General features: G+C 38.2%; 3 protein-coding genes and 2 pseudogenes across 3 annotated transcripts; 2 read left to right on the forward strand and 3 right to left on the reverse strand.

Annotated features, from left to right (window-relative positions):
- The first annotated feature begins 49,406 nt into the window (after nucleotides 1–49,406).
- RDR2 (RNA-dependent RNA polymerase 2) lies at nucleotides 49,407–53,475 on the forward strand. The gene is made up of 4 exons (XM_079044488.1): nucleotides 49,407–50,112; nucleotides 50,208–52,102; nucleotides 52,183–52,333; nucleotides 52,645–53,475. The coding sequence occupies exons 1-4, from the start codon at nucleotides 49,573–49,575 to the stop codon at nucleotides 53,410–53,412; spliced, it is 3,354 nt and encodes a 1,117-aa protein (XP_078900614.1). The 5' UTR covers nucleotides 49,407–49,572; the 3' UTR covers nucleotides 53,413–53,475.
- A 5,443-nt stretch (nucleotides 53,476–58,918) lies between these two features.
- LOC145105261 (uncharacterized) lies at nucleotides 58,919–59,404 on the reverse strand. The gene has a single exon (XM_079042391.1). It carries the CDS (start codon nucleotides 59,402–59,404, stop codon nucleotides 58,919–58,921), a length of 486 nt encoding a protein of 161 aa, XP_078898517.1.
- A 6,435-nt stretch (nucleotides 59,405–65,839) lies between these two features.
- LOC145107586 (uncharacterized) lies at nucleotides 65,840–67,231 on the forward strand. Its single transcript, XM_079044489.1, has 4 exons — nucleotides 65,840–66,264; nucleotides 66,417–66,497; nucleotides 66,573–66,712; nucleotides 66,824–67,231. The coding sequence occupies exons 1-4, from the start codon at nucleotides 65,950–65,952 to the stop codon at nucleotides 67,059–67,061; spliced, it is 774 nt and encodes a 257-aa protein (XP_078900615.1). The 5' UTR covers nucleotides 65,840–65,949; the 3' UTR covers nucleotides 67,062–67,231.
- Nucleotides 67,232–68,338: 1,107 nt separating this feature from the next.
- LOC145105262 (putative protein phosphatase 2C 8) lies at nucleotides 68,339–69,460 on the reverse strand (annotated as a pseudogene).
- A 7,099-nt stretch (nucleotides 69,461–76,559) lies between these two features.
- Nucleotides 76,560–112,049, reverse strand: LOC145105263 (protein phosphatase 2C 51-like; annotated as a pseudogene).
- Nucleotides 112,050–144,179: the final 32,130 nt, after the last annotated feature.

Consider the following 144,179-nt stretch of genomic DNA (forward strand, 5'->3'; position numbering starts at 1 on the left):
AACCTTATTAATATATTAGAACTTATAATATATTAACCAACCTTAAGTGTTATTTCTCTCATTATAGTCTATCCAAATGCATGATGCCATGCAACCCAAATGGACCATGCCGGGTCGGGTCAAGTCTTACCAATTATAGTTATGGACTTAGACATTAATCCAACAGTCTCCCACTTGGATAAGTCTAAAACTATTATTGCGTATGACTTCAGGAACCGATCAGCAATCGTAGCTCTCAAAAGCTTCTGTCGAACTCTGACCTTGTCGATGAACTCTGACCTTTGTCAATGACTTGTCCATTAGATAAGGGATCTTCCTCCATTCTAGATATCATATGGACTAAGAGATGGATTATCAATCATTCTCTCTGTCCATTTGTTGTTTCCCGATTTCCGATTCATGATGACTGACTGATTGAACAAATCAAATCAGTCCTGGCTTGGCCAAGCACTCACATGTATCATCTTTAAATCATTGAGGGGCCCACAGATATCGCTTTTATCCCGAAGGTAAAAGGAATGGATAAACTTCGACTCATATGGCTTGTTCTACTACTTGTTGAATCATACACAAAGGCACGTTTTATAACATCGAGTTACCGAATGCGTTTTCGTGCAATCAATGTATAACCAACTCATAGTAACAACTCATATCTCTAGGTTTTAAGAATATAAGATATTATCGTCTCATGATCACTCGTGATAAAATCCATGAAGTGATTCAAATGAGCGCGGGTTGAATCCAATACTCAGAACTTATGAGCACTCATGAGTGTTGTAGCACCACTTTGTCCACCAACTTGGACCTCTACAAACCAACCCATGACATTCTTGATTCATATCTACTTCCAACATATGACCGACTGTGGATGGTTTGAATAACTTAATCATTCAGGAAGAGCGACTTAGTTATTCTGGAAGTCAAAACATGCAAAGTGAAACACAAGAATAAATGAATCAAATATGGTATCAAACCCTATGAATATAAATAAACACTTTTATTTATCACCATACTGATTACTCATTATTCATTGTTTCGGTTTTATCAACTTTATACTTGAATTAAAAACACTAGTTGCCCCATGCTCCAAGCATGTACACTATGTTTTTCTTAAACAATAGTTTTGCCATACACCAAGTATGCACTCTATGTGTGTCTATGATCCTTACTTTGTGAAATAAACCAATTGAACATAATTTCAACGATTCTAATTTCACACTCCCAAATCCTTATCGAAAAATGTGATAATTTCAAATTCCTATCATTTATCGAAATCTGTTTAGATTTTAAACTTATATGCACTGACCCTCCTGTAATGAATATGTACAAAGTCACAAAGACTTGTCAACAGTCATTATAAGGTATTCCAATGGAGATCAACTCCATGGAAACTAAGTCTCATATTCAAAGTACATTGCTTTGGACATGCTTCTTGCATTAAGTTTTCTAATCTTACACAGATTACTTCCACCTATGGAGACAACTCCATATTCTCATTTTGACTATCACTTCTGAATAAGAGATGCCTCTTTTCAGAATATGTCAATATGGTCCTTCCAAAATTAGCACTATACTTCCAACTGTCCCTGAGCAACCAATCTTTGGTAAACCTCAGATTGTCCTCGACAATTGCTTAATCATTTTAGTCATATCCAATTCTAGACCTTTTCCCTTCTTAATGCCTCTGGGCATTTGGAAAAATTTAGAAATGATAAATATTATAGCACATGCAATCGATCCTGTACCCAAAGCAAATGGTACACGATTCATGATGTCTCACATAAAGACATGATTCTAGACCAGTCTTTTGCTACAATATTTTTATTTGCCATGTTTTCAAAATTTGACTATGAAGAGGGATGTCGTAATCATAATCGAATTTTGAGAACGCAATATATAGAATTAAAGTTGAACCAATCCAACATGAAATTCATATATATATTCTTGACTAAAGATGATTAAGGTCTCAATCTAAGCCTTTAGAACTGAAATGAAGTATATCCTCTCCCTTAATTATAGCAAAACAACTTTTTCAATCCCTGCAGCCTCACGAATTGAAACTTTTGTTTTCTATAATTAACATTGCTAACTTGCAACACTAACAATAGTTATCATGCTCCCACTAACATGATGATTATTAGCATAACACTTATGCTCCCACTAGCTTTGACATGTACTCATAAATCAGCTGGACTTCTAGAAATCAATACTTTATTGACTTCCTTACCAAAGTTCAGATTTCTGATACGAGATGCTTTGATAAAACTTTATCAAAATCATACACCTTTCCTTACATAGCATGCATGTGTGTCTAAACAATTTCAGAACTATGAAAAGGGATGCCGTAATCATAGTCTCAATTGTTTAGACCTTTTGCCATCTGCTTCAAATCTACTTGGTGGAAGTGTTTCCTCACCATCATTTTCATGAATCGGAGAGAAACCTTATGACCCTTAGATTTTATGGTGTATGTGTTCTTATCCATGTGAATCGTCAAAACCATAGTCACAAGACAAGGATAATGACAAATCCAAACTCATATGGACTGAACTTATGCAATCTTAACTTCTTGCCACCTGGCAGTACAGGGCCTGCCATTGCTTCCAAGTTGTTATGCAACCAATTGAGAACTTTCAGAACTCCTATGCAAAGCCAACTTTAACTGGAATGGGCACAGAATATGTCAACACGATAGGTTATAAACCTCAAGTCGTGTGCTAGTGAAGAACCTCAGGTTTTATTCTTGATTAGTTCTTGAAATTCTTTTTAGGATCTTTAAGACTCCCACTATCCTCTTGACATATAAGACTATCTTGCCAAATATTCAAGAGATAGTGCGGATTCTTTATCAAGACAAACGCTTCACACAATTGGCCTTAGTTGGTCTTTGTTTTATCCAAAACATCACAACTTACCAACTTCAAATGTACAAGAGTAGGACACTTTTACTCTTACATTTGACAAGTGTTATAAACCTTTCTTTAAGATATGTCACTCAACTTATAGTCTTGGAGTATGACTCTAAGACTTGTTTTGAAACGAAGTATGACTCATCTTCTTGATTTAACCATTTCAACAATTCATGACTCCTCTTCTTAGTCATAAGAATGCACTAAGATGTCCTTAGAAGACCAATTGTGATGTGGTTCTTTAATCATTAAGATGATCACAAAACATGATACTAAAGTACTCTCCCATCTTTTCAGATTTGAGAAACTTTTATCTGTCTGCCTAATTTGATTCTTCCCATTCGTTCTGCCATACATTGAGACTTTTCCAATGTTTCAGAATTATACTTAAACTTGTAAGTATAACCATATTTACTAAAATTTAGTAAATCATGACGAATAGTCTTAACGAGCTTTGTGGTGGACTTGACCAGTGCACAAGAATGTGTACTCGATCCCTTTAGTCCTTAACTTGACTCACACATCCATGTGAACAAGTCTTAATTTTCCAATGCTTGAAAGTTCTCATTCATCATACTATTCAACTTGCATGATTCCAAGTTTCTATCCAACTGAAGCCTTGGGAATGAGAATATTTCCTTATTTGGTAAATTATGACACTACCACAAACGAAAGAATCAAGTCTATTTTTTTTTCAAATATTGCTATCAATGGAATCATATAAACAACCATTTTTCACAAATGCCACTTGTAAGGATATTTAAAATAAATATAAAATTAAAAACTTTTATTTTATTTCAAAACTTTGCGGAAAAAACTTATCCTTATAGTGCAAATGCATACGGAAAAACTTGTTGTTATCTATTCCTAAGCAATATATCATAACTCCTAAGTAACAGCTTCAAAATTCTTATGCGATCGAAATCCACCTACGCGATCAGAATCAGCATATACTTCCTTTAAGCTTTCTCTCTATTCTTTGATTCTTAAAACATCAACATGTGACCCAGTCACATCATGTAATGAGGATCTTAGAATAGAAACTTAATAGAGTTAGATAATGGGCTCTACCTGAAGTAGAGTCAGACTTATTGACTTTAACATCCTTAGGTAAACTTGGCAGCTTTGCAATTTGGCAAAATAAACATATGGACCCTTTGGTAATGGGACTATCTCAGACTTAGCCTTTCTCCTTACCATTAGGTCAACAGGGTTGACTATGGCCAATCCCTTTCCATTGGGAAGAGAATGCTTTTTCTGGATTTCCAGTGTCACCATTGTCACTGTCCATAAAGTTTTTGGGAAGTTGATCTTCTAATCAAATTTGCTTTACTATCGTTCCAAATCATTGCTGATTCAGCAGCACCAAGCAAATAGATATGATCATTAAGGTTCATGTCATAGTCTGTTTCATAGTAGTCCCAAAGGAACTCACTATGTGACTTAGAAAGTGATTGAACATCCAACTTTCTCAAGACTTTGACACCCAACTCTCCCAGCTTGTCAATATGTGACTTCATCTCTAAGATGTGATCACACATAGACCTTGCTTGCCATTAGGGCTTGAGTGACCTTGAACTTGTGGGTTAGGGAGAATAATTGGAGGAGGTGGAGGAAGTAAAGTTCCAAGAGATTTGGGAAGATCATAGATGTCTGAACTAGACATCTTTTGGGAGATATTCAAGATAGTTGATCTAAAGTCCTTAATATAACACCCAATATGAAATATTAAGGCTAGGATCCAACAACCTATTTATAACTGGAAGAGGGATGCCGTAATCCGAGTTATAAAATAGTTGAAGGTAGGTAAATGACGATTTACCAATTTCCACCATGAAAAACGAAATAATGTAATTAGGTTTTTAATTGGATTTGAAACTCCTAGATCCTTTGAGATTCATTGAAATTTTCAATGGCATGTTTCAATCTCGAGTGTGCCCTTCAGGTTTTGTGACTGGGATGCCGAGGATCACAAAACAAGGTGTGAAGTAACCATGCAAATATACTTGGTACCCTTAATATTTACCCCTCAATCGATGTGCCGGTTAACCACACGAGCTCCACCGATACTATGATAAATATTAAGTTACCCTTTGCCTACTTTGTTAAATCCAGGTTAGTGTGCCGGTTAACCACACACGCTCCACTAACGGTTTAAACAAAGTGCAAAGTGTAATTTCATGGATTAGCACCTTATTCACATTTTCCTAAGTAACTAAGATTGGGAATTTATAAGTGTTTAGTTACTTAGTATTTATCATTAATACTTTTAATGAAGGGAGAATTATAGTCTTTGTCCTACCCGTTCGGCTAACGACCCTCCACCAGTCAAGGAAGCGGTGGGTGAGAGTGGACACCCATTAAACTGCCATTTTGTAGGCAGTAACCTTATACCCCCCTTATAGACCGGCTTCGTGAATGAGGCCTACTAACGGTAAGACTGACTTGCTCTTATACATATATTTATTATTAACGTATAATACTATAAAGTATAAGGGTTGAATTTTAACTTTTAAAATTCTAAGGGCTAACTTGGAATTAAAGTATTCATGGGGAAAACTTTACAAATTCCAAAACTTGAGGGCAAGTTTCGAAAATATTCAAAACTAATTAATTCCATAACTTATGTGTTTAAAGTAGTTTTAATTAAAAAAAAACTCTTCAAGTTCCATAACTTGAGGACAAGTTATGGAAGACTTTAAACTAATACAAGAATGTAACTTTTCTTTATTTTTGTAACTTATGGAACTAATTAAGGTTACACATTTTATCATTTAATGAAGTGACTCTTGAACCTCCATAACTTGAGGACAAGTTATGGAGTCATAAAACCATTTAATGAGGACAAGACTCTTCATTTTTGTAACCATTGCCAACTTTTTATGAGTTTTATGAAACTTAAATGTGACTTTTCATATAACTTGAGGACAAGTTACAAAAACACATTTTAGAATCAACTCTTAGATTAAAATGGATTGAAAACACATAATCAATTAACTTTTCTATTAATCTAATAAACTCATATGAACAAAGATAATTCACATCAAATTTTTTTTCAAGTAATTAGCATAACTTTTAAACTAATACAATTCGATTTTTCAGCTAATTTTGCAAGTATAACAAGAAAACAAGCCTTGGCTCTGATACCACTGATGGGTTTTGCGCATTCTAACACTCCTAAGTGTACATGCAACCCTAAATACCTTGGATCTATGTTTTCTCTATTATACATGCAATTATGAACTTTCCAAGGTATTACCCTATCTAGCATACAATACTTGATAGTTGGGTAATCAAATGGATAGAATACATACCTTTGTTTGATGTAGCTTGTCTCCATGAAGCTTGAGTGCCTAGTGCCCCAAGTGTGACACCTCAAATGGTTCACACAACACCAAATGCACATGGAATGACTTGAGAGAAATGGAACACTCCTTGAAATCGTCTAGCCCTCATATTCACACATTAGTGCACGATTTCTTGAGCCATGGGATTCTTTTATATGGTGGCTATTAGGGTTACACCATGTAACTCATAACTTTACCCATTCCTTATGCTCCATGGATTTTAACCTCCATGGAGTATCCATGGGTCACCCCATGGACTTAGTCCAACATAAGGAATCTTGGATCACAAGCCCACATATATAAGAATGAATGATTTACACAATCAACCCATATATTTAATTAGTCTCCTTTTGATCACTTAATTAATTCCAAATTAATTCTTGATCAATACTAATTAAATAACCTTATTAATATATTAGAACTTATAATATATTAACCAACCTTAAGTGTTATTTCTCTCATTATAGTCTATCCAAATGCATGATGCCATGCAACCCAAATGGACCATGTCGGGTCGGGTTAAGTCTTACCAATTATAGTTATGGACTTAGACATTAATCTAACAACATCCAACCCGTATCGGCTCTGGTGCACCCCCACTTGGGCATCCACTCGATACAAACACCAAGAACTTATAACTTACAATTGCATAAGCAATTTCCAACTTGAGAATCACAATATAACAACAACTTGCGAACAACGGGAATCATAATGCATACAACCTGCCGAGACTTCCTGATACCTAACTGATACTTTCCTCAATCCTTACTGCTTCCCTTAGAGTTAAACCTAACCTTCTAAAATTATCTAATTTCTGCAACATTATAACGGTTGGCCCCGCCTAACACACTCATCAGGCCCCGCTCAGTATACATGCAAACACCTACAATACATGTAAGAGTCACACGGATAACTAGCATTCTAATAACCATAATTAATGGGCCAACATTGGTTCCTTCGACCAGCCAAAACATTGTGAGAAGACTCGCCTCAATCAAATGATGCACAGACACATACTCACAGGTTGCTGCTACGATGGCTCCTTGTAACACCCAAAAATTTCGAACAAATTTAAACTTTCAAAACATGTCAAGTTCATCAAAACATTACAACTTTGTTTTCAAAATACATTCTATCAGAGTATTCCCAGAAACATAAACATAACAGGAGGAGCTGTACGATCATGCCTTCGCCTTGCCACGATCCCCTGATGTACCTGAAACAATAAACTGAAACTGTAAGCCCGAAAGCTTAGTGAGTTACCCCCAAAATACCGATACACATACAGTCCACATAGCCATGTCGGCAATAACATATCATAACAACTGAACAGAACAGCACATAACGGGTCCACATCCTTACAGGCTGTAATACCCCCGAGCCTACAGTACGAGTCTCCCTCAGCCTGTAACTGGAATGCTCCCGAGCCCACAGTACGAGTCTCCCTTAGCCCGTAACTGGAATGCTCCCAGGGTTTGTTGGCTACCGCACGAAGCAGTACAACCTCAACCCATCCCATATAACAAACACATAACATAACCACTGAGCATGCAATAATCATATAACATCACAGGTAGTCCTACAGGTCTACCTAGCTGGCATAACCACTAGCATGCAACACTAACTCATACTCAACATCTAACAATGCTAGGATAACATATCCAATGGGTCGACCTTGGTGCCTTAGACCCCTTAGTATAGTGAGGATAACTCACCTCGCAAATGTCGACCCGGAAGATAAAACCCAACTCTCGAATCACTTGGCACAGGCTCCACCACCTAATACCATAGCACAATATACTCATAAGTCCTTAACCTTATAAGGTACTCCATAACCCACTAATCAACCCCTGGTCAAAGTCAAAGTCCTCAGTCAAGGTCAACAGTCCATGTTGACCTTACTCGCCGAGTAACCTCAGCTACTCGTCGAGTTCCTTGAAACAGTATCCCACTCGCCGAGTCATCGAAGTGACTCATCGAGTTTCTCCGATTCTCGACCAACTCTAAGGCCACCCGTCGAGTTTTCCTTTTTGCACACGACGGACACACACACATTCATAACTTGGGGAAAAACTCATCCGACTCGCCGAGTTGTTCTTCAACTCGCCGAGTCTTATGGTAATCTTCATCGGACTCGCCGAGTTGTTCATCCAACTCGTCGAGTCCACGGCCATCTTCATGTGACTCGCCGAGTCAACCTTGCGACTCGCCGAGTCCATTCAGTCCTTTTTCCATACAGACTTGTTTTGAGCCATGCAGCGGCTCCAAATCACAGATCCACGCTTCTAGGGCATGCTTATCACGTAAAGTTGCAAACTTTACGTGCATGCATGGCTATAAAGGCTCTAAATGCCTATTTTAAGTTCTTAATGGAACTTCATGCTCAAGAGGGACCTTAATCATGACCAAAACTGAAACTTTATGCTTATAGAATCCAAGGAGGGTCCAGATCTGAAGTTACAACCTCAGATCTAGCCCATAGCTCATTTTTCCAACTTAATATCTCACCTAAAACCCTAAAACTCAACCAATAGAAGAGATTCACAAAGAAAAGGCGATTTGGTTACCTCCAGAAGATGATAATTGAGATAAGAGTTGATTCCCACACTCTACTTGCTCCAATCTCCTTCTCCTCTAAGCCTTCTCCCTCCAAGGATCCTCTCTTCAAGCTTCAAACACACAATAGGCACACACACACACGTATTAGGGTTTTAAGGGGCTCTCAAAGACTGCAAAGAGGCCAAAGGAGGCTTATCATTCCTTAAATAGGGTGCAAAACCTCGGGATTTAGGGTTTCATCTGCCAGCTCCTACTCGTCGAGTCCCTTAGTGGACTCGTCGAGTAGGTCACTAAACACGCGTTCCAACCCCGCTGCTACTCGACGAGTAGGGCAACCAACTCGTCGAGTAGGACATTAACCCAATTAACCTTTTATTTAAATCCATACCTGGAATCGGGGCGTTACAATTCTCCCCCACTTGAACTAGACTTCGTCCTCGAAGTCTGCTGCAGCGAATAACTCCGGGTAATGCTCCCGCATTTCGGCCTCCGTCTCCCACGTCTACTCGGACCCCCTTCGATGCTCCCACTGTACTTTCACCAAAGATATCTCCTTATTCCTCAGAATCTTCCTCTTCTTCTCCAAAATGGCCACAGGTCTCTCCACATAGTTTAGGCGCTCATCCACCTGAATATCATCCAGCGATACTACTGCCTCCTGGTCCATGATGCACTTTCGCAGCTGCGAAACGTGGAAGGTGCTGTGTATCCGACTAAGCTCCTCTGGCAGCTCTAGCCTATAAGCCACCTTGCCAACCCTGGCAATGATCCTGAACGGCCCAATATATCGGGGACCCAATTTTCCCCTCTTCCTGAAGCGAATCACACCTTTCCAGGGTGAGACCTTCAGGAGTACCATGTCACCCACCTGAAATTCCAACTCAGATCGGCGTCTGTCGGCATAACTCTTCTGCCGACTCTGAGCGGTCTGCAAACGCTGTCTGACCTGCTGGATCTTTTCGGTAGTCTGTAAGACTACCTCCGTACTACCCATCACTCTGTGTCCAACTTCACCCCAACAGACTGGGGTGCGACATCTCCGCCCGTACAACAGCCCGAATGGCGGGGCGCCAAGGCTAGAATGATAGTTGTTGTTGTAGGCAAACTCCGCAAGCGGTAGGTGAGAATCCCAACTCCCACCGAAATCAATTACGCACACCCTCAACATGTCCTCGAGGGTCTGAATAGTCCGTTCGCTCTGGCCGTCTGTCTGTGGGTGGAATGTTGTACTGAAGTGCAACCGTGTGCCCAGCTCCTCGTGAAACTTTTGCCAGAAGCGGGAGGTAAACCTGACATCCCGATCATAGACAATGGAGACAGGAACCCCATGGCAAGACACGATCTCGCGAATGTACAATTCGGCCAATTTCTCGGCCTATGAGCTCTCCCGTATAGCCAAGAAGTGGGCGCTCTTGGTCAATCGATCCACGATGACCCATATAGCATCAAACCCCTTTGCCGTCCTCGGCAACTTGGTAATAAAATCCATCGTGATTTGTTCCCATTTCCACATGGGAATCTCTAGGGGCTGCAGCTTTCCATGCGGCCTCTGATGCTCGGCCTTGACCATCCTACAGGTCAAGCACCTCTCGACGTACCAAGCGATCTCTCGCTTCATGCACGGCCACCAATAGCTCAAACTCAAATCCCGGTACATCTTGGTGGCCCCCGGGTGAATAGAGAAATGAGATTTATGAGCCTCCTCCATAACCGTATGCCTAACCCCACCAGACATCGGAACCCAAACCCCACCGCATCGGGTCAATAGTCCCCGACTATCCTGTATGAACCGGGTATTCTCACCCTTGATTCTCTCCAGCTTCCAATTCTCCGGTCGCATACCCTCTACCTGGGCATCTCTGATCAAACTCACAAGCGGAGAATCCATCGCTATCCTCATACATACCGCGGGGGTGGAAGACCCAGCTGACTTGCGGCTTAAAGCATCCGCAACCACATTCGCTTTACCGGGGTGGTAAAGGATCTCACAATCGTAGTCCTTGACTACATCCAGCCACCTGCGCTGCCTCATGTTCAGGTTCGGCTGATCCATGATATGTCTCAAGCTCTTGTGATCCATGTAAATGGTACGGCGGACCCCATAGAGGTAATGTCTCCATATCTTGAGGGCGAACACCACCGCCCCCAGCTCCAAGTCATGCATAGGGTATCTCGTCTCATGCGGCTTCAGCTGCCGTGATGCGTAGGCTATCACTCGTCCTCTCTGCATGAGGACCGCCCCTAAACCTGTGATGGATGCATCACAGAACACCACAAAATCCTCAACTCCCTCCGGGAGTGTCAATACTGGCGCCTCACACAAATGCTGACGGAGGGTCTCAAACGCCCTCTGCTGCTCGGGACCCCACCAGAAATCCACCCCCTTCCTCGTCAGACGAGTGAGGGGTACTGCAATCTTGGAGAAATCCCGTATGAACCTCCGGTAGTACCCTGCCAATCCCAGAAAGCTCCTAATATCTGAGGGAGATTTCGGAATATCCCACTGCATAACCGCCTCTATTTTGGCCGGATCGACCAAAATCCCCTCCTGGTTAACGAGATGTCCGAGGAACTGGACCTCTCGTAACCAAAACACACACTTCGAGAACTTGGCATACAGCCGTTCTCGTCTCAGAACTCCCAACAGCTCTCTCAGATGCTCCTCATGCTGCTCTCGGGTCTTAGAATACACCAAGATATCATCTATAAACACTATGACTGAGCGATCAAGCATCGGTCTGCAGACCCGATTCCTCAGGTCCATGAACACCGCTGGAACGTTGGTGAGCCCAAACTGCATCACCACGAACTCGTAATGTCCATAACGAGTTCGGAACGCGGTCTTCTCCACGTCCTCCTCTCTGACCCTGACCAGATGATACCCAGACCTCAAGTCTATCTTGGAAAACCAAGATGCGCCCTGTAACTGATCGAAGAGATCGTCTATCCTCGGGAGTGGGTAATGGTTCTTCACCGTCAACTTATTCAACTCCCGGTAATCAATACACATCCGGTGCGAACCGTCCTTCTTCCGGACAAAAAGTATCGGTGCTCCTGTGACAACCGTCAAATTTCGGTCAAGTCAAAGTCAAACAAAGTCAACAAGTCAAACCGGTCAACTCCAATAACCCTTGTATGTTAGGGTTTACGTTATGTAATCACTATACAATTCGCTATTTTAATGAGAAATCATCATTTGGAAAGTTCGTGTGTTGAATTTCCTAAGTCTCAAATGCAGTAAACACTGAACCAAAACGATAAAACATTATTGCACACTCATCGGGAGTGTGTACGACACTAAAACACGGTTTAACGGGGTTTACGAACCTTGCGTTGTGAAGCCGGACACTCAAATTAATCACAAACGAAACCTCTCTAAATCGTTTTCACTCTATCTCTTTCGATTTGAAATCTCTCCCAAATCTCTCTCAAAAGTTCCCATAACTTTTTGGAATCATTCGGGCCATCCCGACCCTTAACCGGGTCAAAAACCAATTGAAACGGGGTAAAAACGGGTAAAATAACCTTAAGGAACCAAAACCCTCCTATTAGAAGCGAAGCCTCTTAGAAGCCTCTCATGACCGAAGTCTCTAATGAGAAGCCTCTCAGGACCGAAGCCTCTCATGAGAAGCCTTTCAGGACCGAAGCCTCGCATGCGAAGCCTCTCAGGTTCGGCTCCATGAGAGAGGTCTCGCAGACAGCCCCATTTCACCCGGTTTTCGACTACGACTTCGTTTTAACTCCGTTTTTCATTATTTTAACGTGGGATTTTCACCCAAAACTTTATTTTATAAACTAAGGCCCCAAAATATATGAATCTCTAGGGTTTTTATAAAAATATATTAAAAGAATTAGTGGTTGAACTAATTATTGAGGGAATATTTGCTTTTCCTTAATTTATGGCAAAAGCAAACCACCACCACCTCACTCTATGATCAGCCACTCTTTCCCACTACTCCTTGTCACCTTAGTGGACCTTTACACCCAATCTCCAACTCTTCTCATGTTCTAAGAGCTGGAGGATTGATCATCTCTCCTCATTCTCCATAAAGTTCTTTCATTCTACACTTAGCAACCAAATGACACTCTCCAAAATTCTCTCATCTTTTCTCTCAACTTCAAGAACTTCAAGGCTTTCTTCAGGGATTTCTTTCTTCAATTAGTAAGTATCTTCATCATTCATATAATTATTACACTCCATTCTACTCAAATCATTGATATCTTACACAAATTCCATCTTATTCGATGTTAGATTCTCGAATCATCAAGACATCTTCTTAGTGTTCTTGGGTTGAACACTTCCTCTCTCTCACTTTCATCTACTGAAACCACATAGGGTGAGTTCATACCCCTACATTTACATGTTTTTCTTAAGTTTTAAGGGGGGAATACAAGTAAAATCATCAAGAACACAATTTTAACGCCCGTACAAAACCTACTTCTACCCACTACCATAACTCCGTCTCCAAGACGTTAACAGAAACACCAAGAATAGTTCACTAAAGTGTGAAATTATACATGTGTATATAAATGGTAAGGATATTTACTAAAAGGTTTATCAATGAAATAGGCATGTATTTTATTTCATTGAATCTCACTACTTGGTATTACAAACAATTTACAACTGGTAACTCTAAGATTCTTTAGGTGTACCTCGAAGTTATGTGTAATTAAGAAATGATTGACCTAGAAATGGTGAGTCCGCCTTAGGACATGTTCCTTGTTTGGTTGTGGACTTAGGGTAGACTCATTAGGATCAACAGTCTAATAAAATTTTAATTACACATAACTGGGGGCATGTCAAGTGAATCTTAGGAGTGGATCAGACATGGAACAAATCACAAGATTATAATCAAGTTATTCCTACTAAATTCATAAGTCTATTTATATAGACCTCTGGTATAGAGTCGTCGGCGTAGTCGTGTCGGCAATCTAGAATATGGCTAAATACATAATACAAACTATAATACCCAAATTATACAAAATTTTCTGCATTAAAAATCAATAGACAAATACATAAAATGAAACTAAAAAGGGTATCAAACTATCAAGAGAAAAACACATACAATGTAGATTAAAATCCACTAATTATAACAAAATGGATAAGGATTGTTAAGTCCTCTCTTCTTATAAATAGCTTTGAAGCAAGCTTGCCTAAGCTTCTTTGTTCTTTCTGTCAATTCCATACCTGGCAATTTCTCCATCATCTTCTTGTGTCCTTCTAACGTCTCTATCTCCTCCTTTAATCCCAACTCCTAATTTTTTTTAAGGTAGATGCAATATATTTTTCATGTGAGTTCACAAAATTTACAATGAGTTAAGTTTATATAAATATAAATCAGGAGATCGTAGTAAATCAATTGATTTGATGTGGCATATGCCTAGGACCTATGTTTAGTTATAAAGAAACTAACAATTAAAATTTTAGAAAATACCAAAACTACTTTGGTTACCAAGTGCATGAGTAATGTATAGAAGGTTATTATCATAATTTACCTTGGCATTTTCAATGAGGGATTGAAGGCTCTTAAGTTTTCTATGAGGCCATCTGTTTATGTTTAGCTCTCTGCATCTTTTCTTCAACACTGTTAAACTTATCCCTAGTTCCTTTGCTGCCATGATTATCGGCATCTCAAAGTACTTCTCTATCTCTTCAAACTCCAATGGTCTCAATCTCTTTGCCACCTTCCGGCCACCGTGATCAGTGGTGGCAGCACTAGAACTACATGTAGCCTCGCCACCGGATTTACAGTCTTCACTGAAACTAACCAATGGTAAATTACCATCCTCCCAACAATCCCATTAGCTTATATCTTCAAGGGGATCAAAATCGTGAAACTCATTTCTAGAAATGATGTTTTGATCTTTGTTAAGTACTGTGGAAACGTTCTGATCGAGCACTTCATGCAATTTTTCCGACAACTCGTAATCATGATGGTTGAGCATGTCACCATTGCAAAAATCCAAAAACTCAAGATAATCAAATCCAACACGATGAAAGACTCTTTTTGATCACAACAAATCCAAACCATGTTTTGATCAATGTCGACAAAATCACTTTTCTGTGCGTAAGATGGTGTAATGAGTGACGTTTATATATACCTGAAAAGATCTTGATGATCAAAGTACTGAAACCAATCGAGGTCATCTATGGGGTTTTGATGATCTGCAGGTGGATCCATTTGTGAGGGAGAAGTTAAAAGTCGCGGTAAGAATGTGATGATTTATATAAGTAAAGTGGGAGAAGTAATTAATAGCAAATTGTTGGGAATGCAACAAAACAAGTTAAGCACTTCTGAAAAATTGATAAATGATTTCGGTAACACTCGCGGAATATAAACTAGTGAAAATTATAAATGAAATTGAATATATATAGTCTATGATGTTATGGTTATTGTGTATCTAACAAATGAAGAGAAAATGAATATATATATATATATATATATATATATTGTTTGAGCCGTAACCTTCTTCTTCAATTCACACACATATACGTATATGTTGCTGTAAATTATGACTTGTGTGCCTCATGCATTTAATGTATCACATGCCTACTGCATATTATTGACTTTGAAGCTACGTACCAGTTTCCAATTTCCCCGGTAGCACAGTTTTCATTAGAAAGTACTCCAAGTCTTCACACATGAACCAGTTAGAAAGTACTCCAAGTCTTCACACATGAACCAGTTAGAAAGTACTCCAAGTCTTCACACATGCAAATTATGACTTGTGTGTCGCTATAGGTATGTCGTTGGCTCTTGTTAAAAACCTATAGCGACAACAAGTCATCATAATAGATTAAACCTGTGGTGACGACAAGTCGTCGCTAGAGGTAACTAATAAAACTTTATTTTTTTTAACCCCGAAAATATGATTGACAAAATCTATCCGACGAGACCCTCGTGATACCTCTTGACGAAATTGAAATCAACGAGAGTCTCCACTTCGTGGAAGAACCGGTAGAAATCATGGATCGAGAGATCAAAAGAACAAAGCAAAGTCGTATTCCCATTGTGAAGGTCCGCTGGAACGCTAAACGAGGACTCGAATTCACCTGGGAACGCGAGGATCAGATGAAACAAAAGTATCCACATCTCTTCCCAAACTCTTGAAATCCCAGTCAAAATGAAAATTTCGGGACGAAATTCCTTCTAACGGGGGGATGATGTGACAACCGTCAAATTTCGGTCAAGTCAAAGTCAAACAAAGTCAACAAGTCAAACCGGTCAACTCCAATAACCCTTGTATGTTAGGGTTTACGTTATGTAATCACTATACAATTCGCTATTTTAATGAGAAATCATCATTTGGAAAGTTCGTGTGTTGAATTTCCTAAGTCTCAAATGCAGTAAACACTGAACCAAAACGATAAAACATTATTGCACACTCATCGGGAGTGTGTACGACACTAAAACACGGTTTAACGGGGTTTACGAACCTTGCGTTGTGAAGCCGGACACTCAAATTAATCACAAACGAAACCTCTCTAAATCGTTTTCACTCTATCTCTTTCGATTTGAAATCTCTCCCAAATCTCTCTCAAAAGTTCCCATAACTTTTTGGAATCATTCGGGCCATCCCGACCCTTAACCGGGTCAAAAACCACTTGAAACGGGGTAAAAACGGGTAAAATAACCTTAAGGAACCAAAACTCTCCTATTAGAAGCGAAGCCTCTTAGAAGCCTCTCATGATCGAAGCCTCTCATGAGAAGCCTCTCAGGACCGAAGCCTCTCATGAGAAGCCTTTCAGGACCGAAGCCTCGCATGCGAAGCCTCTCAGGTTCGGCTCCATGCGAGAGGTCTCGCAGACAGCCCCATTTCACCCGGTTTTCGACTACGACTTCGTTTTAACTCCGTTTTTCATTATTTTAACGTGGGATTTTCACCCAAAACTTTATTTTATAAACTAAGGCCCCAAAATATATAAATCTCCAGGGTTTTTATAAAAATATATTAAAAGAATTAGTGGTTGAACTAATTATTGAGGGAATATTTGCTTTTCCTTAATTTATGGCAAAAGCAAACCACCACCACCTCACTCTATGATCAGCCACTCTTTCCCACTACTCCTTGTCACCTTAGTGGACCTTTACACCCAATCTCCAGCTCTTCCCACGTTCTAAGAGCTGGAGGATTGATCCTCTCTCCTCATTCTCCATAAAGTTCTTTCATTCTACACTTAGCAACCAAATGACACTCTCCAAAATTCTCTCATCTTTTCTCTCAACTTCAAGAACTTCAAGGCTTTCTTCAGGGATTTCTTTCTTCAATTAGTAAGTATCTTCATCATTCATATAATTATTACACTCCATTCTACTCAAATCATTGATATCTTACACAAATTCCATCTTATTCGATGTTAGATTCTCGAATCATCAAGACATCTTCTTAGTGTTCTTGGGTTGAACACTTCCTCTCTCTCACTTTCATCTACTGAAACCACATAGGGTGAGTTCATACCCCTACATTTACATGTTTTTCTTAAGTTTTAAGGGGGGAATACAAGTAAAATCATCAAGAACACAATTAAACTTTTTCTATCACATTACATCAGAAAAGATGAACTTCGATCACGGACTGTTTTGGTCAACTTAAATATTTTAGTTTTCAAAACTGTTCCAGGTGCAAGTAGTTCAAACTCTTAGCTTTAAAATGGCTACTTACACATCCCCATATGATTTTTCTACAATTTATGGTGAGTTTTACAAAACTACCTATCATTTCAAAGGCAAACCCGGACCAGTCTGTGATTATGAACATTTTCACCTCTGTTAGAGATCACTAAAAATCATGATAAAATTTACGAACAAACTAGACTCATATTCCAAACTCTCAGAATTTGCGGATTTGGATTTAGAGCTTTGATGATTTTTCTATAAATTTTCTAAGAACAGTAACAGAAACTGTATACAACAAAAAGTTGCTGTCAATTTCATTTCACCTTGTAACATGTTGAGCAAGGTGTATATCTTTATGTGATTATATGTTATTGCAATATATGACATTTTATCTTAATATTTAGACACACATCAGTTTACAAATGGATTTGGACATATAAAATATAAAGAATAACAAGTGATTATAATCAAAGTACAACCGATACATTCAAACATTTAATAAACTATTTTGAATATAGTTTGCATACATTACTACGTACTACCCTTGGTTGATAAACTATAATAGGTATAGTTTATGATACATTACATAATACATACATTTAAAAAGGGTACATTTATACAAAGGATATTTTCATTAAGCAAGGTACGGCCATACGGTACCAAGTTTTCATAACACGTAATTCCGTTAATGACTTTATGAAACATTACATAACACATACATTTAAAAAGGGTACATTTATACAAAGGATATTTTCATTAAGCAAGGTACGGCCATACGGTACCAAGTTTTCATTACACTACACGTAAATTCGTTAATGACTTCTGTGAGACATTCGATTCAATTTACAAATAAGTCTTGTATTATAACCAGAGTCTCCTCGAGGGAGAGCGTGATACTTGTGTATAGATCTATATTGGGTCTGACAAACCCACACCTTAGCTGCATGCAACAGCTAGACCGACAGGTCTGGGGTGACAAATGTCATAACATTTCCGACGCCTGAAGAACGTCGTTTCAGGCCAACTAGGTCATAACATGGTTATAATAACTCACATGTGGTATTAACAAACATAGAATTTACGGGGATTTCACTAAAATCAAACGAGTTTATGTCGATTTAAACTTGCATTGTTTTACTATAAGGAACGAACACTACTTGTACATTTCGGTCTTTGGGTTTTAAGACTACATTTACACATTAAGGAAAATATTGGATTTTCTGGAACGAACACTACTTTTACAAGAAAAGGCTTTAATAAACTCACATAAAGTATTAATGAATATTGGAATTTACGGGAACTTCATTAAAATTAAACGAGTTTATGTCGATTTAAACTTACATTATTTATTATAAGTAAGAAAAGTTACTTATACATTTCGGTCTTTGGATTTAAGACTACATATACATTTTAAGGAAAATATTGGATTTTTCTAAAACAAATACTACTTTTACAAACGAAAGGCTTTTAATAATACCAAACAAAAGCTTATGAATTCACCAACCTTTGTGTTGACACTTTTTCAAACAACTTGTATTCTCAGGAAATCATTAAACAGGTAACCAAGTGCTTTTGAGGATGGGACGCTAAGGCGTCTACTATTTCATATTTTGTCAAAATATTGTAATTGATTCGTAAACATGTAATTCATACAATGATGTAACTTTTTCAATTATATATATGTTGGTTGTGTTTGCTTGAATTACTATTACAATTGTTGTTATGATACTATACATGAAGTCCTCCACCCCCGGACATTTCCGCCATCCTTGGTTTGGGGGTGTGACAGATTGGTATCAGAGCACAGTTTATAGTGAATTAAGTATATCAAACCACATAAGATATACAAACTATAAACACAATTGGGACTAATAGTCTCTGATTTGTGCATTTTTCAAATAAATATACTTTTAGAAAATGAATGGTTTCTTATTAAAAGTATAAAGACATGCATACATGCTCACATAGTGTCATAACTAGAAGAACATAAAGTAAAAGAAGATGAGTTGTACATTATGGGTATGCCTTGGTATATGTAAATCAAGTCTGGGGAGGATATAGCCTGATCAACTATATCTGTCCGAGGAGTGACTTGCATATACTGGGGGATAGTCATAATGGGCAACAAATCTAACAACCTAACTACACCCTACAGGGAATACTTTAAGAATCGAATCTAAACACTTAAAAATACTATAGGAGTATTTGGTGATACTATAACCAACTTATGTGAAAACTAAAGACCTCTATTAGTAGGCCTATGATAACTGAGTGCATACGTCAAGGTTATACATAATTAAAGATATTATAGACTCAGAATCTATGACTATTGCTCTACTTCCTGTTCCTTGTTTGGTTGTGGACTTAGAGTAGAGTCATTTATTCGAAAGTCTATTCTATCTCAAATTATGTATAACTGATATGCACTACGTGATTATAGACGTAATTAATAAGGATCACCCCTATAAGTAATTATAGGATTAGGCGTCTATTAATTATTTCTTCTACCCCTATTCTCGCACGAGCAACATGATGTGTAAATTTTAACGCCCGTACAAAACCTACTTCTACCCACTACCATAACTCCGTCTCCAAGACGTTAACAGAAACACCAAGAATAGTTCACTAAAGTGCGAAATTATACATGTGTATATAAATGGTAAGGATATTTACTAAAAGGTTTATCAATGAAATAGGCATGTCTTTTATTTCATTGAATCTCACTACTTGGTATTACAAACAATTTACAACTGGTAACTCTAAGATTCTTTAGGTGTACCTCGAAGTTATGTGTAATTAAGAAATGATTGACCTAGAAATGGTGAGTCCGCCTTAGGACATGTTCCTTGTTTGGTTGTGGACTTAGGGTAGACTCATTAGGATCAACAGTCTAATAAAATTTTAATTACACATAACTGGGGGCATGTCAAGTGAATCTTAGGAGTGGATCAGACATGGAACAAATCACAAGATTATAATCAAGTTATTCCTACTAAATTCATAAGTCTATTTATATAGACCTCTGGTATAGAGTCGTCGGCGTAGTCGTGTCGGCAATCTAGAATATGGCTAAATACATAATACAAACTATAATACCCAAATTATACAAAATTTTCTGCATTAAAAATCAATAGACAAATACATAAAATGAAACTAAAAAGGGTATCAAACTATCAAGAGAAAAACACATACAATGTAGATTAAAATCCACTAATTATAACAAAATGGCTAAGGATTGTTAAGTCCTCTCTTCTTATAAATAGCTTTGAAGCAAGCTTGCCTAAGCTTCTTTGTTCTTTCTGTCAATTCCATACCTGGCAATTTCTCCATCATCTTCTTGTGTCCTTCTAACGTCTCTATCTCCTCCTTTAATCCCAACTCCTAATTTTTTTTAAGGTAGATGCAATATATTTTTCATGTGAGTTCACAAAATTTACAATGAGTTAAGTTTATATAAATATAAATCAGGAGATCGTAGTAAATCAATTGATTTGATGTGGCATATGCCTACGACCTATGTTTAGTTATAAAGAAACTAACAATTAAAATTTTAGAAAATACCAAAACTACTTTGGTTACCAAGTGCATGAGTAATGTATAGAAGGTTATTATCATAATTTACCTTGGCATTTTCAATGAGGGATTGAAGGCTCTTAAGTTTTCTATGAGGCCATCTGTTTATGTTTAGCTCTCTGCATCTTTTCTTCAACACTGTTAAACTTATCCCTAGTTCCTTTGCTGCCATGATTATCGGCATCTCAAAGTACTTCTCTATCTCTTCAAACTCCAATGGTCTCAATCTCTTTGCCACCTTCCGGCCACCGTGATCAGTGGTGGCAGCACTAGAACTACATGTAGCCTCACCACCGGATTTACAGTCTTCACTGAAACTAACCAATGGTAAATTACCATCCTCCCAACAATCCCATAAGCTTATATCTTCAAGGGGATCAAAATCGTGAAACTCATTTCTAGAAATGATGTTTTGATCTTTGTTAAGTACTGTGGAAACGTTCTGATCGAGCACTTCATGCAATTTTTCCGACAACTCGTAATCATGATGGTTGAGCATGTCACCACTGCAAAAATCCAAAAACTCAAGATAATCAAATCCAACACGATGAAAGACTCTTTTTGATCACTACAAATCCAAACCATGTTTTGATCAATGTCGACAAAATCACTTTTCTGTGCGTAAGATGGTGTAATGAGTGACGTTTATATATACCTGAAAAGATCTTGATGATCAAAGTACTGAAACCAATCGAGGTCATCTATGGGGTTTTGATGATCTGCAGGTGGATCCATTTGTGAGGGAGAAGTTAAAAGTCGCGGTAAGAATGTGATGATTTATATAAGTAAAGTGGGAGAAGTAATTAATAGCAAATTGTTGGGAATGCAACAAAACAAGTTAAGCACTTCTGAAAAATTGATAAATGATTTCGGTAACACTCGCGGAATATAAACTAGTGAAAATTATAAATGAAATTGAATATATATAGTCTATGATGTTATGGTTATTGTGTATCTAACAAATGAAGAGAAAATGAATATATATATATATATATATATATATATATATATATATATATATATATATATATATATTCTTTGAGCCGTAACCTTCTTCTTCAATTCACACACATATACGTATATGTTGCTGTAAATTATGACTTGTGTGCCTCATGCATTTAATGCATCACATGCCTACTGCATATTCTTGACTTTGAAGCTACGTACCAGTTTCCAATTTCCCCGGTAGCACAGTTTTCATTAGAAAGTACTCCAAGTCTTCACACATGAACCAGTTAGAAAGTACTCCAAGTCTTCACACATGAACCAGTTAGAAAGTACTCCAAGTCTTCACACATGCAAATTATGACTTGTGTGTCGCTATAGGTATGTCGTTGGCTCTTGTTAAAAACCTATAGCGACAACAAGTCATCGTAATAGATTAAACCTGTGGTGACGACAAGTCGTCGCTATAGGTAACTAATAAAACTTTATTTTTTTTAACCCCGAAAATATGATTGACAAAATCTATCCGACGAGACCCTCGTGATACCTCTTAACGAAATTGAAATCAACGAGAGTCTCCACTTCGTGGAAGAACCGGTAGAAATCATGGATCGAGAGATCAAAAGAACAAAGCAAAGTCGTATTCCCATTGTGAAGGTCCGCTGGAACGCTAAACGAGGACCCGAATTCACCTGGGAATGCGAGGATCAGATGAAACAAAAGTATCCACATCTCTTCCCAAACTCTTGAAATCCCAGTCAAAATGAAAATTTCGGGACAAAATTCCTTCTAACGGGGGGATGATGTGACAACCGTCAAATTTCGGTCAAGTCAAAGTCAAACAAAGTCAACAAGTCAAACCGGTCAACTCCAATAACCCTTGTATGTTAGGGTTTACGTTATGTAATCACTATACAATTCGCTATTTTAATGAGAAATCATCATTTGGAAAGTTCGTGTGTTGAATTTCCTAAGTCTCAAATGCAGTAAACACTGAACCAAAACGATAAAACATTATTGCACACTCATCGGGAGTGTGTACGACACTAAAACACGGTTTAACGGGGTTTACGAACCTTGCGTTGTGAAGCCGGACACTCAAATTAATCACAAACGAAACCTCTCTAAATCGTTTTCACTCTATCTCTTTCGATTTGAAATCTCTCCCAAATCTCTCTCAAAAGTTCCCATAACTTTTTGGAATCATTCGGGCCATCCCGACCCTTAACCGGGTCAAAAACCACTTGAAACGGGGTAAAAACGGGTAAAATAACCTTAAGGAACCAAAACCCTCCTATTAGAAGCGAAGCCTCTTAGAAGCCTCTCATGATCGAAGCCTCTCATGAGAAGCCTCTCAGGACCGAAGCCTCTCATGAGAAGCCTTTCAGGACCGAAGCCTCGCATGCGAAGCCTCTCAGGTTCGGCTCCATGCGAGAGGTCTCGCAGACAGCCCCATTTCACCCGGTTTTCGACTACGACTTCGTTTTAACTCCGTTTTTCATTATTTTAACGTGGGATTTTCACCCAAAACTTTATTTTATAAACTAAGGCCCCAAAATATATAAATCTCCAGGGTTTTTATAAAAATATATTAAAAGAATTAGTGGTTGAACTAATTATTGAGGGAATATTTGCTTTTCCTTAATTTATGGCAAAAGCAAACCACCACCACCTCACTCTATGATCAGCCACTCTTTCCCACTACTCCTTGTCACCTTAGTGGACCTTTACACCCAATCTCCAGCTCTTCCCACGTTCTAAGAGCTGGAGGATTGATCCTCTCTCCTCATTCTCCATAAAGTTCTTTCATTCTACACTTAGCAACCAAATGACACTCTCCAAAATTCTCTCATCTTTTCTCTCAACTTCAAGAACTTCAAGGCTTTCTTCAGGGATTTCTTTCTTCAATTAGTAAGTATCTTCATCATTCATATAATTATTACACTCCATTCTACTCAAATCATTGATATCTTACACAAATTCCATCTTATTCGATGTTAGATTCTCGAATCATCAAGACATCTTCTTAGTGTTCTTGGGTTGAACACTTCCTCTCTCTCACTTTCATCTACTGAAACCACATAGGGTGAGTTCATACCCCTACATTTACATGTTTTTCTTAAGTTTTAAGGGGGGAATACAAGTAAAATCATCAAGAACACAATTAAACTTTTTCTATCAGATTACATCAGAAAAGATGAACTTCGATCACGGACTGTTTTGGTCAACTTAAATATTTTAGTTTTCAAAACTGTTCCAGGTGCAAGTAGTTCAAACTCTTAGCTTTAAAATGGCTACTTGCACATCTCCATATGATTTTTCTACAATTTATGGTGAGTTTTACAAAACTACCTATCATTTCAAAGGCAAACCCGGACCAGTCTGTGATTATGAACATTTTCACCTCTGTTAGAGATCACTAAAAATCATGATAAAATTTACGAACAAACTAGACTCATATTCCAAACTCTCAGAATTTGCGGATTTGGATTTAGAGCTTTGATGATTTTTCTATAAATTTTCTAAGAACAGTAACAGAAACTGTATACAACAAAAAGTTGCTGTCAATTTCATTTCACCTTGTAACATGTTGAGCAAGGTGTATATCTTTATGTGATTATATGTTATTGCAATATATGACATTTTATCTTAATATTTAGACACACATCAGTTTACAAATGGATTTGGACATATAAAATATAAAGAATAACAAGTGATTATAATCAAAGTACAACCGATACATTCAAACATTTAATAAACTATTTTGAATATAGTTTGCATACATTACTACGTACTACCCTTGGTTGATAAACTATAATAGGTATAGTTTATGATACATTACATAATACATACATTTAAAAAGGGTACATTTATACAAAGGATATTTTCATTAAGCAAGGTACGGCCATACGGTACCAAGTTTTCATAACACGTAATTCCGTTAATGACTTTATGAAACATTACATAACACATACATTTAAAAAGGGTACATTTATACAAAGGATATTTTCATTAAGCAAGGTACGGCCATACGGTACCAAGTTTTCATTACACTACACGTAAATTCGTTAATGACTTCTGTGAGACATTCGATTCAATTTACAAATAAGTCTTGTATTATAACCAGAGTCTCCTCGAGGGAGAGCGTGATACTTGTGTATAGATCTATATTGGGTCTGACAAACCCACACCTTAGCTGCATGCAACAGCTAGACCGACAGGTCTGGGGTGACAAATGTCATAACATTTCCGACGCCTGAAGAACGTCGTTTCAGGCCAACTAGGTCATAGCATGGTTATAATAACTCACATGTGGTATTAACAAACATAGAATTTACGGGGATTTCACTAAAATCAAACGAGTTTATGTCGATTTAAACTTGCATTGTTTTACTATAAGGAACGAACACTACTTGTACATTTCGGTCTTTGGGTTTTAAGACTACATTTACACATTAAGGAAAATATTGGATTTTCTGGAACGAACACTACTTTTACAAGAAAAGGCTTTAATAAACTCACATAAAGTATTAATGAATATTGGAATTTACGGGAACTTCATTAAAATTAAACGAGTTTATGTCGATTTAAACTTACATTATTTATTATAAGTAAGAAAAGTTACTTATACATTTCGGTCTTTGGATTTAAGACTACATATACATTTTAAGGAAAATATTGGATTTTTCTAAAACAAATACTACTTTTACAAACGAAAGGCTTTTAATAATACCAAACAAAAGCTTATGAACTCACCAACCTTTGTGTTGACACTTTTTCAAACAACTTGTATTCTCAGGAAATCATTAAACAGGTAACCAAGTGCTTTTGAGGATGGGACGCTAAGGCGTCTACTATTTCATATTTTGTCAACATATTATAATTGATTCGTAAACATGTAATTCATACAATGATGTAACTTTTTCAATTATATATATGTTGGTTGTGTTTGCTTGAATTACTATTACAATTGTTGTTATGATACTATACATGAAGTCCTCCACCCCCGGACATTTCCGCCATCCTTGGTTTGGGGGTGTGACAGCTCCCCATGGAGAACTGCTAGGTCGAATGAACTGCTTGCCCAACAGTTCCTGTAGCTGCGACGACAGCTCCTGCATCTCTGGTGGTGCCAATCGGTATGGCGCCTTAGCAATAGGGGCCGCACCTGGCACCAGGTCGATCCTGAACTCGACCTGCCTCTCCGGAGGTATCCCTGGCAACTCCTCCGGAAACACATCTGCGAACTCCCTGACCACCGGTACATCGGAAACCGAAATCTGATCCCTGACTCGCGTATCTACCACATACGCTAGATAACCCGCACACCCGTGCTGAATATACTGACGGGCCCTGGCAGCTGAACAAAACCCTGATCCCACTCTGGTGCCCTCACCATATACAATTAGTTCTCCCCCTCTTGGGGTTCGAACTACCACTCGCTGGCCCTCGCAATCAATCATAGCATCGAACCGACTGAGCCAATCCATGCCCACAATCACGCACACCTCCCCCATGGGGATCGGAATCAAATCTATCGGAAAGGATACCCCGGAAATATCCAAGTCACACCCTCTATAAACTGAAATAGCAGAAACCACGTGCTCGTTGGCGATAGACACTCGCAACGGACACTCTAGCTCGCCCGCAGGCGCACTAAACTCCCTACTAAACGACTGAGATACGAAGGACCGACTCGCCCCCGAGTCAAATAAGACCAAAGCAGGCAAGGAGTTCACTAAAAACGTACTTAACCACAGGTACAACAGATAATAAGCATACAACAGATATAGGAAACGAGATAAGGAATAGAAACATACCAGCAACCACATTTGGTGCTGCTCTGGCCTCCTCCGCTGTAAGCTGGAAGGCACGACCCTGAGCCTTCGGAGGCTCTGCCCTGACTGGTCTCCCATCTGTGATCCTCAAAGTAGCCGGCGCTGGAGCCTGCGCTGGTTTGGCGGTGAGTAACGGGCAGTTGGCCTTCAAATGGCCAACCTGATCACAATGGTAACATAACTTCATACTCGGTATCAGAACGACCTGGCGACAATCCTTCGCATAGTGCCCCTCCTTGCCACACCTGTGGCACCCACTGCTGGCTCGACACACACCAGAATGACCCTTGCCACACTTCCCACAAGTGCGGCTCTGCTGACCCCCGGTACTAGTATCAGTGGTCTTAGACCGCTTCGGCGCCGGCTGAGAATGTGTCGGGGCCTGCCGTTGTTCTCTCAACTGCTGCTCAATCTCCAACTCACGCCGTCTGGCGGCCTCCTGCAACTCTAGAAGAGTATCACATCGCTGGGTAGACACAAACTGACGGATATCTATCTTGAGCATGCTCAGATAACGGGTCATCTGAGCCTGCTCTGAAGCAAACTCTGGGCAAAACATCGCCCTCTCATTGAACATCTGGGTGATCTCCGTCACCGACTCCCCATCCTGTCTCAAACTCAGAAACTCCTGTGCCAATCGCTCCCGCTCAACCCATGGAATGTAACGGGCGCGGAACATATCCCTGAACTGCTCCCAAGTAACAGCAGCTCTCTGATCATCAGTGTACGACCCAGTCGCAAGTCTCCACCAGTCCTTGGCCCCAGACCTAAGCAGGTTCAGAGCACACCTGACCTTCTGGTCAGCAGGACACGAGCAGGTGAAGAAACATCCCTCCACGTCTGAAATCCATCTCATAGCCTTGATGGGATCCTGCGTCCCATCAAAAGTAGGGGGCTTCGTGTTATCAAAGTCCCTATACTGAAAACCTCTACCAACTCCTCCTCCTGCCGCTGATACAGCTGATACAGCTGCTGCGGCGGCTGTCTCTGCAAGGGCTGCATAGCGCTCATCAAAATACTCCACCACGGCAGTCTTAATCGACCCGAACATCTCTGGTAACTGAGTCCGGAATGCAGCAGCAACCTCATCATGCAGGATCTCTCGAATCCTGGCATCCAACTCCTCTGTACCCATCTGCACCACCGGCTCAGGTGCTGTCGGGCCCTCCTAGCCTCTGTCCCCTGATCCTGATCCCGAACCGGATCCAGCCACGAAGCGCCTCGTCATCACCATTCTGAAACATACCACAAGATATCAGATAATCCATATAAATCATTGGGAACCAACTCCCTACTAACCCTAGGGATTGTGAATTACTTGACACACGTATGGGTCATGTGCTTTCAGTAGTACGGGCCCATACTACCTTCCACACCTACCCATATTTGTCTCAAGCATCATCACAATGCCCTAGCGGAATTCACAACATCGCGAGCGCTCAACCCTCACCCTAGAGGAAATATATACATCTCATAACTGGCCTCCCGGCCTCACTCAACCCTCCTATCCATGAAACTTCCACCAACCCTACAGCACTAGTGTATGCTAGCCATACATAACGCTGGACCCTATAGACTTTCGAATATCCAATCCTACCCTAAGCTCCCAATCAAACAAGAACAGAACATAAGGCCAAATCAAACATTCTCAGTCTATAAGATCTTAATTATGTACAACTGTGATGCATACACTAAGCAACTACAGTAATGATGTCAATCTCATATAAAGGAAACCCTAGGCTAGCAGGCATCATGTAATCAGGCAATTCTATCATGCAGTTCCTGAATATCCCTAGCCTAGCACTAACATGCTGTTCTATCATATCACATAATCAGATAACTTGTATGGTATTTTGGGGTCTACTTACTGGCTCCGGCTGATTGTACGCCCTGCATCCTCCTTTATTTATTTTGAAAACCTTTTTGAAAAATCATTTTGAAAATCCTTTCCTTGATTTGAGACTGGAGTTACACGAGTGTTCCTCCAATTCACTCAAACCAAGGCTCTGATACCAACTTGTAACACCCAAAAATTTCGAACAAATTTAAACTTTCAAAACATGTCAAGTTCATCAAAACATTACAACTTTGTTTTCAAAATACATTCTATCAGAGTATTCCCAGAAACATAAACATAACAGGAGGAGCTGTACAATCATGCCTTCGCCTTGCCACGATCCCCTGATGTACCTGAAACAATAAACTAAAACTGTAAGCCCGAAAGCTTAGTGAGTTACCCCCAAAATACCGATACACATACAGTCCACATAACCATGTCGGCAATAACATATCATAACAACTGAACAGAACAGCACATAACGGGTCCACAGCCTTACAGGCTGTAATACCCCCGAGCCCACAGTACGAGTCTCCCTCAGCCTGTAACTGGAATGCTCCCGAGCCCACAGTACGAGTCTCCCTTAGCCCGTAACTGGAATGCTCCCAGGGTTTGTTGGCTACCGCACGAAGCAGTACAACCTCAACCCATCCCATATAACAAACACATAACATAACCACTGAGCATGCAATAATCATATAACATCACAGGTAGTCCTACAGGTCTACCTAGCTGGCATAACCACTAGCATGCAACACTAACTCATACTCAACATCTAACACTGCTAGGATAACATATCCAATGGGCCGGCCTTGGTGCCTTAGACCCCTTAGTATAGTGAGGATAACTCACCTCGCAAATGTCAACCCGGAAGATAAAACCCAACTCTCGAATCACTTGGCACAGGCTCCACCACCTAATACTATAGCACAATATACTCATAAGTCCTTAACCTTATAAGGTACTCCATAACCCACTAGTCAACCCCTGGTCAAAGTCAAAGTCCTCAGTCAAGGTCAACAGTCCATGTTGACCTTACTCGCCGAGTACCCTCAGCTACTCGTCGAGTTCCTTGAAGCAGTATCCCACTCGCCGAGTCATCGAGGTGACTCGTCGAGTTTCTCCGATTCTCGACCAACTCTAAGGCCACCCGTCGAGTTTTCCTTTTTGCACACGACGGACACACACACATTCATAACTTGGGGAAAAACTCATCCGACTCGCCGAGTTGTTCTTCAACTCGCCGAGTCTTATGGTAATCTTCATCGGACTCGCCGAGTTGTTCATCCCACTCGTCGAGTCCACGGCCATCTTCATGTGACTCGCCGAGTCAACCTTGCGACTCGCCGAGTCCATTTAGTCCTTTTTCCATACAGACTTGTTTTGAGCCATGCAGCGGCTCCAAATCACAGATCCACGCTTCTAGGGCATGCTTATCACGTAAAGTTGCAAACTTTACGTGCATGCATGGCTATAAAGGCTCTAAATGCCTATTTTAAGTTCTTAATGGAACTTCATGCTCAAGAGGGACCTTAATCATGACCAAAACTGAAACTTTATGCTTATAGAATCCAAGGAGGGTCCAGATCTGAAGTTACAACCTCAGATCTAGCCCATAGCTTATCTTTCCAACTTAATATCTCACCTAAAACCCTAAAACTCAACCAATAGAAGAGATTCACAAAGAAAAGGCGATTTGGTTACCTCCAGAAGATGATAAATGAGATAAGAGTTGATTCTCACACTCTACTTGCTCCAATCTCCTTCTCCTCTAAGCCTTCTCCCTCCAAGGATCCTCTCTTCAAGCTTCAAACACACAATGGGCACACACACACGTATTAGGGTTTTAAGGGGCTCTCAAAGACTGCAAAGAGGCCAAAGGAGGCTTATCATTCCTTAAATAGGGTGCAAAACCCTGGGATTTAGGGTTTCATCTGCCAGCTCCTACTCGTCGAGTCCCTTAGTGGACTCGTCGAGTAGGTCACTAAACACGCGTTCCAACCCCGCTGCTACTCGTCGAGTAGGACATTAACCCAATTAACCTTTTATTTAAATCCATACCTGGAATCGGGGCGTTACACTCCTCAACTGAACACATTCAAAATAACTCTAATAAATAATCAGGGTAATAGCCACAACTAAAGTCTAATCACAATCCTCTCATAAAGGGTAAAAGACCCTTTTACCCTTCTTACCCTAGGCCCAACAAGCCATGGCCCAATCCCAAAAGCTCTAAAGGCAAAAAATGGCCCAAGAAGGGTTCTGTTGAGTACGCCATGCGTATAAGCTACCCAACAAAAGGAAATCAGGGCTAAAACACACTATGTGTTGGATTAGTGTCTAAGTCCATAACTATTTTGGTATGTACTGACCCGATGGTGCATGGTCCTTTTGGGTTGCCTTCACCAAAGCAATTTGATAGGATGATTTGTGGAGAAAAAGGTTAATTATGATTTATTAATATATTATATGAATAATATATTAAAGGATAAATCATATTGTTTAACTAATATTAGTCAAGAATTAATCAGAATTAATTTTGTGGCTAAAAGACATTAATTAAATAAAGGGGACTAGAACTGTCAATTGTGTGATAGTTGAATATTGGGCTAATGGACTCCATATTAGAGGAGTGGACGAATTCTATGGGGAAACCCATTAGAAATCGTCCAAGGCCTCTAAAGGAGGAGTCCATGGGTTCCTTAGGGCCTAAGCAGTCAAATTAGGGTTTCCTTGTTAGATAACCCTAATAGCCTCACTATTTAAGCACCCCTAGGGCACCAAAAACGTGGCTAAGAGTTTCCTTAGGGTTTCTAGACGTTTTTGAGTGCCTCTCATTTTCTCCTTCTTCATCCTCTTGCTCTTGGTGTTTGTGAGCCATTAGAGGAGTGACATTTGTGACTCTAAGCTTTTAGAAGCCTATTACTAGAAGGAATAGATTGTTATTGCTACATAACAATCAAGGTAAGATCTAAACCCTATTCTTATGTTTATATTGATTATCACATGCTAGATCTAGGGTTTATGGCTTTGGATGATTATTGCATGTTCATTAGACAAACTAGATCCAAAGCTTTAGGGTTTGCATGTACACCATAGGAATGTTGTAGTGTTCTAAACCCATCACTATGTTGAGCATACCCCTTTGTACGCCCCGCGTACTCCTCAGAATACCAAAGATCACATTAAGCACTTAATGCTTGAGTCCAAACGTCCAAATTGCAGATCGAGCTCTAGGGAAATGTATTAAATGATAAAGTCATCCACTTGATGCCTTGGCATGGCTCAAAGAGGCCCAACATGCATTTCTAACACTCTAACTTCATAATAAGACCATCAAATCATGCATGGTTCAGGTTAACCCATCAAGATGCCATTTTTATGATTCTACAACTCCAGAAATACCAATAAATGACCAATACAAGTTTCAGACTAACTTTTACTCACAAGAACCAAACCAAGGGACCAAAACATACCAAACATAGTCCCAAATCTAGATCTAATCTAAGGAGTCATAAAGTTTGAAGCTTTATACATCTATAAGCTTGCAAATGTGAAGAAAGTTCTGAATCTTCAAGCTCCAAGCAAACTAATCCTCCTCCAATGAGCTCTTCTTCTTCAAGATGCAACAAAACACACACCAAAACACACACAAGGATCAAACTTCTCTAAAAATGGATTAGGGTTTCGATATAATGCTTTGGGGACAATAGAGGTTGGTAATGAGAGATACCTTGGGTTATAAGGTGCTTAAATATGGTCCAAACCCTAAAATTTAGGGTTTGCCTCTGGCTCAAGTACTCCCAGCGTACCATATATACGCCTAATCTACCATATGTGCGTCCAACGTACTAGGGGGAAAGCCTTGTGTCCAAGGTTCGCCATGATACACCCAACATACCATGATTACGCCCAGCGTACTAGGCCAATTCACAAAATCAATAAACACTTTATATTTTAGGAAATTTACTTGAAAACCAGGGGTTACAATTATTTTTATTGTCAAAAGAAAAAATTCAATATAAAATAATGTTAGACAATTAAGTATTTCATATTAATCATTTAATTGAGTAAAATCAATTTAAATATTTCAATACTATATAATTAACTACCATAAGTAACAATTAAGTATCATAAATATATAAACCCTGTGATTTGTAGTTATTTAATGCTAAATAACCTTAATTGGAATTTGAAGAACTGAAATATAAAAATGACATTTCAATTAATTAAAGTAGTTTTCATTACATCAATATGGTTTAAGGTATATATATATATATATATATATATATATATATATATATATATATATATATATATATATATATTTAACCACATGAAAATATTTTATTTTTTATTAATGGGAAAAATAAAAAAGTGAAATACTATGAAAACAACTATTTTTTACAAAAAAAAATTTAGTTAAGGAATGAAATTAATTGGAAAATAAATTTTTACTAATAATAAATTTATTAAAAAGTCATTTATATATTTTCATAAAAAGACATAAAAAAGGTTAGGTTATATTTTATTAAATATTTATCAGTTATATTTATGATTTTGGTTATATGTTGTCACTTAATTTAGATTTTTATATTAACTTTACTAAAATTTCAATATACAAGTGATTGTTTTATAGTTTTATATTTAAAAGATAAAAGTATTATATGTTTTAATTGGATTGAAGTATTATTTTATTAACATAATTTTCAACCCCAATTAATAATTATTTATTAATTAAACATGTACATCATGAAATCATAAATTGTATTTTTTTACACCAGTAGGTCTCATGAAAAAAAAAATCCAGATCAATACGTTTATATAAAACCGTTTTGTATTATTAGTATATGTTCTTTTTATTTTAACATTTAAGATATTCAATCAAAATATGTATAATTATGTTTTAGTATTGGATTATATATATATATATATATATATATATATATATATATATATATATAGTGATGAATCGTTTTAAAGTGAGGACTCGTGAGGACACCTTAAAAAGATTTTAAAAAAAATCTTAAAAAAATACAAATCATAAAATCGAGCATACAACTATATCTGGGAGAAAAAAAATAGAATTTTTTTTGCATCATTAAAATTGAATCATGGATCATAAAAGTTGAATCAATGATCAATGCTTCAATTTAATGATCTAAATGTTTTTTTTTTCCAATTTGTTTTCTCTCCGATGTAGTACTATGCTCGATTTTATGATTTGTATTTTTTTTAGATTTTTTTTCAATTTTTTAAGGTGTCCTCACGAGTCCTCACTTTAAAAAGAGTACTCACCCCATCCTGTTTTCTATATATATATATATATATATATATATATATATATATATATATATAACTTCAAAAGGGTGATTATCTTAGTTTGTTAGATTTTTAGATTGAAAATTTGATTATAGATATATAATAGCTATTAAGATGGCCAGTTTATACTTAATTTTTTATATGTAGATTAGATCTAAACTTTCGGAGTTCAAATGATCTGTCAATATTTTTACCATTTGTTTCACTCCTGTGCAACGCACAGGTAGACACACAGTACACATATAAAAGTTAATACATTATGAAAGTATTAACAAAAGGATAATGTCATTCTTGCCCGTAAAACTTGTTCAACCTGGTTTAATTGGTCCATCATGTTATTTTCTTGCATTATGAGGGCATAAGGTGTATATTGTTAGGTTTAAAAAGCAACTATCCACATTTTGAAGGGGTAAGCCGGGTGCCCTAGGTTCCATGTCATTAATTTAGTTGGTATGTCATTAATTATAATTATCATCATCCATGTCATTAAAGGACAGTGAGTGCGAGAGGAGGGTTTAAAGAAGGGAAATTGTTTCTTTTTTCTTTCTATTTTCTTCTTTGAATGAAAACCTCCATATCCTCTTCTCTTCTCTTCAACCAAAAGTTTATTTCATAAAAATGACATAATATATTATCATTGATTTACACATCAATGAATATTTAGCAGACACCATTTTGCTTACACATATGGTATTCACCAAAGGCTCAACAACATCAATTTTATTGGAATGGACATAACATAATGTTTTTCTTTCATCGAAAGATTTGCACAAGAGAAATGTCAGAAGCTCTACTACTGTCTACTTGAGTTGATATTTCCTGAAGGTTGAAGGAAATTTCTAATGACGTAGATTATCCTGACTTCATAGTTGTTAGGTATTAATATAGATGTGTACTGCCCATGTACGTAGATCACTTTGGTACTTCAAATCTACATGATTAGTTGGATGAAGAAAGAGATGAGGTCCTCAATCATGTGGACCATCACCCAGATGCCACAGGTTTGGGAGGAGATCTTGTTGATGAATTTAAATACTTTGATTTGAATGATTATATCACTCTTTTGTTTAAAAAAAAGAGGATCCCTTTTTGAACAAGTTATTCCCAAAGAAAAAATTCTCCTAGAAATCCCAGAAAGGTTGGCCGAGGAAGACATTGAACAATGTTGAGACTGGTGAAAATGACCCCCCAATCTCTGAGAATGACACTGAAAATGATATCGATATGAAAACTACCTTCAATGAGATTATAAATTAGATAAAGAAAAAGTATGTTCTAGTTACGTTGGTTTAAAAATCCTAAACAACTCAAACACGTGATTTACAATTATGCAGTTGCACATGGATACCAACTATGTTATAGAAAAATGACAGTAGAAAGGTTTTAGTGAAATTTTTTGGAGGTGAATGTAATTTTATCCTTTAGGTTTCTTGGATAAGTGATGAAAAATCATTCAAAATTAAGTCACTTATCAATGAACATAATTATGGTAGGAATTTCAAATCAGGGTCAGTTGTTATTTATGCATGGATATGTAGCCATTTCACAAAAGAACTTATAAACAAATACAAAATGAGATTGAGATTGCTAAGGGAAGAGATCAAAAAAAGTTTGGTATAGAGGTTAGTAAGTATGGTCTAATACAGAAGAGCCAAGAAACATGCTTTGTTTCTTGTTGAAGGTTCCATTGTTGAGAACTATGCAAAACTTTAGTCATATGGTGATGATATAAGAAGATCTAACCCATCTTCTACTATAAAATTAGTCTTGAACTCAATTCCAAATATAAAAATAATTTTAGAAAAATGTATATATGTTTTGATGGAGTCATAAGAGGTTGGAAGGAAGGATGTAGAAGAATCATAAACTTGGATAGGTGCTTCTTAAATAATTTTTATGGTAGGGAGTTGATATTTGTTGTTGGTAGAAAATGAAATAATAAAATATTTCCAATTGCATGGGAACTTATTTGTATAGAAAACAAAGAAAATTAGAAATGGTTCATGGAGAGTCTAATAGAAGATTTAGGGTTGGATTAGGGTTTTGGTATAGTTTTAAGGTCTGATTAGCATAAGGTGTATATCCATTTTTAGTGGTCTAATATAACAAATGCACTTTCTAACTTTAGCAAGTTGTCTTATTGTAACACTAAGTTACAGGTATAATTACTTTTGTGGTTGTGGGCATTAAGGCTTAAAATACAAGAATTTTGTGGTGGCCACGACGTGGTGATGATAACAGCACGACGTGGAAGTGCTAGATGAAACATGCATTCCTTTTGAGTGCCACAACGTGGCAAGATATTGGTTACGATGTGGCAACCATTTGCATGCAACATCCTAATTTGTCGGGCCTTAAGCCCTATTTAAGGGATGTGATGGCTAGGGTTTGCACACCCTCAGCCTCCATCACCTCCCTTTCACCCCAAAACAAACCCGTAGCCCCATTGTTGAGGTTTTGAAGCTTTTGTGGTGATTTTGGTGCCTTGAAGGAGAAGAAGGTGTCCATTGAGTGTAGATCCAGCAAGCAAACTCCTCCACCATATTCTAGCACATATTTTGGACCATTGTGAGTCTTCAAGATCTAATATTTATGTGCCATGTTTCTAGATCTAGACTTTTATGCCTTGTTCTTCATGTTTGGGTTAATTAGTATGGTGTGATCTCATAAATTTGGAAACTTTATGGATCCTTGAGGTCCCCTTATGGTAATATGTTCCATATATGAAGTTTGATTTAGTCATGATTCCTTGCATGAGGGTTTGACCTCGTTTTCATCATTTTGACCTAGTTGGGGTTCAAGACATGCATTGGTCATGCATGTCTATAAAACATTGAATTTTATGACTCATTGGGTGAGAGAGGACCTTCTAGAAAGTATGGGTGTGTAGCTTGAAGGATTGAGAGACTAATGCATTAAGCTTTCCAGATCAGCTCCCACGACATGGAGGTTTAGATCCTACAATGTCGTGTTAGGTGGTATTCGCGACTGTTTTGTCGTGAGGTCACCACGACTTGGCAATTGCTTGGCCACGACATGGTGACCAACTAATGGACTTTTGATCGTTGACTCTTTGACCAAGTTGACTTTTGGTCAACTTGAGGGTTTTGGGCTTTGCATTGAGAATTAGTCCCTGGTTGTGGTATATGTGACTCGTAGTACCAGTTCTTGGATTGTGTGAGTTGTACTGTTATCTGATAGGTTGCAAGGTGAGTTTTTTCACTATATGTATTGTATTATGTATCCTTGTGTGTAGGATATTGGTATGTTGTTGTAGTATGCTAGATTGGTAGATCTACTATGATTACCTATGTTTGCTGGTTATTGTTTATCCGTTTGCATATGTCGACATATTGTGGTTAGGTTGAGGCGGTCCTGCTTTGTCTTGTAGGCCAAGATACTCGGACGGTCCAGGTGTACTGTAGGCCTTGTGAGGAGGTCAAGTGAGACTATAGGCCCAAGGGAGCAGTCCAGCTACTGTAGACCTTGTGAGGTGGACCAGTTAGACTGTAGGATTGATAGAGCGATCCTGACATCTTGTAGGCCTTGTGAGGCGGTCCAGGCAGACTAAGGCTCATGTATGCATGCATTGTATGTGTATTACTGTGTGGGGTATTTTGGGGGAACTCGCTAAGCTTTTGCTTACGGTTATGGATTTAAATATTTTAGGTACTTCAGAGGATTGGGGAAGGCGAATGCGTGATTGTACACATCATACTAGTGATTTATGTTTGAGAGATGTTATTGATACTCTGATTTTTATGGTGTTGTTTTAAAACGATGATTTGAATACTTTATGGAGTTCATGGAAATGCCTTTTAAAATGAAAATTTTTTTACTATGGTTTTAGGACGTTACACATATATATGTAGGGTCTAGTTGAAGCAATCATGGTGTTACCCCAAGCTAAACATGGGCAGTGTGCAAGACATATTTTTTGCCAAGTTTAGAAAGAAGTTCGTTGGAGCTCATTTTGAAAATCTTTTTTTAAAGGCTATTAAGTCATCAACCGAGGCACACTCTAATGATACAATGAAGGAGATTGAGTCTATAAACCCTACATATTATCTTCATCTTATGTCAGATGTTGTAAGATGTTGTGAATATGTTGAAAATGACAGTTCTTAAATCTTAAAGAGTTTGATAATGGATTCCAGGAAAAAACCAATGATAAGTATGTTGGAGGACATCCATATGTATGTCATGGAAAGAATGTTTAACTTGAGGATCAAAGGTCAAGAGTGGGCTCAATACTCAATTTGTCCAATAAAATGAATAAAGCTGAATCACTTGAATTTTTTTCAAAGGTGAGTAATTTGTTTTTTACTTCCTATATATAAACATTAGAATACTCATCAACGAGTGTGAGATTTATAAGGGAAGAGGTTAAAAAGAATTTTGGTATAGTGGTCAATAATTATGGGCTAATATAGAAGAGCCAAGAAACATGTTTTATTTCTTGTTGAAGGTTCCATTATTTAGCACTACGCAAAACTCTAGTCGTATGGTGAGGAGATAAGAAGATCTAACCCATCTTCTACTATGAAATTGGTTGCGAACTCAATTACAAATAGGAAAATTATTTTAGAAAAACGTATATATGTTTTGATGGAGTCAGAAGAGGTTAGAGAGAAGGATGTAGAAGAATCATAAACTTGGATGGGTTCTTCTTAAAGAACTTTTATAGTGGGGAGTTGATATGTTTTGTTGGTAGAAAATGGAAATAACAAAATATTTCAAATTGCATGGGAAGTTATTTGTTTGGAAAACAAAGAAATTTGGAAATGGTATATGGAGAGTCTAATAGGAGATTTGGGGTTGGATTAGGGTTTTAGTCTAGTTGTAAGGTCTAGTCAGCACAATGTATGTATCCATTTTTAGTATTCTAATATAACAAATGAACTTTCTAACTTTATCAAGTTGTCTTATATATGTAGGGTCTAGTTGAAGCAATCATGGAATTGTTACCCCAAGCTGAACAATACATATTTTTCCAACTTTAGAAAGACAGTGTACAAGACATATTTTTCCAACTTTAGAAAGAAGTTCGTTTGAGCTCATTTTGCTAATAAGTCATCAACTAAGGCATACTTTAATGATTCAATGAAGGAGAGTGATTCTATAATCCCTACAGCCTATCATCATCTCATGGAGAGGGATCCCAATACATGGCCAAGAGTTTTTTTCAGGTTGATAGATGTTGTGACTCTATTGAAAATGACATTTCTTAAAGCTTAAACAGAGTGATAATGGATGTCGGAAAAAACCAGTAATAAATATGTTGGAGGACATCTGTATGTATGTCATGGAAAGAATGTTTGACTTAAGGATCAAAGGTCAATAGTGGCCTTAATACTCAATTTTTCTAGCATATAGACTAAAGTCGAATCACTTGAAATTTTTTCAAAGGTAAGTAATTTGTTTTTACTTTCTATATATGAGCATTAGAATACTCATCAATGAGTATGAGATTTCTCAGAGAAGAGGTTAAAAAGAAGTTTGGTATAGAGGTCAGTAAGTATGAGCTAATACAGAAGAGCCAAGAAACATGCTTTGTTTCTTGTTAAAGGTTCCATTATTGAGAAATATGCAAAATTTTAGTCATATGGAGAGGAGATAAGAAGATCTAACCCATCTTCTACTGTGAAATTGGCAGTGAACTCAATTCTAAATGTGAAAATTATTTTAGCAAATTGTATATATGTTTTGATGGAGTCAGAAGAGGTTAGAGGGAAGGATGTAGAAGAATCATAAACTTGGATGAGTGCTTCATAAAGAATTTTTATAGTGGGGAGTTGATATGTGTTCTTGGTAGAAACAGAAATAATCAAATATTTCTAATTGCATGGACAATTATTTGTATGGAAAACAAAGAAATTTGGAAATGGTTCTTGGAGAGTATAATAGAAGATTTAGGGTTGGATTAGGGTTTTGGTCTAGTTTTAAGGTCTGATCAGCACAAGATATGAATCATTTTTTAGTTATTTAATATAGAAAATGCACTTTCTAACTTTAACAAGTTGTATTACACATGTAGGGCCTATTTGAAGCAATCAGGGAAGTGTTACCCCAAGCTAAACATAGGCAGTGTGCAAGGCATATTTTTGCCAACTTTAGAAATAAGTTTGTTGGAGCTCATTTTGAAAATCTTTTTTGGAAGGCTACTAAGTCATCAACTAAGGCACACTTCAATGATGCAATGATGGACATTGAGTGTATAAACGTTGCAACCTATCTTCAGTTCATGCAGAGGGATCCCAATACATGATTAAGAGCATTTTTTTCAGGTTGACAGATGTTGTGACGATTAAAAATGCCATTTCTTAAAGCTTAAATAGTGTGATAATGGATTTTAGGAAAAAACCAATAATAAGTTTGTTGGAGGACATCTGTATGTATGTCATGGAAAGATTGTTCTACTTGAGGATCAAAGGTCAAGAGTGGCCTCAATACTCAATTTTTTTTAGCAAATAGACTAAACCTGAATCACTTGAAATTTTTTCAAAGGTAAGTAATTTGTTTTTACTTCCTATATATGAACATTAGAATACTCATCAATATAGTTTTTTTGTGTAGGTATTTGTTGATTCTACCTAGTGGGTTAAATCGCCCTATTTAGTTATCCCATTACATACATACATACATACATACATACATGCATACATACATACATACATACATACATACATACATACATACATACATATTGCAACATCCTGTTTAAAATAAATAAATAAATAAACCCTAAAACCCCGATATGTATTTTATATTTTTATTTTATTTTAGCCCTAAATCCGTAATAATTTATCAGAGTGTTAGCCATAAGGAGTTAAATGTTATAATTCCTGGTATTTGGGGTCTATTTTTTAACAATTGGACTTGAAATGTAAAGAATTTCGTGGAGTAGGGGTTGTTTGATAATTAGTGGATTTGATTTGAAAATGAATGGGGAAGAAGGGACTAAAAGTGGAAAATGGACATAAGTTGAAAGGTAGAGGCGAGACTATAACCTGTCACCCTTCCCTTGCCTTTCATTCAAACCCAAAACCATAACCCTGAAATTGTTCTCCAGCTGCCACCCTTATCACTCCTCATCTCCAGCTCCCGCCATCAATTGTGTCGTCGTCGTGAGCCGCCGAGCATCACCAACTCTGTTTCCACTGCCAACGAAGACGAAAATCGGCGTAGGACGCCATAACAGTGGGGAGATCGGAGGAGTCGAAGGCTCGTGATTTCTGTTGTTGCCGTTCTCAGTTGGGATTGCGCACCTCTCTCTTCTCTGATTCGTTTTCTGTTAGCGTCGTCTTTGCCCCCCACTTCGCACGACTATTCTTTTCGTGGTTTCTCCAACCGTCGTCCTCTACAAGAATGAGGTTGCATCTGTGTTCGTATTTCGCAAGTGTAGTTGTGTTGTGTGTGTTTTCGCATGCGTGTGTACGTGTTTCAGTGTATGTCGGTGTGTGTGTGTGTATGTTTGTTGACCGGAAAAACAAAGAGAACCACCATGGCAGCCAACCATGATGGTTGCCGCCGTCATGCCGCCACTAGGCACCACCTCGGGTGGTTGTGTGCCTATTTTATTGTTATGATGTCGTATGGATATTGCTTAGCCAGAAAACCCACCACCATCACCGTGAGGTGGTGGCTGCCACCTCCTGCCACCGTCTGCCACCATCTTGGTGGTTGCATTGGGCATTTTTGTATTCTTTTTTGTGCTAGTGTGTCTATGTATGATGTAGGAACTTTTATGTGTGTTTAGTTGTTGGATTTATCACTCGAAACCGCCACCGCCACCGTGTGTGGGTGGCTGCCTCCACAGACCGCCGCCGACCACCACTGCCCGAAGTGGAAGTGGGTGGTGCATGACTTATTACACATTAAATTACCTAAGAATCTAACCTTAGTTCGAGTGGCATGTGTTTGGGTTGGAAACGCTAATTAGGGCTTAGAAAACCCTAATGTCAAGAGAACACTAGTTTTGGTGTTTTGTCGGGACCCACGTTGAACTATTAATTGAACTTTAAAATTATACTCGGTAATGCCCTACGATTAACTTAACGCGATATTGGACTTAATGAATTAATTCCCTAAGGGGTTTAGTGTAAACCCTAGCTATGATTTTATGTGGAAAACCCTAGAATCGGGAAGCCCTATTTTGGACAATGATCGGGCGCGTATTTGGGCTATTGCTTAGATCATTATTATAACCGATAATGGCTAAGTCAAACCTTAATCAGTCCTACCCTTAGGTGATTAAGCTCCTAATGGGTTAAGTGTCCTTACTTAACCCTAATCGTCATTTCAGGTGAGGTAGTCACTGTTGCAAGTGACTATGAACTGTGATCGGGTATTGACTCGAGTATCTTCCTGTAGGTGATTGGAAGTGAGTTGAAGCTGGTAGAGTTCTTTGTTTCTACGGTGGTTACCTACGCGCATATCGAGGTGAGTTTCGCATGATTGTACCGTGGGTCAAAGGCACCAATGCCGACCCACTAGTTTTGATTATCTGTTAGTAGAGGGATGCATTAGGGACTGTATATAGTCATGTAGGATAGACTGAGTACTCTTGATCTAGGCCCTTTTACTTGTTCTTTGTTTGGTTGTGGTTATAGAGTAGGATCACTTGTCTGAGTGTCTATCTCACCTCTGATTCTATACGGTCATGCATTCCTTGGATTGTTGATATTTAGTATGTTGCTATGTTGTAGTGATCTGTCAGATCTGTGTTCTGGTATCGAGTATGCTGCTATGATGTGGTGATATGTTAGATCTGTGTTCTGGTATCGAGTATGCTGTTATGCTGTAGTGATCTGATAGATCTGTATTCTGGCATCGGGTATGTTGCTATACTGTAATGATCTGTTAGATCTCTATTATGGTATCGAGTATGTTGCTTTGTTGTAATAATCTATAGAACTGTATGTTATATGTGCTTGCTGGTTATCATCTATGGAGTGCCCTTAGGGACTGTCTGTGGTCATGTAGGATGACCTGATAACTATTGGTCTAGGATTTCTTGCATGTTCCTTGTTTGGTTGTGGCTCTAGAGTATGATCATCTGTTCGGGTGGCTATCTCACCTCTGGTTACTTATGATTATACATTCCATGGAGGTTAGTTGGTAGCGGGACTGTATGTTATGAGAGGACTAGTAGGCGATAGTGAGTTATATGATTGTTGTTTGCCTGTGTGATTGTTGTTTGCCTGTATTATGTGCCTAATTGATCCCAATTGTTTGTATGTCGACATGTTGTGTTTAGTTTGGGTTGAGGCGGTCTTGATTTGTGTTGTAGGCCAAGATACCCGGTGTGGGTCGGCTGTAAGTCGTAGGCATGGAGGCTCGGGAAGAGCGGTGTAACACCGTAAATTTTCACATAAATTTTTCATTTAAAAACGGAATAAGACACATGTCTCATTTTCTCAAAAATCACAAGTATCAATTTATCAATGTATTTCAAAAGTTGTTTATCACAAATCCAGGATCCTCCACTAATATATCTCTACTCAGATGTGTGTACAATCGAGCCGGCGCCTTCCCGCGATCCTGATAAGAACCTGAAACACATAACACATAACACGGTAAGCACGGAGCTTAGTGAGTTCCCCAATATACCACATACAACATATTAGCCACTCGAGGCTAAAGCTCTGTAAGACCTTCCGGTCGATGTGTTTCAGTGGGACCCTCCAGTCCCACAACTCTGATGGACCTTCCGGTCCTAACTCTGTGGACCTTCCGGTCCTAACTCTGTAAAGCTCCGCATAGCATAAATCACAAAGACATAATGCACAACGTAAAACATACACCAGAATAACATAATACTCAATGTAAGCACATAAGACCTTCCGGTCACACATAAGTACCACTCTAGGTAAAGTATAGTGAGAAGACTCACCTTGCGAGTAGCAAGCAATCATACTCAAACTCGAATCTCGAACTAGCCACTGCCTAACACATAGGGAAAATATCTCTAATTAATACTTGATTCTTGATTCTCAATAACCATATGTTATTCTTCTCTCTCCAACTCTTGAATTGGGTAAAAGACCATTTTACCCCTCCATGGTCTCCACTAATCATGTTAACCAAACCCTAAAGTCAACATAAGTCAAACTCAAGTCAACAGTCCATGTTTGACCCGACTCACCGAGTGCACTAAGGCGACTCGTCGAGTCCACTCATTCCTCATAAGTCTCGTGAAGGTCTAGCTCGTCGAGTTAACCCTTAACTCGCCGAGCTATTGCACGGTCCAGCTCATCGGGACAAACCCTAACCGAATCGTCGAGTTAGTTCATGGACTCGGCGAGTTCCTTCGATCTGATTTCCCATTCAGACTTCCAAAGTCAGATTTATCATTCCAAACCCTAGATCTAGCCCTTTAAGACACAAAAGTCACATAAAGTCTCGACCTTTACGTTCATGCATGGCATAAATGCCTCAAATATGCCAATACAAATCCCTTCAAGGGTTTGTGCTCAAGGTCTAGACTCTAATTCAATAAAGCTTGGTTCTTTGGTCTCTAAAGTCCTTCTACAGTCCAGATCTGAGGTTTCAACCTCAAGATATGTCCAAATAACTCATTGCCAAGAATGGATTGGGAGAAAATCCTCAAAATCTCCCTAAACTAAGATCTCACAAAGGAAAGGTCAAGATAGGAGCTTTTTACCTTTACACTGAAGCTAACCACTGAAGAACTCTAGATCTACAACCCCTCCTTGATTGAACATACCAAGCTCTCCAAATCTCCTTCAAAGGATGCATAAACCACTCCAATTAGCTCGTCATCCATTCTCTAGCTCTAATGGTGATTAGGGTTTGTTCACAGGGGTGTAAGGTAACTGGTGAGGCGTAAATGGGGCTATAAGTTCCCTTATATAGGCCCCAACCCCGAGAAATTAGAGTTTCTCTGCCCAGCACCTACTCGACGACTCGGCTCTCTGACTCGTCGAGTCCATTCATTAATCCCACATGGACGCTCGACTCTACTCGACGAGTTGGACTCACAACTTGCCGAGTCACTCCATAAGTCTCAAGATTAATCACACAATAATATACCTGAAATTACGGATGTTACAAGCGGTAGGGTTGAGGCGGTAGGCCAATAAACCATGGGTATTCTAACACGATGGCTGATTGGACCCGTTATATATTGGCATTCCAACCCGGGGTATTCCATCCCGAGGATAACTGGACCCGGAGGTTGACTGGGCCTGGGTATTCCAACCCGATGGTTGATTGGACCCGACATGTTTGATTGTATATGTTATCCGTTTGTGTGGTGGTATTTTGGGTGAAACTCACTAAGGTTTATGCTTATCCAGTTGTTTATTGTTTCAGGTATCATTGATGTCTATGGGAAGGTGAAGGCGAGATTGTACACACTCATCAGCAGCATTGAGGATTCTGCGTTCATGATAATACTCTGATTTTAATAAATTGTAATTGAGAATAAATGGTTTTCTTAAAAATGGTTTTATAATTGAGGAATTTTACTTAAATAAAAATGAAAAATTTGGCTGTGAAAATGGGACGTTACACATATATACATATGTATGTATGTATGTATGTATGTATGGATGTGTATATATATATATATATATATATATATATATATATATATATATATATAATACTTGAGGTGTTCTTTATTTGCATAAGACATTTTATTCATTCTGGCAACTTGTGTTTAATTCGAGGTTGCATTTAGTGTTGGAGGAAGAATAATTGATAATGTCGTTCCTCCATGCTACCTTAAAATGTAAAGGATTTTGTGACTACACAAGATTGGCTAACCTCGAGGAAACAAAAAAGTATGCAACTCGATGTCTTAGTGAACCATAATGATTACTATATCATATTTTGAGTATTAAGTAATGTAATTCTTATCATAATGGGTTTTTAGTATCAAGTAATGTAATTCTTATTATAATAGACATTTATCTTGTTTGAGAAATATTACTTTTTGGCACACATAAAAGTTATGTAATTTCAATATTGTAAAAGGGTCGGTTTAATGGATCGGGTATTCATTGATTTGGTGGATATGGGTGTGGATTCGATTACTCAAAACCCTTTAGGGTTACTTTTAGCTCATACATCAAAACCACTATATGTAATACCACATAAACATGGATTTATCATATACATACATCCCAAAATGGTATAATGCAAGATTTTATATATTAGGACCGGGTAGGTTACATACGGTCAACTTCATTCAATTGCTAACAATAATTTTTTTGGACATCACTGAGCAACAATCTATAACCAAGTACAAAACTTCTTGATCACATCCTATCAAGACGTACTCGTTCCATGAACTATCTAATATATTACAGATAGGGGTGCAAACGAGTCAAGCTACTCGTGAGCTACTCGAGATCGAATCGTTAAAAGCTCGACTAGAATTTTAAACGAGTTCAAGCTTAATATTAGGTTTGCTTATTAAACGAGCTCGAGCTCGAGCCTCTGTTACTTGGCTCGATTAGGCTCGCGAGCCTAAATGAGCCTACATATATCTAATAAAAAAATTATTTTTATTTTTATATATTAAAATAAATAATAATTTAATAAATACCATGTTAGGAAATTAGAATATATTGTATACGAGCCGAGCCCAAACCGAGCCCAAGCCCGTATAATTCTTAACGAGCCGGTCTCGAGCCTTGTACCACAATGCTCGAAATGAGCCGAGCTCGAGCTCGAGCCTATAAATATTTAAACGAGCCGAGCCCGAGCTTGGTCAGGCTCGAGCTCGGCTCGGCTCGTTTGCAGCCCTAATTACAGATCTAAACCTAAACCCAATCCATCAAAATATATGTTTCTGCTACTTCACAAACAATTATCTTCCATCACTAGAATAAAATGTAGCTTCTAAGACTAACCCCAAGAACCTAGACAAACAATACACACTGATGTAGCTTCAACTTGTAGTTGTGATAGTGAAGCTTATAGTTAAAAATCACTATCTTTGGATTAATATCCTTGTATGCTACATTCACAGTCTTCGTCTCATCCTTGACTTCATATTTGAACATGGAAATTTCCAACGACATTTCAAGACATGATATCTCGATATCACGAAGATCGTCAGATGACCATTTGTGTTGTTATCATTGTAGGTGAAGCTTCCGTCTAATGGCATGGTGTATAACAAAGGGGTATAAGGTATTTTTCTAGAAAAAGATAAAGAGGTTTTGGGTTGTAATCAGATTAGAGCATCAAATCCATTTATAGTGGGGGCACACCAACTTGAGACCAAGAAAAAATAGTAACCTTGATGACTAGGCGACCACATATCTAACACACTAGACGTTGGCTATTCATCCACACAAGCTCCGTTTAATATGTAGCATATGAAACTGGACAAGGAACGTAACGATGGCCAAATAAGTAGGTCTACACTCATATTGTTCCCTAATAAAGCAAGAAAAAAAAAGTTAAGGGACTTTTTAAACCAATTCGAAAAACTTTCTTACCTAATAGTGATATTCTCCCCATTAACAAATTAAAAGAAATATGATTAAAATCATTATATATGAATAATGATTGTCACATCTAGGACAATGTTTGACAAAACTAGCTGATGGCCGGTAACAAGTAGCTGTTAGTTGGTGGGTGGAAATTATAGATTTTATTCATACATAAAAATTTGATAAAAATAATTATTAACTTTTAAATATATAAAATTATTTTAAAACTAAAAACTAAAAACTCTCTAAAATTAAAAAAAAAAACTTACCAAAACTATTTGAGGTTTTATGTAGAAAAGTCTTATTATTTTGGAAGAATATTTTGATAAAATCCTAAAAAATATCAGAAAAATCTCATTTTTTGGAAACTTATATAATTTGTCATTTCCTGTTAAATGAAAAAAAACTTTTTCATTAATTTGTATAAAATATTGAATAATCGAAATATTAATGTTAAAAGATAAAATTTAAAACTTTATCAAAAAATTTCCAAAAAAATAAATACATAAATTTAAACTATACAACTTAAAAGTTGTTTATAGAGTAAATTACACGATTCATCCCTAGTAGTGTAAGTGTCAAACTGTACGTTTAGTCCCTATTTTTAAAAATTAACTTGGACCGTCCTTTATGTCGTTAAAAGTTGCACGCTTCGTCTCCGACGTGATTGAAATGACTCTTTTCCATTTATTTTTTAAATGTTTATTGATTTTGAGTTTTTTATTGAAAAAGAAATAAAAGTGGGCCCACACCTTTTTATACTTTACCCTCTTCAACCTTTCTCTATCAAAATCAAACGAATAGGAGCTTCTTCTCCCCCTTCCCTTCTTCTCAATTCTCACAGCATCCTCCGACAACCTTGTGTCATCGTCGGAATTATCTAAGCGCAAAATCTTACAAAAATCTAGCAAACTCCCACTGTCAGAAATGTCCAACCTTTAAGACCTCGTCTTATTCCCGAAAGTTTCTGTCCCTTTGAAGAAATTGGAAATGCTAGGGCTGTATCAGGTGAATAAAACCACCAGCACCATCACTTTTAATCACCGTCGCCGTCAAGAGAGGCAGCTTCACCAGAACTGTTTCCCTTCCTCTTTCTCCGCCTATCTCCTTCCCATCTCACTCTCTCTGTCTCGATTGTGGGCTTGATTTTCAGATTCGATTGTGGGTTTGATTTTGAGTTCAATTTTCTGTTTGATTTCAGCTTACATTTTGAGTTCCAAGTTGGAATTTAGGTTTCATTTTAAGTATCAAGTTTGATTTCGGTTTTTAGGTTTAATTTCAATTTTAATTTTGAGCTTCATGTCTACTTTCGGTTTTAGTATTGAGTGAGATCATTTTGAGCTTTAGGTTCTTGAACGATAATGATTCACTTATGAGTGATTTCAATTTTGATTTTAAGCTTCAAGTTTTGAGTGATTTACTTCGACAGTTGGCGTCGCCGCGACGAAGTGGGAGAAGTGAGTCGTGAGGGTAAGGGTTATATGAGAGATGTTTGATGGTGTGGCTGGTCCAGGTCGGTTGTTATTGGTAATGAGAGACGGATGGTTTCCGATGGAGATGGAGATTGTTTCCAATGGAGATGCAGGTCAATGTCGACAGGGTTGTGTTTAGGGGTTTAGAGGACATAAGATGGAAATGGTAAAAGGAGGTGGGGTGAACCCACAAGTTTAAATCAAACATTTTTTCTAATAATTATAAATAATTAGTAATCTGAAAAAGAAACAAAAAAGGCATTATAGTAATTTTATGTCTATAAGTGACGACGCGTGCAACTTTTAACGATATAAATGACAATCCGACCAAAGGGCTTGTAGCCCATTGGTATCCGGTGTTGCCCTTCCTCCTTGAGGTTGAGGGTTCAAGTCCTGTCGTGAACAAATATGAATTTAAGGAGATTTACCGTTTAAAAAAAAAAAAAATTTGACAATCGGCGTTAATTTTTAGAAATAAGGATTATATTAATTTTATTTTATTTTTAAATTTTTTTTATTCGAATCATAAAAGTACCATATTTCGATGACGCAAGGGTAGCTTTCCTTTCGATGGATTCTTTTCACTTGCCTTTCTTACTGTTTATCTGAAGAACAGAACCCCAAAAACCCCTCTAAAACCACCTACTGCTGATCGTCGATCATCATCTTTCTCTTCAAAAATGGCGGTAGAACAGAGAGACACAGCCACCGTCCGAGTCTCAAACATTCCCCGATCAGTCACCGCCAAAGACCTCCTCGACTTCCTCGAACGCCACACCGGAAAATCCACGGTATTCGCCTGCGAAATCTCCTCCGATCACAAGAACTGGAAGTCCAGAGGATTTGGTCGTGTCCAGTTCGAAACCCTAGGATCCAAATCCAAGGCGATGTCCCTTTCCCGACAGGGCGCCCTCTGCTTCAAGGGTTTCAACCTTTCCCTCTCTCATTCCCTCGATGACGTCATCTTCCGGCCGGTAGACCCCCATAATCGGTTCGAACAAGGCTTTTTGCGAACTGGGTTGTTGCCAAAAATGGATTGCATGTGTGTCTTGGAGTCCTGGGAAGGTGTTAAAACTTATGTTTTGCCTGAAAGGAAGAGTCTTGAGTTTTGGGTGACACATTCTGGGGATTTTTATAGATTAGAGTTGCAGTTTAGTGATGTTCTGGAGGCTTCTCCTTGCTGTATTGATAGCGAAGAACCCATTGCAGTTCTTCTAAAGGTATGCAATCTGTTTCTTTTTTTGTTAACATTGATGTCACTTTATGGAACCTGGTGAACATTGAACTTATTATCGAATCTGTGTTTACTTTGTAGCTCAAACATGCTCCAAAGCTATACCAGAGACTATCAGGATTCAAAGTCTCACCAAGATTCACCTCCGATCGCTACCATATCTGCAAGGAAGAATTTGAGTTCACATGGGTTCGAACCACAGATTTCTCCAGCAAGAAATCCATCGGTCAGTCATCTACATTATGTTTGGAGTTCAAACATGGATCTCCAGCCTTAGATAGCTTCAAAACTTTGCCTTTTTATATCAAAGATCTGATAAAGTTGTCAATGAGAGAAGGCCAACAATTTCATACTTCATCTGACATAGTCCCCCTCATAAAATGTCCACCAGAGTTGAACTTACCATACGAGATCCTCTTTCAACTCAACTCTCTGGTTCAAACTCAAAAACTAAGTCTTCCTTCAGTAGATCACGATCTAATCGAGTTCATAATCAGTCAAGATTCAGAGTCCATCATGACTATTTTAAAGAGAATGCATAAATCCCATGTCACTTGCTACAACCCCATCGAGTTCATCAAAGAAAAGCTCGACACCAAGGGTAAAACCGTCAAAATCTCAGATACCAAATCAACAAATCAAAACAAGATTATGAGCATTCATAGAGTTTACATCACCCCATCAAAGATTTACTGCTTGGGTCCTGAACTCGAGGCTTCAAATTACATAGTCAAGCATTATTCTGAATATTCTTCTGATTTTCTAAGAGTAACATTTGTTGATGAAGATTGGGGTAAAATTCAGCCAAATGTCATCTCAATTAACCTCCAACAAGGAATCTTCGCGAAGCCTCACCATACCAAGGTGTACCATCGCACACTTGATATTATGCAAAACGGGGTTACAATAGGATCAAAACATTTTGAATTTTTAGCATTTTCTGCAAGTCAACTCCGGTCAAACTCTGTATGGATGTTTGCTTCTAACAAACACGTGACAGCAGAAAGTATAAGAAAATGGATGGGGTGTTTCACAAGTATAAAAAGTGTATCAAAATGTGCTGCAAGAATGGGACAATTATTTAGCACATCTAAACAAACAATCGAAGTGTTACCACATCATGTCGAGGTAATTCCCGATATCGAAGTCAAAACCGATGGTGTTGACTATTGTTTTTCAGATGGAATTGGGAAAATTTCTCTTTCTTTCGCAAAAGAAGTTGCTTCAAAATACGGATTAAAACATACCCCTTCAGCTTTCCAAATCCGATATGGTGGATATAAAGGCATCATTTGTGTCGACCGAAATTCATTCAAAAAACTATCTTTACGTAAAAGCATGCTCAAATTTGACTCAAAAAACCGAATGCTAAATGTCACAAAACATAGCGAGTCACAATCTTGTTACTTAAACCGTGAAATTGTTACCCTTTTCTCAACTTTGGGTGTGAAAGATGATGCTTTTTTGGCATTACAAGATTTACAACTTAAAGTTCTAAACGCGATGTTCTATAGTCGAGAGGATGCACTTGTGGTTTTGGATGGTTTGGGGAATTATGATGTGAAAGATATTCTTGTAAAGATGTTGCTTCAAGGTTATGAGCCGAATCGGGAACCATATCTTTCAATGATGCTTCTTTCTCATCATGACAATTTGCTTTCGGATCTTAGAACGAGGTGTCGGGTTTTTGTCCCAAAAGGGCGGATTCTTGTCGGGTGTTTGGATGAATCCGGGGTTTTGGATTATGGACAAGTTTATGTTAGAATCACATTGACAAAGTCGGAATTACGATTCCGGGATCAAAAGTTTTTCAAAAAGATGGATGAGGCTACATCAGTGGTAATGGGGAAAGTAGTGGTTACAAGAAATCCGTGTCTTCACCCTGGAGATGTGAGAGTGCTTGAAGCTGTTTATGAGATTGCTTTAGATGAGAAAGATTATAAAGATTGCATTGTGTTTCCTCAAAAAGGAGAGAGGTAATGAATGATTGATTCTTGCTTTTTATAAAGTTGAAAACGTTTTTTGTAATTATGATTTGGTGTTTTTTTTTTAACAGGCCTCATCCGAATGAATGCTCTGGTGGCGATCTTGATGGGGATTTGTATTTTGTTAGCTGGGATGAATCTTTAATCCCACCTCGAACCGTGACTCCTATGGACTACACTGGTCGAAGACCACGTTTGATGGATCATGACGTTACGTTAGCGGTAATTTAAAATTCTAGTAGCCAAAATATCATATGATTTGGAGCATTTTAATGCTCCAATCATCTGATATCGGATGGCCAGAGCATAGAATGTTCCGGTCATCCAGAGTGGATGGCTTATGCTAAAGCCATCTAATCTTTATTTTCCATCATATACCGGATGGGCGGAACATTTTTATGCTCCGGCCATCCGAGTTATATGCTCCAGTCATGTGGATATCGGATATCCAGATGACTGGAGCATATGGAGCATTTATGCTCCCGTTGACAAAAAGATAATACAAAAACTGAAAATTGCTAAACCCGATGCAGGAAATCGGGAAGTTTTTTGTGGATTACATGACAAACGATACACTCGGAGCAATCTCGACTGCACATTTGGTTCATGCAGATCGTGAACCCGAGAAAGCATTAAGCTCAAAATGTCTCCAATTAGCTACACTTCACTCAATGGCGGTTGATTTTGCCAAAACAGGAGCACCAGCCGAAATGCCTAGGGGTTTAAGACCACATGAGTTCCCCGATTTCATGGCGCGGTGGGACCGACCCATGTACATCTCCCAAGGACCACTCGGGAAACTTTATCGTGCCACAAAAGAATCCGAGCATCTCAAAAACTCGGCTTCTGCTTATTCAACGGAATCCATTCAAGATTCTTATGATCAAGATCTTGAAGTCAACGGCTTTAAGGAGTTGACCGAGATGGCATTGATGCACAAAGAGATGTATCTTGATGCTTTGACTAGTTTAATGAATTATTATGAAGCAGAAACTGAAGACGAGATTTTGACGGGTAATATACGGAATAAGTCATCGTATTTGCAACGGGATAATCGGAGGTATGGGGAGACAAAAGATCGGATTTTGGTGGCGGTTAAGAGTTTGCATAAGGAGGCGAGAGGGTGGTTTGAGGGTGCGTGTAAGGCGGAGGATCACCAGAAGTTGGCGGCTGCGTGGTATCATGTTACTTATCATAGGGATTATTGTAATGGAAGTGTCAAGTGTTTGGGGTTTCCATGGATTGTGGGTCATATTTTGTTGGAGATTAAGTCGATTAATGGTAGGAACATGTTGATGTGAAAATTGGTATTGTGAAATGTGACTTTTGTAATGTGTTTGTTGAATTGAAACTGAATTTGCTGATGTTGTTAGCTTTCATCAAACTGATGCTACGATTTGTATTACTACTTCAGAATCATGCACTATGTTTTTCATCCATCCAAAAAAGTGTGACATCAATTTTATTTATATGAATAGTATAGTAATATCTGTTTTTATATAAGGGAGTAGGTTAGTCAAAATTTGGTTTGTATTTCCAGTTTGTTGTATTGAAATAGATTTATGAGTTCACTTTTTCTTAGAGAATAGAAGTATAGAACCTCGGGCAACCTCTCCAACTAACATTGAGTCGTTTAGGTTGTTGTGACTAGCCCATTTGTTCCATAACTATCAAAAGTAACATATACTGCCAACAAAATAATAACATCCCAATTAAGCTCATAAACATTAAAGACATAAACCACATTAAAGTACATTTGCGACTAAAAACAAAATCATAGAAGCAACAGTTGAATATATAATAAAGTGGCAATAAATTGAGCTATGAAAAACTAATTTTCTTAAATAAACGGTTAAGTTGGGTGGTTATTATTGAAAGGTTTGTTGAGGTTTGAAATTGGTAGTTAAAGTCATAAATGACATAAATACAATGGGTTCAAAGAATATAATACCAGACTTATATTAGTTCAACATTGGGTAAATAGCACAAAAGACACTAAGTTAACACCAAAATTCTAATCTGACACTGTGTTATTTTTTGTCTCAAATTTGACACCGTGTTTTCCAATTTGTTACAATTCTGACCACTTGACCAGTCAACCCGGTTACTTGCTGGTGTGGCATGATGACGTGACATGCTGACGTGTCAAAATTGATTTTTTTTTTCACAAAAGGCACTAAGTTTTCACTTTTTTTGATTTTGACATTAAATTTATTTTATTTTTTTTTCAATTTTGACACTCTATTTTTTAATATTTTAAACCGTATACATACATTTTTTTCATTTAAAAACCATATTTTTATATAAATACAAGATTCTTTATTTATTTATTATTATTTTTTACATTCAAACCATAATGTTATGGATAAATATGTATTTGTTATATAATAACCGTATTTTATATTAAATACACAAGTTTAAAATGAGTTTGGAGGTTTGGAGGCGTGTAGTCGATTAAGGCCCAGAGGTCAGATTTGCAACCCGTGAAATTTTTACATCTAATATAATATTCATAATATTAATAGGAACGTCTTAATTCGCATGGTGTGACTCCCATTAAATCATATTTATCAACTCATTTTTTTCAAAAATATGCGTGAATGATAAATTTTACCATTATTACATCTATTTTAGTATTCACAGAAGATTTTGGTATTTTGTTCTATATTTATCACCTCTTCTTCAATGCTTCAAACGAACGTTAGATGTGACATCATTATATACCTAGTATAATTATTTTAATCTTAAATAAAAATATGTGTAAAATCTACAACAAAAAATAAAATAAATAATATTTCATAAGCGATAATTGATAAAATTTTGTTATTCTTATTCAAAGTTTATGGTTATTTTGGTTCTAATGATATAACTAAAAATATTTATACGTAACATATGTTTTCAATGTTAAAAAAACATTGTATTTATATAAAAATATGGTTTTTAAATGAAAAAAAAATGTATTTATATGGTTTAAAATGTAAATAAATTTTTTTATACGGGTTCAAATGGAAAATGGTCAACATTGAACAAAATTAGAAAAAATAATATTCGATTTGGAATAAAAAAAATAGAGTGTCAAAATTGAAAAAAAAAACGTAGTGTCAAAATCGAAAAAATGAAAACTTAGTGTCTTTTGTGGAAAAAATATCAATTTTGACATGTCAGCATGCCATGTCATTAAAACTGACATGTCATCATGCCACATCAGTAAGTAACCGGGTTGACCGATCAAGTGGTCAGAATTGTAACAAATTGGAAAATACTGTGTCAAATTTGAGACAAAAAATAACAGTGTCAAATTAGAATTTTGGTGTAAACTTGGTGTCTTTTGTGTTATTTACCCTTCAACATTTGTTTTAGTTAATGTATTTTTCTTATGTAAAAAGTAATATACTCTAATTTTTGCAATTTTTTTTAGAATGACTGAATTTCATAAACTGGCAAACATCTAGAACAAGAAAGGAACAATTACAAAGATATAATAAGACCAACTTTTGTAACCAAGAAACTCAATGGATTTTATGTTTATGATTCCTATGAGTAAACCAATTAAGGAGTCCCTTCGGTACTTTTGATCCGAAAACCAAGACATTATGGTAACTTCCAAAGAGCCCACAAAGTCGTCATAATGACTGCATCTAGACCTGTCAATGGAGCGAGTTTTGATCCTGATTCGTTCCAAATCCATATAAATTTTACGGGTTTAGATTTTAATTTTCGATTCGTTTACTTGTTTGTGACCCATACCCTTTATCCTTTCATTAAATGGGTTAGGTATAGATCATTGTCGATTCGCTCTATTTATAACCCGCGCATTTATATATATATATATATATATATATATATATATATATGTATAACGCTAAAGTATGCAACTCTATGTCTAAGTAAAATATAATTCTTATTTTATTTGATTTTGAGTATTAAGTAATGTATATATTGTTGTAAGTAGACATTTTATCTTTTTTGATAAATATTATTTTCTAGCAAACATCAAAATTGTAAAATTGTAATATTGAAAAATGGTCGGGTTAATAGGTCAGATATTCGTTGATTCGGAGGATACGGGTATGGATTCGATTATTGAAAACCCTGAGGGTTATTAGAGTGGGGCGGGTCATGTTTTTAAATTTTTTAAAGGGTTTGGATCAATGGTGATTCGCTCCAGAACCGCCCTACTGAAAGGTCTAACTGCATCTAAGGTTGAACGTTTCGTACTAGACAAAGATATTGAATCCACCCAAATAACTCTCTAATTGATGCCATATTGAAAACATAAAATCCCACCAACAACCAAATGATTCACACTCTCATAGTGGTTCGTGTGTAGCTCGATAACCTTGTTTACAAATTTTAGTCTGGTTGGCACCTTGGTTTATAAAATCTTTCAGCCTAAAATCTTGATCTTTTTTTGGGTACAGATCTATTCCACCTTGTAGAATGGTTTCCAACTTCATGATTCTATCCAAGTACCATACATGTTTTTTTTTTTTTTTTTTTTTTTGCTGTTAGACCGAAGGCTCAAATGACCCAATAAGTGGACCATAATCGAGTATCGAGCATTTTCGACCTTCATTTTTCTACGTCAGTTCAAGATCCAACGATCACTAATCAAACATTCTTTATTTCTTTCCAACATGTATAGTCTAGGATACATCCCTTTTAAAGGATAATCACTAATCTAGACATCCTTCTAGAACTAAGTCCTCGAGCCATCCTTCACCCACTTTTGAAGAAACGAATGAAGAATAATTCCTTTTTCGTGTAACTGAGGTAATGAAACCAACTATTTTAGCCAACACCTCTTTTGAACTAGGTTCCTCTCCAATTGAACTCAAATTGTCACCACTTATAACATCTGTATTTCATAACATGTGCATTTCAAAAAGTATAATTCGTTACGGGACAAGTGGGAGAGGTAAAACATGAATCTTGCTTGAATGTGTGTATGAAAGGTGTATTGTTGTATAATTATGAAGTAGACTGAAGATATGATATATTCGTAAGTATGTTGTTATTATTAGATGAATGTGAAACATGTATATAAGAGACGCGACACGTATGGTCAAAGTCAACGGGTCAACACAAGTTAAATACAAAGACGTGACGCGTGTGTTGGATGTTGCGGCACATCAAGGTGTCTAGATGTTGGACACGTGTGGTGAGGTTGAGACACGTGACAGAAGGAAAGGAAGTGTAGTAAGTACCACGACACGTGGTAGCTCTAGACGGTGTTTGTGGTGAGGTCTCCTCCTCGGCTGACCATTTCTTTGGATCTCTTTTCCGAGTTAACCTATGATCTGCAGTCATCTCTCTCTATTAACACTGTAGTTGTTGTTCTTTTCGGAATTGACCCTGTTTGCCACAACTCGAGTCATCTTTCTTTCTTGGTGTCTTTCTCTCTTTCTCTGGACTCTTCCACCGCCAATTCAATGGTTGTCGTCGCCGCCACCCTTATCTTCTTCTACAATGGAATCGCATCTGGTTGCTGCTTCTTCTCTCTTCTTCACCGACGAGCAGTAGTTGTTAGCCGCCATCGTTAGAATCCTGTCTCCGCCGTTACCGTTGTAGTCATCTAGTTTTTATGTTTTGTTCTTTTGTTTATTTTTCCAGTTTAATTGTCTCCTCCCGATTAAAATGTTGTGGGATGTTAGTGATTAGGGTTTAGGCTCCTTTAGGGTTTAGCTATTACGATTTAGGTATTTTCTATATATTCTATGCTATTGTTTTTGAGTGATGAATAAATCTATTATCTTACAATTTAAAATAGCATGTTGGTTATAATGATATTTTTTATGTTAGTTTATTTGTCAACTATACAAAGAAGATGTTAAATACTCCTACAATTACAAATGTTGTTTACACTTACAAGCATTATTTTCTTTCAAAAGGCAAAATGCAAGTAAAAGTGTTATAATAAGAAACGTAACAAAAAAAAAGTTATTAAATATCCACGATCTAGTTAGGATACTACGTTGTTTTCACTTAAATATCCACGATCTAGTTAGCCTCAAGCCTTAAGGTCGATTTCTATAAAAATAAAGTATTTACAATTAACGTTGATCCCACTCACATTTCCTCGATGGCTTACATCCTAAATTGTCAAGTTGCCTCATTCCCTTTAACATACTTGACTTGCCTGTTGGAGCAAATATGTCTCTTTGTAGGAATTGGAAATGGGTGATTGATAAACTAAGGATCAAGAAAAACTAGAACTTTATCAACTGGCCGGAGGATTACCCTTCACCAAACATTTCTCTATTCAAAGCTCCGATCTCGGTCATTAAGAATTTGGAAAGCATTAGAAAAATATTTTTTATGGGGTGACAATGCTACAAGCAACAAAATATGTTGGTTTTTGGAACAATATTTGATATTGACATCTACATTGTAAGCGTATTTAAAGTCAAAGTGGGGAGAGGGAGTGAGACCCAATTCTGGAATGATAACTGGGATATTGTGCCTGTTGTTTCCAAAAAAAAAAAAAGCATATTTGTCGACAACCTTTTTAAAATTGTATCATCTTTAATTCGTTCCTTGAGTATATGGGTCCGAGTTCGTTATCCCATTGATTTACGAGAAAATTAATATTGAAGGAATCAGATTTAAGATTTACGCTACTCTATAATTATTATTCAATGAATTCTTAAAAATTTAAAGAAAAAGAGAATTTGATGCAGTCAGCAGCTCTGATTACAATCAAAGTCAAACTGGATCAAGTAAAACTTACGAAGGAATTTGATTGTGATCGTTAACAGCGTATACAATCCATCGTTAATCACGATAAAGAAAAACAAGCAGTAAAAATCACACAAAATTCAAACCAATTTCATCCTTACGCAGATCCACCGGCGTTTTGCCAATAACCGGAATCGTCGACGGCGGCAACACGTAGCGTGATGAGAAATTACGGATCATGTACTCGTTCTCCGTCTCCGGATCTCCGTTTTGCAATGGTCCTTGGTCGAAATTAAGCGCGTAACTAAGAGGATCATACTGGAACTTGGAAGTTTGTTTACCGAAGCTCTTGCTATGATTGAACCGCCGTATGAACGTTTTCCATCGTGGACCGGCAACGATCTCCGACCACTCACGAACCTTCATCAAGGCGGCGATTCCTCGTGACCACAGGGTTCCATTCGATTTGTTGTAATCGTCCTCCTCCTCCGAAGACGGAACTTTCCGCCACCGATAGGGTAGGCAGAAACAACAAGTTCGATCAGGGAAGAGTGTTTCTGAGGAGGATGGGGAGTTTTGGTAAGATTCAACGGCTCTAGGAGATAACTGAGTCATCATGATTAGATACAGAGGTGTATTCCACCTTGAAACCCTTGGATATGGCGGGGAGTACTGTGGGGAAGAGATATATACACAGACGAAGGGTTTAGTGCTAGTGTAGTGTAGGTGTTCTCTTTGCAACGGATAATTTTGGTGTATAATTTTTATATGTTAAAGCTTATAAAAATTATAAAAATGAGAAAATAAAATAAATAAAAGTTTTGAACGAAAGTGGTAAAGAGACAGCTATAGGGAATTTTATTGACTTGGTCCACTAAACCTAACGCTATAATTATTGGATGATTAAAATTAACGGCTGTCCCAGATTGGGTCCCTAGTCCCAACAACCCTTTTTGTCGCCTCTACGATTTATCGAATCGAAGTATAAAAATAAAACGATAGTCACTAAAATGTTTAAAATGAAAACCATAACATATATAATAAAATAATCATGTCGTAAAGTTTATCATCAAATAATCTTATAATTTGCAAAAAACAATAATCGTGAAAAATACTTGTAATCTGCGAATGACTTTTTGGAGGGAGACTATTTCTTGAAATTCGTTATGTTTACAAGTTAGTGTTTCTAGATAAAATAAAATAATCTTTATTATTTAGGTCGGTCAATATTCGTGAAATATTATTTTTATATGAAATAAATATTCTGTGATCTCTGTCGAAGAAATTGGATTAGAAAAAGACAGAAAAGATTAAAAAAAATTGTTGGTTCTAAATTTTTCACTTAATTGTAGGATTATAAATTAAGCAACTGGCAAAAAGCTAGCATCAAAATAAAAAAAAAATTACAAGGACATAGTGGTTAAAGCCGAATCCAAACAACCAATCAAGTTCAACTAGTTTTTAGGACTAGTACAATTATCAATTTACTTGATACTATCTAGTAAATAATTTATTTTCTTCCATTAGCTCTTTTTCTTTTTATAATTGCTATGGAGGGTCTTCATATTTCTATGGAGGCGGCTTGTGATCTTCACCATTTCCGAGGTCTTTCTCTCCCTAATAGCGATATTACTATTTCCCATCTTATGTATGCTGACGACGTTACTTTCATTGGTGAGTGGTCAGAGATAAATTTTATTAACCTTAATAGATTGCTTCGATGTTTTTACCTTGCTTCGGGGTTAAATGTGTTTTTGGAGTGGGTGTTAATAACTTGGAGATTGATAGGATGGCTAGTATCCTCAAGTGTGAACCCGCCTCGTTTCCTTTCACTTATCTTGGCTTACCGGTGGGGGCTAATATGAAGCTCTCTAAGAATTGGACCCTAGTGGTGGACAAACTTAGGACTAAGCTTTCGAAATGGAAAGCAAAGTCCTTATCTTTTGGAGGCCGACTCATACTCGTGAATTTGGTACGTAATAGTCCCCCTCTTTATTATTTCTCCTTGTTTCGGGCTCCTCGAAAAATTATCAATTTACTTGATAGTATTAGAATGCGCTTCCTTTAGGGTGGTGATGATGACAAGAAGAAAATAAATTGGGTAGCATGGGACGTGGTCACTAAACCTAAGGACAATGGGGGTCTTGGAGTGGGTTGTCTTGATTCCGCCAACTTGGCTTTACTTGCCAAGTGGTGATGGAGATTAAAAGGCGAGATTGATTCCTTTTGGTTTACTTGTATTCGATCTATTCATAATCTTAATCTCGTTGACGGTAAGCCTCTTGCTAAAATCTAAATACTTTTTAAATGGTGTATGGTATTATTACATTTCTTATATTGCTATTGAGTTAGAGGACAAGGGCATTTTTCTGTCCAACTTATTCAAAAGACTGGTTGACATTGGTGATAAGACATACTTTTGGAAAGACATGTGGCGTGACGATTATGTTTTGAAAGATATTTATCCTAATTTGTATGCTTTGGAAAAAAATAAAGATTGCTTAGTGAAGGAATGGATGAATCTAGGAGATGATATGGTGCCTGTGTGGTGTTGGGAATGGACTCGGCATGTGAGAAGAGGTAGGGAATCCATGCAATTCTCGGCTATGGTTGATTTGGTGGGTACTGTTCATTTTAATAGATGTCGTGACAGATGGCAGTGGACAGGGGATTCCAAAAACAATTTCTCTGTTAAAGCATTGAGACAATTAATTGATAGGTCCAGTGAGTCACATGACAACTTGATGAGGTGGGTGAATTGGATTCCGCTCAAGATCAATTGTTTTATTTGTAGATTGTTTAAAAATCGAATTCCTACATTCTGTAATTTGATAAAGCGTGGTATTGGCATTTCTTCAAATCTTTGTGCCTTTTGTCTTTCCTGTGAGGAAAGTATCGATCATACTTTTTTCTCATGTTCCTTTGTCGCATCTCGTTGGAAGTGGCTGGTGGAGTGGTCGGGTATCTTCAGGGATCAACCTTTTTCTTGCACAAGTATTATGGATATGATTAATTCGCATACAGGTGATACCCATGTTCGTAAAATGATTGTCCCTTGTTTACTCTACTTTATGGATGATTTGGAAGGCGCGTAATGGAATTGTCTTCAGAAATGAAAGGCGATCAGTTATGCTTTTGGCGGATGATATTAACATTAACACTTTCAGTTGGATTAAGAACATGTCCAAATTTTGTAATATTGATTGGTCTTTATGGTGTTTGTCACCTTTATCGAACTTTTCTTGTATTTGACTTCAGCTTCTCGCTTAAGTCCTTTTTTGTGCTAATATATTTGATTGCCGTTCAAAAAAACCCGCTAAACTATGACTAATCCCAAGAGAAGATTGTTGCGAATATCCATAAACAAGTCTTCAAATATCCATAAGAGCACCTAGTATGGGACCAATATTACCCCGTTAAGACTGAGGTGGCGTCCTTAACGACGTTATGACGCAAGGAACACCGCCCCTTGCTCGTTAAGGGGGCGCTATGGTGAACGTAGTTGTAACGAGAACGAGTGTAAACATGCAATTTGATTGGGCAACGGTAATATATGACCGTTTCAAAATTAAAATAATAATAATAATAACTTTTTTTACCTATAAATACCTACTATCTATCTTAATTTCTTTTCACACAATTTCAATTTCAATTATCTTCAAAAAAAATTATGGGCCCTTTCAACTTGTCCGACGATGACGATGACAATATATTCTTCAATATGATGTATCAGTACTACACTAACGAGATGTTACAACTAGACCCAACTCCACTACTCACAAGACGTGTGATGTTAAACAGAGATCGTGAAGTTGGAGCCGAATGTCTTATCGAGATTACTTTGCCGAAAATTGTGTGTACGGGTCAGATGAGTTCAAAAGAATATTTCGTTTGAGTAAGAATGTATTCCTACGTATCGCCAACGCCTTGGAAAGCAGGTATATTTTGTTTAACTTTAATACTTATTTTATCACAAAATAAATACAAAATTTTACATTATATACATGTTAGGTATGAATTTTTTTAATTGAGATATGATGCTAGAGGTAGGCGATGGTTTACAACGTTGCAGAAATGTGTTGCGACAATTTGTTTGATGGCTATGGGGGAGTCACCCGATACCATGAACGATTATATGTGAATATCCGAAAGAACTGCAATGGAGAGTTTGTATAGATTGTCAAGAGGTGTTGTTGAAACATTTGGAGACGTATATTTGCGGAAACCTTCGTTGCATGATTTACAAGAATTGTATGCGGCGCATGGAGAAAGACATGGGTTTCCAGGAATGATTGGAAGCATTATTGCACACACTGGAGATGGAAAAATTATCCAGTAGCATGGAAAGGGCAGTATGCAAGTGGTCATCACAGATCGCATTCGTTGGTATTAGAGGCTGTTGCTTCCCAATATTTATGGATTTGACATGCATTTTTTTTGGGGTTGCGGGTTCCAACAACGATGTCAATGTCCTTGATCAGTAACGAATATTTGACGATCTTTTGTTAGGAAAGGCACCGAACGTTCCTTTCACAGTGAATGAAAACGAATACAAGTTTAGGTATTACCTTACGGAAACAGTCGTCAAGGCATTTCGTCACCCGATCGAACCAAGAGATAAAATTTTTAAAAGAAAACAAAAAGGAGCACGTAAGGATGTGGAACGTGCTTTTGGAGTTTTTAAGGTGAAGTGTCACATAGTTGAATATGCGGCACGCTCATTAGACTTAAAAACACTACGATATATTATGTATATATGCATGTATCATAATGCATAATATGGTCGTAGAAGATCTAGGACGAAATATTGCACACTATATCACAATGGAGTCCAGATACATTCAATTTCAACCAGGAACAACAAAATATTTGCACAAAGTTATTGATATTCAGGACGCATATACATACAGACAACTTTGAGAAGACTTGACGGATTATATGTTCGACGGTAACGATGATGAATAGTATTGTTTAGGAAAATTAAATTATGTATTATTTTTGTCTTGTAATGTTTTTTTTATTTATAATCTGGATGTTATATCTATTTTTAGTGCAATGAATTTTCTTGTTTTTAAATATTATGTTTTAAAAAAATATATTTGTTTTGATTTAAAAAAAAATCGAAAAAAATAAAAAAGAAATCATGATATGAAAAATTAATAGGTGTTATAACATGCTCTTAACATGGTGACAATTTCCTCATTTGGTGTTATATCACCATTGCTTATGTGGCATGTGAGGTGACACCAATTTGTTGTTACATCTAATTGTGCACACCCAAATGTGGTTCGCCGTAGCATCAACATTTTTTTTTCAATCTTTTCTACTATCTTCTAATCCAATTTCTTTGAATCGATAACGAATTCACAAAAAATAATAATCTTAGAGCATTTCTTGTAGTTGAGAAGCATGGGAGAAGGTTAATGTTGGTTGGAAGTATTTGTCAGATTTGAATAACCTTGAATTAGAATTAAGGTATAATCGATAATGTGTTGACATGCATGACCCTGGCCGACCTAAGCGGCACCATAACTCCATAAGACATAAAGGTCTTTGGGGGAATCGTATTTAGCCTATTTACAATTAAAATGTATGATTTCAGGCCCATTTGTTTTTTTTCTTAGTAAATGTATACCTAGCTACCTAGTAGTATCAAGCAGTAGAAAAGGATAAGGTTGTGATAATCACAATTTCAATGGTCTGCGATAATCATTGTTCACGCCTTATAATCATGTCTATGTCAATCGATCAAAGTATGTCATTGCAGTTGTATGCGATAATCACGATTCAATAGTGAGTTACACGTACTTATCATCCCTCATCTTCTGGTTGCCTATGTTCATTATCTCCTCCATTCTTTATGTGAAGCTTGCTCATCAATAAACTCGTCTCAATATGTTGTTAGTACTTGTCTTTATTTTCTTTTATAATTTCATATATGTTGAAGATGGAATGGCGAAGGAGGAGGAGCAAATGGTTGACTAAAAACCTATTGCATGCTTCGAGATACTATGGGTGTAAACTGTTGAATTTCATGTGTCTATTGTCATTGTAAATTGTGAAACTAAGGGTTCATAATCATATACGACCAGGGCCGGTCCAAACGTATATGGGGTCTGGGGCGAAAAGAAAAAAAAGGTCCATTAAAGACAAAAACAATAAAGATTCAAAAAAAATATCATTTATTCTTCACTATAAATGCGTTCAATTAACAATAACAAGCAAACCAAATTATTTATCTTTTTAGCTAGTTTGAGTTTGAACCAACTTTAAGTCCTAAAAATCACTTAGGTAATAATTTTTTTATATACATAGCCCAGAAATTTTGGGCCCTCCTGGAGACGTGGGCCCTGGGCGGTCGCCCGGGTTGCCCACCGTTTGGACCGGCCCTGTATAGGACATTTGACAAAAACAAATGTGCTTCGACTTATTTATTCCAACTAGCGTAAATTTTGACTCTTGATAGTTGATACTAGTCAATGTGGGATTAGTCCACTTGGTAGAATTCTATTAACTTCATGATACTAACTTCTGACCACTCATTAACCGTTATAAAAAAAAAATAGTTGATGCTAGTTTTAATCATGACTCTTACACTAATTTGGCAATTACATCGACCACCATAGAGGTACAATTGGAAAGTATTCATCATTCAACACTTCAAAGGTTAACAAATAGAAAATTGTTGACCTTGAGCTGAACTTTTGAGTCTCTTCGACTTGCCTTCTTAAGTCCTTAAGTGCAAATCAATAATTTTGTCCATGTTTGTAGACAATTCTTTTTTAGTTTCATCGGACACATTTTATTCTATTATTTTGTTATGAACTTTTAGTGTTGATTTTTAGCCACCTTCAGTTAATCTTGTATCTTCAACGACTCCTCACTAGAGAACTTTTAGTGTTGATTTCTTAATATATAGATGTTCTTCACTTGTTCGTCTTTTATGTAAGAGTCTGAAGGTAATTTCAGTTCTTGAGGGGGCATTTATACATTATCTTAAACCTTGGGGGTAATTAAGTAATCCCTGGAAAATCTATAACGAAAACTCTGACTAGCCCAGGTCCCATGTCCCAGCTTTCCAAATCCCTTGATCGGGGTGGGTTTTTACCGACGATTAGATACTAGTTGTCCGGCAAATACACCGGAAACCCACCGGCGAAATGCCAGGACCAGGTCCACACATGATGTATGCTCTAGGTACAGGCCTGGCTCTCATGAGCGTCTCTAATGGCAGATTCAGCCCTCATCACTGCGTCGTATACGCACTCAACGCCTTTTTCGGCCCTGACATCGGGTCGTTCGCCGAGTGGCTGACGTCCACCGTTGGCTTGGGTGGTGTATTCGGATCCTCCGTCGAAACTTACATACACGATCCATTCTTTTACGTTTTGATCCTCGGCGTTCCTCTTTCGTTACTCTACGCTCGTGCTTCACGATTTTTCATCTCCAAGGGTTATCTCGATTCCATCTCAGGGGTCAGTTTATAGGTTTGCGATTCTTTGCTGTAATTTATCTTCAATTTGACAAACAACATAGCATGATTATATCTTTCCATTATATTGTTTTTGTGCCCTAAAATTCAACGAGCTCTTACAATATTTTCACTGTTTCGGATGCTCTGGTGCAGATCCCCCTTACCTTGAACCAATGTTTCTTGCTCATATCAGCTGGTTCTTTATCCCACTTCTTCTTAGATCACCTGTTTGAGGTAATTTCAGGTGTACATAATAATAGAGGCAAAAATGATAAGAGTTATTAGTTAATCAGAGATCAAATATGGCAGGAAAATGGGCATTCAACCATGTACACTTGGATACTGAGTACTGGTTGGTGGAAAGGTCGTGCTCCTGTCAATCCAGATGCTGTTGTTGTAATTGGATTTCTCTGCACCTGCTTAATAATCGGCTTCTTTCGAATCAACAGGTGCTTCTTTTTAACCTTATGATCTGAAATCTTAAACCACATTTATGTTTTTTTTTTGTCATATATCTTGATTTGGGGTTCAATCGAGTTTCATTTTTTGTTTCTATTTAGGATAAAGGCTGAAAAATCTATCAGAAAACAATTGATTAACTCTGCTAAGCTTCTGATAGCGATTGCTAGTGTCTACTGCTTATGGTGTGCGAGCCAAATATACATGGTGAATCCTCCAAGACCAGCAGTTGGTGAAGAAGCAGATCTTGGAGTGATTTTGTTTCTAGCTGTTTACTTCTTTCTTCCACATAGCTTATGCATCATGTCAATGAACCAGGCTGAACGACTCCCTCTTTAGCAATGCCCTTCGTTCATTGTAATATTCTCAACATGAATTTTTGAAACATTCATGTGCTTTTTTTGGTGGTCTTGTAGAGAAATTGTGTGTTTTTTTTTTTTTTTTTTGCCTATAACTCTTGTATGCTGTTGTTGGTGTTAGAGATGTAATGGACTTAACGTGTAAGAAGACTTGATCCCTATAGATAAATAGGGGTAGTGGGTAGAGAGGCGCCCAAAAGGCCCTATTGTGAAGTTTGGGCTTGGGTCAAAAATCCCGGTTATAATGGGCCTGCTTATGACTATGTACATTAAAATAATCATATTTTGAGGTGAAATATCACCATCAAACCATCTTTTCCAGACTTTAACCAAATGGCCACAAGTAGTGCAAAACTACAAACACGAACTCGCAAGAAACCTTGATATATATGATCAGAAAGCAAACCGATAAACTTTTGTGATATTAATTTGTTCTTCGTGTATTCTAGTAGTTAATAGCAGTGAAACCCAAAAGAGTAATGAACTTTAATGGACAGCCCTATATGTACTCTACCACAAATATCTAATCAGCAAACCAGCTTAAAAGAAGACAAACATATATGCAATGTAACAACCCACATGTGAACACCCAAACCAAAGGGACCTCCACTTGCAGAATGCAGCAGTTAAACTTAAACATGGCACATGAATGAGGCATTAAGATACAACCACAATTCCATTAGTTATGCATATGCCCATTGCCAGTTAATTCAAATCGAACATACACAACCCACAGAAAAACAGATAAACGTTGATCAAAATTGTGATTTTCTCTTAAGCTTATTAGATTACACAAATTTCAGTCATATTGTATGATAATGGTTTTCTTCAATAAAATTCAAGCCTTAATTGATCATATATCTTCTTTCTTTAGATCTAGATTGATTATCGAATCAATCATATACCTTTGTTTAACATAACACAAGGTGCTACAAGGACTTGTTATTAATCCCACTTCTATACAAAACACAAGGATGCTGCCTATTATCATCCTGACAATACAAAATATTTCTAAAACCTTTCTTTACGTTAACATAACAAATAGGAAACGGTATATATATATATATATATATATATATATATATATATATATATATATATATATATATATATATATATATATATATATATATATATATATATATATAAACATTTAGAAGGCAACTCTTTAACACTGGTTTTAGTGTTCTAATCATAATAATCTATGTACTCCATATCTTTTAATAAAGACACCACCCACGTCTATCATCAAGAGATTTAACGCTTAAGATCGACCACAATAACGCTTATATTATCTTTGCTTCCACGAGCCATTGCCATTTCTGTTAAGAACACAGCTGCATTATTTGTCAGTCTCCTAAGGTGTTCTTTGACCGATCTTCTTCGACAAGTCCATCCACCAAGACATTTTCGCACAACTTGACATGCCAAATTGTTTGATATGACATCCCATAATCCATCACTAGCTAAGATCATGAATTCATCTGCATCATCTCTTTTCTTCACAGTAACTTCAGGTTTTGCAATTACATATGGTTTTAGTTGTCTGTCACCTATTGATCTTGAAGTCGCAAGAACTCCAAGAACACGTAGCCCATTCCAGTTGATCACTTTTCCTCCTGAAAGTTCGATTCTTTCTAACTCATCGGGTCTATCTGGCTGCATGCATGTCCGACCTCTTCATTAATATTTTAAGGTTAAAATTAAAGTACAAAGATAAAAGATCGTGTTAATAAATAATTACTTTATGGTCGGGCACAGTGGCACCACCTCTTGAAAGAACAGCCCTTGAATCACCGCAATTGGCAACCACTATTTCTTTATCACTGACCACTGCAACAACAGCGGTGGAGCCCATGGAATCGACAAGGTCAGTTTCGTTCACTTCCGCATCCATCTTACTGAAACTCTCCACCATCAAATTTTCCCAGTTCATCTCCGTTGAGTTTCTGTTACCTATATCCATCTCCTCCGCCAACAACTTGTGTAACCGCTCGCGACAAGCATAAGCAACATGGAAACCACCATGACCATCATAAACGCCATAAAAATCGAACTTCCTTTGAGTTATCATCAACGAAGCTTTTTTTTTATACTCACAGTATCCTCCATCTCTCTCATCCGCCCAATCACTGATGAATGGCAAGTAAAATCGTCATTGTGTTCTTTCTGGGTGTTCTCAAACCGCCTCCTATTGGATAAAGAGTCATCTTTATTTGACAAAATCTTCAACCGTCGGAGCTCTGTTCTCCTCCTACGAGGAAGTACAGCGTTTGATTTACTGGAATAACCAACAGATTGTCTGCAACTGCACGATGAAAGATGTGAAGACACAGCGTGATCCATATTATTGATCATCATGTTCACAAGAAAACCAGTTCACCAATAACATATATGTGTTTTGGATTAATGATTGAAAACAAGCAAAGTATATATAAGCAAAGATTGAGAGACGAGACAAAACAGTGACGTAAAAATGGTGGACTATCCTATCCGTGATTTCGGCGGTCAAGCATGGAAACAGAACCAACACACCCCAGCAGAGGAAGTACACGTAAGTAGGGTTCACAGATTCGTATCAAGGTACGTGTATGATTCAAGTTGGATTCCAATCCAATAAATAATTACAGAATCTTTTTTATTTTAATTGGTTTAATATTTAATAAAGAGTTCACTAGAGAACTAGTGGCAGAGGCAAACGGATAAAATGAAGAAGTTAGAACTTGGGAAGAAATAGTTTGGTAATAAATCCAAATGAATTGCATTTGCGATTTTTTACAAAAAGTGAATCGGAGATATTTCAACATCGTTAGTAAAATTCAACGATTTGCGGAGACCCTGCACGTCGTTTCTTTGATTCTCAGCTGCCTCCCAAGTCCCAACGACCCAAAACGCCAAAAATAATGACAATTAGGTATTTGGAGTGGAGTAGTGGGTTTGTATTATTGGGCTATTGGGCTATAATTTGATTGATTCCGTTAGTAGGTATTAATCCACTAGTTTTTGTTTTAGTAGCATTTTTTTGCCGGTGTTAAATCTAATAAGTTACTTAAATTTAATTTTATTTATAGGCTATTTGTGTTAAATCTCAATATTGTGTTATCAGAATGATGTGATTTTTGGAGGAAACAAGTACCAAAAATAGATGATTTTTTATTGAGAAAATTGCAAATTTATCCAAATAAACTAATTAGTTTGTGGAAAATAGCCAAAAAAACCCAAATTACAAAATTAGCCCTTAAAATCGCAGATAGATTAAGCCCATCTGTGATTTCGCATTTCCATCTACGAACGTTCTGTGCTTTAGGCACTTGTACGTTCGCAGATGGAACAGTCCATCTGCAATTTTGTGTATTCCATCTGCGATTTCGTAGAGATTAGTATAAAAACGTTTTTTTTTCTTCATTTTCACTATCTTTTTTAGAGAAACTCTCTTTTCCTGCGATTTTCTTAGAGCCATCATGGACGATTTCTTCAATAATCCCGAAACAACATTTTAAACAAATTTTCCAAAGAAATAACAACAAAAATGATAATTTCTTGAATAAATTTATATATAATAATGTTGTTTCGTAGTTAAACTCTATCAATTTCATAGTAAAAAAAAGTCCAAAAAATCGCAGGTGAAAACGAGAGGAAATCGCAGATGGACTATGTCCATCTGCGATTTTATGCCGGAAAAGGAGATATATATATAGCGGAAAAAAAAAAACTACCTGCGAACGTACAAGTGGCTAAAGCACAGACGTGCTTTAGCCACTTGTACGTTCGCAGATGAGAATGCGAAATCCCAGATGGCTTATATCGACGTGATTTAGCCACTTGTACGTTCGCAGATGGGAAGACGAAATCTCAGATGACTTATATCCATCTGCGATTTTAGTGGCTAAAAATGCAATTTTGTTTTTGTTTTTTTTTTTTTTTGCTATTTTCCACAAAGTAATTAGTGTATTTGGCTAAATTTGCAATTTTCTCTTTTAAAATATCATATATAATGCAGAGTATTAGATGACGATTTTAAATTATGATTAAAAATGGAGAATTTCATATATCCCTTAAATAAACATCAAAATATTATCTATGCCCTGTATAATATAGTAATATGTAATTATCAGGTATACCTAAATAAGCTTCTTAATTATCATATTTGCCAAAAGAAACAACATTTTATAACCAAATCGAATAATTATTTTTATCAATTTGACTATTATACCTTTATTATAAAGCTACTTTTAGAATACCATAGGTACCTTCATAAATAATCAAAAATACCATATTTACCTAACTTTTTTAATCAATCTTTTATCCTTTAACTTTTATTTATATGATTAACGAATAAAATACATGAAAGTAGGTAACATTCGATAAAAAAATAAATAAAGATAAAACCCTTTATGCATTCAACTTTTTTCAAGACGAATTAATATGAAAAAAAAAATTGTCAATGTAACCATATTATGCTTGCTCAAATTGTTTGTTTTTGGACACCGATTCTTTTTTTCTCAATGATAAGAAGGCCCATGTTATATTGATATTCATAGAGCTGTATAGACCAATTACCAGATGAAATTCAATACGTCTACCAACTATACAAGACAAACAAATTGAACAAATTGATGTTACTATACACATAACAGATGGAAGTTGAGATGCGTTAATGTTGTGATCAAGTATTAGGGTTGAAAATGTAAACTTTCCAAAAAGGTTTAATTTATTTGGAGACAAAACTGTAAGATTGGTCCTTGTGGTATTCAAAAAACTTTGAATGAGGTCCAAAAACTTTTCCATTTGCATATAAGGTCCAAAATCAAGGTTTTTCTATGTTTTTGGTCCAAAAAAACTTGAAAATACGGTTATGCCATTTTATTTCCTTTTTATATTTTTATAATTATTTTTATACCAATTTAACTTAAAAATAAAAAGAAAAGGATTATCCCCTCTCTCTCTCTCTCTCAAATCAAGATTCGTTCAACTAATTCCCATTACTCAGATAACTAAGTGGGTCTTATATAATGTATATTCTTCCTGAAAAAGTTGTTTATGTCACTGGAAATGTTGTTAAGAAATAAGATCTAGATGATTTTGAAGCTCAGGTACTCCATATCCCCACATCCTTCCCCAAATTGCATCAATCGAAGTACCAGTCATACAGTGTTCTTTGAGATGCGAGTTTCTTTATGATTCCTTCAAAAACAGTGATGAACATACTTTTTTTATACAAAGTGTTGTTAACAGATCTGAATCGAGATATCTTGTTAATCGAAATATGTGTAATGATTTCCAGGGAACCGGTTTCAGGCTACAAGTTAAAGGAGATCACTTGAAGTGGTATATTTGTAGGTAATGAAGAGAATGTTGTAGAAGAAACCGATGCTGCCACTCACACCCCATCTAAACCACCACGCGACAGAACCCACAACCAATCTCCTCTCCCGCTGGATTGTCCGACGACCTCGCCATCGCTTGTTTAATTCGCATCTTTGGTATCGTCTCCTCTCCTGCCCGGACTGCAAAAACCTCGAAATCGCCGAAGAATGGGTTTACATTATGGAAAGAGACAAAGATCGGAGCCCTACTCTCACCTTAATCAAAGTTGTTGGGGTTGATTATGGATTTTAGGGTTTTTAGGAGGGATGGTTGGAAAAGATGAAGAGGGTGAGAAAGAGAGAACGTGGGGTGGGCGTGGCTAGGGGAATAATACTTTTATTTTTATTTTGTAATTAATAAATTATTAAAAGAAATATAAAAAATTTCCAAAATAAAAATAAAAAGGGCAAAACAGTCTTTTCAAGTTCTCCAAGGGACCAAAAACCTAGAAAAACCTTGATTTTGGACCTCTAATGCAAAGATAAGATGATATTGTAATGCCATCAGATTGGTCACAAAAGGGGAAAACTAAAACTTCCTAAGGAAGAAAGCAACTTGATAGTCTCAGGGTTATTCAACGTAACCTTGTCTACATTGCAGGAAGGTGTAATGGAATTGGAAGAATGTGGTGATGAACTAGCTAAATATAGTGTAAACAGAGACCCTAATCAGTTAGAAGGATCTGATTTTCAAGTTTTTTTTCCCTAAAAAATAGTGTACACGAGATCACCTGGTGTGATGAGCACGATGATGATGAACTCGCTGATGATGAAGTCGTTGACGATGAAGTCGCTGAGAATGGCGGAGCAGGCGTCGATTGTGTGGAGGAGCAGACGTCGATGTCGATTGAATTTCCAGGGATGTTCAACGTCTCCATGACAGGAGAACGAAATAGGCATTGATTCATCAAGTATTATGGTCGATCTATTTTTTTTAATAATTAAAGTAATTTTAAATAGCTAACAATAATCATAAAAATGTTAAAAATATATTAAAAAATAAATAAGATTTAGGCAAATTTAATATTTTAAAAGTTTATAAAAAGCATTTATCATATTTAGAGATTAATCGATATAAATATAATAGTTTAATAATTTAAGTTATATATAAAAAAAATTCAATAAAAATATAATTTGGTTGAAATGTGTTTTTCTAATACAATTTACTACTTAATTAACTAGAAAACTTTTTTGTTTACAAGTGTTGGGTTCCTATAGATGACGAAACACAAAGTCACGAAGAGTAATGTGTGATGTAAAAGAATGGTCGTGGTTTGTGAGTAAATGTGAGGCCACATAGGTTGTGGAAATGATGTTCACAGATGGATAGATAGTGAAAGGGCAAAAAGAAAGAGCGAAAATATAAGGAATAACCAATCAAATGCACCGTCTTCATCCGTCTCCATGGTCACTCCACAGCCAAGACACTGGGACGGTGTTCACGTGTGACTTGGTTTACCACATAGGAAATCCACGTGTGGGTGTTAACTCATTCCGGATAGCCTTAAAGACTTAGACCGGAGGGTATACCCATTTTTCACCTTTTATTTTTTAAATGTCACATCAGTTTTCCAGTCACTTAACTTTCATTCACCAAAAGGCAAAAAAAATTCACATTTAACTACCTTTCACTTTTTTTTAAATAAAAATAATCGATTTTTAAGATTTATAATTAAAAAAAATAAATATAACTCCTTAAAAATGATTAATAAACTTAAAAGTAATTAAAATAAAAATACTTCATTATTTAAAATAAAAACTACATAAAAAACCAAGATTATAAAAATTTTAAAAAAAAACAACCAAGATTTTAAAAAACACAACTTATATTTAAAAAAAACGAAACGATCTACAAAAAATATTTTTTCATGAACTTCTCATTCTTCTTCAAAACTAGCTTGAGGATCAGTCCCCGATAGATGATCAATGTTTTCCATCAAGAACTTCATATCGTCCATTTCTTGTCTTTCCGCGTGCTCCTTTTTTTCCGCTTCTTTTTCTTTGCCGAATACAAAACGTTCAACGAAATTCAGATTGTATCGATCAAATGTCTCCTTCATTTTCTGCATTTCTTCTGCTTCCATGCTAAAATCTGATACATTGGAAGAGGTCGGACAATTTCTTCTAGCTCGAGTTCATCGTCCTCGTTTAAATCTAGCCCGACACGAGTATCGGAAGAAGTTGTGTATCCACTGGAGCCTGTTTTTGTTCTTTTTGATTGTCCCCCTCGTAGTATAAAGTCTTGTTCGTATTTTGTCCACCTTAGACTATGAATTAACAAATTCCAAGACTCGTTAAACTTGAATGTCTTTTTCGTATCCTCGCGAAAAAAATGCAAAGCCTCTTGATAAATTTCTTCATCTCCTTGACCGCTTGTCCGTTGGGTTTTTAGGTTGTTGTACTACCCGTTCATTTTTGAAAAGGATCTCGATATTTCTTGAAACTTTAAATTGAGTTGGTGTTTGGTACGGTACTCTTCATCTTTACTCAACTCCGTGTGAAATCTCTCAAGAATGTGAAGCCAAAAATGATCTCCCGGTTGTGCATTTCCCTACGCTGAATCCTCCGAAATGTCAACCCAAGCTTTTGTCAACACTAGCTCTTCTTGGGGACTCCATGTTATTGGCCTATGCTTTGTAGTCTCTTCCACTTGTTGTTTTCCTTTGCGGCATGGTGGGGATGGGGGTGAGTTTCTCGTATAATTTCGTCATCCGACTCATAGAGGCTTTGGTATTGTGGTGTTTGGCTTTGAGTTTGAGATTGGTAAAGTGGGGTTTCATTTGCTGAAAGTTGATCGGGAAAAACGACAAAGTTGGTGAACATATTTGGACTAACATTTGGTACTTGCATGGGGTAGTATTGTCTAACATTTTGGTATTCGAATTGTGGAGGAGGTTGAATAGGGGCATCAAGTTGGGGACGATAAACCGATTGGGATGGATCGATGGTGAAAATGTTTCGAGTTGGGGTACTTGAACTCAAAACATTGGTTTTTTTTTTCTTCTATCAGATTTAGGGGTTGGATTGTTGGGGTTCATTTTTTCAATAAATAGAGAGAAATTGATAGAAAGAATGTGTGAATTTGAAGGTGAAAGTAGTGAGTTATTTATAGGTATGTAAAATGGTAAAAAGATATATATATATATATATATATATATATATATATATATATATATAATATTCAAAAAATAACCATTGTAAGGGTTTTTTCCAAAAAAAAAGAAAGAAAATCGGCCAATGGGGTGAAGAGAGAGGAGGTAAGGTAGCCTCCCCTTGGTCCGATCCCACACACGCTAAACCGGGGTCACAATACTGTGTTTTCGGTCGCGGTTTCTTTCCCGCGGTTCCTTCCCTGCTACATACCCTCCGGTATTATAAATAACTTAGTTTCTATTAAAGCGCAAATTGCAATAAAGTCACTAAGTTAAACGAAAATTTCGATTTTGACATCGTAACTTTTTTCTCTCAATTAAATCACTAAATTTACAATTTTGTTGCAATATCAATCAAATGACCGGTTCTTCCTGTTCTCCCTGTGACCATTTTTTCCAAAATGCAATGAAGTCACTAAGTTTATCAAAACTTTGATTTTGACACCGTGTTTTGTTTTTCTCAATTATGTCATTACATTTACAATTTTATTGCAATGTCAACCAATTGACCGGTTACTATCGATCTAGCAAAGTACCAAATAAATGACATGACAATATTATGATGTGGAAGCTACATCAGATCTTATGTGGCAAAACTGAGTTTCAAATATAGGGTTTGCATCGAACCTAATTTCACATATCTTCTTTTCTTCTTTTCTTCACAAATAACGTCTGAAGGTCGGTCCAATGGTTCAAACTCACTTACAAGTCAGCGAAAAGAGTTTACTCACTACTCACCCTTTTCTGGAGATGCTAGTGTGGTTTAGAAACTCAATTAAGATTTAGATTGATCACCGAATAAATCATATACCTTTGTTTAACATGACACACAGTGTTACAAAGACTTCATTATATTCTATGTATTCGATATATTTTATTACGAACAAAGTTAGATAAACAAATACACGCAAATGGCGTGATTATTAATAAAGACACCACCCATGTTTATCATCGAGAGATTTAATGCTTAATATTTACCACAATAATGCATATATTATCTTTGCTTCCACGAGCCATTGCCATTTCTGTTAAGAACGCAGTTGCATTAGTGGTCGATCTCCTATGGTGTTCTTTCAACGATGTCATTCGACAAGTCCATTCATCAATACATTTTCACCCAACTTGACATGCCAAATCGTTAGATATGACATCTCATAATCCTTTGCTAGCTAAGATCATGAATCCATCTGCATCATCTCTTTTGTTCACAATAACTTTAGGTTTTGTAATTACATATGGTTTTAGTTGTCGGTCACCTATTGATCTTGAAGTCGCAAGAACTCCAATAACATGTAACCCATTCCAGTCAATTAATGTTCCCCTAGAAAGTTTGATTCATTCTAACTCATTGGGTCTATCTGGATTGATGTATGTACAACCTCTTCATTAATATTTTAAGGTTAAAATTAAAGTACAAAGATATAAAATTGTGTTAATAAATAATTACTTTATGGTCAACCAATAAGGGCACAATGACACCACCTCTTGAAAGAACAACCCTTGAATCATCACAACTGGCAACCACCATTTCTTTATCACCGTCCACTGCAACAACGGTAGTGGAATCCATGGAATCGACAAGGTCAGTTTCATTCAACTCCTCATCAGTCTTAGTGAAACTTTCCACCATCAAACTTTCCCAATTCATCTCAGCTGTGTTTCTATTTTCTATATCCACCTCCTCCGCCAACAACTTGTATAACCGCTCACGACAAGCGTAAGCAACATGCGAACTACCATGACCATCATAAATTCCATAAAACCCGAACTTCCTTGATTTCTCATCAAAAACGTTTTTTCTATACTCACAACATCTTCCATCTCTCTCATCCGCCTAATTAGCGACGACTGCCAAGTAAAATCGTCAATGTGTTCTTTCTCGGTGTTCTCAAACCGCCTCCTATTAGATAAAGAGTCATCTGCACTTAATAAAACCTTCAACCTTCGGAGCCCTGTTCTCCTCCTATAAGCAAGTATAGTGTTTGATTTACCGGAATAACCAACAAATTGCTTGCAATTGCTATGAAGACCATAAAGAAACCGCGTGATCCATATTATTGATCATCATGTTCAGAAGAAAACCAATTCACAAATAAACATGTATTTCTTTTGGATTAATGATTGAAACAAGCATGTATAAGCAAACATGGAGATATAGACAATAATATAGTGACGTAAAAAAGGTGGATTATCCATGATTTTGGCGGTCAAGTATGGAAAACAACACCTATCACCCCAGTCATAAAAGAAGTACACATAAGTTTCAGAGATTATGTGTATCATGTATCAAGGTACGTGAATGATAAGTATAAAACGTTTTTTATTTGGGTAAATTACACGAATTGTCCCTATGGTTTGGGGTAATCTGCGCTTCTGGTCTGTAATCCTTTTTTTTTAATTCGGACAGTCCGTAAGATATATGTTTGTTGCGCGTTTGGTCTCTGCCAGACCTAAAAAGACTATACTGCCCTTCTTAATTCTTTTTAATTTAATAATTAGTTTTTTCTTTGTCACACCCCCGAACCGAGACGGCGGAAACGTCCACAAGCACTCTACCAAAGTGTGATAAATGCAATTTCCACCACAGCGGCGCATGCCGAGACTTACAGTGCACCAACTGCAATCGCAAAGGGCACACCGTTCGGTATTGCAGATCACTATTGGGCCTTATTGGGCCAAAAGTTCTTATTTAAATTCCATAAACTCACACTTGGGCCCTATTTTCGACTGAAAACCCTTTAATTGGGCCAATACTCTTTCTAGAACATTTGTGGGCCGAAAACTTCTTTGGGCCAAGTCAAGTTCGAAGCCCATTAATCTTTTGGGCCAACCTTTGGGCCGAATACCTCTCCAAACTCGGTTAGCCCATTTCAAAAAAAAAAAGAAGGAAAAACACAAGAGGTTGACACATCACAATTACATAACATATAACAATGATATTATCTTGCATGCATCTAGGAAGTGAGTGTATTGCCCAACATGTTTCCATGCATCTCTCTATCTCCCATCTCTCTCTCTTTAATCGGCCAAATGCACCTCCCCTCCCCACAATTCCTTTCAAAAATTCACTTCCACTTCTCATTTCCTCTCAACCTTCTACACTCTCTCATCCTCTCTCTCTCTAAGATTTTGTGTGAAGTGTGTGTGATCTTCAAAGAAGACTTCATCCAAGCTTCACAAAGTTGGTAAGTTTATAACAAACTCCATTGTCTTGTTCCAAGTTTTACACTAAAAAATTCTTCTTCTTTCACTCCATTTTCGTGTTTAAGCTTTTGGAACACCATAACTTCAAGAATCTCTTCAAGAGGGCAAGCTAGAACCGAAAACCTTCTCCATCTCCCTCTACCCTTCGAAAAATCCTCAAGGTGAGCTTCATACCCTGTATTTTCGAGTTTTTCTTCTTTTTGGGGGAGGATACAAGTCTAGTCTTGTGTAGAATCTTTGTATATTTGATTGCATGTGAATGTTTTATATGTTTATGTGTGTGGAATGTTATGATTCCATGCTAAAAGTCCATGAACTCGAGATTTATACAAGTCTCAAGTTGTTGGAATCTAATTTATCTTGTGTAGCTCACATGTTTGTTTGTTATGTTAAAAATGTTTTCCCTAATGTGTGATAATATCACCATGATGTCAAGGAAAATGTTAGATCAAATTTGTTGGTCATGAAAGCTTGAAAAAAATGGAAATTTACACTTAAAATGGTAAATTTTTGAATATATAAAGTTTTACCACAACATTCGTAAAATGGATTATTTGTGATAATTTTGGCAAAGATCGGTCATTTAAGACAAATATGAAAAATGGGTCATTTATGACAAATATGATAAAATGGGTCATTTATGACAATTTTGGTAAAAATGGGTCATTTATGACAATTTTGGTAAATATGGGTCATTTATGACAATTGTGGTAAAAATGGGTTATTTTTTACAATTGTAGTAAAAATGGGTTATTTTTGACAATTGTAGTAAAAATGGACAAATTCATCTTTTTCCACTAAAGTTGCATAAATACATAAAACAAAAATAAAAATTTAAGTTTTATATGTATTGTGGAAAAATCGAGATGTGTAAAAATTATTATTAGTATGGTTTAAAACCGAGGGTAATATGTTATTTTTACATCTATGAAGATTATCAAGATATTAGAAATCATTTATAACTATCGTTATAAATAAATTAATATAACCGGTGAGCAAAACAGAGTTCTTACGACCGGAATATGCACGAGTCATAAAACCGCAGTTATAAACTTACCTTAAGAACATCGTATACATTATTCTATAAATTCGCGTAAATTTTGTTGAGACTCTTCTGAGACACTCCTTCACCGTACCTACCTAGCGTACATCGTAAGTCCTGTAGTTATAACCAGAGTCTCCTAGATGGAGAGCGAGGTAATTGTGTATAGATCTATACGGGGTTGACACCCCCACATCTGAGCTGTTCGCTACAGCTAGACGGACCAGTCTAGGGTGACAAGTATCTTTAGAAACCGACGCTTGAAGAACGTCAAGACAGGCACGTTAGTCATATTAGTATGGTTATAACGACTCACATAGGGAATAACAACATTATTTGAATTTACAAAGAATATGCACTCTACTAGTTTTATAAAATACACAACTATGTTTTGTCTATTTTGTAAACTAATTTCACCACTCATGACTTAGGGTTTGTAAGTCCACAACACTTTTATATACAGAAAATATAGGATTTTTTGGGGTTTTACTCTTTTCAATTACCAATAAAGGAAAATGAAGAACATGCATACAAATACACATAATTTTGGAACAAGACTCACAAACTACATTTATAGAAAATATGGGATTTTCTGGAGTTTTACAACCTATTATAAACAAAGATGTTACAAAGTTTTCTTATAAATATGCTTATGAACTCACCAACATTCTATGTTGACGCTTTTCAAAACGACTTGTATTCTCAGGGACTCAGTAAGCAGGTGTGCAGCTATAGATTTTTGGATAATTGTTGTATTTTTGAAACATCATACATTGTGTTATTTTTGGATGTAATATTGTGAAAAAATTCAAAGTTGTAAACAATGCATGTTGGTATCTGGAATGTATGATGTTTGGTTGTTATGTCTCATTTATAATCAACTGTTATGATATTACAATATGAAGTCACCCGCCCCCGGACATTTCCACCGTCCCGGTTCGGGGGTGTGACATTCTTATTTATGTATGATAAATATATTTAATAAAAAAAGTGGGACAACATACACCCCCTTCCCCCATTCGTCTTCCTCGACCATATCATTTCCCTCCCTCCGCCTCCTCCTTCTTAGGGAGCATTTTCATACAAGATCAATAACCAGGAACCCTAACATCGGTGATACTACTCTCACCGGCGACGAAGATGGAAGAGGAGGATGTTAGGGAGTTTGATAAGCTCCAACACCGACGCCGGATATGAGACCTCTGTCTAATCGATCAGATTTCAACGCCCTCCTTATCTTCAGCTGCTGCCGATGACTCCCTTCCTTCTCCGCTCACTGTACCGTCGACCTTCACTGATTTCTTCATTCCAAAAACACCACATACAAACCTGCGTCCATCCATCGACAAACCTACAAAACCCATCGATCGATCCCTTTCTCTACTTTACCTGGTCGTTGGAAGAAGCCGCGGTAATCGCTAATGGTGATTTACGGATCGCGATTTGAAATCCTCAATAACACTAAGTTCGGTTTTCAGATCTTTTTTAACACCCAAAAATCAAACCTGATGAAAATAAATCCATAAACCGACGAGAGCGGAAGAAGTTAGACGATTACCTTTTCGATTTCATTGATCTTCTTCTCGGATGGGTTTCATCACATGTTCTTTTTTTCACATAGAACAATATTCGATTGGGTTCATCATCGATCTTCTTCATTTCATAAATAATTGGATTTATAGTTTCAGATGAAAAAACTTGAGCATGAAGGGTGGTTTCATCACAACACTGTGTCGATTTTGATTTATCGGTTTTTAATTTTGATTTCTGGGTTTAGATGCAAAATCTCATTGCATGGGTTTTATCATAATGCACTGTGTCATTAGATTTCTTGACTTAGGTTATGTGATCATTATGTTTTCATGGTGAGTGAACATGACCATATGGGTATACAGGTAAGCGACAAATACGAAGATTGGTGGTGGTAACTATGGTGAACAGAGGTGTTGGTTGCCGATGGGCGAAAGTGAGGGTTAGAGGTAGGACCCACCTCATTTGTTAAACATTTTGCAATATAAAATAAGAAATAAGTAATAAATAAATATAAAAATTAATAAAAAGGGCAATATAGTCTTTTTATCTTTACCAGGGACCAAGCGTGCAAAAAAATACGAAATAAGAACCGTTCGAGTTAAAAAAAAATAAGTTAGGGACCAGTGACTCAAATTACCCCAAACCATAGGGACCATTGGTATAATTTACCCTTTTTATTTTAATTTGTTTAATAAAGAGTTATTTAAATAAACAGAGGCACAAAGGCCATGCCCCCTTTTTTAGCCTTACAATGACGAATACAAATGATTCTGATAGAGAGAGGCAAACGGTGATACATATGAGGAGAAAGGGAGAAGTTAGAACTTGGGAACATAAAGTGAGAAAAGCAGAAAACAGATTGGTAGATATCAGGAAAAAAATTGGTAAATCCAAACGATCTGTGATTTATAATTTTTTACAAAAGGCGAATTGGAGATATTTCAACATCATTGGTAAAAATTCAAGGGAATATGACGCAACAGCCCTACTAAGTATTTCACATGTATGCATTCAATACCTTAAGTTATTTATGTGTTTTATGAGTGAACAAACTTGTTAGTGACCTATCCATTTAGTCATTGTACCTGTTGTAACCGGTTAATAGGCCATATAATTAAATGAAATGCCACATAATAATATTTTTATGAAATGAGGGCCACGTTGATTAGGTATTTGGCAGGAAAACATCCTTTGACTTCTTTCAGGCATTTCATCGAACATTTTATGTGCACAGTTCATCCTTGATGTGAAGTGACCAACATCATCCCTAATTCAACGTAGAAATACATCATGTGCTCCATCTGTTTGTATTAGATTCCAAATATCAGAGTCATAATCAGAACCAAAGGGTTAAAGATCTCAGAATCAGAATTAAACACTTATGTTAATCTCCGGTGGGGTTGCGGCGACTATGATGAACCGAGTGAGAAACACATACGACATCTTTCATACACACTAAAATTCTCTTATAGCAATAGTTTCAGACGCCAAAAATCGGTCAACAATGTTGATCGTTAAGTACAATGTCGCATTCATTAGCTCGAATTTGTTGTGAACCTTAATCAGCCAATCAATCAAAATCGCCCTCATCTTGTCGTTAAATTTTAGTTGTGAATGCATGTAGTCATGAACTTTGCTTTCATTCTGCATCACAAACACATCAAATCTTTCATTATGTAAACCTCAATTAGTTAGTAGAATTTGTATATGTCTTCGATATACTCGACTTCAGCCAATTCGTTGTCGATATCTTGAGCATCGATGTCGATGATATTCGATGGTTTTGGTATGTAGTTAAGGCCACATGCAGCTTTGCTCCAGACAATTAGTGTTAAAGTGAGTGGCGATTGACGGTTCTTGTTTCGGGAAGATGAAGAAGATTCTAATTTCTCCTCTTCTCTTCTTGGGTGTCGGGATTGATTTAGTTAATGAAAAAAGATTTGAAGAAAAGTTATGTGAGTAATCGATAAAAAAATGGAGAAAAGTTTCAACTTTTTGTTTTCAGCTACGTCTCATTGGGAGAAATAATTGAGGAAATGGAATATTTTGACTTTATGGGTCAATGTTTATGTGGCAAAGGGGTAACCGGGTTACCCCTTCATTATGTCCAAAATGATTAAACTGATTTGACAAAAACAAATTTAATGATCTAAAAGCACGAAAAATACTTTAAGAACTGAAAGGATAAAGTCGCAATACATAATAGGGCCGTTGCATCAATTTCCCAAAATTCAACGATTTGAAAAGACCCCGCAATCTGCATCGTTTTTTTGATCCTCACAGCCCCGAACGACCCAAAACGCCGAAAAGAATGAGTATTTGTAGTGGGTTTGTATTATTGGGCTGTAGGGCTCATTCAATTATTGATTCCATTAATGGGTATTGATCTACTAGGTTTTGTTTGAAACATTTTTTTGCTAGTGCTTAATTTAGTAAGTTATTTATATTTAAATGGGATAATGACTTGAAAGGGTAACAGATTTTCGAATTTGTTCACATTTAGTCACTAAACTTATTTTCATTATCTATTTGCCACTGAACTATTGAAACTATTCACATTTTACCCTTATGACCGGTAACAACCGACCATAAGGGTAAAATGTGAACAATTTCAATAGTTCAGTGACAAATAAATAATGAAAAAAAGTTTAGTGACTAAATGTGAACAAAGTCGAAAGTTCGTTTCCCTCTAAAAAAGTTCAATGACTAAATGTGAACAAACTTCCTCTTGTATTATGTTTTAACAAATTATTTATTTTTGTTAAATTCTAGCAACATTTGTTGATGAAGAAATCTATGAAATAAAAAAAACCCCAAAAAATATATTTAAAAAAAACGAAAAACCGAAACTGAAATAAAAAACCAATGGTTTGGTATTTTCCAAAATAAAAAATCAAAATTTCCAATCTGATTTTGGTTTAACAAAAAAATGAATCATTCCCACCCATAGCTATTAAAAAATTGTGTTTCATGGTCAGAAATTACGTTGTATTCTGAAGAAAAAAAATTAAAAACCTTATTTTTTTAATATAGTTATTTAAATATGAATTGTTTTTTCTAAAACCTTTTAAAATTATGAGTGACTTTTTTGAAAGAAAAAAAATAGTGCCGTTTTAATTGTTGAATATATAGATATTTTTTTTTCTTAAAAAAAATATTTTTGTAAGGTAATATGGATGGGGGTGGTTTGGGCGCAACACTTTATAAAACATGTTAACAGTTTACTTAACTCTATATGTCTAGTTAAATAATCATAAATTTCAATAATTATTTAAAGTTTTTTTAAGAAAATACAATCTCAAATATAAATCAATTGTTCGGGTAAATTAAAAATGTCTAAATTCTAAACAACTTGACTTTCATTTTCGATATCATTTTTAATAGTAAATATATTAATATAATGTATGTAAATACATGAAGTATAACAACATATATAATGTATCAATGTATGTATGTATTCTTTTATAAACAACGTATATGGTTTAATATATGTCAATTTATATGTTGCATAATTTTATAACACAAAATTCATATATATAATATTAGGATAATTTTTATACATATAATATTGCATAGTTTTATAACATAAAACTTATACATATAATGTTGTTAAAATTTAACAAAAATACATAATTTGCGAAACCATAATATAAAAGGAAAGTTTGTTCACAGTTAGTTATTAAATTTTTTTGAGAGGGAAACGAACTTTCAACTTTGTTCACATTTAGTCACTAAACTTTTTTTTCATTATCTATTTGTCATTAAACTACTGGAACTGTTCACATTTTACCCTTATGACCGGTTGTTACCGGTCATATGGGTAAAATGTGAACAGTTTCAATAGTTCAGTGACAAATAGATAATGAAAAAAAGTTTAGTGACTAAATGTGAACAAAATCGAAAGTCCATTACTTTTTCAAATCATTATCTCTATTTAAATTTATGTATAGGTTATTTGGTTTTATCATGGGATATATTCAGAAAAGTCTCAATATTTTGGGCAAATTTTTAATAAAGTCCTAAATTTTATTTTTTGAATAAAAAAGTCCTGACATTTTCACATTTTGAATAAAAAAGCCCAAGAAACCGACTAATTTATTCACTTTAGCCCTTTTTACCTGTTCATGTGACAACCCGAAACTTTGTCCGTTTCCGTTACGCGAGTTTCGTTAATAAAATTTCGAATTTGTTAACTTTTCCGTCAAACTTTTTGGTTTAGAAAATAATCTAGTTATATTTAATTAAACTATTTACGAGTTGGAACCAAAAATCGCGCGGAAACCCGATATCTCGAAAAATCAAGCATTTGCGGTCTAAATGAGATTACGACCGTAAACGTGTTTACGGCCGTAAACTCGTTTATGACCGTAAACCTGTTTACGGTCAGTGAAGAGTGGACCCCCCACAACACCCCTATAAATACGATGCCTCCACCTTCATTAGAACATTTCTGGCCAAAAACTCTCTCCTTCTCTCTCTAAGAACCTTAACCGTAAACACTCAAAACGCCTTCAAACTTCGGAATTCATCGAGAAACCACGTTTGGAGTCACTTTGGAACGCCTGGAAACGATTATCTCTTCGAAATCAGCAAGCAGAACCATTTTCTTGAGTTTACGGTCAACCTTCAAGAACCGTAAACCCTGTTCTTGAGTTTACGGTCCAACCTTCAAAAACCGTAAACTCTGTTCTTGAGTTTACGGTCCAAGCCTTCTGAAACCGTAAACTCTGTTCTTGAGTTTACGGTCCAAGCCTTCAGAAACTGTAAACTCCTCTTCGACCGTAAACACCATTTTGGTGGTGTTTTTGACTGAAAACTCACCTTCTTCGATTCGATCAAGTCCCGGTAACATTCCTCAACCGAATTCAAGTGTACCTCTAACACGTTATCTAACGAAATCGCTAATTTAGATACATATACGTATTTATTTTATAATAGGATTCCGTTAAGTGTCGCGTGCAACAACTCGAGGATCTTCATTTAAGTCAGCAATTTCACCACAAGAACTGTGAGTTCATACCCCTACATTTTTCCATATTTTCAATGTTTTCAGGGGGGGAATACAAGCTAAACATAAATGTTTTCAAAACTTATGCAAATCTCATACTTTAACCCTTTTGTACTGTGTTGAGCATAAGGGACGTTTTCACAAAAAATTGCATAGTTTTTCGGACTCGCTATTCACTACATTATACATGCAAACTATAATCGGTATAGTTTGGGATTTTTCTAAAACATATCAAGTATGGAAACTTTCACTACTAAATATATGTGCTGAAACAGAAACCGTTTACCGTTTACATCACTAATTTATCATGGTATTCATAACTGAAATTATCACTATATACGGTATACATACGGATTTTCACTACGGTAGAACGCTACTACACTACATGTAAACTAGATTGTACGATACTGTGAGGCGCTACTTCACTACTGTACCCTTAGGTGTACAGGGATAAATCCTACCACTGTATAACCAGAGTCTCCTGGAGGGAGAGCGTGAGATTTGTGAATAGATCTATTCGGGACTGACAATCTCACATCTGGACTGCTAGCTACAGTTAGGCGGGCACGCCTGAGATGTACAAATGTCATTTAACTCGACGCCTGAAGAACGTTGGAAAGGTCTCTAGTCATATCAAGCATGGTTATACGACTCACAATATGTATAAGTCACCTTTAGTTTACAACTTAACACTCTTCAACAGTTCTATTTTTACTAAATAGAACTGATACACGCTACGTATTCTGGCTAAGGCCAGGGTTTTTCAAACAGAACCGTTTATGCAATGGTTTCACCTTTAAAATACTTGCACTTCATGATTAGTTTTGGCTAGTCACATGAGGTAGTATTTCCGCATATCACTACAGTTTTCAGTAACGAACATTCATGGTTTTACACGAAATCGATAACGCTACCTTTCACTAAAGAAAATATCGGATTTTCTTGGAAACATACAGATATTCATGGTTTATTACAGAACTGATAACACTACATTTTCACTAAAGAAAATATCGGATTTTCTTGAAACTTTACAACTTTTGACTAGCTCATCACCAAGTTTTCATTACAAATTACCGCTTATGAACTCACCAGCTTTATGCTGATATTTTCAAACTGCTTGTATTCTCAGGAAATCAGTAGACAGGTACTTGCTGGATTTTGAGGAACTGAAGCGTTAAGAGTTTTTAAGTTTTTTACTATACAAAACTTTTGGATGTAATTTAAACTAAGTTTCAAACTGATGTAAACATCTTTATTTAAGTATTCACTATAATGGTTGTGTTGCTATGGTTGCTGTTATTCATCGGTTGTGATGCTATACATGACGTCCTCCGCCCCGGAACGTTTCCGCCATCGGTTTCGGGGTGTGACAGATTGGTATCAGAGCCCTTGTTTATAGCGAACTAGTATACCGAACCATACATGGTATACAACTATAAACACTAAGGGGCCTAATTACTCTACGCTAAAAGTATACTTTCAGAATATAAAGTATTTTTATAAAAGTATACGAGCATGCATACATAACGAAATTCGTGTCGCTAGTAGGAAAGAACAAAAGTATTTGGATGCTGGAACACTGCGGTTAAACCTGGGCAGTTATGTAATCATGTCTAGGGTGAATATAGCCTGATCAACTATATTCAGTCGAGACATGACCAACATGTGTTTGGGAGTGAATGTGGTGCTACAGCAGGCCTAAAACTTACCAAAATTATCTCACATAAAATACTATAGGAGTATTTTCGCTAGAACCAAACTCAGTATACAGATTCACTCTAAGTGTTGCTACCTCTTCTCCCTTAAGCGATAACTTACTTGTATTAGTAATCTTTCTGTGTTTATCGCTCGGTAGAATACTTTCATTATCAGGATGAGATATATTTTGTTTTTATATCTCGAGGACTTACCATCCTCTTCTTCCTGATTGTTTCTAGAACAAGATGCCTCCTCGACCAAGACCCATCAGAAGGATCGACGACACTCCGCCACCACCACCACCTCCTCAGTTCGACCCTGTTATGTTTCAGGCTGCAATTACCGCCGCCGTGACTGCAGTAATGGCACAAGTGAACGCTGGTGGAACTGGAGGTGGAACCGACCCTCAGAGACAAGATGGAAGTCAGGGACATCAAAAGGAGTGTTCCTACAAGGACTTCATGACTGCGAAACCCAAGTCCTTCGACGGAAATGGAGGTGTCATCGCCCTGACTCGATGGTTCGAGAAGATCGAATCCATCTTTCAAAATTTGCGTTTGTTCTGAAGCAAACAAGGTGAAGTTCGCCACCTGCACCTTCACCGACAGAGCCTTGACCTGGTGGAATGGTCGAGTCAAACCCCTAACCCTACCAGTGGCTAATGCCATGGTTTGGGAGAGACTGAAGGAGCTCATGCTCGCGGAGTACTGCCCAAGGGGCGAAGTGCAAAAGTTGGAGCACGAACTCTAGAACTTGAAGATGAAGGGTTCCGACATCGCTGCCTACACTGCTAGATTCTGTGATCTAGCACTTCTCTGTCCGGGAATGGTCACCCCGGAAAGCAAGAAAATCGAGAGGTACATCTGGGGGCTGACACAACCAACAAAAGGAAATGTATTGGCTGCGAGGCCGACCACATTTGAAAGCGCCAAGGATCTGGCACAGACTCTGATCGATCATGGAATCGATCTGGATGAAGTGGCAGCTGTCTCTGAACCATAAAAGGAAAGCGGTGGGAAGAAGAAGAAGTTTGGTAACAAACGAAAGGGTCAGTCTTCGCAGGAGCCCTCCAAGAGACAACAAATAGTGGCAGTTCATGCTGTTACTGCTCCTGCTGCTGCTCCCACTGCTGTTCCAACCACCCAATCCCCTACCGGTGGTTATGCTGGAAAACTACTTCTGTGCAACAAGTGTAACTTCCATCATCACGGACCCTGTCGTGAGCTGAGTTGCAACAGCTGTGGAAAGAAAGGACACACAACTCGATATTGCAAGACACCAGCTCAACCAACCAACCAGGCTCCAGGAGCGGGCGCTGGTCAAACTTGTTATGGATGTGGAGAGGCTGGGCACTTCAGGAGAAACTGCCCCAAGGCAACAACTGGTGGCAATGCAGGGAGAGTTCTAGTGATGGGCCAGGAGGAAGCAGTTGTTGATCCTACCGTTGTTACGGGTACGTTCCTCCTTGACAACACTTATGCATGCATTCTCTTCGATTCTGGTGCGGAAAGGAGTTTTGTTAGTCATACATTCAAACATCTAATCAAATGTAAATCGCAACCTCTAACCGAAACATTTACCGTCGAGATGGCTAACGGAAAGAAGGAGAGCACTAACGACATATTCATAGGCTGTACTCTTACTCTAGACAATTATTCGTTTCCCATCGACCTTATGCCTGTGTCCATCAAGAGTTTCGACGTCATTATCGGCATGGACTGGTTAAGCTCCAATCATGCTGATATTCTTTGCTTCGAGAAGGCTATCCGTCTCAACCTTCCCTCTGGCGAAACCCTCATGATTTACGGAGATAAGCCTAGCTCGAACCTCCGTATCATTTTGTGCATCAAAGCTCAGAAGTATCTACGGAAGGAGTGTCATGCGTTCCTAGCTCATGTTGTCGACAAAACGCAAAAAGTTAAAGACTTTGAGAGCATCCCCGAAGTCTGCAACTTTCCTGACGTTTTCCCCAAAGATCTTCCAGGAATCCCTCCCGAGCGCCAAGTCGAGTTTCGTATCGACTTGATCCCCGGAGCTACTCCTGTAGCTAAATCCCCTTACCGTTTAGCACCAGCGGAAATGCAAGAATTATCCAGTCAGCTCAATGAGCTGATCAGTAAGGGATTCATAAGGCCGAGTTCCTCACCATGGGGAGCTCCGATCTTATTTGTGAAAAAGAAAGATGGATCCTTTCGGATGTGCATTGACTACCGAGAGCTGAATAAGCTTACCATCAAGAACCGATATCCCTTACCCAGAATCGACGATCTCTTTGACCAACTTCAGGGAGCCAGTTATTTCTCAAAGATAGATCTAAGATCAGGGTACCATCAGTTGCGAGTTCATGAGAATGATGTGCCCAAAACAGCATTCCGAACTCGCTATGGACACTACGAGTTTGTAGTAATGCCCTTTGGTCTAACCAACGCACCGGCAGTATTCATGGACCTGATGAATCGGGTGTGCCGCCCTTTCTTAGACAAGTTCGTGATTGTGCTCATCGACGATATACTTGTCTATTCGCGGAGTGAGGATGATCATAAACAACACTTAAGGCAGGTGTTGGAAACATTAAGGGCAGGAAATCTATACGCGAAATTCTCGAAGTGTGAATTCTGGATCAGGAATGTAAATTTCCTAGGACACGTGATTAGCAAGGAAGGAATACACGTGGACCCTTCCAAGATCAAAGCGATTGAGAACTGGTCTGCACCAAAGACACCCACAGAAATCCGGCAATTCTTGGGTCTCGCGGGCTACTATCGCAGATTCATCCAGAACTTCTCCAGAATCGCTAAGCCCTTAACTACCCTGACGCAAAAGGGGTAACCTTTAATTGGGGATTCAAGCAAGACACTGCGTTTCAAACATTGAAGCAGGCCCTGTGCAGCGCACCTATCTTGTCCCTGCCCGAAGGGACAGAAGACTTCGTGGTCTACTGCGATGCATCCAATCAGGGCCTAGGGTGTGTGCTCATGCAGAGAGGAAAGGTCATCGCCTATGCCTCGAGACAACTAAAAGTACACGAAGTCAACTACACAACGCACGACTTGGAGTTGGGAGCGGTGGTCTTCGCATTGAAGATATGGAGACATTATCTCTACGGAACCAAGTGCACTATCTTCACTGACCATAAAAGCCTACAACACATTTTCGATCAGAAGGAGTTGAACATGCGACAACGGCGTTGGGTCGAGCTACTCAGCGATTACGAGTGCGAAATCCGCTACCATCCCGGCAAGGTCAATGTGGCAGCAGACGCCCTTAGTCGAAAGGAGTATTCAGGACGTAAGGTGAAGGCACTAACAATAACCATCCATTCCCATCTATCCGCGCAAATCAAGGAGGCTCAGCTGGAAGCCTTAAAACCCGAGAACGTGGCAAATGAGTCACTGCGGGGAATGGACAAGAACTTGGAGGTCAAAGGAGACGGAGTGTACTATTTCACGAACCGGATCTGGACCCCATAGTTCGGCGGGTACAGAGAGGTTGTTATGAATGAGGCTAACAAGACGAAATACTCCGTTCATCCAGGTTCGGAGAAGATGTACCTGGATCTCAAACAACTTTATTGGTGGCCAAACATGAAAGCGGAAATTGATACCTTCGTGGGCAAGTGCCTGACTTGCGCCAAGGTGAAGGTCGAATATCAGAAGCCCTCAGGTCTACTTCAGCAGCCGGAAATACCTGAGTGGAAGTGGGAAAGGATAACCATGGATTTTATCACCAAGTTACCCAGATCTCCGAGTGGGCACGATGCCATCTGGGTAATTGTCGATCGATTAACGAAGTCCGCCCACTTCCTGCCAATCAAAGAAAACTTCAAGATGGAGAAACTCACATGGATCTACATTCAAGAGATAGTTCGCCTTCATGGTGTACCTGCATCCATTATCTCCGATCGAGATAGCAGGTTTACATCGAGGTTCTGGCAGTCACTACAGAAAGCTCTTGGAACTAAATTGGACATGAGCACGGCTTATCATCCGCAGACTGATGGACAGAATGAGAGGACCATTCAGAAATTGGAAGACATGTTGAGAGCCTGCGTCATCGATTTCGGCGCATCATGGGACACTCATCTTCCTTTGGTTGAATTTTCCTATAACAACAGCTACCATACCAGCATCAAGGCTGCGCCGTTTGAAGCCCTCTATGGCCGAAAGTGCAGATCCCCTCTGTGATGGGCTGAGGTGGGTGACACGCAGCTAGCCAGGGGTCAAGCCCCCGACAGTACTCTCACTAGTCCTGAGATCATCCGAGAAACAACTGAGAAAATTATACAAATCCGAGAACGACTGAAAGCCTCACGAGATAGACAAAAGAGCTACGCCGATAAGAGACGAAAACCCTTGGAGTTTCAGGTTGGTGACCGCGTCCTTCTAAAAGTCTCACCCTGGAAAGGCATGATACGTTTTGGGAAACGTGGAAAGCTAAACCCAAGGTACATTGGACCGTTCGAAATCCTTGCTAGGATCGGTCCCGTGGCATACAAACTTCAGTTACCCCGAGAGCTCAGCAACATCCATCCTGTCTTCCACGTGTTGAATCTAAAGAAGTGTCTGTCCGATGAGACACTTGTGATGCCTCTCGATGAGATTGAAATCAACGAGAACCTCAGCTTCGTGGAAGAACCTGTCGAAATCATGGATCGGGAAGTCAAACGAACGAAACAAAGTCGCATCTCGATAGTGAAGGTTCGCTGGAATGCCAAGCGGGGACATGAATTCACTTGGGAGCGCGAAGATCAGATGAAACAGAAATATTCGCATCTCTTTCCTAATCCATGATTTGTATCCAATGTTCGAATTTCGGGACGAAATTCCCTCTAACGGGGGGATGATGTGACAACCCAAAACTTTGTCCGTTTCCGTTACGCGAGTTTCGTTAATTTCGAATTTGTTAACTTTTCCGTCAAACTTTTTGGTTTAGAAAATAATCTAGTTATATTTAATTAAACTATTTACGAGTTAGAACCAAAAATCGCGCGAAAACCCGATATCTCGAAAAATCAAGCATTTGCGGTCTAAATGAGATTACGACCGTAAACGTGTTTATGGCCGTAAACTCGTTTACGACCGTAAACCTGTTTACGGTCAGTGAAGAGTGGACCCCCCACAACACCCCTATAAATACGATGCCTCCACCTTCATTAGAACATTTCTGGCCAAAAACTCTCTCCTTCTCTCTCTAAGAACCTTAACCGTAAACACTCAAAACGCCTTCAAACTTACGGTCCAAGCCTTCAGAAACCGTAAACTCCTCTTCGACCGTAAACACCATTTTGGTGGTGTTTTTGACTGAAAACTCACCTTCTTCGATTCGATCAAGTCCCGGTAACATTCCTCAACCGAATTCAAGTGTACCTCTAACACGTTATCTAACGAAATCGCTAATTTAGATACATATACGTATTTATTTTATAATAGGATTCCGTTAAGTGTCGCGTGCAACAACTCGAGGATCTTCATTTAAGTCAACAATTTCACCACAAGAACTGTGAGTTCATACCCCTACATTTTTCCATATTTTCAATGTTTTCAGGGGGGGGGAATACAAGCTAAACATAAATGTTTTCAAAACTTATGCAAATCTCATACTTTAACCCTTTTGTACTGTGTTGAGCATAAGGGACGTTTTCACAAAAATTTGCATAGTTTTTCGGACTCGCTATTCACTACATTATACATGCAAACTATAATCGGTATAGTTTGGGATTTTTCTAAAACATATCAAGTATGGAAACTTTCACTACTAAATATATGTGCTGAAACAGAAACCGTTTACAGTTTACATCACTACTTTATCATGGTATTCATAACTGAAATTATCACTATATACGGTATACATACGGATTTTCACTACGGTAGAACGCTACTACACTACATGTAAACTAGATTGTACGATACTGTGAGGCGCTACTTCACTACTGTACCCTTAGGTGTACAGGGATAAATCCTACCACTGTATAACCAGAGTCTCCTGGAGGGAGAGCGTGAGATTTGTGAATAGATCTATTCGGGACTGACAATCCCACATCTGGACTGCTAGCTACAGTTAGGCGGGCACGCCTGAGATGTACAAATGTCATTTAACTCGACGCCTGAAGAACGTTGGAAAGGTCTCTAGTCATATCAAGAATGGTTATATGACTCACAATATGTATAAGTCACCTTTAGTTTACAACTTAACACTCTTCAACAGTTCTATTTTTACTAAATAGAACTGATACACGCTACGTATTCTGGCTAAGGCCAGGGTTTTTCAAACAGAACCGTTTATGCAATGGTTTCACCTTTAAAATACTTGCACTTCATGATTAGTTTTGGCTAGTCACATGAGGTAGTATTTCCGCATATCACTACAGTTTTCAGTAACGAATATTCATGGTTTTACACGAAATCGATAACGCTACCTTTCACTAAAGAAAATATCGGATTTTCTTGGAAACATACAGATATTCATGGTTTATTACAGAACTGATAACACTACATTTTCACTAAAGAAAATATCGGATTTTCTTGAAACTTTACAACTTTTGACTAGCTCATCACCAAGTTTTCATTACAAATTACCGCTTATGAACTCACCAGCTTTATGCTGATATTTTCAAACTGCTTGTATTCTCAGGAAATCAGTAGACAGGTACTTGCTGGATTTTGTGGAACTGAAGCGTTAAGAGTTTTTAAGTTTTTACTATACAAAACTTTTGGATGTAATTTAAACTAAGTTTCAAACTGATGTAAACATTTTTATTTAAGTATTCACTGTAATGGTTGTGTTGCTATGGTTACTGTTATTCATCGGTTGTGATGCTATACATGACGTCCTTCGCCCCGGAACGTTTCCGCCATCGGTTTCGGGGTGTGACAGTTCAGCAGGTCATGGAACCAAATTGTTAATTTTTCAAAAACAATGGAACTTTTTTGTAGATTTCGTTAAAATTTTTATATAATGCATAAACATATTTTTTACATATCTATATCTATTTTTATGTATTTTTGTATTTTTTATGTTTTTATATGTATATATTTACGTATTTTTATTTATTTTAAATGTATAAACGTATTTTTTACTTATTTATATGTATTTTTAACCAATTTACATATTTTTTTCTGTATTTTTATTGGTTATTTTCTATGTATTATGTATTTTTATATATTTTTACGTATTTATGTATTTTTTAAGCTTTTTATATAGATGTTTATGTATTTTAGGTGTATAAACGTATTTTTTACGTATTTATATCTATTTTTAAGTATTTTACATATTTTTTATGTATTGCGTATTTATGTATTTTTTAAAAGTTTTTATATAGATGTTTTTGTATATTTATGTATTTTAAATGTATAAACGTATTGTTTTACGTATTTATATGTATTTTTTTTAAGTATTTTACATATTTTTTGTGCTTTTTTTTGTGTTTTTTTATGTATTATATATTTATATATATTTTTGCGTATTTATGTAATTTTTTAGTTTTCTTATATAGATGTTTATGTATTTTTATGTATATTAAATGATTAATCACGTAAAAATAATACAATTAATCATTTAATATACATAAACATCTATATATGAAAACTAAAAAAATACATAACTACGTAAAAATACATATAAATACATAATACATAAAAAACACATAAAAACACACAAAAAATATGTAAAATACTTTAAAAAGTACATATAAATACGTAAAACAATACTTCTATACATTTAAAATACATAAATATAGAAAAACATCTATATAAAACACTTAAAAAATACATAAATACGTAATACATCAAAAATATGTAAAATACTTAAAAATAGATATAAATACGTAAAAAATACGTTTATACATTTAAAATATATAAACATTTATATAAAAAGCTTTAAAAAATACATAAATACGTAAAAATACATAGAATTACATATAAATACATAATACATAAAAAAACACATAAAAATACATAAAACAAAATATGTAAAATGGTTAAAATAACATATAAATAAGTAAAAAAATATGTTTATATATTTAAAATACATAAAAATACATAAATATATACATATAAAAACATAAAAAAAATACAAAAATACGTAAAAATAGATATAGATATGTAAAAATGTGTTTATACATTATATAAAAATTTTGACGAAATCTGCAAAAAAGTCTCATTATTTTCGAAAAATTAACAATTTTGTCTCATGACCTGCTGGACATGTCAAAAAGGGCTAAAGTGAATAAATTATCCGGTTTCTTGGGCTTTTTTATTCAAAATGTGAAAATGTCAGGACTTTTTTATTCAAAAAATAAAATTTATGATTTTATTAAAAATTTTGCCCAAAATATTGGAACTTTTCTGGAGATATCCCTTTTATCATAATGACTTTGTCAAAAGTTGGTTTATTATTTCCATTTATTGTTAGCTCAATTATTTTTCTTCAGGACCGGTCCAAACGTATATGGGGCCTAGGGCGAAAAGAAAAAAAAGGGTTACTCAAAGACAAATATAATAAATATTAAAAAAATATCATTTATTCTTCGGTGTAGACATGTTCAATTAGCAATAACAAGCAATTCAAATTGTTTATCTTTTGAGCTAATTTGAGTTTGAACCAACTTTACGCTCACAAAATCATCTAGGTAATATTTTTTTTTATATATATACATTACATAGCCCATAAATTTTGGGCCCCCTGGAGATGTGGGCCCTGGGCGGTCGCCCGGGTTGCCCACCGTCTGGACCGGCCCTGTTTTTCTTTTAAGTTAGTTATTTAAAACGTAACTTGGCCACTATTGTAGCTAGGGACACAACATACATAAATGTTTTTAAAAGTTAAAATACACATGCTTTAAAAGTTAAAATACACTTGCTGAATTTCGAAAAGAAAATCTCTTTAAATCAAGTTTGGGTTCGTCCCTGCAATGGACTTATTAACGGAAGATGCAATTATATATATATATATATATATATATATATATATATATATATATATATATATATATATATATATATATTATATCCCCACCTAAATTTAGGTACTAAACCTCATGAAAATACGTCGTTTTACTATATAAAGATTGCAGTTAGGGGATTCACGATTAACACTTGAAGATGTAGATTCAAGATCGACGCAATAGTTTTGATAATGAAGTAAGAATATTGATTATCTTCGACCTTTATGACATTGAAAAAAAGTAATGTTCATTAGGGTGAAATAATAAACGATAATGGTGGAAAGAAAACAGGGATGGTAAAACGATAATGGAGGAAAAAAATGTTATCGATGATGATATATTACCAAGTGAAAACCAAACCGAGTATATTTACTAAGTTAAAACGACATATTGTAGAGGTTTAGTATCTAAGCTTAGGTGGAGCTGTAATATATATATATATATATATATATATATATATATATATATATATATATATATATATATATATATAGTGCAGTTTTGAACACCACATACAAATTAAACCACAAACCGCATCGCATAGTGCAGTTTACAAAACTACAAACCGCACCGCGAACGTTTAAAACCGCATTATACGGTGCAGTGTGGACGGTTTGTGCGGTTTTTTACACACCCCTAATGTTCGTGGTGTTCAAAAACTTGTTTATATGGATTAAAATTTTGTCATTAGCAATTTAGCATCTCCTATAAACTGCAATTATATTATTAGAGTCGTTGTTTTTTTTATATAATTTGTCAAAAGTGATTTTTTTTATAAAAATATTATTAAAATATCCAAAATGGAAAAATTAAGGTTAGGTAGTAGGTCAGTAGTCGTGATCTTTTCGGATATCATAACCAGGGGCGGATTTAGGGGTGGTCACCGATGGCACCGGCAACCCCTAACTTTTCCGGCCGTAGTGGAAAAATTTTCGAAAATTTTTTAAAATTTTATTTTTCTACTATCGTGCAACCCCTAACTTTCTCGTGCACCCCCTACCGAGAAATCTTGTGTCCGCCCCTGATCATAACATATATTTATATTCATCATGTACAGTTTGGTCACTGTTTCCTAAACTTTCTTTATATAAAAAGTCAACAAAACTATAAGTTTGATGCGTATGGGGATCTCTACGTCTAAAATTGGAATGGAGAAGGAAGAAAAAAAAATCTTATTAATAGAAGTGGCTGAAATAAATAATGGAAATACAAATTATTTAATATCCCCAACACATCAAAAGAAGGATAACGTCAAAACAAAGATAACTTGTACAATATGCATCAAAATTAACAAATAAATATCAAACCAAAACAAACCAATAAATGGGAAATTTTACCTAATCAGAGTCGGCACAGACTATGAGTACGTTTGCAAATATGATTATATGAACGTACTTGTGAAATAATTATGCAAGCTAAATTTTTTCTATAACAATAACTATTTTGTTGAAAAAATGTTGCATTTAGGGGATTTGTTTATTTGAATTGATACTTTACCAATTCCATATAAGACAAGGCCCCCAAGGCCCAGGCCCCACCCAAATCATTGGTCGCTCTTTGTCGATGTATTAGAGAAAATCTGATCTTAAAATTAGTGTTACATATTCGCTCACATCTATGTCATTGTTATACGACATAATATGTGGTCCGAATGGAACTATGGAAGACTTTTACAAAAAAAAATGGCATTTAATATTGTTATGACATTTATGCCCATTTGGGAAAACCTGATAAATTTGGAACGATAGCATGATTCTGCAAATGCACAAAGATGACACACATAAATGATCTAAAAATATTGTTACGACATTTATAAATATAGTAAGATTGCGTCTATTCTTTTATTTGAGGCTATAAGCTTATGATAAATTTGTTGGTATTTTCTCGAAAGGTAATATTTTTAATTAAAAAACAAACAAGTTATAGAATTATAAGAAATCAAAATTCGTATAAAGATCTTTAAGCCAACCATTTCACTCAAACTTGTTTTATACGGCACCTACTAATATATATATATATATATATATATATATATATATATATATATATATTAAATCACATGGAAGTTTCAACATCAAACTTTCCATGTTTTTAATTTTAACACTATATTTTTACTTTTTCTTAATTTTGCCATTAAAGTTTCAACAAACTTTTCTTTTTTATAATTTTGCCCCTTTATTTTTACTTCTTCATATTTTTGTCACTAAACATTCATTTTTACTTCTTTAAAACCCTTTTTCTTTATTCTTTTATAATTTTACCATTTTATTTTTACTTTTTTATAATTTTGCCACTAAAGTTTCAACAAACTTTTCCTCTTTATAGTTTTGGTACTTTATTTTTACTAATTTTGCCACTAAAGTTTCAACAAACTTTTCATCTTTATAATTTTGGTACTTTATTTTTACTTCTTTATATTTTTGCCACTAAACTTTCATTCGTGCAACGCACGAGCCTTTTCGTAGTTTAAATAATTGGAGACTATTATATAAATTATAAAATAGAAGTTCTTTCCCCGGCTTAAGACTTTGAAAGATGTACACATTTCGAAACAACCAAATATACCAAATTGTTGTGAGGAGAACTCTAACATCCACCTTATAGAGGTAATTCTAAATTCATTAAATTTAGATAATCAAAATACATAGATATTAAAATAATAAAATTACTCATAATTAAAGTGAATTCAGAGAATTTAATGAATTAAATATATGTTTAAAGGTTTAAAAAAATATAAATTTGACTTGCTATTTTGCAAAAATTCCATATTTGATTTTTTATTAACTAATTAACTAAACTAACATTTAATGCGATCAATTTAGTAAATGTGTAACGTCCCAAATTCCAGAATAAGATTTTTATTTTTAAAATAGAATAAACACTCATTTTTAAGAAATTACATTCACATCAAACCATTTGTTCATAAACCGTTATTCAGAAATCAAAGTTATAAAGAAAACAATGTGAAATCTCGAATCACAAAGATGTTGATGTTCATACCATTATTCAAACCGATAAAAACCTACAAAATATTTAAACCACAAATGTAAGCACAAAGCTTAATGAGTTCTTCAAAATATCACATACCACAAATATAACAACACGTAGCTCTAACGGGTCCGTAACAACCCCGAGTCCAGATCGACTCCATCAGGTCCGCATCAACCCTGAGTCCATATTGACTCCGAGTCCAGATCGACTTTATCGGGTCCGTATCAACCCCAGGTTCGTATCAACCCACATGCAAATATGTAACATCTTGATTAAGGTAATTTACATCTTTGCCCCCCTTGTATGTAAATGGTTTGCAAAGTTGGTCCCTTTATCCCCTAAATGAAACGCCTGGGTTTTTTTAGGTACGCTGTATACGCTGGGCGTACGTGACTGATGCACAAACCCTATTTTTAGGGTTTGGACCCTATTTAAGCATCATTAACTCCCAATACCTCTTCCCCTCGTCAGCCTCCATTGCCCACTTCATCCCTTACAAATCCTAATCCCAATTTGTGGTGTTTTGAGCTCATTTTGGGTTTTTTGTGTCCACTCTTGAAGGAAGGAAGCCATTGAAAAGCAAGGAAAGAACTCTAGGCTTTGTATATATGAATCTTACACTCCTTGAGCAACCTCCAGAAGGTATAAAGCTCTGAACTTGATGATTATATCTCTAGATCTTGCTAGTTGTAGAAGTTATGTGCTTTTAGTCCCATATTCTTGGTCTAAGTGAGTATGGATTAATCTAGACCAAATGAGTTGTCCTTTTGGACATTTTAGAGTGTCTTGAGTTATAAAATTGGAACCTTGGTTGTTTATATCCCTCCGTGCATGCTCTTTAGTAGTTTACAACCTGTGTTAAATTAGGGTTTTGGTGTTAAGCACTTAATAGCCATGCAAGATCATAAAGTTGAAAACTTTATGATTTAGAACGTTATTTGGGACTTAGATTTGGGATTTGGACGAAAGGACTTAAGAGAATAAGCCTTTAATGGGAAAATTGCCATCTGACCGAGTACGATGGGCGTACTTCTGAGTACGCTGCTTGTACTCCTTTGGAGCCCCGTTTCTGGATTGGTGAGTACGTCATGCATACATGTTGAGTACGTTGGGCGTAATCATCCTGAGTTGACTCGGTTGACTTTATGACCTTTGACCTTGACAAGGATTTTGACCAAGTTTACCTAGGGATATTTTGGGTATTTTGAGCTGTGAATTGAGTCTAGGTCACTATTTTCTAGGTGACCCGTAGAGTTGACAGTTGGAGCAGCGTTCTTTTCTGCTATCTGTTCAAACTATGAGGTGAGTTTTCCTCACTGTACTTGTGGGTCGAAGGCACCAAGGTCGGTCCAATGGATTTTGTATCCTGGTATATTGGATTGATGTTATGTTGAGTATATGTTAGATTGGTAGATATGTATGATTATCTGTGTTGCTGGTTATTTATTGTTATTGTATATGTTGACATGTTATGGTTTGTTGGGTTGAGGCGGTCCTACGTTGTGCTGAAGGACAAGATACCCGGAGCGGTCCTGATAGACTGAAAGCCTGCGAGGTGGTCCAGTCAGGCCGAAGGCTTGAAGAGCGGTCCAGATAGGTTGTAGGCCCTGCGAGGCGGTCCAGTCATGCTGAAGGCTCATATATGCATGTTGTTATCTGTATTTGTTGTGTGTGGTACTTTGTGGAACTCACTAAGCTTTGGCTTAAGGTTTAAATTTTATGTTCCAGGTACTTCAGATGATCGTGGGAAAGCAAATATGTTATCGTTAACATCCTTCTGGTTTTATGATATTGGATTTTGGGATACTCTGATGTGTGATTATTACTTTGAGAACAATGTTTTGTAAACAATTATTGTTTTTGGTTGGATTTTAAAAATAAAAATTTTACCTTGATTTTTAGGATGTTACAAGTTGGTATCAGAGCCCTGGTTTGAGAGAATTGGATAAGCATTCGTGTAAATCCAGACTCAAACTATGGATCTGTAAAAGTTTTCAAAATAAATTTCAATAATGTTTTTAAAATTTTCTTTCAAGGGTGACCGATAAGGATGAGATGTGTATGATCAGACGGAGCAAGAAAGTGTACCCCAAGATACCCACACTGTTATTTGTTATGATGTGATGATAGAAGTTAATGCTAGTGGTAAGCTAATGATCTTCAGAAATTGCATGATAGAATTTCCTGATGTATGATGCCTAATAGCCTACGAGGACTTCTTATATGCTAGATGAAATTGACATCATTAATGTAGTTGCTTAGTGTGTGCATCATAGTTGTACATAACTAAGATTCTATATCGTGAGAATGTTTGGTTTATCCTTATTTCCTGTTCCTTGTTTGGTTGTGGGATTAGGGTAGAATCAAGTATTCGACTGTCTATGAGATCCAAAGTTATGTATGATTAGCATGCACGAGCGGCTACAGGGTTGGTGGAAGTTTCATGAATGAGTGTGATAGCAGCTGACCAGATGAGGAATGATTAGCCACTCTCTCGAGAGTGAGTATAGGATGTGTGCGTATCCTAGTCGTGGGTTTGTTTTCGGGTAGTTTGTGATGATCCATTGAGACAAATACAGGTAGGTGTGGAAGGTAGTATGGGTCCGTACTACTGAAATGTAACACCCAGAAAATTCAAGCCAATTTAAAACTTTTCAAAACATTTAAAACCAATAGTTATTACAGATTTGTTTTCAAAATAGTCTATATCAGAGTTTTCCCAGAAACATAAACAAAACATGAGGAGCCGTACGATCATGCATTCGCCTTGCCGCGATCCCCTGATGTACCTGAAACAATGAACTAAAACTGTAAGCATGATATCTTAGTGACTTCCCCTAAAATACCAATACACTGCCCATAACACATATACAAATAACAACATATACTGGTTCCACAACTTTATAGACTGGATTACCTCCTGGGCCCACAGTGTGAGTCTGGATTGCCTTTCGGGTCCACAACTCACATCTGGATTGCCACCGAGCCCACAATACGAGTCTCCCTCAGCTCGTATCTGGAATGCTCCCGGGTTTGTTGGTTACCGCATGGAGCAGTATCACCTCAACCCATATCACATAATATGTCGACATATAACACAAATAATGCACATACAGATAATCACATGATACTACAGGTAGTCCTACAGATCTACCTAACTGGCATAGCAACTATCATGCAACACTAACTCATACTCAACATACTACCAACTGCTAGGAAATCATATCCAATGGGCCGGAATTGGTGCCTTAGACCCCTTAGTATAGTGAGGATAACTCACCTCGCAACTGTCGACCCAAAGGATAAGCTCAACTCTCGGATCACCGCCTCAAACTCCACCACCTATATTCGCCACACAACCATGTTCATAAATTCCCAAAATGCCCCAGAAGACCGATAGTCAACCCTTGGTCAAAGTCAAAGTCAACTTGTCAAAGTCAACAGTCCATGTTGACCTGAACTCATCGAGTACAACCAGCCACTCGTCGAGTTCCTTGCATAACTCGTCAACTCGCCGAGTCACTTAAGTGACTCGTCGAGTTCCTAATGTTGGTGGTCGTGAACTCCTTGGCCAACTCGTCGAGTTACCCTTGTAACTCGCCAAGTTCACGCGTGTCCAAAGGTTGGGAAAACCCTAGCTGACTCGCCGAGTCACTCTACTGACTCGCCGAGTCTATGACAATCTTCATTGGACTCGCCGAGTGGACCATGCAACTCACCGAGTCCCTTCAGTCCTTCATCCAAACAGATTCTTTTTATGCCATGCTAAGGTTCCATATTGTAGATCCAAATCCCCAGGGCATGTTTATCACGTAAAGTTGCAAACTTTACGTGCATGCAAGGCTCTAGAGGCTCTAATGACAAATCCAAGCTTGCAATGGAGTGTTACACCTTAGGAGAGTCTCATACTTGCAGAAGCTGGAAGCTTTATGGAATTAGAGACCCAAGAGAGTTCAGATCTGAAGTTGTAACTTCAGATCTTAGCTCAAACACAAGAAAGGCTTCCCAATATGCTAGAAAAGCCCTAAAATCCACCCAAAAGAGATCTAGAATGAAATGAGGTTAAGATAACGGCTTAATACCTTCCAAAGGATGTCAACTAAGGTAGATCTCTGATTCTAACACGTTCCTTGCTTCTATTCACTTGCTCTCCAAGTTTTTCTCACCAAAATCCTCTTCCAAAGCTTAAAACACACAAATGGAGCACACTCACACGAATTAGGGTTTATAGAATATCAAGAGGCTGTAAGGGGAGGCTGAGGAGGCCAATGATCCTTTAAATAGGGTGCAAAACCCCGAAAATTAGGGTTTCATCCTCCAGCTCCTACTCGTCGAGTCCTTTCTTGGACTCGGCGAGTAGGTCACTAAAACACGTGGACCAACCCGCTGCTACTCGACGAGTCAGGGAAACCAACTTGTCGAGTAGACCTTGAAATTAAGAAAATATTATGACAAAAATAAATACCTGAGAATCGGGGCATTACAATTCTCCCCCACTCGAGCTAGACTTCGTCCTTGCAGTCTGCCGCGGTGAACAACTCCGGATAGTGCTCCCGCATTTCAGCCTCCGGTTCCCACGTCCACTCAGACCCTCTTTGGTGCTCCCACTATACCTTTATCAAAGGTATCTCCTTGTTTCGCAGAACCGTTATTTTCCTCTCCAGAATGGCCACGGGCCTCTCAACATAATTCAGGCGCTCATCGACCTGAATGTCATCTAAAGATACCACCGCCTCCTGATCCATAAGGCACTTTCAGAATTGCGATACGTGAAAGGTGTTGTGGATCTGACTGAGCTCATCCGGTAGCTCTAACCTGTACGCCACCTTGCCAACCCTGACAATGATCCTGAACGACCCAATGTATCGGGGACCCAATTTCCCCCTCTTCCTGAAGTGGATCACATCCTTCCAGGGCGAGACCTTCAGGAGTACCATGTCCCCAACCTGGAACACTAACTCAGATCAGCGCCTGTCAGCATAAATCTTCTGCCGACTCTGAGCGGTCTGTAGACGCTGCTTAATCTGTTGAATTTTCTCGGTAGTCTGCAAGACTACCTCCATCCTTTCCATCACCCTATGTCCGACTTAACCCCAACAAACCGGGGTACGACATCTCCTCCCATACAACAGTTCGAAAGGCGGAGCGTCAATGCTGGAATGATAGCTGTTGTTGTAGGCGAACTCCACAAGGGGTAGGTGGGAATCCCAGCTGCCACCGAAGTCAATAATACATTCCCTCAACATGTCCTCGAGGGTCTGAATGGTCCGCTCGCTCTGCGTGCTAAAGTGCAACCGCGTGCCCAGTGCCTCGTGGAACTTCTGCCAGAAACGAGAGGTAAATCTAACATCCCGGTCGGAGACAATGGAGACCGGAACCCCATGGCGAGCAACGATCTCGCGGACGTACAAGTCGGCCAACTTCTCGGCCGAAGAACTCTCCCGTATCGCCAAGAAATGGGCACTCTTGGTCAATCGATATACGATGACCCATATAGCATCAAATCCCTTCGCCGTCCTTGAAAACTTGGTAATGAAGTCCATCGTGATATGTTCCCATTTCCACATGGGAATCTCTAGGGGCTGCAGCATACCATGCGGCCTCTGATGCTCGGCCTTGACCATCCTACAGGTCATGCACCTCTCGACATACCAAGCGATTTCTTGCTTCATGCATGGCCACCAGTAACTCAAACTTAGGTCTCGGTACATCTTGGTGGCCCCTGGGTGAATAGAGAAGTGAGACTTATGAGCCTCCTCCATGACTGTCTGTCTGACCCCACCAGACATCGGAACCCATACCCGACCGCATCGGGTTAATAATCCCCGGTTATCTTGCACAAACCGGGTGTTCTCGCCCTTGATTCTCTCCATCTTCCAGTTCTCCGGTCGCATGCCCTCAACCTGAGCATCCCTGATCAAGCTAACCAGCAGAGAATCAACCACTATCCTCATACATATCGCTGGGGTGGAAGACCCAGCTGACTTGTGGCTCAAAGCGCCCGCCACCACATTCGCTTTATCGAGGTGGTAAAGGATCTCGCAATCGTAGTCCTTGACTACATCCAGCCACCTGCGTTGCCTCATGTTCAGGTTCGGCTGATCCATGATGTGTCTCAAACTCTTGTGATCCGTGTATATGGTACAACGGACCCCATATAGGTAATGTCTCCATATCTTGAGAACGAACACCACCGCTCCCAGCTCTAAATCATAAGTAGGATATCTCGTCTCATGCGACTTCAGCTGCCACGATGCGTAGGCTATCACTCGCCCTTTCTGCATGAGGACCTTCCCTAAACCTGTGATGGATGCATCACAGAACACCACAAAATCCACAACTCCCTCCGGGAGTGTCAAGACTGGAGCCTCGCATAATGTAACATACAAGTTCAGTTATCGTGTTATGTATTTTTAAAAGTGAAAAATATAATGAAATATTATATGAATTTGAGTGTTGAGTTCTAACAGATAGTTTTTACTAGAAATGAAGTAAAACTATGTTTAGAATCACTTGGAAAATATTGGAAGTCTTATGAGATTCTAATTAAAAGTCAAATATCGAAATTTAACGAAAATATAAAATTTGAAATAAGTAGAATTTTATTATTGAAAGTTGCAGATAATTTTGTTAGAAACATTTTGGCAAAAACCTCATTGAAATCCGAGTTATAACGAAGAAGTTATGACCAATCGAAGATTCACGACAAAACCGACACGACACCGAATGATGTAAAAATTGAGTTTTCGATAAACTATTTTTTAGCCTTGGTGATCTAAATGAAAGTCGTAGTATTTTTAAACCGATAATTTTCATAAAAAGAACGTCCAAATCTGACTTCGTATGAGGAAGTTATGATTTTTCTAAGTTTCGGAATAGCAGTAGACAGCTAAAAACTCGAAATAAAGATCGAGTGATTTTTAGTCAACTCAACTTAAACAATAATCGAAGGTCTCGTCAATACTAGTACATCGGTAAAAAGACTGACGGAAATGGACGTCGGATGAAGAAGTTATGAATTTTTAACGGATTTTCCTGTCCCGGTCTGTGAAAAATAATAATATTAAAAATAAATTCAAAATTAGCCGACGGAGTCTAAACGAAAGTTGTAGAGTATATTCTCGCCTACGCGTGCATATAAAGAACGTTAAAAACGGAGCTCGTATGCGAAAGTTATTGATTTTAGAAGTTCGGGGCACACAATTCAAAAAAATTCCGAAATCCGAGGAATTTCGCATGTGTGACGCCTGTCCGAACCGGAGACCCATCCGATGCGTGGCCCAATAGTCTTCCGACGTATGTACAGCCTTCGGTCTGATGCATTCCATCTCCGTGTCCTGTCCGAAGCGCGCCAGCTGCCTCCCCTCCGGATCCGAGCCTCGCATTTGCTGCCGCGTGGAGCCCTCTCAGCCGCTGATCTTTGGTCTCGCACCCTATAAAAGGGGAGAGGGGGGGGGGGGGGTTGCGACATCTCCCGGGTAATGTTTGATTTTTGCCCCTTTTTCACCCCTAAACTTTATTTTAAGCCATTTTTAATCCCCCGAAGCCCCAGAATCATTCCTAACACCCGAAATACGTTCCGAAGTGCCCGAGAAGCCCGGGAAATTTATCTTTTCGGTTTGAAGCTCAACCTTCACAAGGCCCATTTTCATTAAAGCTCTCGGTTTTCAACGAAGAAACTTAATTAATATAACGAAGTGTTGCATAAATTACTATTTTAACCCCCGATTAATTCACGGTGAGTTCATTATATATGAACAATTGTATGTTATGTGTTATATATGCTATGTGCTTTTTCCGATGTTATTATTTCCTCTATTTATGATAGCAAAGCTATACCTTTGGCCATGTGATCAGTGAAAGGACTTAGATTCACAGCGGTATTGGTATGTAGCCTCTGGCCATGTAGAGCATGTCTCGTAAGAGAATGACTTCTATTCTATGGCATTGGCAGAAGGTCAGATAGGGCTGAAAGCTTGAATTCTACCAAAATGTTAATCAAAAAGTGTATGTCTTCTGTGCCATTTGGGCTGAAGCTTTATTGATGTATATCAAGTATGGAAATTTTTATGTCTCATTAGTTGTATATCTTTGAATCAAATCATTGATTGATATGGAAAGCTTGTCACATGATTCACATATGCCTTTGTTGTTCCTTGTTCCTCTTTGCTTCTGCCATATTAAAGTATATATATATATATATATATATATATATATATATATATATATATATATATATATATATGGCATAACGTTATATTGTATCTATTATTGAACTCACTAAGCGTCACCGCTTACCCCTCTCAATGTTTAACAATTGCAGGCAATAAGCAACCAGTATAGTTATATATTGATAGAAGATTTTGAATAGTTTGAAACTATTGTATTTAGTAATCATGTATGTATAAAAGTATAGTATCTTGGGTAGTTGTGTAATATATAACACTTTGTAATAGTCGGTTTGTATCCAGTCTTATGTAAACAAGTTATCAATGTAAAAATATATTGTTTTTATGAATATGCAAGTAGCATGTTTTGGAGTAACAATTGTCAAATATGAAAGTGTGGGTCTTTCAATCATGGTATCAGAGCCATGTTTAAGTGAACTAAATACCACAGATTGGTATTTAGAATTAAACCATTGGAAGTTCAATATATGAACGGATTCATTAGGAGTATATGGATACAAACCATAGGAAAGATTTAAGTGGGGTATTGGGTAGTGATAAACCCTAGTATTCTAAAATATTAAGTTACTTCAAAATTTTCAAGGAATTAGTTTAAGTGAACTAGGAATTTTGAGAATTTCTAGACTTAAACATGGAATATTAAGGGATAATGATACGATGTGTGTCTAGTATACTTTAGGTTGAATACCTAAATAGAGAAGCACTAGAATATTAGAGGAGATATGCCTGATATTCTAATATGTGCTAAATGATAAATAAATATAGTCTGCCTAGGTTGCTTACCTATATTGCTATTACTTGAGAAAGTTTAAGGTCTGTTGCTGGCCATAGTATGGAAGAGGAAATTTTATGTATTCCAGATTTAAAATTTTCTATATTAGGACTGATATGAAACTTTTCGAAGTGATAAAAAGACTTATGATAGTTGAGAAGTCGTGTGAGGCAACTAGTTCCTGAGAAGGGTTTCAAAGTGTATTCCAGATTTAAAAATTTCTATATTAGAGTCACAGCGACATGATAACTAGTGGCAACTAGTTCCTGAGAAGGGTTTCATTCAGAAGTCATGTGAGGCGACTATATGGGGAGTCCTTTGGCCCTGCCGCTGGGCCGGAATCCGGTATTTCAGATGATCGGCAAACAAGATGAGACCAGGCAGGTCTCGGTAGATTATGGAAGCAGTCATGTGGCGGCATACTACTTCAGGCAGATCAGTGTTCGGGCAGTTTCAACATTTGGCAGCATTAGTATTTGTGTTTTGGGCTGCGGAGTAAACAGACTGGGTTCAATGTTAATGATTGGTATGAGTGGTCTGTCAGGGATCCCGACGATCTCAAGACTTCAGGTTTCGGATCGAGTAAATGTGATCATATTGCAAGAGATTCGGTTATTTAAGGTTTTAGAACCCTGCGAGGGTTGGTTACGATTGCCTTGAAAAGGCTAGGGTTATGCTCAGTATTGTAGTTCAAGTTGTTTGGCATGTAAGGAATGAGAAGAAACGATTTCGAGGGCGAAATCTAATTTAAGTGGGGGAGAGTTGTAACACCTTGTTTATTATATAAATAAATAAATAAAATTAATTAGCGAATAGTAGCCCTAAAACCAATAATTATATAACAATGTGTGATTTTGAGGATTTAACTGACATATTTTTAAAGTTGGGGGTTAAAAGTGTAAAATCCGGATTCAGGTTGTAAATATTTATGAAGACAGGGGCTCCGTGGTAATCATTGGAACTTAAGTCTAAAAGAATGAGTGGAGGAGGGACTAGAAATGTTAACATGGATGAAGTTGGATCATTGGACTTAAATTGAAAAGAATTTAGAATGCTGAGGGTTAAAGAGTAAATTTTGGACCTTAGTTAAAAAGAATTTGTCAAGGAAGGGGTTGTTTTGTAAAAATTCGGACTTAATTAGTAAAGGTTTTCAGGGGCAGGATTTAAATGGTAAATTTCAGACCTTGGTTGAAAAGTTTCTCATGGGGAGGGACCAAACTCGTCAATTGTGCATATATTTGATGGGAGCGGGACTTTAACCCGACGTATTCCTTCCCTCCTGTTGCATTGCTCAAACCTAACCCTAGATCGTTACTTCCCCAGCCGCCACAACCCTTGGAACATCTTCAACCGATGCTGCTTCGCCGAGGATCGTCGCCGTCGTAGCCCCGCTGCCGGAAACGCCGTGTTCGGCCGAGATGGCCGCCACGACCGACGTCTGAGTGGAGTATTGTTGCTGCGAGGGTTGTGAGCGACCGGAAAAACGCTGGTAAGCCCATCTTCTGCCTCTCCCTCTCCTATCCTTCGTTATTCCCGGTGAGCCGGCGTCGTGTATATCGATTGTTGCCGTCGGCGGCCTTATGGTCACCGTTTTGGGCCGCTGCCGCCGTCTGTCGCCACCTCTATGGCTTTTCGGCGATGTTCTGCCATCTTGTAGGTGGCTGATTGCTCGTGTGTCTGCCTTTATGGGATATTTACAGAGGTAACAGTGGAGTATGTGTTATTTTGGGCAGGGAAGCAAGATAACCCGCCACCACCACCATGGGGTGGTGGCGGTCATCTCCTACCACCATATGCCGCCACAAGTTGTTGATTGAGTGCATAAATCGGTGTTGCTGTTGAACCCGAGATGTATTTTGCGAGTGTTGTGAGAACAAGATCTTTCTAATGCGCAGGGACAAGGTTTGAGAACTCAAACCTTGAGTGAATGCTTAAGATCAATGTCTGCTTGCTAATAAATGTTCAAGTCAAGCCTGGAAAGACCAGTCAAGTCTTAGATAATGTATTCAGCAAATGATCAAGTCATTTAATGAGCAACGAGAATAACTGATCAAAGTAAAGCTAATAAATGAAGAACAAGAAGAATGTTTGAAGTAAACTTAAAGAGAATAACAAAAGTGAGTGAAAGATCTGTAGTTGACTTGTATTGAATACTCCTATAAATAGGAGTGAATATTACACCGAATTAACTGAAGTGCTTACATAGGACTGGACAAAAGACATGATTCTGACATTCTGAATGTCCAAATACAACTATAGACTTAGTCCTATGAAACGTTACATCAATACTAATACAAATATAATAAATGCACAAAAGACAAAACAGCTTCACTCCGGATCAGCATCCATTCCGGACATAAGAGTCAGATCCGGAATGTCTTCAATCTTCACGTCATCTTACCTGGTCCGGACAGATTCCAGACCACTCTCCTCTTCGGAACATACACTTCGGAATTAGTACTTAGGATTGCTAGAGGTTCACTTTCAGGTTCCAACAATCTCCTCCTAAGTGAACTTAGCAATCCAACTAGCTTAGTTCATTTCTTCCTTGATGAAGGTGTAGGCTCTGAACAACCACTCTCGGACCGCAATGTACCACACCAATTGACTCACAAACTTTTCCTTGACCTGTTCCGGAGCATCAGACTTGGATGCCCGGGATATGAATTTCTTCAGAGCTTTGGTCGGAACTAGATGTTTGTCAAGGACTCGGAAGAAGTCCTTCTTGTTTGTCCTTCTCGTTATGTAGACAAACCCTAGAACCGGTTCTTCAATAGGACCATATGCAAGAATTTCAGCTTCCGGAAGAATAAAGTTGATTTTGGCAACGAATTGTTCCGTTCCGTAGAGGTGTGCAAGCTCATAATCACATTGGCAAAACTCAGCAACATAATATTTCAGAAAGCTCAAAGTTGCGTGGTAAGCTCCCATACTGATGTCATCCTTTTGATTTTCTCTGAAGTAAGCAGCTAGAGTGAGGATGTCATTAGGATTCATAGAAGGAAAATCAACATCAGTAAGGCCCGGGGTGTTGGCTTGTTCCGAAGGAGGTGAAAACGGAATAGAGGGCATTTCAGTTCAAATTTCACGAAATTTTTTCTTCCGAAGCCCTGAACTTTGGTAATCCTCTTCCTCGTCCATACTTCCTTGAAAGGTTGAGCGTGCTTAGAGTAGAAAGTTTTAAGCCTTTCTCGCTCAGTCCGGATGATCACTTCTGAATTGTCTGATGGATGAAGAGGGGCAAATTTGGTATAAAATTTGCTGTAGGGAGAGAGAGGAAGATCTAGCTGATCGGAGTCATTGGTGGGAAGGTCGTAGTAGAGGAACGAAATGATTTCTTATGCCTGAAGAATGCCTTCACGGCAAAGAGGAGAGATGTCATGCATCGAATCAAGATTATCCTTTAGAGATTGGATCTGTATGATGTCCTCTAGTGCCTGATTGGTTTCCTCCTGAGACCATCCATGTTTTTGCTTGAGAGGAGTTCCGGAGTGAAAAGCTTGATGTTCGGTAGTCATTGGTTTCTTCCCTTTGTCTTTTTGAAGTGCAGATATAACAAGCTTCATATTTTCATCAATCGCAAATTCCGGAGTGGCTTTGGAAGTGGTTCTTTCGGAATTTCATCAGGGATCCGGAGAGGAGAGCCCTGGTCGATTTGAGCGATTTTTGGGTCCGGAATGGGAGGCTGAACAGAAGGAGTGGCTCGGAAGGCTTGAGCTGTTAAAAAGGATTTTGCCTTAGCCATTTGAATGCCCATCCGGTGAGCATCAGGAAGAGAGGATGGCCAGGAAACAATATACCAGATTCTCTTTTGTTCTTCTAACATTTCCTTCGGAATGGTCAACGTGGGAGCTTGAAGACCAAGAACTCCCTTGGGAGCTTTATCCGGAATATATTCGTTTTCATCTTGACTTCCTTCTTCTTCTTCTGAGTTTCCTAGCATTCCGAAGACGACATGAACTTCATCTTTAGAATTTAGGTCTTCATCTCGGAGTGTAAATTCCGAGGCGGGTTTCCAAGGTTGGCTTGGGCCTTCTCCCCCTCTTGCATCGGTGGACTTGGGAACTGGTGCAAGTACCAAAGTGTTCTGGAGATCATCAAATTTTGTGAAGACTTTCTGAAGCCCTATGTTGAGTTGAAGAGTGAGAATGCCGTAGGCTTCGGATGTGGGAGCTTGTGCAGCAAGGTGATCGAACAGAGGCCCCAGGATGGATAGCATCTCATCAAACTTCTGATTCAGAACATCAATGATGTTCCAAGTAGAGCGGAGAAGCTTGATGAGGACTTGTTGAAGGATCATGTTCATCTCATCCTTCTTCTTGATCTCCTTCTCCATTATTTGAATACGTTTCTCATGACTAACGTGTGTCTGCTTAATCAGGTCGTTGGTAGCAGCCACCAAGTTGTCATGGACTTTGAGCATGGAAGTAATGGTGTTGAGATAGTGATCAACCAGAATGTCGTATTTGGTGTCAACTTCTTCCATTGTGTGCTTGAGCCAGAGGGAGATTAACTGATCCAGTTGGGCTTCTCTTTCAGCAACAGATGGTCCGGACTGCTGGGATATTGACTGAAGAATGGCATCAAGTTTGGAGTCAAGTCCGGAGACTTTTTGATCTATTTTCGTGTTGAGCTTAGTAACGAAGGTTTCGATGGATGACACTTTCTTCATAGTGTCCGAGACATTGGTTTGAATCTAAGGAGAGCGAAGGGGTCAATATAGTCACCAGCTGAGGATTCCGAATCAGAATCTGAGTGTTGCGGAGGAGCTTGGCGTGAGGAAGGATTTGTGGATGGACCTGGCTTGGTTGCAACATCATCCTCTTGCTGTTTGGAGTTTGAACCATTAATCAGAGTGGTTGAGGAGGAGGATCCGAAGTCATAGGCAGACTTGGATACGGATGCCCTGGATTGAATATGGATTGAGGTCATGAAGTTTGTGTCCGAAACTGTTTTTGCTTCATCATCCAGCATGACTTCTTCTGATACCTCTTCTTCCAGATCGGTTTGGAAAATGCTTTGGTGAGTGGTAACGGGTGGTAGTTCTGAAGCAAGATCATTGACAACATCGACATCGGTGGGAGGAACATAAGGCATGTTGCTTTGGATGGCCCTGTTCCTCATGGAGATAAGAGTTGACTCCAATTGAGCTCTGGTGAGATCCGGACGTTTGGATGCGGCCCTGTTGACAAAATCTTCCCATTGGGGATCATTAACACCTGGTCGTCCTGTACTCCTTCCGGGTATCAGACCAGTTGAGGCTTCCGAAGTTGGAGAGACTGCTCCAGCTCCAGAAAGCTTGGGGTCCGGAACAGGGGTTCTAGAGTGTGTGCTTTTGTGAGAATCAAAAGGGATATCAAATGAGACTCGTGGGTGTGTTCCAGGGGGCTGCAAGGAACTATAATCAACATCGGCATCACCTTTTTGGGAAGGTGAGGGTGGATTATGTGGAGACTCCCCGTGATTGTGTGCAGGTGATTTTGAAATATCGAGAGGTGCCTCGGATGAGTGGGTAGGTGGGGTGTACGGACGGACATAATCAGCTGGAATGTCATGGGTGCCTTCCTGTTGAGAGGAGGCACTGACTTTGGCTTTCTTTTTAGTCTTTGGCTTTGTAGGAGAAGCCTTTCGCTTGGCTGGTTTCTTAACCTTAGGTCCAGACGTAGTAGGTTTGGCCTCTTCCGAAATGGACTCAACAGAGACTAGGGCAGGTTGTGTTGGGTCGAACACAACCGAAGTCTCTAAGTGTTGTTTTAAATAAATGGAATCGGAAGGAATGAGGGCCAACATGTGGTCCGTAAGATGTCTGACCGGACCAAAGGAGGATTGGCCTGGAATCCTATAAGCCTTAACTACTTTGAATGAGACACATACCTCAGGAGGAATTATGTTAACCGGAAGGGGTTCAGAAAGCTCCTTGAAGATTTGTTGAAGTGTCAGTGCCCAGAAAATAGGGCTTGAAATCTCGTTGTCCTTCCTCTTGATGGCAAACTTGCAAAAATCTTGTCATAGGACTTCCGGAAGATCTACAACATTGTTGCGTCCGGAGTAGATGCTGAAGACGACATTGAGCCAGTCCTTGCTTAGCGTATAAGTTCCTCCATGCTTTCCGGACAGCCCTCTGATGATGAGGTGCATTAGCACGGTCCAGAGTCTGGAGACAGCAGATTTCTTGAAATCTTTGGCCTTGTAATCTTGAGTGTACTCTATGTAATTCAGAAACGTCTGAAACTCTTCAGTCGTTGGTTCTTAGACTTTGAAATCCCTTGGGTTTGCTTTTACACCAATCTCCTTAAGGAAGGTCGATTTGAAGATGGGAACTGTTCTGTCACCGATGATTGTGGTCTCTAAGGCTCCGTCTTTGATTTTAATACTAGTGAATGCACGGTGAAGACGATGAAGTGGTAGTGGAGGTTCAGGGATTTTGGTGAGGGGAATGGAGATAGGGTGGTTTGCAATAAACTCGATCATTACCCTGATTGATTCATCATAATCCAGTGGATTTAGGGAGAACATTTGAGTGGTGTCTCTAAGAAAAGGTTCTTGATCGACAGAAGATGATGAACCCTTGGAACCTTTGGTTGATTTCTTCGTTGCAATCGATTTCTTTGGGGTTGAGGCAGTTTGAGTGGTTTTCTGTGGAGACGCCATTGTTGAAGGAAGATAAATGCTCGAAGAACACCAAGAACACAGAGAGAAATCAAGGGTTTAGAGGTATTGGGCGCGTAAAGTGATCAAAAGGGGGTTTGAAAGGTATTTATAGGTAAGGTAGTGGGTCGGGTCGATGGATGTAATGATGAGGGTCCGAAGGTGAAACGGGTCGCATTTAATGATAAAGAGTTTAGGGATACCGATTTGACTAGGGAGGTGAAAGGTGAGTGTATTTGTGGTTAAAAATGGAAGGTCATAACCGGCGATTCGATGGTTACTGTATGGGGATGTGGAAACGTGTCACGAAAATCAAGGAGAATAGGATAGGATCTTCAGAAAAAGTAACCGTTGAGACAGAAAACGTTTCACCTTATTATCCTTTGGTATTCCGGATGAGCTATTCCGAACAGAGTATGATCCGGAGGGTAAAAAGTTGTGTTCCGGAACATGCTTGTTTTGAAAAGAGGTCCGGAATGCGAAAATAATCCGGAGAGAGTTTTGATTCCGGAGTAAAAAATTTGAGTAATTTCGGAAAAGATGTGTGATTCCGGAACAGATTTTTTTTTTGAAAAAGGTTGAGATTCCAGAGCAAAGATTTCGGAATAGAAATTCAAGAAATTCTGTTTGATTTTTGACAAAATTGGTAATTCCGGAGCAGAAATTCCGGAATAGTGATTTTCAAGAAATTTCAGAGTGAAATTGAAAAAGCTTCCGGAACATGATTGGGAAAGCATTCAGGAGTGAGATTTTAAAGAATTCCGGAGCAAGTTTTGAAAAACATTCCGAGGTGAAATTTGACAGACCTTCCAGAGTGATTTTTGAAATTCCGGAGCACATTTTGAAATTCCGGAGTGCATTTTGAAATTCCGGAGCGCATTTTGAAATTCCGGAGCGCATTTTGAAATTCTGGAATGTAATACCTTTTCCAGAGTAGAATTTCGGGATGCTATTGACAATGGGGACTTTAAATAGCAAACAATCAGGGTGAATTGTACAACTTAAAAACTCAAGTGTAGGTCAGAAATAAAGACAAGTAAAATGGTTCTATGTATTCAGAGAGAAAGTAGTTCCGAGATGAAAAATTTGGTTCGGAACTAATTTTCTTTCGAATATGTCTATCAAAGAGAACAAGTCTCTTGAAAGAACTGAGGATCTGTTATCATCATACCCATCTTGTTCAGAAACCCATTGAATTTGGTTTCGTCTAATGCCTTGGTAAAGACATCAGCAATCCCATCATCAGATTGAACAAAAATGAGTTCAATGTTACCATTTAGTACATGATCTTTTATGAAATGGTACCTTATATCAATGTGCTTAGTCATTGAGTCCTGAATTGGATTGTGGGAAATCGCAATGGCACTTTGAGAGTCACAGTAGATAGGAATGCGTTGAAAACGGTAACCATAATCCAAGAGTTGAGATTTCATCCATAGAACCTGAGATGTACAACTGGAAGCAGCAATGTATTCGGCTTCGGCTGTAGAGAGTGCAATGCAGTTATATTTCTTGAAATACCAACTGACCAAACGACCACCTAAGAATTGACAGCCACCTGAAGTGCTTTTTATATCAAGTTGAAGACCACCATAGTTAGAATCTGAATAGGCTTGAAGAAGGAAGCTCTCATTTGCTGTGTACCAAATTCTGAGACACTTTGTGCCTTTAAGATATCGGAAGATTTGTTTCACAGCCAAGAGATGAGACATCTTTGGGTTGACTTGAAATCTGGCACATAGGCATGTAGAAAACATAATATCTGAACAACTTGCTGTGAGATAGAGCAGGGATCCAATCATTCTACGGTATTTCTTGTCATCAACAGGAACACCCGAAGGGTCGGCAAAGATCTTGTGTCTGAAGCCCATTGGTACCTTTGCGGAGGCACAGGTGTCCATTGAGTATTTCTTGAGGAGTTCCGAAATGTACTTCTCTTGGTGAATGAAAATTCCTCTGTTAGTCTGTTTGACTTGGAAGCCAAGAAAGAAGCTTAACTCTCGATTCATGCTCATTTGGAATCGATTGATCATCAGTTTATCAAAGTCAGCAACCATAGATGAATCCGTAGATCCAAAAATGATGTCGTCCACATAAATTTGTACCAGTATGAGATGCTTTCAATTTGATGTTCGGAATAAGGTGGGATCTAGAATTCCTCTTTGAAAACCAGAGCGTTTGAGAAAATCAGTGAGTGTCTCGTACCATGCCCGAGGAGCTTACTTGAGTCCGTAGACAGCCTTCCGGAGTTTATAACAGTAGTTCGGAAATGAGAGATTAATAAATCCGGGGGGCTGTTGAAGGTATACTTTAGTGTCAAGTTCACCGTTAAGAAAGGCACTCTTAATATCTATTTGGTAAACTTTGAAGCCTTTATGAGCCGCATAAGCAAGAAAGATTCTGATGGCTTCAAGACGTGCAACAGGAGCAAAGGTCTCATCGTAGTCGAGCCCTTCGATCTGATTGAATCCTTTTGCCACCAACCTTGCTTTATTTATAATGATCACTCCTGAGTCATATAGTTTATTGCGAAATACCCATCTTGTACCAACAATGGGATGATTATGAGGAGGAGGCACGAGAGTCGAAACTTCATTTCGGTCAAATTCTGCCAGTTCTTCTTGCATGGCTGTAATCCAGTCAGCATGCTCCAATGCTTCCTTGATGGATTTGGGTTCAACCATGGATATGAATGCTGATAAATGACATTCATTTTGAATATTAGTAGTAGAACGAGTCTGTACACCAGCATTGGGGTTTCAGATTACTTGGTTCGGAGGATGATCCTTCGTCCAAACATGTAATCGTGGGAGTTCTTGTGCAACCGTCGATCCGATATCAACAGTGGAATTGATTTGCTCCCCCTGAATGGTTTGAATGTTGGGATGATGTTCCCCCTGAACTTCTGAACCAGAGAGGTTGACATCATCATCAGAAGGGAACTCGAAGAAGTTTTCATTTTCATCAATGTTGAGAGGATTAGAGTCATCGAAATCAGCAGCTGCATCTTGGAAACCATCCACATTTGATTCAAGAGAGGGATGAACATCATTCTCCCCCTCAAACTGAGAAGGTTGAAACGGTTCGGAATCAAATAGAGAGAGGCTTGGGATCGAACCGGAGACATTTTGAGAGACTGGAACTTTCGAAGTGGGAATTGGAATGAGAGATGGTCTTGATCGAGATTTCAAATCAAGAGCGGTTTCGGAAGGACCAAAGAGAGTTTCAAAGTCAACTTCAAGAATTGTTTGAGGGTTCGGACATCCTGGCGGAGGAGCATCAGACTCCATAATGTGAGTTGTAATGTGAGTGGGGCCAGAATTCTGAACGAAGTTGTCATCGAAGGTAATGTCAAAGCTTTCTTCCAGAACACGATTTCTCCGGTTAAGAACTCTATAAGCTTTCGATTTTGAAGAGTACCCAAGGAAAATGGCTTCATCAGCTTTAGGTTGGAACTTGGTAAGCTGATCACAGTTGTTCTTGATGAAGCACCTGCATCCGAAAACATGCAAAAAAGAGATTGTTGGCTTCCTACCATTCATTTCTTTGTACGGTGTCATGTTGAGGCGTCGATTGATGATACTTCGATTTTGAGTGAAGCAAGAAGTATACACGGCTTCAGCCCAAAGGTAGAGTGGTAAATTTGCGAAATTCAGCATAGATCGAGCATTTTCAAAGAGATTTCTATTGCGTCTTTTGACTACGCCGTTTTGTTGTGGAGTATAGGGAGCTGAGAAGTTGTAGCCAATTCCTTTTTCAGTGAGAAATTTCTCAATGGTGGAATTAGTGAATTCCGATCCATTATCACTTTGGATTCTCCTAACTAGGAGTTTTATAAGAACTTCTATTCCTTTGATAAAATTTATGAGCTCTGAGGCTGTTTCGGATTTCAGCCTTAGGAAGAAGACCCAAGTGAACCTTGTAAAATCATCAACAATCACAAGAATGTATTTCTTATGATGAAGACTTTCTACAGTGGATGGTCCACAAAGATCAATGTGTAGAAGCTCCAATGGTTTCGAAAAGGACTTTTTGATGATAACAGGATGACCCTTCTTTGATTGCTTACCACACTCACAATCAGCACACAAATGATCATTTTCGAATTTGAGAAGAGGTAAACCTCTCACCATTTCGCCGGATACAAGATCATTCATGTACCGAAAGTTTAGATGAGCGAGCCTTCGGTGCCATAACCAACTGACGTCAGGAACAGCTTTGGAGAGAAGGCATAGTTGTGGTTTGCCAATAATCATGTTGATGTCGAGCGGGTACATGTTCTTGTTGCGAAGCGACTTGATTAAAAACTCTTTCCGGTCTTCAGTCATTACATAGCTGTACTTTTTGCAAAATTCCACACGTCGATTTGAATCAGTGAGCTGAGAAACACTTATCAAATTATGTTTTAGATCAGCTACATAAGCCACATGTGAAATAGAGAAGTTTCCATTTGTGAGAGTCCCATAACCACGAATTTGAGAGTTGGAATTGTTGTCATACGTCACGTAACCAACATTTGGAGAAAGCTTTAAATCTCACAGAAAATCTTTCTGCCCCGTCATGTGCATGGAGAAAGCACTATCAATATACCATATTGGTTCTTGCTCCGATGCACACAGTGCCTGCAAAATTAGTGAGTCATGGAGTTTTTAGGCTCCGAATTAGACTTTGGGACGTAGGCACAGGCTTTGGACTTTGATTGTGACTTAGGAACAACTTTGTGTTTGGGGGTGATATTCTTTGAATTCTTTGGAAACATACAGAAGGCTAATGTCTTTTCATCTCTCCAGTAGTCATATTCAATGACTTGGAGTTTTGGAATGGTTTGCTTCAGACCTTGGACTTCCGGAGTGTTGGTAATTTCTGTTACCTTCGGAATTATTGTTTCATTAATGGGAGTTTTGACTTTCCGCACAAGATTTTTCTTTAAAGATTTTGAAGAAGATGTTTTCTTTGTATTTGTGGATTTTCTTGATGACACGTTGATTTTTAAAAGATTTGGTTTAAAAATTGTGCCATCAGATTTTGCAATAAAAACAGATGAAACAATCCTAGGTTCTGGTGAAGTGTTTCGGATGGTCTTGGCAGTTTCATGAGGTTGAGACTGAGTAGAGCTGATGATTTTCCTAGGTTCTACACGACCAAGAGGTTCGAAAGATCTTTTGAGGATCTTAGAGGGAACAAAGGAGTTTTGACTATGAGTTGATGTATGAGAATTCCGGGATGAACTTGGTTTGGAGTTTGCAAGGAACCTGGAATTTTGTCTAGTCTTAGCTTCCTTTTTATGTGCATTTCGAGCTTCTACTTTGGGATCTACAATATCCTTCCTATTCAACATTGGTTTTCTCTTAGGATGAGATGAGGATTTTGAGGTTTGTCCTACGGATGGATACTTAAACTCAGGAGTAATGGGAACCAATTTAGTTTTTGAGATGACTAAGGAATCCGATTCGCAGGAATCAGAGGACACACAACTTGAGACGTCAACTTTGTCATCTAAGGATGCCCATACAAACTCAGAGGCAATAGATTCAGTTGTCTCCGGAATGATTTCTTCAATCACACAATTGTTCACATGATTACTTCTAGGAACATAATCTACACAATTTGTAAGACTGTGATGAAAATTCATGGTCCGATTCAGGTCCAGGTTTATCAGAGGCGGAAGAGGCATAGAATCAGGACACTTGACAACTACTGGTTTGAACTCAGGAATTAGGGACTCAAAATGGTCTGTAGTCTCAGGAAGTGGAGACAAGGGAGAAACAGGGGTGTCCGAATGTTTGATATTCGGAACCTCTCCCATGAATGTCAAATTTTGCAATTCCTTCAAGGGACTAACAATTGGTTTCGGAAACTCGCTTCCGAGACCAGGTGCTTTAGACCATGGATGACGAAAGTTATGAGTCATCCGAATGTCCGCTTCAATCATGTCTACAGAATTATGCAAAGCATCTATTTTTGCATTGAGACATTTGTTATCAGCAATTAAAACATTTCGTTCAAAATAGGTTATTTCACATTTATCTTTCAAAATGATATATTCGTCATTTGACATTACAAGCTCATGCTCTAAGGACTCGATTTTCACTTTTTTATCCTCAAAACGTAACCTAAGATGATTAAGTTCACAGTCCTTCTTCTCACTGGCTTCTATGGCAGATTGATAGGCTTTATAAATGGTGCTCGTATCTGTTTGGATTTGGGTCAGATAAGGTTCACAAAGAGATAAATCAAAATTATTATCAGAGATCATAGATTTTACCTGTTGAACGATGCTTCGACCGGGTGGATCATTGGTGGCCATGTAGCAGTAGTGAGGTTCAGCAGCATCATCTTCATCTTCTGACCCAGAAGACCAATATCCTTCATCACATTCAACCATTTGTTTTGCCATCAGACACATGTTTCTTCCAGTTACTATGTCATCATCATCTCCGTATGACCAATACCCTTCAACATCTCTTGAAACTATTGTTACAAAGGCTTTCGTCCATCTCTTGTGCTCTTCAGACGTAGTAAGCAGAATCCTTGATTTTTGGTTTCTGCGGAGCATCAACCAGACAATCTTTAGCAAAATGATTTGCATGTCCACACTTATGACACACAATTTTTTGGTTTGTCTGATTTGGAACTCTGAGAGGGTTCCAGAGTAGTGTTTGGTTTAGTGATGTTTGGTTTGTATGTGGGAGGATTTTTGGAAGTTGGTTTAGGTTCCGGAGCTGAGTAAGGTTGAGGATTGTTATGGTGAGGAGCATTGAATCGGTTTTGGTATGGTTTGTAAGAAGGATTGAACGGACGTTTTTACTTCATTGAGAGTAGGGAGAACTCCTATTGGAAACGGAGTTCAGAGTCCATGGCTTCGGAATCATCAACAGGATAGATTTGTGTGGGTAAGGTAGGTGCGGATGTTTGAACCAATGGAACAATGGGTTTGAAGGGATCCGAAGTAGATGAGTTCAAAATAGTTGATTCGAAGGAACTAACAAGGGCAAGAGGAGCTACAGAGAGTTCCCTTATGGTTTGAGCAACATTGGACTCATGTCCTTGAAGTTCATCAAAACGTTGATAGAGCTTCAACTTTTTCAAGGAAACATTGCTTTGGAGACAAGATTTCACATTTCCTCATCCTTTTCCGAGATTGTTTATGAATTTGAGATTGTACTCCAAAGGAGTTCGGACAATCCCATGAGCAGTCATGTTGTTGACAACGATTCGGTAACGGTTGGAAGCTGAGGCCACATATTCACCTGGAGTGGTAGTGATGGTGTCGAAGTCGTTGACAACTGAGGTGAGGCGCTTGTCCTTTATATTTTCGGAACCTTCAATTAGGTCCTGAAGAGTGTCCCAAATCTCTTTGGCAGATTTGCACAACTTGATGTGCTCGAAGAGTGAAGAAGGAACACCAAACACCATTTCATAGAAAGCAACTTGATCAGCATGAAGCTTTTCGATATCATCTGCAGTCAGAGGAGCAGGGCGAGTTTCATCTTCTCGCATGAGCTGAGTAGCTGCATCTCTTACAATTGTTCTTATGGGAACATGTGGACCTTTTATGACGGATCTCCATATTTCTTCACCTTTATCTTTGGCAATTAGAAATCTTTCCATTCTAACTTTCCAGTGATCATATTCTTCCACAACTAGTAATGGGGAACGAGTAGGGCCACCCACACTATTTGCGATTTGCATTGAAATCATTTGCTGAGGATTAGAAGCAGCCATTGAAGTTAAGATATCTTCAAGCTAAAGTGGTATATAGAAGAACTTTTATCCTTGACACAGAAATGGTTGAAATACCAAGGTAATTTCAAACCAACTATAATCTGATCTTTATGTATTCAAAGGACAACCACTCAAGCTCTGATACCAATTGTGAGAACAAGATCTCTCTGATGCGCAGGGACAAGGTTTGAGAACTCAAACCTTGAGTGAATGCTTAAGATCAATGTCTGCTTGCTAATAAATGTTAAAATCAAGCCTGGAAAGACCAGTCAAGTCTTAGATAATGTATTCAGCAAATGATCAAGTCATTTAATGAGCAACGAGAATAACTGATCAAAGTAAAGCCAATAAATGAAGAACAAGAAGAATGTTTGAAGTAAACTTAAAGAGAATAACAAAAGTGAGTGAAAGATCCGTAGTTGACTTGTATTGAATACTCCTATAAATAGGAGTGAATATTACACTGAATTAACTGAAGTGCTTACATAGGACCGGACAAAAGACATGATTCTGACATTCTGATTGTCCAAATACAACTATAGACTTAGTCCTATGAAACATTACATCAATACTAAGACAAATATAATAAATTCACAAAAGACAAAACAACTTCACTCCGGATCAGCATCCATTCCGGACATAAGAGTCAGATCCGGAATGTCTTCAGTCTTCACGTCTTCTTACCTAGTCCGGACAGATTCCGGACCACTCTCCTCTTCGGAACATACACTTCGGAATTAGTACTTAGGATTGCTAGAGGTTCACTTTCAGGTTCCAACAAGTGTTGCTGGCCAGAGATTGAGGAGAAGAACCACCATGGCTGCCAGCCATGGTGGCCGCCGCCTGCTGCCATTTTCTGCCGCCACCAGCCACCGTGGAAGGTGGCTGTGTGCATGTTGTACTATGTATTTAGGTGTGTGTGATTATTTTGTGATTAATGCGTTGTAAAATTGTAATAGGTGAGAGAATAATCAAAGAAAACTCGTAAACCACCACCGTGAGGTGGTGGCTGCCGCCTCCTGCCGCCACCAACCGCCGTGTTGGGTGGTGGTGTGCTTTTGCTTGCGTGTAATTGATTTTTCGATGCATGGACAATATGGACTAGAAACCCTAACCACCACCGTGAGCCGCCATTGACCACCACTACCCGAGGTGGTAGTGGGTGGTGCCCGACTAGGAAACCCTAATGGGCTTAAGGACTTGGTTTTGGGCCTATTGGGCTAGGAATGGGTTGGAACCCCTAATTAGGGTTTAGAAAACCCTAATATTGGATTTATGGGCTTGGACTTGTCGGGAACCACATTTGGGCCATTGGAATGGAATTTTGTATTAAGCTCAATCACTCCATGTGATTTATTTGGAAGAGTGATGGACTTAATAGATTAAGTCCCTAATGGGTTAAGTGAGAAACACTTAACCCTAATCATCATTTTATGTGAAACCCTAATTTCACTTGGGCCTTAAGTTGGGCCTTTAATTTGGGATTTGATTATTGAGATAATAATGGGCCATCCAAGAACAAACAATTGGGCTAGAATAATTTAATGGGCCTAGGGTAAGGCCCATGCAAGGGGGTTTGGGCCCAATTTGGAAAATTAGGCCATAGATGGGCCATAGTTTGGGCCTTAATGATTATATAATATTGGGCCATTAGAATGTTGAGTGTTGGGACTGGACTAAATGGTTGGGCCTTTGAATAAGGCCATATAAAGGCTTGGGCCCAATTTGGAAAATTGGGCCATATGTTGGGATTTGAGCCATAGTTGGACTTTTGGGCCTTTGGAGTGTGAGTTGGACCTTGGGCTTGGAACTTAATTATGAATTGGGTATTGTTTAATGTTGGCAGTTCGGGAATCTGTCAACCAGCAGCTGGAGTTTCATCCGCGGGACTTCAGCAGTGCCATGTGAGTTATCCTCACTATACTCAAGGGTCTAAGGCACCAAGGCCGGCCCTTTTCGGATTGTTATCCTGATATATGCTGTTATGATCTGTTAGATCGGTATCCTGGTAGATAGGATGATATATGCTGTTATGATCCGTTTGATCAGTATCCTGGTAGATGGGATGTTATATGCTGTTATGATCCGTTAGATTAGTATTCCTGGTAGATAGGATGTTATATGCCGCTATGATCCGTTAGATCAGTATCCTGGTAGATAGGATGTTGCTATGCTATTGATCTATTAGATCGGCTTGTTGTCTATAGACTGTTATGTGATTATCTGTTATATGTGCACATGGTTGTTTGATTAGGGGTTGGGTTGAGGCGGTCCTGCTTTGTGCTGAAGGCCAACATACCCAGCGAGCGGTCCGGATAGGCTGAAGGCCTTGCGAGGCAGTCCAGACGTGCCGAAGGCTCGGAGAGTGGTCCAGATAGACTGAACGCCTGCGAGGCGGTCCAGTCAGGCTGAAGGCTCATTATGCATACTGTAGACTCAGAGAGTGGACCAGGTAGACTGAAGGTCCAGTGCGGGCGGACTAGTCACACTGCAGACTCGAGATGCATGGATGTTCTGTTTACTTATATGTTATATGTTATCGTTATATCAGTATGGTGTTGGTATTTTGGGGGTAACTCACTAAGCTTTCGGGCTTACAGTTTCAGTTTATTGTTTCAGGTTCAGCGGATGGCCGCGGGAAGGCGAAGGCGTAACCGTACACTTCCTTGATTGATGATTATGATTCCTGGGAACTCTGATGTTTAACTATTTTGAAAACAATTTGTAATAACTGAATGGTTTTAAATGATTTAAAAAGTTTTAAATTGGCTTGATTTTTATGGGTGTTATAGAGCACCTACAATGCATTTTCCTAGTATGCCCTGTGTACTCCTATGTACTCCCCGCGTACTAGGCCCTACCCCGAAAACTGCTATACTTCCGAAGGCCATAACTTCTTCGTTCTAAGTTCGTTTTCGACAATCCTTAAATTCACGGAAAGATAACGAGAAGCTCTACACTTCTATCAACTCATTCCTACCTTAAAACTTCCCAAACTAAAATCCAATATCCATAAAAGCTTGAACTGCCACTTTACGGTTATACCCTTCGGGTCAAAACCCCAAATTAGGAAACGATTCGGAACATGGTGTTACAATATCCCTCAATGCATGCTCTTTAGTGGTTTAGAACCTTGTGTTAAGTAAGGTTTTTGGGGTTGGGCACTTTATAGCCATGAAAGATCATAAAGTTGGAAACTTTATGATTTAGAGCATTATTTGGGACTTAGATCTGGGCTTTGGACGAAAGGAATTAAGAGAATAAGCACTTAATGGGAAAATTTCCATCTGACCGAGTACGTTGTGCGTAATCTTTTGGAGCCCCGTTTTCTGGATTGGTGAGTACGCCATGCATACATGCTGAGTACGCCGGTCGTACTCAGCCTAAGTTGACTCGATTGACTTTTTGACCTTTGACCTTGACCAAGTTTGACCTAGGGGTATTTTAGGTATTTTAAGATGTGAATTGAATCTAGGTCACTGTTTTCTATATAGGTGACCCGTAGAGTTGACAGTTGGAGCAACGTTCTTTTCTGCTATATTTTCAGATAGTGAGGTGAGTTTTCCTCACTGTAATTATGGGCCGAAGGCACCAAGGCCGTCCCACTGGATTTTATATCATGGTATATTGGATTCATGTTATGCTGAGTATGTGTTAGATTGGTATATATGTATGATTACCTGTATTGCTGGTTATTTATTGTTATTGTATATGTCAACATGTTATGGTTTGTTGGGTGGCAGTGGTCTTGCTTTGTGCTGAAGGCCAAGATACTCGGGTCGGTCCGGAAAGAATGAAGGCCTGTGAGGCGGTCCAGTCAGGCTGAAGGCCCAAAGAGTTGTCCAGATAGGCTGTAAGCACTGCGATCCGTTCCAGTTAAGATGAAGGCTGATATATGCATGTAGTTATTTGTATTGGTTGTGTGTAGTACTGTGGGGAACTCACTAAGCTTTGTCTTACAGTTTAAGTTTTATGTTTCAGGTACTTCAGATGATCGTGGGAAAGCAAAGGCATGATCGTGCACATCCTTCTGGTTTTATGATATTGGATTTTGTGATTCTCTGATTTGTCATTATTATTTTGAGAACAATGTTTTGTAAACATCTATGGTTTTAGGTTGGATTTTAAAAATAAAAATTTTACCTTGATTTTTGGGATGTTATAACATGACATACAATCATATCAGTAAGAGTCATGAAGACAATATGCACAAAAAGACACCTAGTGTCCGATAGTAAAGTGGGAAGACTCACCTGAATGAAGAACTAAAATCCCCTACTCATAGTCCCACAAAATCAGCTTACACGGACCTATTAAACTAATCAAAAGCTAAATCTCAGATTATAGCTCAACACCTCACCAAATTTGACCAAAAGTCAAACTAGTCAAAAAGTCAACGGTCAAAGTCCACTTCAACAGATCGCTACGTCGTGGCCTCCCATTAGCCACGATGTGGGAGAAAAACGACAAAATAATTAGGCATCCCCAATCGCCACGTCGTGGCCTCCCTTTTCCATGTCGTAGTAATTGGATCTCAAGAGCTTAATGGATTAAGATGTTTTCCTTCAACCTCAAGAGCTTCAAAGCTCAGATCTAGTCCTTCCCAAGGTCTTGATGGATAAAGTTTCCAACTTTACCCATTAATACATCCCAATGAGTCTAAATCTCTAAACCTAGATCCTTAATGAAAACTAAAGGCATTAACTCAACCATGAAACTTTTAATAACCAAAGTCACAAATCCATAACTTCCAGAAGGATTTCTTACTTCTATTCCAACACAAAAATCGTAGCTTTATGGACATGCATTTCCAATACAAGTCTAGATCTCAAATTAGGTCAAAATGGGGGAAAAGACCAAAATCTCATGCATAGAGCTCAAAACACAATCAAACTTCAGATCCAAAAGATATAGTGACCAAGGGACCAAGATGAGCTATAAAGTTGCAAACTTTATCTCATCCAACCAACCCAAACTTGAATATGAACCAAGAAATGCAATAAATATTAGATCTATGAAGAGAGAACCAAAATCGTGGAAGCTTTATACCTTCCAAAGCTCCACAAGATGCATGAGGTTCAAGATTTGAAGTGACGCACACATCCAACTAGCAAGCACACCTCTCCTTCTTCCAAAATGCAAGCCAAAGCTTCAAACTTCAAGAATAATCATTAATACAAGAAGAATCACTCCAAGGAGGCTAGGGTTTCATTTAAAAGGGTTGGAGGCTAGAAATGATACCCTAATCCTTGAGATTAGGTGTAACACACGGTTCCTGGTACGTATTTAAATTCAAGTAACTTCATGATTTGCTCTGGGACTCGGCGAGTTGGAGGCCCAACTCGTCGAGTAGACTCGACATTTGATCGGGGGGTTAAGTGACCTACTCGACGAGTCGGGAGACCGACTCAGCGAGTTGGACTGTCTGAATGAAACCCTAATATTTGGGTTTGCACCCTATTTAAACAACTTATAATGCCCCAACCCAGCTTCCATTGTCCCTCCCAACCCAGAGAAATCCCTAACTCGAACCCTAAGCCTCTATTGTGTGCTCTTGAGCTTGTTGGTGCCTTTTTTGTGTGTTTTGAAGTTGGAAAGGAGGAAGGAAGCTTGGGGGTTCAAGTATAAGCAAGAAGATCCAGAGCTTTTGCTCCATTCTCAGTCCATTCAAGGTAAAAAGTTGGAACCTTGACCATCTATCTCTTAGATTTTGATTTGGGGCTATTTTCTACCCTTCTTATGAGTTTAGTGAAGCTATAATCAGATTTTGTGTGTGTGCTTGGAGTGGCACTTCAGATCTGGAACCATTGGGGGTCCTTATGGCATAAAGGTTCCAACTTTGTTGCCATAAGCACCCCATGCATCTTGTAGACTTCTTTTTATGGTATTTTGAGTCAAAAACCCCATGCATGAACGTCAAGATTGGAACTTTACGTATGAAATGGACCCTAGGAGGTCAGATCTATGGTTTTAATGCATTAAGACCCATTATAATCGACTATATAGTTTTGTTTATGGGGGTACTCGACGAGTCCCTTGGGTGACTCGACGAGTCGGGTCGCATTTTTCCCCAATGCCTTTTGGAAGTGGTTTTTGGTTGAGTAGAGGGAACACTCAGCCTGTTAGGGGTTTTGTTGGACTTGAAGATCAAAGGACTCGACGAGTTCAAGGATGAACTCGGCGAGTTCAAGGATGAACTCGGCGAGTTCAAGGAAATGTCCCAACCACATGAAGGTGGACTCGACGAGTTCGAGGAGAACTCGGCGAGTCATAGACTGAGCTGTAATACCCGGGTTTCGGGGCTAAGCATTTTTAGACGATGTAATAGTCTAGGTCAACTATTGTAACTCTTTTTGATGTAATAAAGATGAAATGTTTAAATACTATGTGAATTATGTGTAATTATAAATGTATAATTAATAAATAATAAAAATAAGCGTCAAAATTAAAGTGTGAGATAAGCCCGATATCTTTACATAAAGTTGTAGTGGTCGAAACAAGGATTCCGGAGATATAAAGAACGCCGAAATCCGAGTTATAACGAAAAAGTTATGACCCGTCGAAGTTTCACGACCGAACCGGCACGACACCAGGAAGCGTGAATAGTGAATTTACGATAGATCGAGTTTTAGCCTTAGCGATCTAAACGAAAGTCGTAGAAAACGTTAAACCGAGAGCGTCCATAAAAAGAACGCTCAAATCTGACTTCGTATGAAGAAGTTATGATTTTTCGAAGTTTCGGCTTAGTAGTGTACAGCCCGAAGTTCGAATATTAGATCGAGCGGTTTTTAGCCGACACAACCTAAACGAGAATCGAAGATCTCGTTAATAGTAGCACAACGATAAAAAGACAGACGAAAACGGACGTCGGATGAAGAAGTTATGAATTTTTAACGGACCAATCCTGTCCTGGCCTGTTAAAAATATAACTTTAGGAGTCTAAATGAAAGTTGTAGAGTGCGTTCCCGCCTACGCGTGGATATAAAGAACGTCGAAAACGGAGCTCGTATGCGAAAGATACGAATTTTTAAAGTTTAGACTCGAATTTGCGAAATTTGTTGCTCGATTAATGACGTGGCATAATCTGGACCGTCGCTTGCTGATCACGGCTCGCTTCGGATGAAGGACACGTCGCCCTCGCATACGCCCCGCGTCCGAAGCTGGGTACGCCCGGCGTACTCGATCTTGTCCGGTTCCGAGAGTGGGTGCGAGACAGCTGGCTTCGGCTGGCAATCTTATCCGAGGACTACGCCCCGCGTAACCTCCCTACGCCCAACGTAACCGAGAGGCTTCGTCCCTATAAATACCTGCGAGGGTCTCCGGGTTTTTCACACCATTTTCTTTCTCTCTCTAAATAACTTTCTCTCTCTAAGGGTTTTAACCCTCCCCTAAGCCTAGGTGAACCCCTAGCACCTGAAGGAAGCCCCGAGGCTCCCGGAGTCCCGAGAAAAAGGGTCTTTCGGTTTCGGAAACGCTGCTCCGAGCAAAGCCCGGTTTTTAATAAAACCCGCTGTAAGTGAGCTACGACTACGCAATTTTTAATATAACTTTTAAATAATTATAGTAATGTTATTAGGTCCTTAAAATAATTATTTGGGCTATTATTATGAGTTATATTGAGTGTTATTTAACGCTTATATAATAATAATAGCCAGACTATTAATTAGTCGCGGTTAACTTTAAAACTAAACTCTAGTGGTATTAATACTAGGTTTTGATCAAGGAAAAATTGTTTTGAGATAACGAAGTGTTGTTCGAGTACCGAGTCACCACCTAATCAGGTGAGTGCATAGTTACTTTCATCTTACACATAGATATGAAGTATTTTATATAAATTACGTGCTACGTGTGCATATTATCTGTATACTTGCTATCTATGCTGGACGAACGATTTTATACATGTTTTAAATGATTTAAACTGTATATGTATTTTATATCTACAAAATGTGTTGGGTAAAACATGGGTAGATGTAATAGTTGCTGTGTGACAAAATAAAATAATGAGAGGCCTCGATATAGATGTTTTGATGATCCAGTCATCTAGTGGAGTATAGATGACGACCACGGACTTTTCTAGACAGGCCAGTAGAACGCTAGCAGGCTCGCAACCTGTAGGTGTTTATTTGAACTGTGTGTTTATTTGATCTGTGTGAAGTACTCCATCCCCCACATGGTTGCCTTAATTGACATGCATTGCTGAGGAACCCCCGAAGCATGTATCGTCACCCCGATGAAAATCCTTAGACTAGGTCCCTTGTGTTAGATGTTTTAGGGACGTAAAGTGAGGATAACGGGAATGGGTAATCGGGTTTGTTTGGTTTGATAAAGTTAATAAACTTATTTATTGTGGGTTGAAAACCCTATGTGCTCACCAGGCTCCCAAGCCTGACCCACTCAGTTTCTTGTATTACAGGTAGTGGCGCATGAGCATAGATGTGATGTCTTGGGATGAGAGATTAAGGGATTTTAGGCCTGTAAATACAGAATAATGTAGTAAGGCCTATGCTGTATTGTTTATGCTTATGATCTGTATCGAACATGACATCTCGAGTCTTTTTAATGAAATACATTTCTATGGAAATGCTTTTGATAAATCTTTATCATATTTTGTTTTGGGACAAATTCCGCAACACTTTTATTTAAAATGATACTCTGATTTTCAAACAAAGCATAAACAAAATCGGTCTTTTCTGGCCGTGAAAATGGGGATGTCACAGTTGGTATCAGAGCATTAGTTTAAGCGAACTAGGAATTTGTAGGATTTCTAGACTTAAACATAGAATGCTAAGCGATGATCGTGAGTTGTGAGCACTAGCTTATTTTAGGAATTATGCCTAAAATGCTTTTATGTGCTAAATGCTTTGTGCCTGATATGCTGTTATTTGTTCGGATCTATGGTCTGTTGCCAACCGAATCTGGAAACCTTATGTGTTTAGGATTCTAAACGTACGACTACGATATTAGAACTAACATGTAAATGTTTCGGAGTGATAAGGATGATTTAAACGACTATCCTAAATAAAGATCTAAATTCACCTTATTCGGTGTATAGATCAAAATGGCAAGAACCCGCAGTGGAGCCGGGAATGCAAATGGGAACAGAAACCAACCCCCAGTGATTGAGCAAATACCGGTTGTGGTAGCCGCTGCTGAGCCAATAACGATGGCCGGAGTGCAAGCAATGATCTAGGCGATGTTGGATCGTCAAATGGAGGAAACCAGACGTTTGCTCCAACAAAATCGAGAGGAAGCTACCATACAGATCGAACAGCCCGAGTTGAACGAAGGGCAGACTGAGGAGGGGAACTACAGTGGAACCGTTGGTCAAGTCAACCCACCAATAGTTCGACAAAACAACCAAGATGACGGAGTCGAAAAGAATGGATGCAAGTACAAGGATTTTCTTACTTGCAAGCCATCGACTTTTACTGGAAAGGAAGATCCGATCGGGGTCATAGATTGGATCTCGGAAATGGAGTTAGCTTTCATGACATGCGGTTGTAGAGGAAAACTACAGACTACATTTGCTGTACGTCAGTTCCGAGGAGGCGCTGTGCGTTGGTGGAACACCCTGGGGAAGACCTTGAGCCCCAATGAGCCTCTGCAGCTGACATGGGCGGAGTTTTTAGTACAATTCAAGCGCAAGTACTGCTCAGCCCAAAACCTACTCGAGTTAGAAAACCAGTTCCTAACCCTAAAGAAAGGAAGCATGTCCATTGATGAGTACACTAACAACTTCACAGAGAAAATGGAGTTTGCCTTGCGTCTTGTCCCGGATGAGCTGACAAAGATCGACAAGTATGCTAAGGGACTCCCATGGGAGTATGCGGTGCCGGTACGTCAGGCACATACTCTGGAGGCGGCTATCTGGGCTGCCAAGTCTGTGGAGGAAATGATCAAGGGAAGAGCTGCCAGCAAGGTTAAGGTTGGCGAGAAGAGAAAATTTGAAGGGTCTGCTAAACCCAACAATAAGAAGAGCAAGTTCGGTTCGAAGAAGTTCGGGGGAGGAAATGAATCAAAATGGTGCGAGAAGTGCAAGAAGAAGCACTCGGGAAAATGTAGCGAGGAAGTGACCTGCTACAAATGTGGGAAAACGGGGCACTATGCCAATGAGTGCACCATCAACAATAGGGTGTGCTATGAGTGCCGTGAAGAAGGGCACATTGCTAAGGATTGCCCAAAGAAGAAAGATGCGGCAAGACCCAACATTCCACCAAAGCCGAAGGCGAGAGCCTTCCAGATGATGCTTGAGGCTGCAAAGGAGGCAGCAGACGTCGCCTCAGGTACCTTTCTTGTAAATGGTTTGCCTGCCAATATACTATTTGATTCCGGAGCCAACTACTCCTTTGTATCGCATAAATTCGGTGGGAAATTAGCATTGCCTTTAGAAAAACTTGATAATGCCCTGATTGTAGAAGTTGCCAGTGGCAAGTTCGTACATGTTAGTGACCGTATTAGGAACATCGTCATCGACATAAACGGAAACGAATTCCACGAGGAGCTGTTACCCATAGAATCGAACGGTTTCGACATCGTTCTGGGAATGGATTGGCTTAGCGCCAACGATGTTGAGATTCAATGTCGAAAGAAGATAGTAAGGGTAAACCCACCCGGAAAAGAGTCATTCATGGTGTACGGGGACAAACGCCGAGTAAATTCTGGAATCATCTCCCTAATGAAAGCCAGAAAATGTTTGTCCAAGGGGTGTGCATCATACTTGGCATTCGTAATCGATGCTAAGAAGGAAAAGAAAGAGGTGCAGAATATACCGGTTGTGTGTGATTATCCGGAAGTCTTTCCCAAAGATCTTCCCGGATTACCACCTGATAGACAAGTGGAGTTCAGAATAGACTTGTTACCAGGTACAACACCGATAGCGAAGGCACCTTACCGATTAGCACCAACGGAGATGAAGGAGCTTATGACGCAACTTCAGGAGTTGTTGGACAACGGTTTCATTCGACCTAGTTCATCACCCTGGGGAGCTCCGGTGCTATTCGTGAAGAAGAAAGACGGAAGCATGAGAATGTGTATAGACTACCGAGAGCTGAACAAGGCAACAGTGAAGAACAAGTATCCATTGCCAAGGATTGATGACCTATTCGATCAACTGCAAGGTTCGAGCTATTTCTCAAAGATCGATCTTAGGTCAGGATATCATCAGCTGAAGGTGAGAGAGCAGGATATCGAAAAGACTGCATTCAGAACGAGATATGGACACTACGAGTTCTTGGTTATGTCGTTTGGACTAACCAATGCTCCAGCAGCATTCATGGATTTGATGAACAGGGTTTGTAAACCATTCCTCGATAAATCCGTGATAGTGTTCATAGATGACATTCTCATCTACTCGAAAAGCCAGGAGGAGCATGGCAAGCATCTATGAGAAGTGTTGGAAGTCTTGAAGAAGGAGAAACTATATGTAAAGTTCTCCAAGTGTGATTTTTGGATCCGAGAAGTCCAATTCTTGGGTCATGTGGTTAACCAGGAGGGGATAATGGTTGACCCAGCAAAAATCGAAGCTGTGATGAAGTGGGAACGTCCAAAGAGTCCTACAGAAATTCGAAGCTTTCTAGGATTAGCCGGATATTACCGACGATTTATCCAAGGCTTTTCTTCGATAGCTGCTCCATTGACAACTTTGACCCACAAAGGAGCTACTTATACGTGGAGTGAGAAACACGAAGAAGCATTCGAGAAGCTAAAGAAGAAATTATGTGAAGCACCGATTCTTTCTCTACCCGATGGAGTTGAAGACTTCGCAGTCTATAGTGACTCATCCGGAGTCGGGTTGGGTTGTGTTCTGACCCAAAGGGAAAAGGTGATAGCATACGCATCTCGACAATTAAAGGAGCACGAAAAGAACTACCCCACTCACGATTTGGAGTTGGCAGCGGTAGTTTTTGCTCTAAAGATATGGATGCATTACCTCTATGGAACGAAGTGCAAACTTTTCACTGATCATAAGAGTCTCCAGTATCTCTTTAATCAGAAGGAGTTGAACATGAGGCAACGACGCTGGCTAGAGTTACTCAAGGACTACGACTGTGAGATACTTTACCACCCCGGTAAAGCAAATGTTGTTGCTGATGCTCTAAGTCGAAAAGTCAATCTTGAAAGAAAAAGGCCAAGGGCGTTGAGAATAGAAGTTGTCTCGACAATTGTGGAAAGTATCAAGAAAGCTCAAGAAGAAGCTTCAGAAAAGAATGACCGAAAGGAAGAACGTTTGGGAAGAAAGTTGGTATTCGGTACAAACCGTCAAGGACTGAAGGTATTCCAAGATCGGATTTGGGTACCTAAGACAGGAGGAATAAGAGATCTTCTGATGGAAGAAGCTCACAAGACCATGTACTCGATTCATCCTGGTAGCACTAAAATGTATAGGGACCTAAAACCCTACTACTGGTGGCCGACGATGAAGTTCGATGTTGCGAAGTATGTTGCCGAGTGTGTGACATGTGCGAGAGTTAAGGCACAACATCAGAAACCGTATGGGAGTTTAGAACCCTTACCTGTTCCCATGGGTAAATGGGAAGACATCACCATGGATTTTGTGACTAAACTGCCCAGGACGAAGAACGGACACGACATGATTTGGGTGGTCGTGGATCGTTTCACTAAGAGTGCACACTTCATAGCGGCCAATGAGAAGTGGTCTATGGATAAGCTTGCAAATGCTTACGTGAAGGAAATTGTGAGACTTCACGGTGTTCCTCTTATAATTGTATCGGATCGTGATAGTCGTTTCACGTCAAGATATGTTGAGAGCATGTACCCTCCAAGGTAACTGGGATGAGCACTTACCTTTGGTAGAATTTTCCTACAACAACAGTTTCCACTCGAGCATCAAGATGGCACCTTATCAAGCTTTGTACGGACAGAAGTGTCGTACGCCGTCTTGTTGGCTTGAGGCCGGAGAGAAGCAGTTTATGGGCCCCGAGATAGTCCATGAGACTGCTGAGAAGTTGAAAGTGATTAGGGAAAGGATGTTAGAAGCTCAAGATCGTCAGAAGAGCTATGCTGACAAGAAGAGACGACCGATGACCTTCGAAATTGGGGATTCGGTTTTGCTTAAAGTCTCACCGTGGAAGGGACTTATAAGATTCGGGAAACGAGGAAAGCTAAGTCCAAGGTTTATTGGACCGTTCAAAGTTCTTCAGAAGATTGGGAACCAAGATTACAAGCTGGAATTTCCCGAAGAACTCGATGGTATTCATAACACCTTCCATGTGTGTTATCTGAGGAAATTCACGGGAGAAGTTCCTGACATAATTCCAATCTCAGAGTTAAGGATGGATGAGAATAAAAGGCTGATTGAAGAGCCCGAGACAATTGTTGACCGTAAGAGTAAGAAGTTACGACGCAAGATGGTGGACTTAGTGCTAGTCCAATGGAAACATTCGAATGGGCCGAATCTCACTTGGGAAACAGAGGATGACATGATGAGTCGCTATCCGCATCTGTTTGCTGACGCATGATTCCGGGACGGAATCATCCTAAGGGGGAGAGAATTGTAACACCCGGGTTTCGGGGCTAAGCATTTTTAGACGATGTAATAGTCTAGGTCAACTATTGTAACTCTTTATGATGTAATAAAGATGAAATGTTTAAATACTATGTGAATTATGTGTAATTATAAATGTATAATTAATAAATAATAAAAATAAGCGTCAAAATTAAAGTGTGAGATAAGCCCGATATCTTTACATAAAGTTGTAGTGGTCGAAACAAGGATTCCGGAGATATAAAGAACGCCGAAATCCGAGTTATAACGAAGAAGTTATGACCCGTCGAAGTTTCACGACCGAACCGACACGACACCAAGAAGCGTGAATAGTGAATTTACGATAGATCGAGTTTTAGCCTTAGGGATCTAAATGAAAGTCGTAGAAAACGTTAAACCGAGAGCGTCCATAAAAAGAACGCACAAATCTGACTTCGTATGAAGAAGTTATGATTTTTCGAAGTTTCGGCTTAGCAGTGTACAGCCCGAAGTTCGAATATTAGATCGAGCGGTTTTTAACCGACACAACCTAAACGAGAATCGAAGATCTCGTTAATAGTAGCACAACGATAAAAAGACAGACGAAAACGGACGTCGGATGAAGAAGTTATGAATTTTTAACGGACCAATCCTGTCCCGGCCTGTTAAAAATATAAATTTTAAAATAAAGTCAAAATTAGCCGACGGAGTCTAAACGAAAGTTGTAGAGTGCGTTCCCGCCTACGCGTGGATATAAAGAACGTCGAAAAGGGAGCTCGTATGCGAAAGATACGAATTTTTAAAGTTTAGACTCGAATTTGCGAAATTTGTTGCTCGATTGATGACGTGGCATAATCTGGATCGTCGCTTGCTGATCACGGCTCGCTTCGGATGAAGGACACGTCGCCCTCGCATACGCCCCGCGTCCGAAGCTGGGTACGCCCGGCGTACTCGATCTTGTCCGGTTCCGAGAGTGGGTGCGAGACAGCTGGCTTCGGCTGGCAATCTTATCCGAGGACTACGCCCCGCGTAACCTCCCTACGCCCAGCGTAACCGAGAGGCTTCGTCCCTATAAATACCTGCGAGGGTCTCCGGGTTTTTCACACCATTTTCTTTCTCTCTCTAAATAACTTTCTCTCTCTAAGGGTTTTAACCCTCCCCTAAGCCTAGGTGAACCCCTAGCACCGGAAGGAAGCCCCGAGGCTCCCTGAGTCCCGAGAAAAAGGGTCTTTCGGTTTCGGAAACGCTGCTCCGAGCAAAGCCCGGTTTTTAATAAAACCCGCTGTAAGTGAGCTACGACTACGCAATTTTTAATATAACTTTTAAATAATTATAGTAATGTTATTAGGTCCTTAAAATAATTATTTGGGCTATTATTATGAGTTATATTGTGTGTTATTTAACGCTTATATAATAATAATAGCCAGACTATTAATTAGTCGCGGTTAACTTTAAAACTAAACTCTAGTGGTATTAATACCAGGTTTTGATCAAGGAAAAATTGTTCTGAGATAACGAAGTGTTGTTCGAGTACCGAGTCACCACCTAATCAGGTGAGTGCATAGTTACTTTCATCTTACATATAGATATGAAGTATTTTATATAAATTACGTGCTATGTGTGCATATTATCTGTATACTTGCTATCTATGCTGGACGAACGATTTTATACATGTTTTAAATGATTTAAACTGTATATGTATTTTATATCTACAAAATGTGTTGGGTAAAACATGGGTAGATGTAATAGTTGCTTTGTGACAAAATAAAATAATGAGAGGCCTCGATATATATGTTTTGATGATCCAGTCATCTAGTGGAGTATAGATGACGACCACGGACTTTTCTAGACAGTCCAGTGGAACGCTAGCAGGCTCGCAACCTGTAGGTGTTTATTTGAACTGTGTGTTTATTTGATCTGTGTGAAGTACTCTATGCCCCACATGGTTGCCTTAATTGACATGCATTGCTGAGGAACCCCCGAAGCATGTATCGTCACCCCGATGAAAATCCTTAGACTAGGTCCCTTGTGTTAGATGTTTTAGGGACGTAAAGTGAGGATAACGGGAATGGGTAATCGGGTTTGTTTGGTTTGATAAAGTTAATAAACTTATTTATTGTGGGTAGAAAACCCTATGTGCTCACCAGGCTCCCAAGCCTGACCCACTCAGTTTCTTGTATTACAGTTAGTGGCGCATGAGCATAGATGTGATGTCTTGGGATGAGAGATTAAGGGATTTTAGGCCTGTAAATACGGAATAATGTAGTAAGGCCTATGCTGTATTGTTTATGCTTATGATCTGTATCGAACATGACATCCCGAGTCTTTTTAATGAAATACATTTCTATGGAAATGCTTTTGATAAATCTTTATCATATTTTGTTTTGGGACAAATTCCGCAACACTTTTATTTAAAATGATACTCTGATTTTCAAACAAAGCATAAACAAAATCGGTCTTTTCTGGCCGTGAAAATGGGGATGTCACATGAGCACATTCATGCGGATGAAGATGGAATCGAAGAGTTCAAGGATGAACTCAGCGAGTCAGTTGAAGAAGGTCCCGATGTTTGGTTGAAGGAGAACTCGTCGAGATCTTGCTAGACTCGACGAGTATGGACGTGGTTGTAGCTTTTCGTGGACGTGGGGACTCGACGAGTTGGCGGACCAACTCGGCGAGTCGAGTCAACTGGATGTTGACTTTGACCAAAGTTGACTTTGAATAGGGTTTGAATTTGGCTTTGACCTGGACTTGAGTTGACCCTTGTAAGGGAGGGTTGTGAGTATGAATTAGTAATTGAGAAAGGTTTGTTGTGTAGGGATTGAGGAGTTGAGACGAGTGGATTTCCGTACCGAGGACTGTGCAGACACTACACGACATCGAGGTGAGTTACCTTCCAGTAGAAGTGGGTCTATGGCCACAATGTCGGCCCACTAGTAGGAGTTGGTTGATAGATGATTGTCTTTGTGATAATTATCTAGGTTTGCTACTACCTTATATGTTTTATGTGATTAGCATGTTTTGATATATGTGATAGCGGTAGTAGGGGGTTAGTCCCGGTTACCAATTGAAAGATACCGAATGGGTCGTCCGAACCCATGCATGTCTAGCGGTATGTTTATGATATGTTGTGTGGTAGTGGTAGGGGTGGAATAGTCCCCAGTTCCCGGTTGAAAGATACCGAAGGGGAGGTTAGTTCCCGGTTACCGGTTGAAAGATACCGAAGGGGAGCCCAGCTCCCAGTTATGCCAGACAGATACCGGTTGAAAGATACTGAGGGACAGGCATTATGTGGTATGTGGTATGATCGGGGAACTCACTAAGCTTTGTGCTTACGGTTTTCAGTTTTGTTTCAGGTACCTCTTCAACGAAGGGGAAGGAGCCGGCGCAGTAGCTGCACATCACACGCACATCAGATTTCCGCATTACGTGATTCATGGGATTGTACTCGGATTTTATTACTACTTGATGATATGATTTTGAGACATGACTATTATGGTTTTATGGATTGATATGTTATCGACTATGTGTTGACAAATGATTTTATAAGTTACTTACTTTAAAATAAAAAAATTTGGCTTGAAAATTTGGGATGTTACATTAGGTGTTTAAATATGGAGAAAACCCTAAAAATCATGGGCTTGGGTCGCCACAGCTGCCACGTCGTGGCCTTTCCCTTGCCACATCGTGGTGCTCCAATCACTACGTCATGACACCTAGTTTTTCCCAAAAACCTGATCTCTGATCCCACCAAGCCATCACCAGATCCATTCTGGGAAACTGGTGTTACAAAATGAATTAGTTAGTGAGGGATAATTCTTCAAAATTTTAGAAGTTGGATAAGTTTCGAGGCCAAATTATGATCAAATGAAAGGAAAAAAAAGAACTAGAGCGACTAAATGTGTCAAAAGTGTAAACTTTATAACATAAGCTCCATCTTCCCTCACCTTTTCCATAGAGAACGATTTTAGGAAGTTGAGGAGAATGAGGATGGCGATTTTGAATACCTTGAGAAAGTTGGAGTTCATTTGAAGCCTAAATCTCATCTCAACCTCTATGATACCTTCACAAATATGAATTTGACAAGATTTATGTTAAGGAAGAGGGTGTTGATGATGAGTTGATGCTTAGCAATCAGTTATTGATTCAAATCTTTTTTGTAATCTTGAATTGGGAAACAATCTATATTTTGGGGAACTCTAAGCCATAAAATGGATTTATCTCAAATTTAAGTTTTATTAGATGAATCATACATGATTTAGCTTTGATTTAATTTTCCTAATGTAACATCCCCCTCTGGCACGTATCACAATATTGTCCGCTTTGGGCTCCTGGCGCGAAAACTTCCCAGGGGGTCACCCATTCCTGGATTGCTCTCGCCCGGACACGCTTAACTGCAGAGTTATTATGGGATCTGCTGCCCTCACGACTTTAAAATGCGTTGTGACAGGGAAGGTATCAACACCCCTTATAAGGAATACTTAGTTCTCCTTCCCAGCCGATGTGGGATCAGGTGCAACCCACCTTCACCCCCCATTATAGGGTTCAATGTCCCTGTCGAACACATCGACCCATGCCCTAGCTATGATACCATTTGTAACATCCTCCTCTGGCACGTATCACAATATTCTCCGCTTTAGGCTCCCTGCGCGAAAACTTCCCAAGGGGTCATCTATCCCTGGATTGCTCTCGCCCGAGCACACTTAACTGCAAAGTTTTTATGGGTTCTGCTACCCTCACGACTTTAAAACGCATTGTGACAGGGAAGGTATCCACACTCCGATGTGGGATAAGGCGAGCAGGTTAGATGCACCTTATCCCATATCGGCTGGGAAGCAAAACTAAACATTCCTTGTGGGTTGCACCTGATCCCACATCGGCTGGGAAGGATAATTGAGCATTCCTTATAAGGGGTATGGATACATTCCCTGTCACAACGCGTTTTAAAGCTATAAGGGCAGAATATCCTATAAGAACTCTGCAGTTAAGTGTGTCCGGGCGAGAGCAATCCAGGGATAGGTGACTCCCTGGGAAGTTTTCATGCCGGGAGCCCAAAGCAGACACTATTGTGATACGTGCTAGAGGGGGATGTTATAAATGGTATTAGAGCTGGGGCACGAGTCGATATGTTTGACGGGGACGTCAAAACCTATAATGAGGGGTGAAGGCGGGCAGGTTAGATGCACCGTATCCTACATCGGCTGGGAAGGAGAACTAAACATTCCTTATAAGGGGTGTGGATACCTTCCCTATCATAACGCGTTTTAAAGACGTGAGGGCAGCAGATCCGATAAGAACTCTGTAGTTAAGCGTGCCCAGGCGAGAGCAATCCACGGATGGGTGACCCCTATATATATACATATATATATATATATATATATATATATATATATATATATATATATATATATATATATATATATATATATGTTGATCTAATTGAGGTTTCTTCAAAATTATCAAGGATCTTCAATGGAGTTTTGACCATGTGTCATGACATAATCTAGTTTTAGGTTCATTAGAACTTCAAATATTATGGTATGCCTAGTCTATAAAGTTAACTTGGATCATTTCTATGATAATCTAGTGTGAATTGAAGCTTATGTTTCAATTTGAAGTTCATGTGCTTTCTATCAAACCTAATCAAGTTTTTGAAGCAATAATCATTAGGTCGCCACATAAAAATCTTAGATCATTGTGTTATTAATGAATACACAAAGTTTAAGTTACATATTAGGCTGTTAACACACATCTAGGATCAATAAAAATTGTTTCAAAGGAAATTGGAACTGTTTTGGAAGGGTTTGGATAACTTGGCCACGAACCTGTTCAACATGGGAGACATGGTGGTCCACTTGGTCGAGTGGATTCACTTTTGAAGCTCCACTCGGTCGAGTAACATTTTAGAAGTAAGAAAATGTATATTTTGATAAAAATTAACTCCAATTGCTTCCATAGCCTATCTATTATTCCTCATATGTTATGAGAGGTTTAATATAAGATGAATTAGGGTATAAACATTGATTAGGATGGTTTTAAGATAACTAGTCATTAGTTACTTGTATTATTGTTAAGTCTATCTATTTTGAGTTATGTGATTTCTTATAATTTCATTCTCTATGTGCATGATTGGAATGAACTACTATATGTATTATGTGTTCTTGCATGAAATTACATTTTTCAAATATTTTTAAAAAGTGGGGAATGATTAATTGATTTAAAATAGTTTGAGCATAATCATTGCATTCATGTAGGTCGGGTTATGTCTTGAGAGAAGTCCTTCGTATTGTTTTTGGGAATACGGTCCCATGAAAGAAATGATGCTTATGAGTTGTGATTGACAATATAGATTATCATGATCGAGGGAATGAAATTTTCATACCCACCATGGTTACATGATTGATGGTCATATGACTCCAAATATGTTAAAGGGTGAAGCCTCTAGACATTATTAATGAGGGATTCTAATACATAGTTTATGCTTTGATTTCACCATCTTGACCTTTAGAGAAAGAGACTATTATGATAGTAGATACTTGGGAAATGGGAAGTATATGCATATTCATTGTATTGGTTCGTTTGATGTTTTATAATTTTTTGAGATATGATTGAATAAATTGAAATGATTTGATCTTGTAATACTTACTTTTACTTAAATGAATGAGATAAAATGTTATGATAATTTTAAACCTTTTTGCAAGAATTGACTTTGGGATCAGAGCATTTTCCTTCTCCAAAACTCTTAAGAGTTAATCTTTGGTAATATTTACTAGATTTTCCAAGTCTAACATTGTATTTTGACATGTATTCAGACTAAGAAACCAAAGATGCAAGGTATATTGGAAACTTGGAATTTAAGAAAACTTTTGGCTTGTAATAGATTGTAACCTTGAACTTTGGATATTATGATTTCTACAAACCTCGCACTTGTATTACTCATAAACAATAGACTTCTGAGACTATATTTCATTAAATTAACTTTATTTTGAAATGAGACTAATTAAAGCTATTTTTTAAATATACCATGTGATTTATGTTTCAACAACCAAATAAAAACCTTTATTTTTCTCCAACTGAAAACAAACTTGATCCACCTAAGAAATCTAATATATAGCCAAAACAAAATATGGGACTTGGATATTCCACCATCGAACAATACAACACGACAAAGAACTCGAATACAATCTAAGGGGTCGTTTGATAATTGCTAATTGGGTTAGAGCTGACCGGGTTAGAAGCTGACCGGGTTAGAAGTTCTGACTGAATTAACTTCTTATTGAAACTTGTTGTTTGATTTTGCATCTAACTGACGGTACAAAATGACTATATTACCCTTAAACAACATT

The sequence above is a fragment of the Lactuca virosa genome, chromosome 4 (genome assembly GCF_052849685.1).
Source record: "Lactuca virosa cultivar CGN04683 chromosome 4, Lactuca_virosa_CGN04683_v6, whole genome shotgun sequence".
NCBI classification, from domain to species: domain Eukaryota; kingdom Viridiplantae; phylum Streptophyta; class Magnoliopsida; order Asterales; family Asteraceae; genus Lactuca; species Lactuca virosa.

What these genes read in the sequence shown, in the direction of transcription:
- RDR2 (XM_079044488.1), top strand. Translation starts at nt 49,573, where the DNA reads ATGGCGGTAGAACAGAGAGACACAGCCACCGTCCGAGTCTCAAACATT. An exon ending in TTTCCTCAAAAAGGAGAGAG is followed by an intron (nt 52,103 to 52,182) that starts GTAATGAATGAT and finishes TTTTTTTAACAG; the next exon opens with GCCTCATCCGAATGAATGCT. An exon ending in ATCATGACGTTACGTTAGCG is followed by an intron (nt 52,334 to 52,644) that starts GTAATTTAAAAT and finishes AACCCGATGCAG; the next exon opens with GAAATCGGGAAGTTTTTTGT.
- LOC145107586 (XM_079044489.1), top strand. Translation starts at nt 65,950, where the DNA reads ATGCCAGGACCAGGTCCACACATGATGTATGCTCTAGGTACAGGCCTG. An exon ending in ATCTCGATTCCATCTCAGGG is followed by an intron (nt 66,265 to 66,416) that starts GTCAGTTTATAG and finishes GCTCTGGTGCAG; the next exon opens with ATCCCCCTTACCTTGAACCA. An exon ending in TCTTAGATCACCTGTTTGAG is followed by an intron (nt 66,498 to 66,572) that starts GTAATTTCAGGT and finishes CAAATATGGCAG; the next exon opens with GAAAATGGGCATTCAACCAT.
- LOC145105261 (XM_079042391.1), bottom strand. Translation starts at nt 59,404, where the DNA reads ATGACTCAGTTATCTCCTAGAGCCGTTGAATCTTACCAAAACTCCCCA.